Genomic DNA, 144179 nt, shown 5'->3' with positions numbered 1-144179 from the left:
TCATCGTATCTGCATCTGTGGTGCAGCAACCAGAATAGAGCCTCATTGCTGGCTACAGTGAACAGCTTTTTGAGTTTCTGTGCTTAAAATAGCATTGCCATGGTCTGCTCCTTTTCATGCAGCTGACCATAGGTTTATAACATTAAGTGGCAGTCACTAAATCTCACTGCAAAACTGTATTTTATTGTAAATGGTCAAACAGTAGATATCTACTTTGTGTTTCATTCATTCCGTTCATCTTAGATGTCTGCCTTGGGTTAGTACTTGCCTTCTGAAAGTTCCCGTCCCTCTTTCCGTGGGTTAAGGAAGAAGCATGCACTACTAGTTATGATTAAGCGATCAACTTGAGGGATATCACATTGGGTGGTATGAACTGCCTCCTTGGGGTTTCAGTTTCAGCATGCACCACTTACGGTAGCAGTGGTTTGCCAGCTACACAGATCTCTTTAAAAATGGCTTCGAGATAACACTCAAAGTTAGGAAGAAGGGATGCACCCGCCTGAGAAAGAGAGGGAAAAAGAGACACAACAGTACCAGCTTCCCTCTTTGAGGCTGTGCCTGTGCAACAGAAACACGTCAGTAACCAGAATTGCATCCCTTGTGCCAAAGCACACACAGTCCCTAAGTGTGACCACTATTTGAGACTGTGCGTTTCCACCTTTCATATTATTACCATGCACTGACACACCATTTCCACTGTGCTAATGATTTATAGCGATAGTACAGAAATAACTGTGTACCTGCTTCTAGACTGCCACAGTGGAAGGATGAGGCAAACACTCCTTCCCACGAGTCACAGTTACTCGTCAGTAGTGGAAAACTGATACCAAGGAATGCATTTGAGACTTGGATGTCTAAGAGAAAAATAAGGCTGAATTCATGCAGGGTAATTAAAAAATGTCAGCTTCTGGGAGCACCTCCATGCCTCTAAACTTTGTTGTTAAACCCAGTTTCACTTTAACGCATCCCAGGATGGAATCCACGGAAGGCTTTTCTCTACTATAGCTGTGGAAGGAAACTTAGTTGCAGAAGCACTGAGAAAGCCAAAAGTAATCCTCTAGGGAATTCACCACTCTTCCTCCAGCTCAGGCACCGTCTTTAGTGCTGAGGTTTCAAGCTACTATGTGACTGGAAGCAACATCAGGATACAGAACTCCCCATTGCTTCTTCCTTCTACTTTTTCTCTTCTTCTGGCTTCCATCAGCTCAACCATTTTTGCAGTATCCAATATCATTAATACAGGACACAGTAAGGCACTGGTCAGTCCTGAATAAAATCCTGCAAAAACAAATATATCTTAAGCTGGAGCATGTCCAGAGAAGGGCACTAAACTGTGAAGGGTCTGGAGCACAAGTCTTATGAAGAGCAGCTGAGGGAACTGGGATGGTTGAGTCTGGAGAAGAGGATGCTCAGGGGAGACCTGGAATGCTCTTTACAGCTCCCTGAAAGGAGGCTGTGGTGAGGTGGAGGTTGGCCTCTTCTCCCAGGTAATGGTGATAGAATGAGAGGGAATGGCCATGAGTTGCACCAGGGGAGGTTCAGGCTGGATATTAGGAAATGCTTCTTTTACAAAGGAGTCGTCAAGCACTGGCACAGGCTGCCCAGGGATGTGGTGGAGTCTCCATCCCTGGAGATGTTCAAGAAACACATAGTGAGGGACATGGTTAGTGATGAAATGGTGATGGGCTGACAGCTGTACTAGATGATCTTAGAGGTCTTTTCCAACCTTAATGATCCTGTGATACTATGATTCTAAGTCTGTTCTTCATTTTGCATTCAGTAAGATACAGGAAAACAAGGCCAAGGACCCACAAAAGGGTTAGAATTGCCTTCCTAAATCCTGGTGATTAATATACCCACCATTTTCAAAGACTGAAATGATGGGACTTTTCACAGTTCCCATACACCATCTGTTATAATGAAGTCGCATACATTCAAATCACACTTGCTGTTACCCAAAGACACAACATTTCCTTTAGTTACCACAAGCTATAATTCTGTACTAGTTATTTCTCAGGTAATGAGGGCAAAGTCAAAGACACAAACAAAAACAAAGAGATTGTTAGAAAAAAAAGTTTACAATAAAACACCGTGCCAACAAAAAAAGATACTACAATGTTTAATGTTAATTACCTAGGAACTTCTGTTGCTCAGGCTTTCTTGTTTCATCTGCAGGTAAAGCAATGTCAGACAAAATCACTGTGTTAACTTCAGTCTGCAAACTCCTGTGTTCAGTCATTAATCGTTTACTGAGGACTTCACAGTTGTAGTGGGAAACAAACGGCTTTTTGAGTGTTGTCTTCAAAGGCAGATGGTGAGAAGAACCTGCAGCTAAACTTTCCAGTGTAAAGGAGTGGAATGGACAGGGCCAGCGCTCTGTAATTTTTGACGCTTCACATGAGAGCATTTATGATTCTTGCAAAATGAGAAGTAATCAGGCCCACTGGGACTTGTAGTAAGAATAAAATCTCTCCTAGGAATTTGAGCAGAAAACACATTTTTCTCTTTTCTTTGGTTTGGGATTTGGCTGCTTGACCAGATAGGAATAATTTCATGTTGATCAACCGAGCTTGCAGCGTTGCCTCGTAAAGACCAATGTGCAGAGTTATTATTCTTAAAAACTAGATCACCCTTCTGCTTCACGTCTTCTGAGGGGAAACTTGTTTCAGAGGGAGTTAAACGTCTCCTTTGGTCATAAAAACCTGTCTTTTTGGACTGGATCTGTGTTTGTCCATATTTACTATCTTGATTAAACTGACATACACGTCGGTGTTGAAAACGCACTGAACAAGAAGAAATGTGGTCAGACTGGGGTTGGACACTGCCAGACAGGTACTGAGACTGAAGGAGATCTTTGAGTTGGATTTGTGTTTGACCTTGGCAAATCTGATGAACAGACAGGAATGTATCTCTGGGCTGGGTTTTCACCGGATTCTGGGAAACGTGACCATGGCTGAAGGAAACATCTGTCTGCTTGACTTGCCCTTGGGTATTGGCACAACTGTCAGGCACCGCTTTTCCATTTTTATCATTTGTACTCTTCATTGCTCTGGCTCGGTATTGTCCAAAACCCCTGCCTGCTGAAAACAAGAAAGACATTGAGAATGAGGCTTAGAAATTCTACTGAAATTCTTACAAAATTACTCTTCATTCAGCTTGTATAGTTCCACAAGCTTGGTGTTTTGTTCCCTTTGCTAGGGAAACTCATTTTCTGGGACCTGCTGAAAAAGAAGCCACTCTCTCTAGCTCTCTGTTGCAGCTCAGCTCCCCCAAAAAGCTGTGACCATTGGGTTATCTCCCTGGATTTCTTGCCCTCCGGTATTGTGGCTGACAACTTCAAGCTCTCTATCAGGCACAGTCCACCACATCTCCCTGAAATTTCTTCTCCATTTTCAGTGAACTGCTTTATTGTATCACATCCTCTCTTTCTACAGTTCCCTGCAGAAGAAAACACTTATGACGTACCACTAAAAGGCTCATCTTTCTTTCCTAGCTCAGAGCTCCTGGCCCCAGGTCTCAGCCTCACACTTCGTGAAGCACAAAACAATTCTGTCCCCAAAAATGATTGAAACACCATTGCTGAAGAGTTGCTTTTTGATCAATGCTCATGCTGCTGTTTAAGTATCTGTCAGGTGCAACGGTTACATATGGAGAAATGATCCTTGAACAAACTTTATTGCGCGGATCTTGGATTCTTGTCAGGTGTACTTTATAAATACATAATCTATAAATAGCAACCAACACGAATCATATGCTCTACTACAAGAAGAGCCATCACAATAAAACTCCGAGGATAAAAGGCTCATCTATCACTTTTAAAATGTTTTAAATCATTGAAGCATAGCTCTGGTACTGAGCCAGAAATACTTATATCTGTTTCGACAGCACCAGGCTGGAAATGCATCGAATAGATTTTACCAGCCTTTCAAAATAGTCCTCAGAAGGGCCTAGTAATATCAAGGCTTTCTTTTTAACTGAATTCTTATTAACATTTTTAGTACTTTTATAAAGATATTACACAAAATGTCATCATTATTCCTTTACAGTTAGTGTTACCTATTAATAATTACAAATATAGCATGACGGTGTTCTAAAAAAACCACAAAACCAACCAAACAACCCCCCTAAAAAACAAATGTAACAAAGTTGCTTATAATTTATTTCAAGCATAATACAAAATATTTTGTTCCTTCTGGTGGTCTCTCTTCATGATTCCATGAAGACTGAATAGTTTTACCTATTTAGATACTCTTAAAAGAATTACAAAACCCAGAGGAAAACAAACAGCAGTAAATGATCTGTTTTCTTTAGGTCAGTTTGTAGAGACAGCTCTGTTCTTTGATAAGATTTTTATTATTTTATATTACATTAATTTTCATGTGTGAATCAGTGAGAGAAACAAAACGTTGACAAATTCTGGATGCCATCTTTCTACAGTAGATCCTGGGGTCTCACAGTTTTGATTGAAGTCAGTGAATCTGTTCAAACATCAAGAATCTTTTGTATATATCTGTTTTCAGGATCAGTGAATAGTTTTCAGCTTCTTACATCGCTTGCGTTAAAAATATTTTATTATAGATTTTATTGTGCTTTTTTTTTGTTTGTTTTTATTTTTAAAGGTTAGTGCTTAAATATTTAATCAATAGCTACTTTATATAAACAGAAAAGAGCTTTTCATTCATGTATACTGGCACACAAAATGCCTATTTGTTTCTGAACCATACTGCACTGCAAGTTTCTTGTTCTTAATTCCCTGATGCCCTTAGAATAATACAAGCTCATATATGTCTTTTTACATGAATGTACATTTAAAGAACATGACCATCTCCCCAGAACACCTTTTCTTATTTTCTCTGAATCAAAGTTGTATATCACTACCCGCGTGGTTTGACTCTCATCTGTTCCAATACAACTTTTCCCTAATCCACCAGTTTCTCATGTTGTATCTTATTTTCTTGGACAAGCTAGAGGGGTAGCATTCAAGTCAGAAAAGTGGCAGACTCAGGTTCCTACACCTGTCTCAACTACTCTTCCATTATTTTACATAAACTTTCTCCCAAAGAGATACAGTGGTTCAGATAATCATACAGTCCTATTCACACTGCTTTGCCCTAGCAGCTTACAACACTTGCTGGTAAAACCAGGCTGGATGGGGCTTTGGGCAACCTGGTCTAGAGGGAAGTGTCCTTGCCTATAGCAGGGGGTTAGAATTAGATGATCTCAAAGGTCTCTTCCAACCCAAACCATTCTATGATTCTATGATTCTATGATTATGTAGATCACTTGTTGAACAGCCACAGCAATTACAAATAAACCACCTGCAGCACATTTTGCACTTGCTAAGAGACTGGGCTAGCATCAGCATGCATTAGTACGCTTGCACTGAACATTAGCATTGTTCAGGATCTCCCATACTGCACTGCCAAGGAGCTTCAGCATTGGAACTGACTGACTGAAGCCAGCATGGGTAATTCCCTGAGCCCTGTTGTGAATGTACCATTAACCAACAGATTCATCTTCTTCCGTGTTAACTTCAGAGAACATAAGGAAGTTGAAACTATGCACTACAAGAACTGTTTTTATATCATTTACCTTTACCAACCTTCTCCCTTGATGTAGACAGTTTAGATGGCACCTTAGGAGGCAGAGGTCTACGAAGTAGTTTTGGCTGCTCAGTCATTTTCTGCTTTGCTTTTGTTCCTGACAAATGACTGAAGAGGTTTCCAAAGATCAGAAAAATCTGACAAGAAGACAAAACAAAAGAAATAGTCATCTCTAGTTTAACATGCTGAACTATGAATGGTCTGCTCATATAAACTGGGCAATACAAGAATCATTAACACGGCACAAGTGGCCAGAAAGGGAGAGATGTTCTCTTAGTGATCAGTTCAATGGTTTTTCTAATTATCGTTAGTGTTTCAAGAAATAAATCAGTGATGTTATAAAAAGAACCTGAAAGAGCCATTCCATTAACCTTGGAATGCTTCCACTAAAGAATGATTTTCAGCACTTTTTTTTTTTTCACAGAAGGCAAGGCAAAGTTTTTCATGTCTGAGGAAAAGGAGGAGCAGGAAACTAGAGAAGCACCCCACGTTATGCATTCTGAAAGGTGCTGGAAATAGTTTTCTGCTGGATAAACAGATTTAGTATGAGCAACAGTTAACCCAGTTTAGAAAAAAAAAAATAGCTGAGTATGCGAGTTGTGTATTTATGCTTCTTTCCGGCTTCCTTTTAGATTGTGATTGCATACAATGATATTGATTTAAACCATAGAACTCCTGATTTGGTTTCACAAGTCCTCTCATCACCAGCCAAGTTTACCACATTTCTGCTTTGCAGTGATTTTCAAGGTTAGGTACGTTCCAGATTAAAGAGTTTAAGCTTCTATTTTATTTATTTATTTTATGGTATAGAGCTAATATGACATGAGACATGAAATAATATAAAGACACAGCCTTAAAGAACTTGTAATCAGAAGGAAAGCACAGGAGGCAAACCAGAGATGGTGACTTTGAAGAGAAATGAGAAGTGCTGTAATCAGAAAACTACTGGCACACGGGAACATTTACAAAGCTTAAGAAAATACTCACATGAACCTAGGAACAAGGGGATATCTAGGAAACAAAAATACCTCAGTGGTTCATTTTGAAAATAGCTAAGCTTGAGACTTCAAAGTAGATTTCCACGTGGACAAGATTATTCAAATGGAAGTGTAGCACTATAAAAACTGTGATCAACAAAAACCGTGATGGAAAGAATGAACACAGTCCTGAAGCATGTAAGCAGGATCAAGTTCAGATTTGACATTTACCTTACAAACCTGAATGGCAATAGAATCATAGAATCACAAGGTTGGAAAGGACCTATGTGATCATCTAGTCCAACTGTCTTCCCATTACCATTGCTACCACAAGCCACTAAACCAGATCTCATAGCTCCTCATCCAGATGCCTCTTGAACCTGCATCCCCACATAAGGGGATGGAGAATAGAAGAGGCAGAAGCTTAAAAAGGAAGCCTGGAGTTCAATGTTAACCATGGATATTTTGAATGAATAGTCAAACATCACAACAAGCATAATAATAATGATAATAAACCAATAACAACAACAACCTACAATGCAGGCATTCTTACCAAGCCAGTTTCAAGAACAGGAAAATAAAACACTCCATAGTCATGTCTTGACTTCCTGGGTGATTCACTACATCTTACCATCCAAGTCTTAAACTGCCAGGTTCTGCCTGGTACTGGACCAGAGCACAGGGCAATCATCCAGGCTGGAAGGGACAGGAGGGTTGACCATGAACTCCAAGTAGGTAATTAAGAGGTTTAGCAAGTCTGGTCTTAAAAACTACCAAAGATGGAAACATCAAAGCCCTCTGGGCAACCTCTGAGCCTCCTGCAATGCTGATAAAAATCAGGATGTAGAGTTGATAAGCACACACATATAAACATGGGAAAAATGTTCTCGGTTTCTCTCATGTAGGTTGCTTGGGTTCAAACCCTCTGACGGCTGTGCTCTATCCTTACATCCCCCAGCTTGTACTCACAGCGGGGGTTGCCACAACCCAGGTATCAGTGTTGTTCCTCACCCTACATCTGCCTCTCCAGGAGCAGCTCTCCACACCCACTCCCGCCAACCGCCGCCTCAGCGAGCAGAGCCGGGGGGGCGTGGCCATATGATTTTGGAGGCGTGGCCAAGAGCAGGGGGCGGGGCCAGTGATCTGTGTGGGCGTGGTCTCGTGTGATTGGGGGCGTGGCCAAGCGGAGAGGGGCGGGGCGCAGGTGGCGCGGCACCCGGCGCGGAGCGGGTGGCAGCAGGCGGTGGGATTGCGGTATCCCGCCCGCCCCGCGCCGGGTACCGGTACCGCCTGTTGCATCGTGCCTCTTGGCTGGTAATTATCCTCGCGCCGCTGGTTTCTTTTGATTTATTATCATAATTAAAAAGCTATAGCTCTATTTCCCACGGGGGGAGGGGGGGTGGGTACGGGGAGGGGGGGATAAATAAATAAATAAATAAATGAGCGACCCGCGGCCGTTTGCACGAGTAGGAGTCGCTGTCGGATCTCGGTAACCGAGGGAGTGCGGGGACCGGGGTCTGGTGGCTGGGTTAGGGGTTTAACCCCGGAGAGAACGCGGTGTGCGGTGGCGGTGCGCTCCGGGCGTGGTGGAAGAGTCAGCTGTGAGGGATACGGAGGTACGGGCTGAGGGCACACGATGCCGGCAGCTCTGTTGGACGGGAGTGGGTTTGGGGAGTGATGAGTACAGCCTTGAGCCATCGTTCTGTGTTCCCAAACCACCCCAGTGATACTTTGTATATATCTCAGCGTTTGTTCTCTACGTTCCTTTTTTTTATCCACAGAGTCCCCCCCCCCAAAAGACAACTCCTTTATAAGCAGTGCTAGTTTGGAGAATATCTGAAGGTCATTTCTTTGACTTGCTATGGAAGTGGAGAGAAGCTGTTTGCGTGTTGCAGATGACTCTGCTGTTTGTCCCCTGCCTGCAAGGTTATAACGCTTTCTTCCCAGAGTGGCAGCGATCGATGTCCCTCCCTACGCTCCCTCTGCTTCTGCTCCTCCCTTGTGCATGGGTAAAGGTCAGTGAGGGGCATAGGATGAGGGAAAAATCTCCTTCTATAAATGAAACCATGTAAATGAAATGAAAGGTATGGCCGCAACACGCATAGCAGACGCCAGCGGGGAATTATTTGTGTGAGGCACTGAGGCATTTACATTCATCTTATGTAATCATCACTCAGTGATCGATACTGTGCCCGAGTGATTCATTGGATCGTTTGTTCCCGTGCTAAGCATTGCAAGATTAAAAACAGAGCATCACAGTTCAGAGATACCTCTGGCATCTGCACCATCAGCCCTCCCGTGTTGGGCCGTGAGCTGATTGGGGCAGGACCCGCCATGTCACCATCTCTGCATGGCAGTGACATTGATGTCTCCATGGAGGTGTGGCTACCAGGGACTGTGGGTGACTGGTGGGAACCCGTTGCAGCTCGATCCCAGTGCTCTGTGAGAGGTGGGGTGACTCATGGCACCTTTGGGTCAGCTAGGACCAAAGCAGGCACCTGGGACCAGGAATCCGTGAAAGTGATGCCTCTGGGGAGAAGCCTAGAAGCACAAAAGAAGGAGATCGGAGTCCTCCTGCTGTTTGTGTTGGTGCTGTTGACAACATGGCACTGGGCTGTGGTCTTCACTTTGTAGGATTTGGTGAGCAGCAGTAGGTGTGACTAAACAAGCCTGTGCCAAAATGTGTACTTTCTCTTCAGCTGAGTGCTGACTTGAATAGGGTTTGTTGTTGGTTTGAGCCCCACCGCACCAGGTGTTGTGGGGGTGAGCCAGTGGTGAGGGTGATGATGGCAATGTGGCAGTGCGGCCTAGCGAGGCTCTGTCTGGATGCAGCCTTTTGGGTAGATCGCTAATGATCTGCCCCAGGTGGCTGGTTGGTTGGATGGAGTCTATGAGCTGCTTCCACAGTGATAATCACAGATATCCATCAGTTTTTTCTCTTGAACGTACGGTCCTTCATCAGAAATGATGCTATTTTCCTTGTTAGTTCAGAACCCACACTTCAGTTTTGAGGCTGGGTGAGATAAGTACCAATCGTAGCAGCGTGGGTTACTGACACAGAATGATATAATCAGAGAAGATTCTAGACTAGCATGATGGAAGTCTGCCTGCTGACCTTTAGTGCTGGAGCCACAAGGAACACAAGTGGAAATTCACAAATTGGTAATAGCATTACAAGGCCGACACGAGGAATGGTTTTCTAAGTTGTTGGTGTGGCGTGCATAGAAAACATATGCTGCTCTTCTCTTTGTATTTTGCTTTTCAAAAGCTCTCCCTGGGCTACGTGTGAACAGACGCCCATCACAGCCACCTCTGGAGAGCCCTGAATTTTGTCTTGCTTGGGGACCTGAGAGCTAGGCAGTGGAATACTGTCAGTATACATCTGTTATGTGTGGGCTTCCTCGTTTCCTTCCCCCTGTCTGTGGTCTGGTGACCCTTTGTATTTGACATGCTTGACACAAGCCAACACAGTGTATGCTTGTGGCTCAGAAGGTTCGCAGTATCCTAGGCTGCATCAACAGAGGGTTGGCCAGCAGAGAGTGACTGTCCCTCTCTACTCTGCCCTCATGAGGCCTTAGCTGCAGTACTTTGTCCAGGCCTGGTGCCCCCAATACAGGATGGATACAGAGCTGTTGGAACATTAGTAGACTGTTACTAGATTGGGAATGCACACCTTTAACAACTACTGTTTCTGGAAGCCATGGAAGTAGTTTCATAAGGTTTTCTTCTGCAAACAAAACTTCAGAATAAGGTATAATTTTATCTTTACAAGCCATTTTCATGCAGAATGTTGCTCATTTGCCCAGAGAGATTGTGGATGCCCCACTGCTGGATGCAATCAAGAGAGGGCTGGATGTGGCTTTGGCAGCCTGGTCTGTGACCCTGCACATAGCAGGGGGGTTGACACTGGATGATCATTGTGGTCCTTTTCAACCCAGGCCATTCTATGATTCTATGATTTTGGGTGATACTGCATGGAGCTGGGAGTTGCACTTGATTCCTGTGGATCCCTTCCAATTCAGGATGTTCTGTGATTCTGTGATTTTGGCTGGGAACAGTCATACATATGAGCTAAGAAAGCATACGTGCTTTTACATCAGAGAAGCCTCCTTCCTTGTAGCATTTCATTTTCACATCATCCACTGAGCAGGAAATATGGGTAGATGACATCTGAGGTCCCTTTTGACCAACATATCTGCAGTCTTTTCTTATCAGCCTTTTTATACTGGGTACTCTAGGATGGAAAGGCATGGTTAAAACTCATGTCAACATCTTTGGGACAGGAGAATGGCAACACATACTTTCCATATTATACTAATGTCAATGAATCCATAATTTTTTTGGAGAAAAGGTCATTATGATTTCTGGAATCAACTTTCCCAAAGACAAAACACAGTAAAACTGCAGCGAAAAGATAACTGTTTCAAAGACTTCAGTACTTTACAACATAGCTTTGTTCCTGTAAACAGAAATAGCTGTATTTCCTATCAGAGGATTGTCTTCCCTCAGTACAGTTCCTGTCATCTTCCTGTTATGTTGCTTAATCTGGAAATAAAGCAGTCTTCTAAACTTCTCTAAACATACAATTTGTTCTTTTTTTTTTAACAAACATTACCATGTTGGAATGGAATTGCCTATCCTTGTCAATGGCTATATATATATATGTGTGTGTGTGTGTATAGGAGAAAGTTCCATTTATTGCATATGCTGATAAAAGGGAGCCAGTGTGCTGTGTAAGAGTGGAACTGGCTGATGGTTATTTTGTACTGAGGAAAGCATGTAGCTGAAAAAGTGCAAGGGTTGCTGGGTTTTTATTTGTGTTTGCTTTTTCATTGTTTTATATGTAGGTCATGTTAAATAGCAAAGATGCAAAAAGCAGCAAGTATCTTCTGTTACGGAGAAGTTTCAAGTTGAATCATGGAAGACACGTATCTAAGATTAGGAACTTCTTTGTTTCAGGATTATGAAAAGCTACATGAGAGCATTCTCCAATTTTTGTGTAAACAGAAGCTTCTGGATGACTGCAAAGTTGTCAATATAGTTTTTTCTTCTGTTGCTTATCATAGAATTACACAGGTTGGAAAAGACCTCAAAGATCATCAAGTCCAACCACAGCCTAACCATAGTACCCTAACTCTAACAACCCTCTGCTAAATCATATCTCTGAGCACCACATCCAAACGGCTCTTAAACACATCTAGGGATGGTGGCTCAACCACCTCCCTGGGGAGCCTATTGCAGTGTTTAACTACCCTTTCTGTAAAGAAGTGTTTCCTAATGTCCAGCCTAAGCTTGCCCTGGTGCAACTTGAGGCCATTTCTCCTCGTCCTGTCACATGTCACCAGTGAGAAGAGACCTGCCCCACTCTCACTGTAAGTACCTTTCAGATACTGGAAGAGAGCAATAAGTTCTCCCTTCAGCCTCCTTTTCCCCAGACTAAACAGCCCCAGCTCTCTCAGTCTCTCCTCATAGAGTTGATTTTCCAAGCCCTTCATAAGCCTTGTTGCCCTTTTTTGGACCTGCTCCAGTACCTCCATGTCCTTTTTGTACTGAGGTGCCCAAAACTGGACACAGTACTCGAGGTGAGGCCTCACCAATGCTGAGTACAGGGGCAGGATGACTTCCTTAGTCCTGCTCACCACACCATTCCTGATACAAGCCAGGATGCCATTGGCCTTCTTGGCCACCTGGGCACACTGCTGGCTCATATTCAGCCGACTGTCCATCAGCACACCAAGGTCCCTTTCTATCAGGCAGCTTTCCAGCCACTCCTCCCTAAGCCTGTAGTGTTGCCTGGGGTTGTTATGACCAAAATGCAGGACCTGAGACTTGGCCCTATTGAAACTCATGCTGTTAATCTTGGCCCATTGATCCAGTCTATTCCGGTCCCTCTGTAGTGCCCTTCTCCCCTCAGGCAGATCAACACTCCCTCCCAACTTATGGGAAGAAATTGAAAGACGAGGTTTCAGCGGATCTTCTAGGCAAATGCTTCTCATCATTTACAAGAAAATAAGTCATTTAAGCCATATGTTGAAACATCAATTCAAGCTTTATAGCCTTTTTGAAAATTTGAAAGCATCTGTGCTCCTAAGTGTCAATAAAATTTAAAGCATTTATGCCTGGTTGTATACTACGGTGACTTGCTGATGTGCTGTAAGGGTGAAACATTAAGTACAGATTGTGGTATTTTACTCATGCAATACAAATGCTTGAAAATTTAACTGGTGCTTGCTGGTTAAGTTTGGCAAACTGTCGTTGATTCTTCCCTCTTACATACATGTGCTGGTTTTATGGCCTCATCTTTTTTCTCACTTGTGTATCCGGGTCAGAATTTTCAAAACAAATTGTGGCTTTCACAGTGGGTTTAAGACAGGGAAGTAAAAACACAGAAGTCTCTGGAAAACGCTGATCGGTTGCTGTCAGAAAGCTGTACTCTGTAAGGTCCCAGAGAGCAAAATGCATTAGGCTTTCTGAAAGTCTCTTCTTGTAAGTCTTCCACGTCTCAACCTCATCGTTTGTGAGTTTTCACTCAAGAAATGGCAAAGATTACACAAGATGCTTGAATGAAGTTTTGCAGGTACAGAGAGGTCATTTGCATGTTTGTGATTCGATCAGCTTGGCTTTAATGAACAAAGCTAATCAGAGCTGTGATTGAAACAAGCGTGAGCAATAGGTTGCAATCTCAGAACGTATAATTTTACTGATGAATAAAATGAAGTAGTTCAAGTGTTCCTTTAAAAAAACCCTTTGTTTCTCTTAGCAGTTCTGCATTAAGAAAGCACCCAACTTGCCACGTCTGGGTGTGCTCTCCCAGTGGCTTGGGTTCCGTTCATTAGGAGAGATTCATTCTCACCAGATACTTTCTTGTAACACCTATGCAGTTACTCCTAGGAGTAAGACATTGCTGTGTAGATTGTTATCTACCAGTTTGAGTGGATTTGGGCAAAAACACTGATTGCAATTCCCTTGCTAAATGTCTAAAAATCATTGGAAAACATCCTCCTCACCAATAGACCCAAAGCCAAAAGCCTAACAAGTGGGCTGGTGGGGATAGTCTAGCATAAGAGCGTAGTGCTCTTCCTTTTTACCTGATAGGAGACCTTAGGTGCCATCAAGTGATGAGCCTGGGGCATCTTCTGCCTGTAAGCTCATTATGGTAGTTGGACCTCATGGGTGGTGTGAGGCTACATCAGGGCAGAGGAGTTAACACTGTGCTATTCCCTTCCTGATGAAGCGAGGTTGTCATCCTCTGTGGGTCTCCTGTTCTCATCAAATATTGTTCTTCAGAAATAGCATTGACCATAAACTCTTTAAAAAGAAACTGCCTTCAGATATGCATGTCACTGAGATGCCTGATATCTGCAGAAGTTGCTGGCTTTTACATCATACTGAAGGTGTCAATATATGCAGGATGTTTGGGACAAATAGTTAAAAGTCCTGCAAGGGGAGAATAGTGTTCTGCGCATTTTACGATGGTATCCATGTTACAGGATGGGCCAGTAGTCAGTTCTGTGATTTTTATGTTACAAATAAAGTTCTTTTATCTTCTGCTTGCCTCAGACAAATCGCTGTGTCAAGAAGAGGTAGTTGGCAGAAAATGAGAAAGGGTTATAGTCAGAGAAAGAAAATGTTCGTGCTAAAGGTTCTTTAGACTCGTCTTCAATCTCTCCGTATATAAGTGGGTAACTGACAAGTTTTTCATCTGATTTCTGGCACCAGGAGGAATTAAAGTATTTTAAGGGCTGCCATCTCCTGCCTACATTTCCTTTATCACTAGTGATACTACATACATTCATTTTTCAAGCCAGCTTAAAAACACCCCTCCAATGAGGACTATCACTTCGCGCTGATTTTCAGATCACCTTCCTTTCTATCCTTGCTGAACAGCTATGCATTTGCCTTTGTGTGTAGTTCTCATTTGCATCCCAATACCCAAGCTTCATCAAAATCTACTTTCATAATTACAAGTCCCACACAAACAGGTGGAAAGTTTTGGGCAAGCAGAATTATGGGAGAGGATGGAATGGCCAGGGGCTAAACCACTGTTTCAGACCATGAGATATCATTCTTATGGATATGCACATACAGTTATATATATATAATATGTATATTTCTATACACTAGAATTAAAATGCATTAGTCAACTACAGCTAGGTTGCTACCAGCATTTGAACTAGTTTGTGTAAGGTGGGATTTCAAAACTCCCACATTTGCATTTGGTGCACATAACCAATGTAGTGGGGGTATTTCCAAGAAATGATGGGCAGAAGAGTGTAGCCTTTCCTTAAGTGCTCACTAATTTTACAAGTGTTGCTTGAAGACCTGTTGGAAAGATGGCCTTCAGAAAAAGCTGGGGCTTGTGGCTGCAGATACCTGCGTGCTGAAAAGGGAGGCTGCAAAGCTTTGCAGGGAGGCTGAAGAACAGCTGGCATACAGGATCTTAGTACATGTATAGTAATTTACCTCCCTTTCATTTTTGAGTCAGCATCACTGCAGGGACATACCCTTTGGCACAGAGTAGCTGGAGAATTGTGGTTCACATGTCAATTGTCCTCATGGTGCCTCATTTGTGCAGCCACTGCCAGAAATGCACCCACAGAGGTGTGACAGAATCATAGAATGGCCTGGGTTAAAAAGGACCACAATGATCACCCAGTTTCAACCCCCCTGCTATGTGCAGGGTCGCCAACCACCAGACCAGGCTGCCCAAAGCCACATCCAGCCTGGCCTTGAATGCCTCCAGGGATGGGGCATCCACAGCCTCTCTGGACAACCCATTCTAGGAATGAAGCCCAGAGTAATCACATCTTGCTGGTGTGTGGATATGCACTTACTTTTAAAATGAAAGTTAGCATCTCTCCAGAAAATGGAGATTACAATATACAGCTGAAACTACCGAGGAACAGTCTGACAGGCTAAATCTAGCCTTTGCATGGAGGGCAAACCCTCTTGTTCTAACACAATTTGCAAGTCAGAGAGAGCATCCAGCATGTGGCTGAGGATGTTATTACTGTATTGGTGTGCTGAATGGGAGCATAGTGGGCATTATTTCTGTATGAGATTTGTTAAGATCACTTCAAGGGAAATGATTCTCCCACTCCGCTATGCACTGGTGTGGCCTCACCTCAAGCACCGTTTTGGATGTCACAAGACATAAAAGACATAAAGCTACTAGAGAACATCCAAAGGGGAGCTACGAAGATGGTGAAGGGTCTAGAGGGAAAAACATATGAGGAATGGCTGAAGTCCCTTGGTGTGTTCAGCCCAGAGCACAGGAGCTGAGGGGAAGCCTGATGGCAGTTGCAGCTCCTCACAGGGAGCAGAGGGGCAGCGCTGAGCTCTGCTCTGTGGTGACCAGAATAATTCAGTAAGTATTTAGGCTACACTCTCAGAAATATGGTCTGAATTTTGAATGGTGATTCCACCACCTCCCTGAGAGCCTGTTCCAGTGCATCGCCACTCTTTCTGAGAATAAATTTTTCCTGATATCAGATTTACATCTCCCCTGGTGCAACTTAAGGCCATTCCCTCTCATCCAGTCACCATTAGTTGGGAGAAGATGCCAACCCCCACCTTGTCACAATCTCAGGCACTGTAGAGAGCCATAAGATCTCTCCTGAGCCTCTTCTTCTCCAGGCTCAATAATCCCAGTTCCCTCAGCCGCTCCTCATAAGACTTGTGCTCCAGACCTCTCACAGGTTCATTGCCTTTCTGTGAACACACTTCAGAGCCTCAGTGTCTTTCTTGTAGTGAGGGGGTCCAAAACTGAACACAGGTGCAGCCTCACCAGAGCTGAGTACAGAATCATCTTCCTGCTCCTGCTGTCTGCACTGTTTCTGATACAAGCCACAGTGCTGTTGGCCTTCTTGGCCACCTGGGCACACTGCTGGCTCATGTTAAGCCAAGTGTTGACCAGCACCCCCATAGAAGGGAGTGGAAGGGATATATCCCAAATATAAGCTGTAACTCAGATTTCCTTAAACACCATTTAAAAATAAAATAAAATGATAATTAAAAAAAATATTAATTACCGAGACCAGATTTGTCAGGAAAGAGAATAACATTTTTCCAAAAACAGTGATGCAGCAGGTACAAGTTTGTTGGATTCAACACTATTTTTGTCATCCTGCAGCCTCAGCCTAGCAGTGACCTTCACTTTTGCATCTGATGCAGAGCTGGGAGTAGAGCCTGCTCTGAGCACAACTGCAGTGAGACTGGAAATGAAACCCCATGGGTCAGGCATTTGCTATCCAGATTCAGTAGGAGTTGGGTTGGTTTTTTTTTGGTACATGCTGGAGAAACACAGCAAGTTCCTCCTGGGGGAAGCAAACTTCCTCACCAGAGAGGGAACCAGTGACTGCACTGAGGGGTTTCTGAAGAGCAGCTTGTGGCAACTTCAGTGCAGAATTTGGGGCTAGTGACTCCAGGCTTGGAAAATGCATGTGAGAAGTGGGGCTTGTGAACCAAATGCTCAAAGAAATTAGTAAGAAGAATGTTGGTGTGGGAGCAAGTAAATAGGAACTGGTAGGGTAGGAATCAGGAGGAGTGAGGAAATGGCAGAAGGAAGAGAGAGAATGAAATAAAATATACAGAAAATGGGCAAAGGGAAAATGAGAGAATAAAGAGAAATGTGTTAAGCGAAAGAGGAAGAAATACAGCAATTTGATTTTTAAAGAAGCTGAGCAGAAAAAAAATGAAAAACAAGCCAACAGCAAAGCAAATGGTTTGTGAAGTTGAGTTTTCCAACATTTTAAAGCATTTAAAATCAAAGTATAATGACAGAGTATACACAAAGATATGCATGCAAGCATGCCTGCGTGCACAGAACATTTCATTCTGTTGTGTAAGTGTTGGTGTGCAGGTTTCCTTCTGGATCCAAAGCAAACCACATCCCTCTTTTCTAAGACCCTTGGCAAAAAGCTGCTGGTGGAGAACTTGTTCTAGAGAGCAGATTTGTCTGTAATTGTGCTTTTTTTCCCCCCTGCCTTTTCAGCAGAAATTGGGTATTCGAATTCTGATGGTGGAATTTCCTTTGCTCCCAGAGCAGGAAAGGGAGGGAGTGTAGGGAAGCCTATTGTGCTGCAGTGCCAAAGCCACCAGGAGGTGACATTGAGACTAGAAGTCTAGCAAAGAAGGTCGCTTAACTGTGAGACAGCCTTTGTGTGATCCAGATGCTTAAAAATCATGGCTTTATTTCCTCCTAGCTTTGTAAAGCAACTGTCACGATAATTATAATTTAAAATAAAGCATTTGTTTTCTTTCTGTTTCTCCATACTTTTTACTTCTGCAAGCTTCTGAGCTGCTGAAGACCCATATTCACTCATTTCTCCCAATCATGAAGATGAAATATTTCCTGAAAGAGAAACACAGCAGCTTAGAAACCAGGGAAAGTCAGGATTTAGCTGACGCTCTGCTTTTCAGAGTAGTGAAAACAGAATCATGAGAGTCAGTATTGTTGCAATAGTATTTGGGAATGCCACTTGCGAACCGTTATCCTTCTGGAGCTGGGTTTATCAGCTCGTAGAGTCAGTGTCGGTCCCTGTATAAGACACAAGGATCCAGTATTTTTCCATGACAGCCTGAGGAGCATTGGTTCTTTCCTTCCACTTCAAATCCATGATATACCGCTGTCCTTATTGCTCTTTTTTGTGTTAATAATGGCCAGACTTTTCTGACCCGTTCTTTCTCCCACACCAAGTATAAATGCAAGATTAGCCTATACGCTGTTATTAATATTTCACTAGTACTCCCTATTGCAACAAATGGATAGTTCTGCTCAATAATTCATGGCTGGGTGTAGCCTATAAAATTTGTATTGGGGTGTACGCTTTCATGTTACTTATTTATTATTGCTTTCGTTTTACAGGAGTTTTTTTCTTTGCTACTTCATTTTTCACCCGCATAAATGCCTCTCGCTCAAAGTTCAGACTGCCTGCGGGAAATCAATCTTGTTCTTTGTGTCTTGTAAGTAAGACTGGGCTCTTAGCACAAGTGCCTGGGGCTTGGCCGTAAGTAAAACCTTCAGACACAGATCTCCTGCTTCAGTGTAAAAGATCTCTTTGGAGTGTATGATTTTGCACTTTGGTACCAAAACTCGCTGCCCAGATTTCACCCCCAGTCTCAGAGATATCTGCTCTATCATGATAGATAACTGCATGGCCTACTCTGCCAACAGACAGTATTCTCTTCTAGGTCCCCCACATGCATTCAGGAGAGTGCAAATCTTTGTTGGTTGGTTGTACTCCCTCTTTAGGAGTGATCTTTTGCTTTGCTTTGTGGAAACTGTCTACCCATAGCATCCTTGATCTGCATAACTCATTTGGATTACCAAACAGTGCAACTTGTCAATGAAACCAAAGTAAAGATTTCCTTAGAAGACTCAAAGCCAGAGTTAGGAGTTTGGAAACTGGAATCTGCACAAGCATGCAAAATCATCCTGGTTACTCTTGTGTCCAGGTGTAGGGAAAAGAGTAAAATATGGAGAGCTACTCATTTTTGGAATGACCCCAGCAAAAAATGTCCTTCTCCATATGAAATAACTTCTTTTTACATGCCTCCATCTCTCCATCGGCCAGTGTACAAGTCTAGATGTTGCTCCATGCAGCATGTCACTGCTGTTTCTTGGCTGTTACAACAGGGACATGGGTGTAGGTGGGCCCTGACATGGAGTTGCTGGAGATCCCATATATCAGGGAAGGGAGTTGTGGTGGCACATTGTTCTGTCTGGAGGTGAAGTGACTCTGCCCTACTCATTCCTTAAACAAGTTGAGACAGTGAAATGCTGTTATTGCACCAACAGAGATTTTCTGGTATTGTGATATACATCCCCCCCCCAAAAAAAATACTCCCAGGATCCATATTGTGATAAGTTCAATGGATTCACCCATCATTACTTTGCATTCTCAGGACTTTTTTTGGCAGGTGGGATACAGTTCTTAGGGTCTGCTTTCAGTAACAAAGCAGACATGCCAGTGCTGTAATCACTAGTGGCTGCAGGAAGTGACACCAACTTTAGCAGGGCCGAGAACAGGGTCACACTGTACAAAGCTGTGACTCAGATTGCACTGAAATGCAGTGGGAATTGGACTGGGTTCTTCATATTTTTATAATAGTAAGATAATGCGTCTCTAAATGAGATCACATTAAATAATTTCCTTTAATTTTGATTTGCCCTATTTTTTCACAGACAGGCTCTGGGTTCATTTAAAACTATGTCATTCAAACAAAGACATTTTGCAGGTCCATGGGAACCTTCCACTGACATCTGTGAAGATCTGCGTTCCTATCCCCACTCTGCTGCCCACCACACACTTTCCATCCTGTACATTTTATTGCACAGACAGCGTGTTTACAATCCATGACTGCATCAGCAGAGGAGAGGAAGGCATTGCATTATGTGAACATGTGATTTTATAAAGCATGACTTTTGGAGAAACTGATGTAGAAGCAGCCTGGAAAAAGGCAAAGGTCTTGGGTCATGGCAGAAAAGGCTGTTGCAGGAATATCCTTTCTTGATTCCTACCAGGAGACTGTTGCCTGGGGCAGATCCCTGCTCAATCCTCTGTTGGGGATGCTTGTTCCCACAAAGCATGACTGTTGATTAGCCATATTTTGTTTTTGAACATGGGACAGCAATGGACATTTAACTCAGTATTGCAGCACATCCTATTGTGACACCAGCTTGTCTTGCTAACCGTAAGCATGCCTTATTACAAAATACACACCACTTATACTGAACAGTTAGGATTAATAACTCTTCTAAAATTGATACTACAATGATTGCCTGCAGCATTCTGCCCTGTGTAAGAGATTACACCAGAGAGCCTGTTGTTATATCCTGTCCTATAGTCCTACATTGTCCTCAGTGCCACAAATGAACATTACATGGGTATGAATCAACCAGTTGCAGGCTGGAGTTGATTGCTGCATCCTACCAGCTAAATGTAATTCAGTGCTGCCCCCTTGAAACTGTTATTTGTCTGATGGCTCACGGTGCAGAATTTAAATAGGTTATTGTGCCAGGACTTCAGCTGGAGTTGTGTGCAAAGAATACTTAAGTTTAATGCTGCTTGGTGAAACAGCATTATTGGGAGTACACAGAGACACTCCAGAAGGCCTTGAAATAAGGCAGAAAAATGGAAAAGGATTCATGGTCCACATGACAAGTGCCTCAAAATCTTTATTTTGTACTTCCTTTTATATCCTTTTAAGTCCTCTCCCCACTGAACTTGCATCTCTGAGCATTGTTTAGGTGCTGCATATTGGGACACGCTGGTTTTAATCAATGCAGCACACTGAGCACACGGAACTGAGTGCATTAATATTAATTAATAGAAACTTACACACATTTGAGTGGAAAATCTGAGTTTCTCATCTACCTTCTATATAAACTGTAACAACCCAAGAGAGGATGTTGCAAACATCTCTGATAAGGAAACACCTACCTCTGTTTTTCCTGTGCAAGTTAGATGTTACATTTAAAGCATGCAGTATAATACCAAATAATGGCCTGGAATTTGGTGCCCTCTTCCCTGTGTTGCAGCATTCAAGGAAATGCTGTGGAGAGCAGCAGAAATCATTAAGGATTAAAAAGGATAAAAGGATAAAAGCTTATAAGACAAAAGTTGGGACAAACACTTACCAGGCTGATGTTAAACATCCTCAAAAATGAGGAAAGAGGAGCTGTGACACAGTCTGTCACATAATGAAATGCAATAGAGGATGCAGAGTAGGAACACCTTGTCAAATAACAAGAAGCCAAAGAGGTGCTGTATTAAATTGAAAGTCAATTCAAAACACCATCCCCAGTCTTCACATTTACATCATGGAAATCCTTCCCACGCTGAGTATAAGGACTTGCTGCTCAAGTTATAACAGAAGTGTTCAGGGGCAGAAGAAACTGGAAAATATACAAGAGATTTCTGTACAGAAGACTGTGACAATATCAAAGAGATAACTGGGCATTTATTTTTCTAATGGAAAAAAGTTTTCTGCCATCAGAAATACCTTCAATATGTTTCAATACAGTAAATCTATGTGTGCTTCAAGGATGGGATCATAAGTATGGGGATTTTGTTCATGAGAGGGTTTTCCTGAAGTCCCATACATTAGCAGGTAGCTGGTGGTCCAGCTGATCTGCTGAATCCTGACTATATAAATCCACTCAATTTAGTTCTTTTTTCAGCTGTGTATTTGCAAAGGCAAAAGTCAAAACAGAAGTTATATAAAAAAGGTGAAGGATCATTCTTCAACCTGTGGAAAGTGGTGGGAATTTTTCTGTTAGTGTTGAACACTTCTTAAAATCCCCATGGGGTCAATGAATCACTTTTGTCTTTTGATGTTATATTTTCAGTTCTCTTAAGGTTTCTGCTGCGCTTCTTTCATCAGCATTGAAAGACAACTTGTGCTTGCATCCATATCCAGCGCTTTTGTGTTTGACCCTCAGTGTATCTGGGAAATGTGTCCTTGACGTCAGTGCCAGTTGTGAGCTCAGTGAGTGCTGTGTCTTGTGTGATGCCCTCCAGCACAAGATCTTTGGGCACCAGCATAGCTAAGGGCTGCAGCACGTGAAGTATGAGGAGAGATGGAGAAGTCTTGTTCAAGGAGAAAGCTGAGACCTTTTCTTGCACCTCCCTAATTGGAGCTGATAGAGAAGATGGAAACAGACTTTATTTTAGAAGTGTACCATGAGAATAAAAAGCAACAAGTTGCAACAAGGGAAATTCCAGCTTCATGCAAGAAAAAAAGTGTTCACAGAAAGTGCAGTCAAATGTTGGTAGAGGTTGCCCAGAGGTGTTGAGGAGTCTCCATCCTTGGAGACATTGCCATAGAATCAATGAATCACCAAGTCTGGAAAAGACCTTCAAGATCATCCAATCCAACCACCAACCTACTAGTATTTCCCCACTAAACCACTGTCCCTTGGTACAACAGCTAAATGTTTACTGAACACCTCCAGGGACGTTGCCTTACCCACCTCTCTGTGCAGCCCGTTCCAGGACATCACCACTCTTTCAGAGAAGAAATTTTTCCTAACATCCAACATGAATCTCCCCTGGCACTACTTGTAGCCATTCCCTCTCATCCTATTCCTAGTTGCTTCACAGCCAACATTGCTGTGGTTGTAGGGAGTAGGACTGCAGATGCCGAAGCTAAAACGTGTCTGATTTTATTGCAAAGGAGAGAGGGTGTAAAACTGTGTGTGTGCATGCGTGCAGTCAGTGAAAGAGAAAGGAACAGAAGAGAGGTAAAAGAAATTATGAGGAGGTGGTGAGGAAGACCAGAGAATGCTAAATTTCCTTATAAAGACAAAATCATCTATTTCATCTATGACGTTTTGTTACCAGCCACTTCCTCCAAGGGGCTCAGTCTTGGGCTTGCAGTCTTGGGCTCAAGTTGCTCTGCAGATTTTCTTGGTGTGCAGCAACCCGTTTCAACATCCACTTTGCAGCTTACCATCCCACAATAAGTCTTATTTTTTTTTAAGAAGTACTTCCCTTTCTATTGGACTTGCAGCTGACGAGCACTTGCTCTACTAGTTGGAACCCACAGCGTGAGCCTGGGAGGTAAGAGCACAGCACCTGCTGTTTTTCAGCAAGCTGCCCTCACTGAGCGTGCAAGCAGTTGAACTGAACAGGAAACTGTGGTTGCCATGAAGTTTGCTTTGAGTGTGAAGCATTTTGCAGTTGTCTTGTGCAGAGCCTTCATAAGGACCTTCAGGATATTGGGTGAATGTAGTTGAGTAGTGTTTGAGTGGGGTGGTTGTCTTTGAATGATAGGATTAGTTGGCAGGATGGGAAGAAGAAGAAGTAAGCTGTTATTTAGTGCATCCCTGTGAAAGGGTGATTCTAACCCCAGTGATGAAATACACCCACTCGTAAACCTGGTGTATTTCAGCTGGTTTTATTTACATTGTACTCTGCTGCCTGTGAGGACATTCTTTGTAGGCTGTTACAAATGTAATTTTGCTCTCCGGTGAATAAATGAAACTGATGAATTCGGATCCTGATTTCTGCTTTAAAAAGAAAAACAAATACAAAAGCAGTAATATGGATTGATCCTGACATTGTATCTGCCTTTTAATATCTTGGTGGTTGAAGTTGGTCAGACTTATCCTGTGACTTCTTTGGGATTTCAGCTTGGGCTGTAGATGAACTTTGACTTGCAAATGTCTACAGAAATGCTATTGAGAACAGGAATATTTGGGCTTACATTTTTGCTTTGTAAGAGCTGTAGGTATATGTTTTTGTTCCTCAGTATGTAAATCTGGTCTGAACACTGTAAACTGACCCATAAGCCCGTGAGCAACTTGACTTTTCAAACAAACAGGGTATTTTTTTGTTAGTTTAGACAGCTCTATTGCTTGAGTAACCCCTCACTGCTGTGGATCCCAAGTGAAGATTACCTCCAGTAAAAGGCAGTTGAGATAGTGCAGCCAGAGATGTGGAGGGTGCTCAGGAGATGGCTGTTTGATTGCTCTGATAGAAACAGATCACGCCCTGAAATCTCTTGTTTGGAGAAACTCTGATATGAAGCAGTTCACCCTCCCAAGATGGCACCGGAAAGGCTGCAGAGGCCTGGGGATGTGGCTCTCCTGGGCAGAGAGGAAGTGGGGAAATACCCTCCATGGTGAGAAACTCCACCAAAATGTGAATGCTAGAGCCAAGAAGGACTGGGAAGTACCTGCCTGCCTGCTGGTAGCTGCCGTGGGGATTTCTGCTTCAGTCCTGACTGTGGAGTCCAGCTTTGTTTAACTAAGGAAAATGTGCAGAAAGTAAATCAGAAGAAGGAGCAGGGGTTGTATTATGCTGTGGCTTTGAAGTCTGTTTCTTCAGTTGCATCTAGTGTGAGTCTGGACTGAATTCTGTTATAGTTGTAAATGATCATAGAATCACAGAATGGCCTGGGTTGAAAAGGACCACAATGATCATCCAGTTTCAACCCCCTGCAATGTGCAGGGTCGCCAACCACCAGACCAGGCTGCCCAGAGTTGCATCCAGCCTGGCCTTGAATGCCTGCAGGGACGGGCATGATGAGGTCTTCTATACAGCTTGCGATATTTAAACAAGTCCAGTGGTGTTTGTTCTTCCTTCCTACTCACAAAACCTGCTATCCATGCCATCTTATTGTATTATGAACATTGAGTAATATGGAGGAGAAGAGGTCAAGAAAGTACAGCGCATTCAGAAATGTAGCTGATTTTCATACTCTAATCCTTTCATGCAAAGCAGCAGACTTCAGTGAAACACTGATACAAAATGCAAAATACTTATCAAAATGAAAAATATGTACGAAGAAGACTTGAAATGCATCCAGCATCCTGAATCCAGCTGTGTTGTAGGATGCACAGGTTGCTCTGTGCATCTTTTCAATCATCAAAGGGGAAAGCTGCAGAACAGAGAGTAAATCACGTGGGGGATTGCACTGGTTTTGCTCGGCCTGTTTGGAAATTGCTTGCTGTGATAGGTTACTGGGAAGTGTTAATGATTGATAAGTGGGGCTTCTAATGCAGAGGCAGAGCCCAGGGAGAGGAATGCGTGAGACAAGTGGGGGGTGTTTAGGGCTCAAGGAGCACAACGAAAAGTCAAGGGGAGGTTCAGGTTGTATCCAACCCATAGGAAAGTAGGATGGTAGGAAAAATTTCTTTTCCAAAAGAGCGGTGATGCAGTGGCACGGGCTGCCCAGGGAGGTGGTGGAGTCACCATCCCTGGGGGTGTTCAAGAACTGTGAGGATGTGGCACTGAGGGATGTGCTCAGTGGGCAGTATTGGTGGTATGCGGACGGTTGGACTAGATGGTCTTAGAAGTCTTTCCAGCCTTACAGATTCTGTGATTCTGTGATAAGATATTGTTCAGGGGGAATGGACACAAGAGGACTCTGCCTCTACTTGCTCCATTTGTTGATGCAGTTGCCCAGTGCATGCTCAGTGAATCTAGGTGGAACCATCTAAAAATATATATCCATCTACTTTTTATGATGGGAACGTGTTGTTAATATTTTCCTTGCACAGAGGAACTGCTTTCCTGCCAGGGAGCTGGAAATATCAGCTGTGGTCTCCTTGTCTTGTGTCAGACACGTCTCTTGCAGGACATCTGGAACTGAGTCAGGACTTTGTGACCAGACCTTCTGCCATGGGTTTGTGGTATGACTACATCACAGGAACAGGAATTGAGGGTTATAACTGTCTGCTCCAGGGTTTTGTGCCTTGTCTGACACCCTGGTCATGGTGGGGAAGGCATAGAGTAACTCTTTGTACCTGGAGATGCTTCACCATAGTGGGTGAAGTTGAGGCCAGGCAGATAAGGGCTTTCTATTCCAAATAGGAAATCTGCTGAGAGACTGAAGCTGTTTCTCAGCATGGCTTGGGTTAAAAACAGCTGCAGCATAAAAAAAAAAAAAAAAAAAAAAAAAAAAAAAAAAAAGGGGAAGAAAAAATCACACAAAGCTTTCAGGAGCCAAAATGTTCCTATTTTTATAGAACCCTTTTTTTCCCCCCTTATAACATAGACAGGCTGTATTGGTAAAGGGATGGAAAAGACAAGTGACTCAACAAGAAACGTAAAATCTACTAGATCAATATTTTTTCTTAATTAAGAAAAGATTTGCAGGCTCTGATGTAAAAAAACAATATACACATGTATTGCATCTCCCTGGTGGGATGCAAGAGGACAGTATTTATGGATTCACAGCTCAGCGTCCTCAGGCCTTAATTTCCATGAAGGACGAGCGTTCTCTACTGCTGGGTGACATATTGGGAAGAGTTCTCTTTTCCTCTGCAAGCTCTGGGGATTTTTCCTTCCTATGGCCTGTTGATTCATGTTTGATTTAGGATCAGGGCACTTTATAAAACAGAACATTAAGAGAATAACTCATGGAGCATCACCAAGTTGTTTTCTAAACACTGACAAATGTCTTTTCTCTGTGCTTCTTCAAATTCTGCATGAATTAAAATATCTGAAGCTCAACAATCCCAGCAGCTGTATACACGGTGAGGTTTTTCTGCTGCAGGTACTCATATTTCAGAATACCTTTGAGGCAGAGATTGTCATTTAGTATGGGCTGAATTGTGAATTCCGAACACATATCAGAGAGGAAGTATTTGCCACAGCTTCAGAAAGATTCCTGTTTGTATTCCAAAAGTAAGATCCTATCCAGATGGAAACCACTGTGACAATCTGAATAAATCACATGCTGCTAATAGACCCAAGTATGTTTTTACCTTAGGATTTGTAATTTCTTTCAATATTGTTCAGGAAATTGAAAACAAAACTGATTCTGGTTTTTATTGTGCATCTCTAGCAGAGAAAAAACTGTCACAAATAAATATCTAGGCAGTCTGGGTGGAAGCTGTAACACCAGTCTACAGTAGAAGGCACCAATGGGACTGTTTGTTTAAGCTGGAGTTGATCATGGAATGTTGATCATAGAATTACCCAGGTTGGAAGTGACCTTGAAGATTATCAAGTCCAACCGCAGCCTAACCATAGTACCCTAACTCTAAAAACCCTCTGCTAAATCATATCTCTGAGCACCACATCGAAATGGCTCTTAAACACATCCAGGGATGGTGACTCAACCACCTCCCTGGGAAGCCTATTCCAGTATTTAACTACCCTTTCTGTAAAGAAGTATTTCCTAACATCCAACCTGGAGAATTCTGTTAACCTTGCTATGCTTCTTGGCTGTGAATGTATTATGGTTCACCCTGCTGGTACAGGGATACAAGCACTTTGTTTTAATCAGAGCTGGAATAACAATAGGTACTAATCAATACATGAAAAAACGTGCATAATGGGTAACACAGGCAAAGAACATGAAGCTACACTGTGAGATAAACTCTTCTGAATTATGCAAAAGAGTTTGTTGATTGTCAACAAGATGCTTTTCCTTCTGTCATTTAAGTTAAAGTGGTTCATGTTGGCCGATGAGTGCAAGATGAAACTTTAAAACTGAGGAAGTTCTAGGCAGCACTGTTGTGGTTAGAACATTGATTCTTCTTTCAACATGAGATCCACGGAGTAATTTCTCTTTTTCTCACTCACTGATGAGGCCAAGGATGTCAACACTTTTCACCAGAAGGAAAATATTTAAAAGAACCTCACTCACAGATCTCTCTTGTCTCCTCCTTGGTCCTTCCATGCTGTAGAAAACACACTGATTCAGACACGTGATTCAAACAGAAATGCATTGAAAGGGGTGGTAGCAATGTTAGGGGATATGTGGATTTGTGTGCAGAACCTTGTGAGAAAACAATAGAGGGAAATATTTCTGCAAAGTCCTATTAGTGATATTCCCATGAACAAATAGGAATGAGAAGTGTCTCAAGGATGCAAGAATGGGGCAAATAACAGATATGTTCAAGGTAGTCCCTAGTTCCTTAGATCTGATGTTTCGAATCTATATTGAGCTTCCGGGCAGCTCTAGGGGCACATCTTTTATTTCCACCCGCACTTGGCATTGTTCAGGGTGGGTTGTACATGAGAAGGTTACAGGTCATGGCTCTGAAATAAGCTGCAAAAGCAAGAGCTGGGGAAGTGCTCCACAACCTTTATAGAAAGCCAGACATTTGGAAGCTGAATTTGTGGATGGGACAAGAAGAGTAAAGGGCTGGAGCTGGAGCTGTGAACTGTAATAAGGTAGATTACACAATTTTGAGCATGAGAGTTGAAGAGAGCACCATCCTCTGCTTCCCCATGCAATCCTAAAGCTGTATTTTGCAAGAGCCAATTTCTTGATGTTACATCACTGTCAAAAAGTAAGTTTGAAGAGAAGAAGGCAAAACAAAGTAGGGAAATTCTATGACAGGGAAAACATGTAAACCTTTATCTGATTACTCTCCAGCTGTTTAGTGGGGACTGTATTATTTACAAAGTGCTAGTACATTAATGAAATAAGGCCATGATGGTATAAAATGACTGGATATTAGTCATTTATTCAACTTTATTGACACAAACCTCACAGTTACATTGATTCTGAGTACCTACGTATATGTTTGTGAAATGTAATGCTGCAATAGTGGGCTTACACTGTCTGGCAAATAGGAACATCACCCATTTTTCATCAGCCAATATTCCCTTTGCTCCTCACTGCTATCCCCTTGATAGAATATGTTTCAACTTGTTCACATTGCTCCTCATATCCATATGTACTCCTTTGCTTGTATATCATTCTCTGCACGTTTTCTCTTGCACTGATTTGCAAGCAGTTTGGATCAGAGATGTGTACCATCTTCTTGCAGTACCTTGTGCATTATCAGTAACTGGGTTCTTTACCTAGAGATGTTGGATGCCCCCTTGATTGGGTGCCCAAGGGATTTCAGTTTGCACTGTGGACAGCGAGGCTCTGAAAGTATCTTGCAGTACCTTGTGCATTATCAGTAACTGGGTTCTTTACCTAGAGCTGTTGGATGCCCTCTTGATTGGGTGCCCAAGGGATTTCAGTTTGCACTGTGGACAGGGAGGCTTTGAAAGTATTTCACGTCTAGAAGCGAATTGCTCTGCTCTTGGCAGATAAAATCAAAAGAAATACTGCACCTGATCTCCTACACCATTTTCCAAAAGCATTTTTCATTTCTATGTGCCCAAACATGCTTTACTTTTAATGACTTAAGCAAGGTACACAGCTTAATAAGGAAGCTTTTTAAAAATGCATGTGCTCATTTTCTGTCACTGTTTAATGCTTTGGACTTTAATAGTTCCTTTTCTCTCTTGATTTCCATATGCTGTGGTTTACTGCTTGAACAATTTCAGAAATGATGATGACTTTCAATTTTGTATAACGCAATTGTGCTTTGGAACCGACAGTCATGGTTCCTCCATCACCCAAGTGCAACCAGTCTATGGCTGATGTAGGACACATTCTCGACCTGAGCTCAGAGTCCTGCTAAATGTAGCCACATTTGCAAGGGAGAGGGTCATACTGGACTAATATGGATATTAGAAGCGTTCACTGCAGCAAAGCCCCTCATTCTACTGTATATTATTAGTATACACAGGTGTAAAAATGTGTGCTATTAATAGAATTCTCTGTATGTAACAGATCAAATGTGACTGGGAACATTCCGGGTTATTATGTCAGTGTTCATTTTATCTAGAGGTTATAAAACTCTGCAAAAGCACTTGTCATCATCCTGTGGTGCTTCTTACCTATTAAGCTACACAACAGTCTTTCACTCTATTAAATGTTATCTTGCAAGTTGTGTCTGGTCATCTTGCAGTAGGATATGGATTTTCTTGGTGATAGCACTGCAATATTTGCATATATCCAGGTAGTTCTCATCCAGTCCAAATGCAGCAAAAACACATGGATCAAAAACTAGTAGTGAGGAATCGAAGACAGGAAAGAGATCAGCATGAAGGAGGAAGACTATGGATCTCATGGTGATCACATATATATAAACCATATTGCTAGTGAACCACAAGAGTTTTTCATAGAAAAACAGGAGGAAAAAAAAGCCATTTGGCTTGTGTTGGAAGGGACTAACCCATTTTCTACAGGCAGGGCTGCCACCCAGCAGCTCAGGCTGCCTGAGCCCCATCCAGCCTAGCCTTGAAAGCCTTCAGGAATGGGGCATCCACAGCTTCTCTGCGCAGCTGGGCCAGTGCCTCACCACCATCTGAGTAAAGAATTTCTGCCTAACATCCAACCTAAATGTCCCCCCTTTTAGTTTAAAGCCAGTCCCCCTTGTCCTATCAGATTGTGGATAAAATCAGTCCCTCTCCTGCTTGTAAGCTCCCTTCAGGTACTGGAGGGCCACAAAGAGGTCTCACTAGAGCCTTCTCTTTCCCATGCTGAACGAGCCCAATTCCCTCAACCTTTTTTCATAGGAGAGGTGCTCCAACCCTCTGGTCATCTTCATGGCCCTCCTCTGGACCTGCTCCAAGAACTCTTCATCCTTTTTTTGCTGGGGGCTTCAGGCCTGGACACAGTACTCCAGATGGGTTCTCACGAGGGCAGAGCAGAAGGAGGCAATCCCTTCTCTCTCCCTGCTGGCTACCCCTCTTTTGATGCAGCCCAGGATGCAATGGCTCCTTCCAGGCTACAACTGCAAGTACACACTGCTGGCTTGTTTCAAGCTTTTCATCTAACAGAACACCCAAATCCTTTCTTTTAGTAGTGCTCTCAATGTGTTCTTCTCCCAGCCAGTACACGTATCTGAGATTCCTTCAACCCAAGTGTAGCACCTTGCACTTGGCTTTGTTGAGTTTTATGGGTCCACTCAGCTTGATGATAAACTGCAAACTTGCTAAGAGTGCCCTCAATTCCACTGTCTATGTCATTGATAAAGATATTAAAAAGCACCAGCTCAGGATGGACCAATAGTGGTAGGTGACCATCAGTTGCCCTTCCTTCATCCACCGATGCTATCACTCCATTGTAGAAGGCCACCAGATTGGTGAGGCATGATCTGCCCTTATTGAAGCCATGGTGGCTGTCTTTGATCATCTTCTCATCTTGCACCTGATTTAACATCTCTTCCAGGAGGATCTGCTCCATGATCTTACCAGGCCCAGATGTGACTCTTACCAGTCTGTAGTTCCCCAGGTCTTCCTTTCACCTTTCTTACACATCCCTTTTCCAGTCACAAGGGACTTCCCCTGACAGCCGCGACATTTCAGATGTGATGGAGAATGTCCTGGCAATCACATCAGCCAGTTCCTTCAAGACCCTAGGGTACATGTTAATAATAAGTATTAATAAAGTAAGTTAAAGTTAAGTTTGGGGCACCTCAGTACAGAAAGAACATGGAGTTGCTGAAGAAGGTCCAAAGAAGGGCAACAAGGCTGGTGAAAGGCTTGGAGAATATGCCCTATGAGGATTGGCTGAGGGAGCTGGGGCTGTTTAGTCTGGGGAAAAGGAGGCTGAGGGGAGACCTTATTGCTCTCTTCCAGTATCCAAGAGAGCAGGGCTGGTCTCTTCTCACTGGTGACAGGTCTCAAATTGAGCCAGGGTAAGTTTAGGTTGGATACCAGGAAACACTTCTTTACAGAAAGGGTTGTTAAGCACTGGAATAGGCTCCCAGGGAGGTGGTTGAGTCACGGTCCCTGGATGTGTTTAAAAGCTGTTTGGCTCAGGGACATAATTTAGGGGAGGGTTGTTAGTTAGGGTAGTATGGTCAGGTTGTGGTTGGAGTCGATAATCTTGAGGTCTTTTCCTACCTGAGAGATTCTATGATTCTGTGTTTCCCAGCCTCATAGACTTGAACATATTCAGCCTCATTGGGTAGTCTCAAACTTACTCTTGTCTTAGAGTGGGGAGGATTTTGCTCCCCAAACTCCTACATAAAGGTCCAGACACATAAGAGACATGTAGAGCCTGACTTCCACTGAAGGCTGAGGCAAAGAACTTCAAGATAGTCCTCAAATAGAAGGTTTTTTAGAATCACTTCAAATTTTATAGTAGTATTACAATAGCAATTGTTCATTGTGCTGAAAACTTCACACATATCTGTGGGCCTTGAAAGCAATAGCCTTTGATTATGCTGCATTTCTCTGCTTATAGAAGTTGTTGTGAATAAACAGATATTTCTCTGGAAGCTGTATCTAAAATCACAGTGATGAGGCAGCTGAAGCGTGATACTACAGGAAGACAGCAGACAAAAAGCCAACCACACAAAATTGCCTTTGAGCAATCTGAAACTCATTTCCATAGTATTCTTTACTGATAGAAGGAATCAATGCAAGAATTTAGGAGTATTAAATCTGAAGGCCAGATATGCCAGGCACAGTCCTGTGTGTTTGTAGAGGGCTGTAGCAAATCTGTCATTTTTTAACTCTTACATGGAAATCTTTCTATAGAATTTGGAATCCTAGCAGCCAGAATGCATTGCTGTTTTCAGCCTGGCAATGTGGTATTTTTGAATTTCTTTTCTGGTTTCATTTCATTTTATTTGATTTTATTTAAACACTGCAACTACAGCCACTCATTTCCAAGATCAGCTCATGTTTCCATTGTATTCTATTTAAATAGTTGCCTGGGTAATTAATAGTTAAAGAGACATAGGACACTGGAGTCATTCTCACAAACACAGAATAATGGATTGCCTGCCTCATAGAAGGTTTCCTCTGTGAGGGATGGTAGGTGCAGTGAAAAGCAGTGGGGTGGGTATAGCGTGCATCTTCTGGCAGTGTGATGAATATTGTGACAAACAGAAGCAAACTTTGAATTTCCAGGCACCATTTTTAATAACCCAAATAATTGCAGTCTCATCCTTCCTCCTGGCTTTGAGGCAGGGGAAGACATGCTGTTTTCCTCCAGCCATGTGTTCTTAAAGCTTTGCCAGCCTCAGACACCTTCGTGGGCAAGTCCCTAAACACTCCACATGGCCAGAGCGAGGGTCAGCTGCACCCCAGAGCTCAAGGAGTAGGCCAAGGGGGCACACAAGTTATGGCAAATCGTGTTTCCAAAGGGGGAACCACAAGGAACAACGTCACTTTGTTCTCTTCTCTCCATGATGAAGAAAAGTTAGGGGTAGGATTGAATTCCAGTGAAGTGGGTTGGGATTAATGAATAGGAGTTGGCAAAACAACAGCAGTGGCATCTCAGATACTCAAGGCTTTAACCCATTGCTCAGTTTCAGGATGCAGAGAGGAATTGGTTTTCAACTGCTATGAGAATTCCAATCCATGCTGCTTACTCAAAAAAAAATATATATATATATTATTTCCATAATGAAAATCCCTCTTTTTTGTGATGCTCACAAGCCCAAGGAAGCACCCTCTGAACATGTGTGCTTTCCTCTTGCAGACCTGCACCTTGGAGAGGCAAAGCATGGCATCGGCAGCACACTTCTCGGAGGAGGAGATGGCGGAGCTCCGCGAGGCCTTCAGCAAAGTGGGTGAGTGTGAGATGCCGTGGGTGTAAACTCTTTTTGCTGGCTCTTTGCTGGTAAACCAACTGGCTGTGGTGAAATGAGCTTCCAGCAGTGCTGACCACAAACCTCAGAGAGTCCTGCCTGTTCTGCAGAGCTCCCAGCGAACCCACAGCACGCCATGCAGCATCCTGGAGGCAGAGCAGCAGATTTTGGGATACAAATTGTAAACCTGAACAGAAATGCTTTAAGAATGCTGCTTACTCCAGGTGAACCATTGGGAAGGGAATAGATTTTGATTTAAATGCAAATCGAGTACCTCTTCTAGGGAGGAATAGCCTGGAGGGGACAAATGTGCAAATGGCTACAAAATGTGCAGTTCCTTTTAAGCTCTGGTTACTTTTCAAATATGTATTTCCTTTGCAAGGCTCAAAGGTCCCCTCTGCTTTCTTTCCCTTAAAGTGATGCAGATTTGTCACTGCTTATCCAAATGCTAAGAAGATGGCCTCGCGTTTCTCACCACTTCCTTACTTTAACCATCAGATCCATCAGCCTTGCTGGGCTGTGTGTTGACCAGCTGTCCTTCCCGCTTCAGGTAGTGATGCTTTCATTTCTGAGCACAAAGCAGTCCAGGCTGGAAACCTGAAACACCAGGGCATGGGGTGTGTCCAGTGCACCCAAAGCGAAGGCTGGAAGGATGCACTTATTCCTCTTCCATTTGTTACCCACTCCAAATCCAGACCCTTTTCTGGACCAGATTTAGATCAGATGCCTTCTGCAACTTGTATTTATCTGAGCTCAGCTCTTTTTGCAGCACGCAGCAAGTGGTGGCTGGTTGCAGCTCACCACGCAGGAAACTGACACCCGCTTCTTAAATCACCTCAGCCTCTGCTCTGGGGAAGGAGTGCAGATCTATAAAAAGAGAATACAAGAAAAAAAGTAACTATATACATATGTACATATATGGATGTATATATGTAATACTATGGTAATACAATGTATAATTATTGCTTTATAACAAAAGCTCTCTTCTTATTTGTGGAGATTTTCACAAACTGGTAGGGCAGAAAGGGCTATTTAACACATATTACTCCTAATAAGGATAGTCTTTCCATAGATTGCTTCCATGTTTGTCTGTATACCCATTGTATATATCTAATCATAGCATCATTATGATATTATTATGTCTAAAACATGTAAATTCATCACTGTGAATTTTTGTCTGTTAAATGATGATTGTAACCGCTGCAGTGGTTGAAGATAATGGACTTCTGAATAACAGATCCTTATATGTAATGTATACCTCCTCAGGTGAAATAAAAATAGCAGCCTTCCTGTGCAGAAAATTTCATTCAACTGATGGAGAATCTTAAATGTCCATTTTAATCTTTGCAGATGTCAGTGGGAATGGCTTCATCGACGCCAATGAGTTAACAGATGTACTGAAGGCAGCCAACCTCCCTCTCCCAGGGTATAAGGCCAGAGAGCTCGTTCAGAATTTGACAACCTCAGAGAATGGCAGGATCAGCTTTGATGAATTTATTTCAGTAAGTGGGATGTTATTTCAGAGAATAAATACAGAAATAAAAGCACACCAACTTCTGAAAGATAGAATCATAGAATCATAGAATTACCCAGGTTGGAAAAGACCTTGAAGATCATCAAGTCCAACCGCAGCCTTACCATAGTACCCTAACTCTAACAACCCTCTGCTAAATCATAGCCCTGAGCACCACATCCAAACGGCTTTAAGAGGATTCAATCACCTCCCTGGGAAGCCTATTCCAGTAAAGAACTGTTTCCTAATATCCAACCTAAACTTGCCCTGGCGCAACTTGAGGCCATGATAGAACTAGTTGGGGAATTTTTAGTTCACTGCATCAGCAGAGGATATCTTTTCCCCAGAAAGAGCCTTTTCTGCGGCTAAATGTTTGTTTTTCCCCAGAATGTTCTCATTATCCTTGATGCTCAGATCATGGCGGTCCCTGGGGCACAGGAGAGCCATGAGCGCATCGTATCACTGAGGTGTTCCCCAGTGGAAAAGATGAGAGGAAGATGTAACTGAACTAGAAATCCTGCAGTTAACTGGGACAAATTAAATGAGTGCAGCTGCATATTGAACTGTCTTAATATCTTTTGATTTGGTTAACGCAACAGGATGATTTTTTTTTTGGTTTTAAGTTGTGGAAAGGTAATGCTATGGCTGCATGTCTATAAGAAATTTCAATAACTTGTTCTTTCTCTGGTCTAAACTGGGTCAAAAATGCTAAAATAGTGGGATTTCCGTTGGGGTGGAGAAACAGATTTTTGCTTGCCTTTTTCTCAAACTGAAACTTTCAAAGGTGCTCCTCCTGCAGACTTCAGCTCCACAGTTTCATGCCACAGATGTTTCTGCTACTGAGCTGGTCTTTGTTCATGGCTTTGAAAGTATCAGAGAGGATACACAGACTTTCCCCCATACCTGCTAAATAACACACAAGCTGTGCTCTTCCGTGTGTAAAGAAGTGGGGACGTGTCTCATGGACAAAGAGCTCATGGTTTTAACTTGCTTTAATTCTCTGCAAATCTAAAATTGTCTCTTGTGCTTGAAAGATTTTCCAAAACCTGAAGAGCGACGACGTTGCTAAATCATTCCGAAAACAAATCAACAAGAAGGAGGGGATCTGTGCTATCGGTGGGACGTCGGAGCAGTCCAGTGCTGGCACACAGCACTCTTACTCAGGTAAGCGCAGGGGTTCTGCGCTGATAACAACCAGGAGTAAATGTCTCCCTGTGTAAATCTGAAAGCAAATGGTACCTTTCTGCTAATGTGGGCAAGACCCCACCAGGGCCTCTGTTTGTGAAGGAGTATGGGGATTTGAGTGAACTCAAGCCCGTTGCACTTGTCATCTCATTTTGTTCATTTTTCAGCTTTTCTGCTCTATGGTTGGCTGAGCCATTTATACACCCTCGTGCTGGTCTGGCTAACTGAGGAAGACATATATTTGCATTCTCTGATTAAGTTAGGGATGGGCAGTTACACAGCTGTCTGGTTCACTCAGCTGAGTTAGTTATTTGTACAGAATAAATGCTCCCCCCAGTTCCCTTTGTGTCAAGACTAAGTTCTGCTCCCTTACAGTCAGTCACCCCATACATCCTTCCTCATCTTCCCTTCAGCTTCACAAGCTCGTACTTTTGCCTGTCTCCTCAGAGCCCTCTTCCCTTGTTGAAGTTTGTTGTTTGGTCACACCCAGATTTAGTAGGTTCTTTCCCCCCATGAACGTTTGTAAGTAAAATGACGGTAAATTATTGTAACATGGCAAATGGATGGGTTTGATGTTTTGTCTACAGAGGAAGAAAAGTATGCCTTTGTCAACTGGATTAACAAAGCCCTTGAGAAGGACCCTGACTGTAAACACGTGGTCCCAATGAACCCAGAAACAGATGATCTCTTCCAGGCAGTCGGTGATGGCATTGTGCTTTGGTAAATAATATTTCTCTTTAAAAAGATTACACTTCTTTCATGTTCAGCGAGGATTTTTCTTTCCCTCCAGACCTTTCCAATGAGAAGTCAGTGAAATCTGATCCCGGTAGTTACTTTTTCTTACTTTTGTTCAAGGACTTTGGGGTTTCATATGAAGTAACGTAAGATACTGAGTGCTTTTGTGGGAATTTCCACAAAATAAACTTCTACAACTTCACATTATGGTATCCTTGCCCCACGTTTATAGTATGTGACTCAAAATAATTGCTAGAGTATTGTATGAATGAGTGCAAATGTAAAAGGCAGAGGATGACTATGTTTGTGTAGTAACCCTCCAGCTCTTTGACTTCTCCTGTAGTGACAAAATCTCTATCTGCACATGTCACTATTAGTGTCTTTTGTTGTATTTTCTTTTGTTTCCAGTAAGATGATCAACTTTTCAGTCCCCGATACCATTGATGAGAGAACAATCAACAAGAAGAAACTCACACCCTTTACCATACAGGTACAAAAACGTAACAGGATTCCTTGCTTCTCCACATAGGATGCTCCAATGCTTAGAGCAAAGGCTGCACTTCATTCTGCCCAGCACAATCAGCCAAGGTTGTCTGTGGCAAACTGAAATGTTCAGATTCACATGGTCGAGAAGAATTATAGTTCTGTTTCTTTTTAAGCATTTGAGTAATTGGACTGAAGTGTTGTATTTGCACTTAAACCAGTGTATAAATGTTTACCTGGTCAAAGCTCGGGATAACTTTGTGGTAGACACCATATGAAAACAAGAGCAACTGGATAGATAATGTGGTGAAAAATAATAGGTGGAATAACTCTCATAAGGTTGAAAACACCCTCCCTGGTTACCCAAGCACTGGACTTGAATTCACCACTGCTGTGTTGTGGTCTGATGTCCTCACCCAAATATCAGCTATGGTCCAGGAAGTGCTGTGGGGCGCATTGGGCCTGAGGTGGAACAAGAACCTCTGCCTGTTCTTTACAGTCTGTGCTTTTTCACCTTGAGAACTGAATCCTTTCTTTATTTCTATCATCTGCACATAAATACAATTTAAAAACTGGACAAAAAATAAATTTTCACCTGCTTAAACTTTATTACGTTTCTCACACAGCAGTACATAGAGAGAGACTTTTATATGAACGACATCTATATAACAGGGTACAGAATATAAATAGATATATGGAATGGATGTGAACCTAACCCAGTTTAGCCCTCAGCTACCCTGATTAGATGGAACATTAGCCAGGCTCAAGTAAGCTCAGAAGCCATTAAATTGGATTTTTATGCTGTATACCACATTTTTCAGTTATAATCGTTTTGGTCAGCAGCATCGCTTAGTGATGCAGCCCAGATCAATCCCTGTCACATGTAGACATGATTCGATCAATACACCTTCCACTTTAACTTAACCCTTTTACAGCTGTCTGGTGGAGAAAAGATAATTAATTTGAAACGCTCCAATTTTTCCAGCTTATGAAAATTTACACCGTGTCTCTCCCTGTGTTTTATGGCTAATCAAATCTACCTGCCATGCCAGCAGCAGTGAAATTCATTTGAAAGTTGCAAATCTGTGTGAAAAATGGTATTTGCCAGGCTTTTTCATCTGTTTTACTCGCCCTGCTCATCAAGCCTCCTTTTTAGATATTGCAGACTTATGGCTCAGATTTACTTACACCTTTTGTTTTAAATAGGAAGAAAGTGGTGAAGGAACAAACGTTCATGAAATATCACTTTTCTTTCTGCCCCTCACTATGAATTACGTAAACCCTTTGCTTCCCCTGAACGCTCCCAGCTCTGAATTCCACATCCCGATCTTCAAACATAAAATAATGAGTCCTGAACAGTCCACGGTTGAAACGAGGTTAAAAATACAACAGGTTTATTCATACTGATTCCTATGACCGTATGCGTTTTGTATCCTTTGCCAACTAGCAATTTATTTGTATCTTGGGTGTAAGGGCTTTTCCATAAAGTTGCATGCCTGTACCCTCAGCTCTCCATTATTACGTCATTCAGATGTTTTCTTCCCTAGGAAAATCTGAACCTGGCCCTGAACTCTGCCTCAGCCATTGGGTGCCATGTTGTTAACATCGGAGCTGAAGACTTAAAAGAAGGCAAACCTTATCTGGTTTTGGGTCTTTTATGGCAAGTCATCAAAATTGGACTCTTTGCTGACATTGAGATCAGCAGGAATGAAGGTATGTGTGGCTCTTGGTTTCAGCGCTCTGTTGTTATTACTAAACACTCTTCTCAACACAAGTGTTCTAAAAAATATCTTAATTCAATGTTTAATTTAAGTCTTTGTTGCCTGTCTTCTTGACTGCTCTCATTTCTCTTGCTCTCCACAAGTTCTGGCACTCCAGACTCCGAGACTGTGTGTTGGCTTGTTTGTGCCAAGCCAATTTCATGCTCACTGAGTTGGGTATGATGGTCTACATCCAGGTGTATTGGTGTTTTGGCACTTTAGTCAACACAGAATTCATTCTGTCTAAACTTGGGATCAAGGAAATGCTACTTTCTTACATTTCTTTCTTTTAGTGAAACCAGTGCCAAACATCTCCCTTTCTTTGGAAAACTTGATCTACATAATAGTAGAATAATTTTGTCTGGAGGTTCTCTGGTCTGGTCATCCAACCACCAGCTTACAGCAGGACCGGTACCAAAGTTACCCATGAACTTGCTTCAGTGGAAGTCCTTGCATTTGTGCATGCAGTCCATACAGCACCTCTTCCAGATGCTGTGTTTGATAGCTTGCTCAACCTGCAGTGTCGCTACCTTCCTCCTGTTACCATGCAGATTTCACCTTCATTGCTTCACCTCTTGTACCCTTTTAACCCTTTCATAGCCAGAGGGATTAATTCTTAGAATTCCCAGTTCTTATTCCTTGTTGTGAAGCAATAATGGTGAAGCTGGTCACTTTACCAGGCTTAGTGGCTCTCTTCCCATAATGTTTTCCTTTATTTCTCATCTCAGACTTCTGTTTGTCAGGGTAGACAGGCCATTATCATTTTGATTTCTTTTTGGGTTCTCTCTTTCCCTGATAGCTTATTCCTCCACAGCTGTTCCAGGTGAAATTTCTCCTTTTTGAATGTGGACGTTGTATTCACAGTGTTTTCGTGAGCAGATAATATCCCAGCTTCTATGGGAAATACCTGGTATGGGCTAATATCATGATTGTTTTTCCCCCGGTCATGTCACATGGTGACTCAGATTAGTTCAGAAGACATCTAATACACTGAGGTTGTTCTCATCCTCTGTTTGTAATAAGAAGCTTCTAGCTAATAGCAGGTATTCATATTAATTCCCCAGCGAGTGTCTTTCAACATGGAACTATTGAATTTCACTCCATTTTTGTTACTGAGTACCATCTCATTTCTTCCTGTCTGATTTCCTCATGGTGCTCTGTGCTATGCCACCTACTGAATATCATCTTTTTTTCCTTCTTTTTGTGCACATTGCTACTACGTGTGCCAAGAAAAAAATAGAAGACATCATTAATCCAAAAACCAATCCATGATCAACACCACGAGGATCCCTCATCCAGACAACTTCTCTCTCTGATGAGCCTGCCCCAGTGATGGTCTCATTATGTAGCCAATTATTTTTCCTCATATCTAATCAGAATTTTCCTTACAGCCTTTGCCAGCTGCCTATGATCCTGCTGTTGTTTTGTTTTGTTTTAATTATTATTATTTTTTAAGGTATTCTGTGGACAAGTAAATGGTTCAGTATTTGGCATTTACTGTTTGTTTTTGTTTTTCTGTTGTACCTACTTAGCCTTGATTGCTCTTCTGAGAGAAGGAGAGAGCCTGGAAGATCTGATGAGGTTGTCTCCAGAGGAGCTGCTGCTGAGGTGGGCAAACTATCACCTGGAGAATGCGGGGTGCAACAAGGTCAACAACTTCAGCTCAGATATTAAGGTATGAAGAAAACTGACCAACAACAGCACAACAGCCTCTCCATGCCCCAAACCACGTCATCCACAGAAGGATCACATATCACTAAATGTCCCTAAATTCCCCCAGACTTTGATTTGGAAGGCTACCCAAGCTATCCTACCTACTAACTGGGTGTGGGGGAAGAGGATGGTTGTATTCCAGTTCCTCCATCTGGTATTTCCCACAGTACAACATAGGAAGAGTCAATTAGCATGACTGGGGACACACAGAAAAAAGCATCAGGGAAGGCAATAGGAGAGTCTGAGAATGATACAACATTGTAATTTTCTATTGTAATGGTTTTGGTTCACTGGTGTGAAGTTGATTTCAGAATACCTATGGAAAGGGAAGAGCATGTTTCATCTTTTCATCTTTTCATAGGCTGCCTGAGAGGGCAACTAATTAAATCCTAGTGAAAAATAAACTACACTTGCCATGTTTACGGTTGGAAAATAAGGTACACATTTGCCTCTCGGAGGCCAAGAGTTCAGTTTCTACAGGCCTGGAGCCCCCAGTACAGGAGGGACGTGGAGCTCTTGGAGCAGGTTCAGAGGAGGGACACTAAGGTGATCAGAGGGCTGGAGCACCTCTCCTATGAGGACAGGTTGGGGGAACTGGGATTGTTTAGCTTGGAGAAGAGAAGGCTCCAGGGAGACCTCATTGTGGCCTTCCAGTACTTGAAGGGAGCATAGAAACAGGAGGGGGGATGGCTGTTTACATGGGTGGATAGTGATAGGACAAGGGGGAATGGTTTTAAACTGAGACAGGGGAGGTTTAGGTTAGATAATAGGAGGAAGTTTTTCACACAGAGTATGGTGACGCACTGGAACAAGTTGCTCAAGGAGGCTGTGGATGCCCCATCCCTGGAGGCATTCAAGGCCAGGCTGGATGTGGCTCTGGGCAGCCTGGTCTGGTGGTTAGAGACCCTGCACATAGCAGGGGGGTTGAAACTGGATGATCATTGTGATCCTTTTCAACCCAGGCCATTCTGTGATTCTATGATTCTAAAAGTGTCCCTCCACCTCAATTCTGGTATAAATACCCACCTTCCAAATGTAGTGGGTATAAAGAATTTTTGGGGATATAAAAATATTTAATAAATGGGATTTGTCATAAAATAAGCAATAAAAATTAAAAAAAATAATGAGGTCATCTACTTTCCATTTCTAAGGAATATTTCTTTGATTAAGCAGTCAAGTCCTTCTACACTAACACGCAGTTTTGTTTTTCAGTTCTTCTTTGAGTTATTTTTGAGAGTAGCTTAATATTTTCCATACATGGATGCAACATAAGAAATGTGAACTTCTTGTCTTGTCCCTGCCCTTTTGCCTGAAAAAAAATAATGATACTGATGCTGTTGTTTTCAACTTTTGTCCTAGAAAGTTATGCTTTCTCTTCTATAACTGTTCCAGCGTTTCTTTGAAATCTGCTTTAAAACTCTGCTTTCTCCTTCTGCATTTCCCTTTATTAAATGCTCAGCAGCCTGACTTCTACAGCATTATAAAGGTATACATTTTCTTATCTCTAATTTGGTGTTCGTATCAAGTCGATTCTTACATCTCCTTATTGTTGCTGTCCTTTTTATAAGTGCAATGCAGCATTTTGCCTCATGCTTTTAGCTTTCGGTAGTGTATACATATTGGCTTAGGGAAGAAGTGGATCTGGCAAACACAGCATAAAATGGGGATTGTTAAGTGCTTCTAGCTTTAGTAATTTAATTGTGTAGTCCAATGATTGATGTAATAAAAATGAAGCATGTGTGCGCATTGTTCAAGAGAGCGCTGGCATGCAAGATCTGATCTGTGCTTTAGATGTAATTCTTCTCCCTTTAATTTCTCTGTCTGTTACAGGACTCCAGAGCTTATTACCATTTGCTGAACCAAGTTGCCCCCAAGGGAGATGAAGAAGGCATTCCAGCTATTACTATTGACATGTCAGGATTAAGGGTAAGATGAGATGAGTTCAGAGTAGATGCCAATATTTTCGGTCTGTTACTTGCATTGCTAGTCAACACAAAGTTGCACCAAGATAACAAAACAAGAAAACTCAGTGTAGCAGCATGATTGTATGTTTCAGAAGCTGAATAAATAAATGATGTATTTTACTTTTCTCTAAATATTCAGAAAGTCAGGGAGTGGTTTGGGTTGGAAAGGACATTAAAGATCATCTAGTCCAACCCTACTGCCATGGGCAGGGATATCTCCTGCCAGGGCAAGTTGCACAAAACCCCATTCACCAGCCCTTGAATGACACTGATAAATTACTAACATGTAGCAAGTATATTTAAATGTGTTTATTTGGGAATTTATCTAACCCTTCCTTTTTTACGTGTTGTATAACTAAAATAAACATGGCAGGGTAGCTGGATTATAGGTAAAGATCATCTGAAGCTTTGGTGTGCACACAGTGCCAGGCTGTGGGGTAATGTTGATGTGGCTCCATCTCTGTTTTTGGTTGGCACAGGAGAAGGACGATGTGCAGCGTGCAGAGTGCATGCTGCAGCAGGCAGAGAGGCTGGGGTGCCGGCAGTTTGTCACAGCCACTGATGTTGTCCGGGGGAACCCAAAGCTGAACTTGGCATTCATTGCCAACTTGTTCAACAAGTACCCTGCCCTGCATAAGCCAGAGAACCAGGACATCGACTGGAGCTCTATTGAAGGTAAGGAAAGTGCGCATAAAGAATGCTTCTGGACATCTAGCTGCAGAATCTCCAGCTCTGAGTTCATGATATGTTTAAGATGAAAATGTCTGTGGGATGTCTGAACCTCCATGGACTGTAGAGCACGCTTCTTAGCATGAGATAATAGTTGATCTGGCATTCCTTTAATTCACGGCATAATTTAAGAATATGATTTTACATAAACCTAATACCTGCCTGCTCTGGGCTGAGATCAGAACCATCAATGTGTGTATCATTTGTTGAGCTTCACATCCTTCTGTTTGCCCTGTGCTCTGGATCTGGAGTCCCAACAGCCTCCTCCCATGCAGTACTTTGGCTCTGAGGCAGGTGGTGCTTCTTGCAGAATAATCACTTAAAAATGCCTTTCTCAGCTCTCAAGCTCTAAACCCTCTTAAAGACGCCACTCAATGAAAGCTTTCAACTTCTAATACTTATAATTTTCTGAGGCATCATCAGTTAGAGCCATCATTAAACAAGGCAACAGGAATTGTATTTTTTCCCTTTTTGGTAACATTCAAAGATTTTATTGTTTATTTATTCCCCTTTGGTGCACAGAGATAGCTCAGAAAAACCTGAACTGAAAACATCTAAGTTGCTTCTGGATGGGGGGGGGGGGGGGGTCTAATTCTCGCTGCACAGCAGTTATTCAAAGATTTAAGGAGAAGGCAGCCCACTGTTTGTTTTTTGTATGCAATATATGTAGTAAATAGTTATACAGTTGGCTACAGAAAATAAAACAAACTGTAACAGGTCAAGTGGTAGTTAAAACTTAATCTTTTGAGATTCTAAGCTTTGCACTGTGAATCAGCAAAGTACTTAATCATGTGCTTAGAAGTAAGAAAAATATATCGTGTCCATGAAGTCAGTGGGAACAGTGGTTGCAAGTGCTAAGTTTGTTCTAGCATTTATTCAGTCTGTGTTGTGCTTACAAGGAGATCATAGAATCATAGAATCACCAAGGTTGGAAAAGACCTAAAAGATCATCCAGTCCAATTCTGAGATACTCAGAATAAATCTATATTTTCAATTATTTGAAAGTTTCTCAAAAGCCTCATGATGAAATTGTTCATTCTAGGGCATGGGCTCTTGAATTCTTGAAGGCATTTCAAGGCCAATGTAGCTAAATATTATAATATCTAGGGCACAAAGAAATATTACATGCACTGCGCTCTCTCATTTCTCTTGTCAGCCAGTGTCTCATTCTGTTTATTGTTCAGAGCACTGTAAATTCTGAATTATGGTTTCATCACAAGACACTTATTTTACTGGAATGCTGTGGTGTGCAGGCCTGTTGATTGATAGATCTGTTGTTTTAGGTGAGACAAGGGAAGAGAGGACGTTCAGGAACTGGATGAACTCCCTGGGCGTTACTCCACGTGTAAATCACTTATATAGGTAAGGAGAGGCTTTACACTTTCTTCAGACAATACATGCAGCCAGAAAATTGTTTGTAGAAAACATAGAAGAACTTTTAGGCCTTAAAATAATATGCATATAAGGTCCAAAAGTATATATGTACATGTATATACGTATGTATGTGTATATATGTATGCATATATACATTTACCTGTACTAATGGTTCAGCTGAATACCTTTCTTCATTTACTTGGTCATTAATCTATCTTTTTTGTTGTTTTCAGTGATCTGTCAGATGCCTTGGTTATCTTCCAGCTCTACGAGAAGATCAAAGTGCCAGTAGACTGGAACAGAGTGAACAAACCACCATATCCTAAACTAGGTGGCAACATGAAAAAGGTACAGAAAGCTGGGATAGCCCCAATAGCAATGCCTTACCCCCAAGGAATGTCTACAGGATTTCAAGCAACAATACCAGCACTCGTGTTGCTCTCAAGCCTGAAGTACAACACATCACATGGTTTTCTTTTGTCTAGTCAGTGAATAATTTTTCACCCTGAAAAAAGAAACATGTTTGACTCACATTAGCTCCTTTGACAAGTGAATAGGGCTGATAACGTAAAAAAGACTTGACACCTTTTGTATCAATATTTGAAAACTGTATTTGAAGACCACTTTTGCTACTGCTTTAGTCACCAACTATAATGTATTTCCAGCGTGAGTCATATGGCACCAGCTTAATTGCTGCTGTCCGGACCACTGCCCTCTACATCAAATGAAGACAGTGATGATAAGCATTCTTGACCAGGTGCCTCAAGAACTGATCACAAAGCTGCTGCTAAATACACAGCTTTCTCCCAGCTGTCTGGGTGAATACCTCCATCCACTTAAGGCAGGGTGATTAATTGACCTGAAATATTGGCTGAGACATTGATCCTTTGTCTCAGTGCAGTGCCATGTTGCTGGAGGTGCTCACGAGCTGCAGATTCACATTTCCCGGGGTAATGTGTTTTATGAGCTCTGATGATGAAGTATAACATTTTCTTCTAGGCTGACTTGTATCTTAGTATCTTTGGGATGGTGCTGGCTGCTGGTAGTCAAATATTATCTATATTGTCTGTATTATCTGTCAGAAAGGATAGACCAGTTTACCCAGGAGGATATGAGCTAAGTGATACAAAGAATGTACAGTAACAGTGGATGTCTTGTCAGCCACTTCTTTTTTTCCATATTTTTGAACTTTATTAACTGATTCTATCATTAACAGCTTGAAAACTGCAACTATGCAGTGGAACTGGGAAAAAACCAAGCCAAATTCTCCCTTGTTGGCATCGCTGGACAAGATCTGAATGAAGGAAACCGTACACTCACACTGGCCTTAGTCTGGCAGTTGATGAGGAGGTATGGCAGTCAAATACAAGCTTAGGAGTGTAGACACTGCTGGCATAGTAGTAATTTCCAGATGCTATTAACAAAAAGAATTTACAGGCTACAGCTTTTTCTTTCATCTGTTTGCACATAGATGCAGAGGCAGAGTAACCTAGTTAGGGATGTGATCATGAAGCACATTATCTTGAGGCCAGGGCCATTACATTCAAATCATGCAGAAGGTTATTATCGTCACCATCCATATACATAAATGAATGTTCGTTGCGTGGAAGAGAGAAAAACAAGATGAAATGTCTCTGTATTGAGGAGTAGAGAGAAGGTACTGGAAACAAAGAACTAATGCAGAAATTTTGTTATCATCTGCTACCTGGAGCAGATGCAACTTGGTAGCTCTTTCCATTTTAATTTCTGTGTGTCTGTGTTTAAAACTCCATAATAAGTTGCAAAGGGAGCCAATGGCTAGGAACCGAATACAGATCACATCCTGCAACTTGTGAGTTTATCAGGTGATTGATATAAGGAGGTGGTGATGACTTGCCATCAGCTCGTCTTTCCAGGGTGTATGCTGTCACATACGCAAAGTGTTTCAGGTCTGTGTTTCTGCAGGATGTCAGTTTTAGAAGAGAACAAATATCTTCTGCCTATAAAGTCAGTGATTATTTCTTAAAACAATAAGGGAGTGAGTCATTTGCACTGAGATCCTAGGAAAGGGACCTTTTAGGCATGCTGAGAATCGAAATCTTTTGACGTTCCCAAAGCAGTGACTGAGGAACTGGGGGTGAATGAGAACAATTAGATGAATTAGCATTTTATGCTGTAATACATACATTCTCTGAGTGTGTGGGGAATGGGGGATATTGGGTCTAAGAGGTCTATTGGTTTCATTTGATCTATTTGGGTTTGAGGTTATGATAGACTTTGAGTGACTATTCTGGCTTTCCTCTTCAGGTACACCCTGAGTATCCTGGAAGATATCGGTGGTGGAGAGAAGGTGAACGATGAAATCATTGTCAGCTGGGTCAATGAAACACTGACTGCAGCCGGCAAGGATTCAACCATCTCCAGTTTCAAGGTACAGATTTTTGTTAGAAGTTTGTGCTCAGGAATCTGTTCTGCAGTGTGTGTGTGTTATATACATGGTGTGAATGTAGGCATATGTATGCGTATACTCACACACTACATTGCCATATAATCGAGTACAGTGTTTAGTTATTTTTCATTCCCTTTTAAAAGCATTTTCAGACATGTAGATTTTATTCAACGGCCTTTATTATGAAAAGGTAGTAGAAAGATGATATAAACATAACAGAAAGCACTTTGAATGCCATTTTGATGCATGAAATCAAAGTACGGAGCAGGGATGATAGCTGACAAGTACTGTGTTGTTGACTATTAAACAGCAACAGTTAGAAGTGATGGCATTAAAGCCAGCAGTACACTAACAATCTGGTAGTACCATTCAGGGCTGGAGCCCCATTTTACAAGGTACATGGATGCACTCCAATTCCAGACAGCTTCCAATTTCCCTAATATATTACCGCTTCCCAAGCTTGGAAACATGCAATGGATATAAATGATCAGTTTGCACCAGCCGAAGTCCCCTGTCACTCCCCATCAGCAGATTTGCATCACTAAGGTTTCCACCCAGCAAACCCAGAACTCTGTCTTGTGATTTAATACTGTCTCATCCATTCAGAAAAAAACACAAAATCCATGAAAGGTTTCTGAGTCTGCCTTAGTAGCACTTCGTAAAGATCTCAATGGTAAATGAGCTGCTATTGCTCTGGAGCCCAGACTCTGTCTTTGTGAGAGATATATCTTCCTGTTCCTGCATCTAATTGTGTTTTTCATCCATGCAGGATGGAAAAATCAGCACCAGCATGCCAGTCCTTGACCTCATTGATGCCATTCAACCAGGATCAATCAAATATGACCTCCTGAAAACAGAGGATCTTAACGATGAGGAGAAGCTAAATAATGCTAAGTAGGTTCCAAGTGACACAACTACTTTTAACTCCATGCTCAGGCTTGCCTGATTGTCTTCAATACCACTCTGCTATCTCTCTCATTTGGCACATCCTCAGCTGAGAACCTCCAGAGTTAAAAGCGTGAAGGCCAGAAGTTAGGCACTAAAAAGGGCTATATCATTGGAAATGAAGTGTATAATGTCACAGTTCCTGATTTATCATTCACTTCACAAGATCAAAATCACTTGGCTTCCCAAGTTCCTACTTTGGCCTGTTAAACTTAAAACTCTTCTGGAGATGGGGAATAAGGCCAACAATCGTAAGCCAGGAAAACCCGTAATTAGAGGCCATGATACCTCATTAGTCAAATACAGGTGGTACAAGGACATGTTTAAGGCAGAAAGGGGAGACAGGACTCATGCCTGAAAAACTGTCTTTTTGGAGCGCAAATGATTTCCTAGCAGGAAGCCATCCTGAGAACATCATCCCCTGTCCTGTCAGAGTTACATGGATCACCTCCCAGTCTCTAATTAGTTTAGCTTCTCCTTTGCTTTTTGACAGCTACAAAAGAGAAAAGGATGACTGCAAGGCAATCACAGCTGCAAATATTTATTATAAAGACTTTTCCCACTGTTCTTTTACCCTCTTATTTCCTATCATCCATTCCTTTTTTTTCCTTGCTGTCCTCTGTATGACCCTCCCTGTACTCCATTTTTTCCATCCCTCGGCTCATGTCTTCCTCTGACTTTTTCCCTACCTTTCTTTCCCCACATGAGTGTCTCTCTGCATTTGTGAGGGGATTTTGCAGACGAATGTGTTCTGCAGTGGAAAGAACCTGGATTTTTTTCCAGCATTTTTCTTATAAAGATAGAAGATGGATACCCACAGGACAACAGCCGGTAGTCCTGCACAATCTGAACAGGGGATGGAAAGGTCAGATCACAAATTTTGAGCAGAACTCAAGCAGAAGTCCCTGAACACTGATTTCCAACAACACAGATGTCCACCAGCATCAGCTTTGTGCTTTCCCTCCTTGTGAATTTATTTAAGTACAAAGATTGAAAAGCCATGAGAAAAGGAGCAAGACCAGTGTTGTCAGGATAATCTTTCAGGACACGGGAGACTAAATGTGTTTCAGACAAGTGTAACCTTTACTGCAGGTAGTCAGTGCTCTAACCATGAAAGAACATTAGACTCATAGAAATCACAGAATGATTTGAGCTTTAATGGATCATTAAGGACCATCTAGTCCAACTCCCCTGCAATGAACAAGGACACCTACAGTTAGATCAGGTGCCCATATTCTATCTTTTACAAGATATTTAGTGCTTTATGACCATGGCTCTTGTGTTCCTATAGAATAGTTTAATTTTGGTGAAGCCACTAAGAAAGTTCCCAACCCACTTGAGTATTGATCATGAAAAAATTTCTTATCAAAGGGAATATTAATACTTCTGCACTGATTTATTTCTTTGTGGTTTCTTTTTCCCCACTTGCAATGCAGATATGCCATCTCCATGGCAAGAAAAATTGGAGCAAGAGTCTATGCCCTCCCAGAAGACTTGGTTGAAGTAAAGCCCAAAATGGTTATGACGGTGTTTGCTTGCCTTATGGGGAAAGGAATGAAGAAAGTTTAAAGCACAAGAGACTTGCACTGATGCCTGGTATTCACCCTTTTGATTCCCTCAAACTGGATGCTCTTCTCTGTATCAAGGAAACATGCAGGGTGCTCATGCTCATAAGGCATGAATATTATACATGGTGCCAGATCACATGAAAGTTGTGTATCCAGAAAATATTTTATTTCAAACAGAAATATATGCTTGATTTCTTTGCCTTACTTTCCACTTTGCTAGATATAACCATTTCATATTCCTGAATGAGGTTTCCAGGAGGCCTATACATAACCTCCAAGTAATGCATACCAGGATTATGTGGCAGAGGCCACTTGGAGATCTTTGTCTGTGGACGTGCAGATGGCGTTTAGGATTATGAAGTGTTGTATACTGCTTTTGCCTGAAAATGTCTTTGTGCTTCTGGCAGTGCTTCTGCCGTACTGCCTTCAGTTTGCACCAGGGGTTGCAAAACGGGTTTCCTCGACCAGGGCAAGTATTAGTGACTCTATTTTTGGAATGGTGGAAACCCTCTTAAGAAATGCTGATGGAAAGAGGAAAGTGTGTGGGTCTGCTGTTTGCTGCAGGTGTGTGATCTGTGCAGTATCTTTCCCCGCGAGCTCTGCCTCTGCCATCACTGGCATTACTCACAGACTACATTACTGCTCACAGCACCATACTGGAACCTTGTCCTCCAAGAGCAGCTGAGCTCTGGAGTCTCCATGGGGAATGTTCCCCAAAGGATAATTCATTTTAATGCCATAATACACTTAAAACTTAAGCAGATTGCAAAGCATGATAGAGATGACAAGCGTGTTAAGCAAACTAAGGGGGTACACTCAGTTAGTAGCAATAACAAACCAGAGGTAAGAAGTTAACCAAAGGGACACAGAATGATATATTTATGTACTGAATGAAAATTAAACGGTGAACTGTTCAGACTTGCACTCAAAGGGCTGTGGCCCTGATTCAGAAGAGCATTTAAATGTGTGCTTACAAACAGAACACACGTTTCAATGCTTTCCTGAACCCAGGCCAGGATCCTCAGCTGAGCAGCTCCCAGGGCTCTTGCAGATTGCCCCAGCTGAGGACCTCACCCTGCCCATGAATGGCCAGCGGGTGTTTGCACTGAATCTCTTCCTTGGTGTGAGTCATTTTCTGTCTTGGCCTTCACGTGGATTTTGCTGTGGTGAAATGCAGAAGGAGGGAATTTTGCCTTAATGCGATCCTGTTGATACAGTCTCGTTTTCCTCCTTCCCCCATCCCCCAGCCCCTTCAGAATTGCCTTAATAAAGAGCCGATATCCAATGATATTAGAAGTCTCTCCAAATAAAGTGTTCTACAAAGCCAAACGTGCGGTCTTTGCTGTGAGCAGGGCGGGTGCTGATGGGGAACTGTGCATCCCATAGCTGAAAGTGGGACAAATTTAACCAAGCGGTGCTGCGGCTTTGCTGAGCGCGTGTGAGCCCTGGCACCAGTGCAGCAGTGCCAGCTAGCCGCAAGATGGCATCGCTTCTCTGGAGGTTTAGAGTCTGACAGACGGTGAGCTCTGAAAATGCTTTGGGAAATGCTTTTCCTTTGGGAAATGGAGAAAAATTGGGATATTTAACCCTAGGCAAAGTGCCGGCACCCATCAGCACGCAAAAGGGAATAAGATCTGTCGGTAGAGATGCTGCTGTGAGTGCCTTAGCAGTTCTTCATCCCTATCTCTCGTCTCCTGTGAAAAATAAAGCTGTCACAGACCCAGACGTGTGGGAATAACTGTAAGGGCGTATAAATATTTTCACTTATCACCTCAGTTTAACTAATAGACTTGGGTTGGTTTGAAATGGACTTGAGGTTTTGCTTCTGTGGACTGGTAATAGCAGCCTGTAATAAAGCTCCTGCTTGCTCCTGAACGAGCTAATCTCATGACAAGCATCACCAAGAAATGAATGGGAGGGATGAAGGGGGGGAAGGCTTGGAATCTTTGTGCTGTTGCTTTTCTCCAACTTTTTTCCATCACTCTCAGAGAATGCAGCTGTCTGTGGGATCACTCCCAAATCAAGCCAGCTTTGTAAGCGCTTCCATTATTGATTTGCCTTGCGCTATTAATCATCATTTTCCAAGCTTCTAACAGGCTTAGCTATTCATCTGAATAAAAGTAAAGCATCAGCAGTTACCCTAAGTAGAAGAATAAAACCATGAGGGCAATCAATCCACGTGCTTTAGGTTATGGTCTCATCACCAGATGGACTCAGAAAGAAATATCCCCCCATGGTGCAGTAGAGCATAATTAGGTGCATGATGAGGATTTTACACCTTGCTGTAAATCATCTCTCCTGGCTACTTTTAGAAAGGGGATACCAACAGCACGTGTTCTTGTACAGATGAAGTCAGGTTTCTGCTTCTTCCAGAGATGGGAATGAATGGGCATCACTCCTTCCTGCAAGGGCAGAGCACAGTTTCAGGTGCTGGTGTCCACCACTGCCAATCTAAGGTGGTACCAGTGGACTTTATATACCTTAGGGTAAGCAAAGTCTGCCCTTCCCACAGCAAGGGGATCTTTGAGATCCCTTTCAACACGAGCCATTCTGTGATTCTCCGATTCTATTAATTAGGATCAACATCTGATTCAGTTCTTACTTTGTTCATCTTTTTAATGCAGATCATTTCTGCCACCACGAAAATCACATCATTCTCTTGGCTCTTTCCCTCAGAGTTTTCGTTCTCCTCAAGTAAAACCCAATTTCCTCGCAAGGTGCAAGTTATTACTGCTTGGAAAGTACATCACAGATCCTTAATAAATCACCCCAAGCCTAAAAATGCCTGAATTCCCATAGGCCATATGCTCATCAGTAAAGATATGTCTGAAATTTGTGTAAAGGGCAGAAAGCCACAGAACTGATAATGCTTAGAAGCACCGAGATCCCCCAGGGTGGGCACTCATTTAATGCACGTGTCAAGGATCTAAAGGAATGCGGCAAGGAATATCACAAAGCATGGAGGGAAACCCCCCCCCCCCACATCCACTTGGGAAACCTGCCAGCAGGTGAGTGGCACATATGGTGCTGCTTTGTTTCACACAGGCAGAAAAACAACAGCCCGTTGCCAGACACTCCTGTCAGCCTGTTCAGGCTCTTTGCCATGGTTGAGCAAACCAGACCATGTGTTGGTTTGTCACCGAGGAAAGGAGATGTCTCCTGACCAGTCCTGACATATCTTCATCCACAGAAGGATGCCCTCCCTTGCTTTTGCCACCATGGAACAGCACATGTACAAGAGGTGGTGGCTGTGTACCAGATGCCTCAAACCCTCTGGACCTCAAGATTCAGGTTGTGTGCCAGTGAAACACCTCAAGAGAAATGTAAGCCCTCACCACTAGCCTTGCTCCTGCAGCTTGGTGCACACTCAAACCACATTTCATATCAGGGGATGTGGCTGCAGTGCCCCGTAATGCCTCAGTTATGATCCTTCCCAGTCCAACATTGGGCACAGGGTGAACAGAGCTTACAGCAAACATAAATGTCTCTTTGCCAGGATTATAGGTTCTGCTAATGGTAGTGTCCATGAACAGTGCTCATGGGATCTCCCTGTGCTGTCACAAACTTTCTTCTCTTGCTAAGCCTTACTGCCACTCTTCTAACCTCTGCCAGCCACCATGCAGGCAATGTGGGCAGGTTCAAGCAGTCCAGAGAAGAGCAGCAAACACTGCTGACACATTCAGATGTGGGTGTGGTGGGTCACCATCTCCTCTAGTTTTCACAAAAATAAATAGGAGGCATTAATTTAGGAGTGACTTACAGAGGGAAAGAGGTACATACATACATCCTCTTGCACTTCAGCCAAAGCACGCTCGCTGCACACAGTGCATACGGCACCTTCCCCAAGTGTTCCCGTGGCTCCCCTTGATGTCCTCTGTCTAACAATGTCACACTTCAAGTGCCAGCTGTTGAGATACTGGCAAATAAATCAATATCTACTGGCAGCATAAAAACATGAGTCACCTGGGGAACGCACTGTTTGGGTGGAAGCTGATAACAGCCCTTCAGGAAACCGAGCTCATGAGGGAAGCATTCAGCCAGCAATGACAAATCCTCACCTCCTCAACCTGCATACACAATTTGCTGCTGAATTGAACTACAGCATGTTCTTTGCTGACCTGGAAAGCTAAACTGCAACGAAAGGATAAAATTGAATGAAATAGGTGGGGGGCAACTTGTGAGTACTCAAAACCCACAAAGCGAACGTGTATTTTCAGGCTCTGCTCATATCTAGCAGTCACACACCAGCACTCACACAGGGCTGAGAGGTTCATTTTCTGCCAGGTTAACTCATCATTTTCTAACGCAGGTAGAATTCAACCATTATATTTGGGATTGACATGAGGGAGAAATGCCAGAAGCACAGGTAGCTGGAGATAAACCACAGTTTGCCACCCTGGTGGTTTCGTGCTCTGCAAAACTCTTTCCAGACTGAAATGACAGAGGTTGGTGACATTGGCCATGTATGTAAATGATCACAGTGCCCTACGGAGATTAATTGGTTCATGAATAAAGATGAGGAGCTGAGGTGTGCAGGGAGAAATCATTTATCAATTATATGCCTTGGAAAGCTGAAAGATGATGCAGCTTTAACAGCTGAATGGGTTTGAAAGGGAGCCTTGTAAACTGAGTTCTAATTCTGTTCTGCCGCATTCATAATAAAGGGCTGTTAAACTAATTGCATCCTCGTGTGGCTCATGAGCAGCAGCCCTCAGCTGCACCGCACAGCAAGCCACGGGGATCAGAGTTTAGTTAGATTTCAGTCACCCTTTGCCTCATGCAAGGATGCTAGCCGGTTACCTTTGGCCTCTTTGATAGTGATAATGAACCAAAAAAGGGAAAAAGCCTGTAAATATATTAATTTTGCACTTGAAGCTGAATTAAAAGAATCAAGAGGAAGAGCACAGACCCACTTGGCTCGTGTATTTTGCTTAAGTCACATGGACCCATTGGGTGCCTATCCCTGGAGGGACTCGTTATGGATTAATGAAGCAAGAAGAGTCAGGGGGATGACACCAGTGGCAGAAGGCCACTATGAGATTCCCCCAGAGCCTTCTCTTCTGAAGGCTGAAGAGCCCCAGCTCTTTCAGCCTTTCCCCATAAGGGAAGTGCTCCAGCTCTCTGATCAGATTTGTGGCTCTCCTATCTTAAAGCACCACATAATAAAAGATTTGCCAAAGCCTCATCTGTATGAAGTACGACCCCAGCACAACATTCAAAGGATGTTGATATGACTACATGTAGAAAGGGAGGGGAGAAATAGAAGTAGCCGAAGGAGTGAAGATCTCTCTTTGGAACTGCCTTTAAAGTGTGATTATACCTCAAAATGCAATATAACAAAGACATCAGGAGGCTGTGTACACTGCCAGTCCTAATTCCAACAGCAGTAGTGTTGAACAAAGAAACAGAGAGACTTTTGTTTATTATGTGCTATCAAATCTAGGGCCCAATCATCCCTTTTTGAGCAGAAGCCTGTGCATGTCTAGAAGTTAACAGAAATCAGCACAGTACAACTGCAAGGCTTTGGGTTTCATCTGTTGCATGAATACATGCAGGCACCAGTTCAGTATAGCCCACAGTCTGCTCAGTGCAGCAGTAATAATAATGAATCCAGGTGCATCAAAAACTTTGAACTCAGCTGGAATGTTTGACAAAGTAGCTCTTCATTAGGCAGTGCTGACTCATCAGAAGCTGGAAAGGAATGGTTTTGATGGGTTTCCCAACTGGAGAAAAATATATTTCCTCAAGAAAGGAAGCTTCCAAAGTGTTGAAATCCCCCCTTACAACAGTTACTACATCCAATCTTTCTTCTTCTAAGTCTGAAGGTATCCAATCTGATAGAGAGAGATAATCAATGAGATTTGCTGGAAGAAATCCATCCTCCTACCCCCAAGAAAGTCACCCCAGCTTCTCTTGTCATGGATGAACAGAACCAGGCATTTAATTACCCAATAATTAAGATGCCTTCAGCAGGCCAGACAAACTGACAGTTGGGCTAGATGATCTCGTAGGTCCTTTCCAACCTTGTGATTCTATGATTCTATCATTCCTCCCCAAAAGTGCTCATTTCTCTGCAGTGCTTATGGAAGCAGCAAAAGGTGGCTCGCTCAGATGCCACAGTCTGCACTGAATCTCTTCATCTGAGAGGGTGAGATGAGTGGGTGGTGGGAATGTCAATCTACGCCAAAGGACATGATAATCCCTAACAGCTGAGTGAAAGTGAGGAATTCAGTACTTACGTTTGGTATCTAAATACATTCCCATCCCTTATGTCAGATTTTTTACTTAGGAAAATGCTTTGGGAGTAGTCAGTGTATGTAGGTGGTTGCTCATCGGAGCACAAACCTCAGTGACACAGTAAAACTAGATCATATCAGGAGGGGAAATCTGATCCATTTATAGATTGAGCTGTCACAGAAATTGCTTTTGTGTGTGAAATGTGTGTCACGTGGTACAAATATATCTATGAAGATACCTCATGCTTCTGAAAAACAATCTACTTCATGAAGGTGCCTGCTGGCCAGAAACCTCTATATAGGCTTCCAGTTGGGTAGTGCTCTTGAGGTTGTGATGATGGTATGGGTAAGTGTTGTGGTAGGTACAGAGCTGCCATTAAATGACCCCAGCATGGCAACTGGCGATGCTGGCTTTGCAAGCTGTGCACGACCTTGTTACTGAGACTGTGTAAGTGAGGGGTGAGATACTGTTTGTGTAGTTTGAACACTAAAGAAAGGGGAAGAAAAGCAGAAATGATGCAAATAAGCAACATCCAGCACATGTTTGAAAGGCAATGGTTTCACATCTTACCTTGAGCCATGAGCCCTGAGAAGCTTTCAGACAAGTAAGAGTGGGTGGGTACGCTCATGGTCACTCATGTCATCCATCCTACATTTCCTTTCTGTTCACTGCATTTTGGTGTGTGGTGTTTGAACCACAGGACTTGGGTACATCCTTCTCTCAGAATTTCATTGAGTACCTTTGATTTCTTCAAGCATCCACTGTTTCTTTTTTTCGTGTAGGTTTGTGAAATATCTCCATATCGGAAACAATAATAATAAATACTTTGAAAATATTAAGCAAATGGTGACTCTCAAACATGATGTAAACCATCTTTCTGCAGACAAGCTGGAGAACCCATAGGGAAAGCAGTCAACATACAGAAATGTCTGATTTCTACCACTGGTCCAGAATTTCCTTCTCAGGTAGATAGGGTAAAGTAGTCCCTTTTACCACTTAATTATCATGTTAAGATATATATGAAAATGATCCTTTGTTACCTGTAAATCTACTCCACTATTTTTTCAGTTTCTTCTGCTCCATTTTTCTCAGTAGATTTAATTTCTTTATATTTATATTTGTGAATTCCAGAGTTGGGAACAACTCAATGTCCAAGTTTTGTCTCCTGTATTTTCTCATTTACCAGCAGCTTCTTTTTGCCTACGTGAGTGGAGAACCTCTGAACCATCAGTTTAAAAATCAACCACGGCAGCAGAGTGCTGCCCTCTTCCCATGCTGGGAATGGCCTGTGGGACTTAACCAAACTTCATGTCTCTTTGAACAGCATTTAGAAAAGATAAAGAAGGAACTACAAAATCTAGGTGAGGTGTCAGTGGCTTAGCTTTATGTAAGCCTTTTTTGTTTGTTTGCATGTTTGTTTCCATTGGGTGTCCAGTTTGAGCTCAACCTCATGTTTTCAGTTTGGTGATTTTCAGTGTTTGCGTATTATTGCAGAGATATTAACAACAGGTGATTCACTTCCACTGACTTCAGCCACCTAAAACTTTGCAGTCTGGCTTTCTAGGATATATCTGCCCACCTAAATAAAAGAGAGCCAGGACTGCATTTAATCTCTGAAGTCATGGCTGCCTGCTGACCTAAAGCACTCTCTCTTGTCTGGACCATTCCAGAATTGTTTTAGAGGTGGATGGTGGGTGAATCCTAATCCATCCTATCTAACTCAGAGGTTGCTTGAAGGTATTTTTCTCTCAGCTACAAAGCTACAATCTTAAGATACTCCTATAGTGTCAATAATAGAATATCCTCATTCACACCCAGGTGTTGGCTCCCTGGTGTCCTCATGGGGCATATGTGGATTCACTCCTTGGTCCTATTCCATAATGAACATCCTATGGAACAAAACCAGTCACCTGAAGAACCTTCTACATAAGACAGCATGGATGATACTGTGACAGACTTTGTTCCCTTTAACGTGTTAACACCTGTAACATGCTTAGCTAAGGGCTAAGGACCATAGTGCTCGAGACATAAATGAGCATCTCTCTTCTACATAAGGCTGTCGTAGGGGTGTTCTCTAATCACTGCCATGCCTGCAACTGTTGCATTGGTGTGTGGGAGAAGAGGACTTCAACCATGTAACGAGCCTGCCATGTCCCAGTCAAGTTGATTTACCATTTAAGCACAGAATGTATGTGGAGATCATCCATTTTGGACATGTCAACTTCATTCAGCTTTTTTGGCATGTCCTGTCTGGGCAGCCATTTGAGACAAAGATTGGGGCATGCGAAATTGATGAGATTAGGATTTTATCAATTGGACTTTCTAACCTCATTGCCTCTCCTCTCATCAGCTTCATGCTGACCTGTGATATGCTGTAGGAGTACTGAATGCAAAGCATGCTGCTAGATCTTGATAAATATGACAGGAGCACAACAACGTCATGCTTGGTGTTCTTCCTTATGTCTGTGGCTTGTAGCCACAACGAAATAAAACAAAGGCTCAGATGACAAAGTGGCTCATCAGCACGAAAATGCCCCAAATGTACCTTGTCCTTTCTATGCTGTGTGACCTCAATACGAGCAGAGCCTGCCCAGGGAGTTCTGTCATATTGACTTAGCTACCAGGAGGTTGGGGTTGAGTGAGAGGCACCATTAAATTTTAACCACTCTTCAAATAACATTTTTGAAGTCAATAATATGGGTCCCGAACCCTTGGCTTTGCAACAGAATTGGGTTTCACTGTGGATGCTGTGAAGATGATGATGTACTTGCTCTTTTTTACTCTATTTAACTTGATTCAAGAGAAGCATGCCTTCGCACTTCCAAGGTAAATACCTGCTGTGGCTGTTGGGTTCTTAGTGTGTGATGAGTGGGACAGGGAAAATATTGAGGCACGGTAGTACTGAGTTGCAAAAGAAAACATTTGGCAAATGCTGACATTTATTTATTGCTCTTGTAATTGGATCTGTGGTTCAATTTAATATATAGATGGTGGAGGAAATGAAATTATTCCAAGTCTTCTTTGCATCCATAAATCCCATGTTTTTAATCATATTAAAACTATTCTTTCCAGCCTAAGTGCAAATCAATTCAGTTCATTCCGTGCTTTTGAATGCCAATAAAGGGCATTTGAAACTTAATGGGAAAAAATAATTTGTTTTATTTGCCTTAAAACAAGACCTTAAATGAATTACTTCTTGAGGTAGAAAGAGAAACCATTTCAGAAAGTGCTAACAATCTGTTTTCTTTCTAGAGCAGCTTTTATGACTGTTTTTCCAGTTATAAATCATTTTTGAATAACCATTTTGCATTTGTACAGTGTTTCAGAAGCAGCTTACTATTACCTATTGATAAACTTCCAAAATGCCCTGAAACCAAATAGGTTGTTAAAACATGAGAGCATATGTCAGAGATGAAGACTGCCAAAGTGCTTTTATTTTCTGTATGGGCAAGTGGTTTAAAACCTGTGGTGTCTTAATAGGTAGAACCAAAAAGATAAGTGGTGATATTAAACAAGCGGAACAACCTATAGGAGATGTGATTAAATGCATCGTGCTCTCAGAACCCAAATGCCTACACAAATAAGAACTCACAGCCCTTCTGTGACTCTGTATCCCAAATCAGTGTCGCTCTGCCTTGCAAGCAGGGTCATTTATCTCTGTTTTGTGTTACAATTGTATTTTGTTGTGGATTGCTATGGAGTGGAGGGGTTAAGATAAGAGGGGAATTAAATAAACTTATAGGTGAATTCAGTGGAGCAATATTGCTCTGTGGTGCTTGGAGGCTCATTTATCAAACGTGTAAATAAAACACTGAATTCCTGATCCTTACAGAAGAGTTTGGTATTTCCCACTAGAAAGCATGAGGCTAGCCCTCTCAGCTCCAGTTATGAAAATGTCTAAACTAGCAAGATTTTAAAGGTGATATATTTTATCTGACTTTTTACTTTCACTTGACTGCCAGTGCTGGAGGAATTAATGGTCAGGTATTAAAGTTTATGGTGTGATTGTTGCATCTGGACCTCTAAGAAAAGTACAGAGTCACAGAATCACCAAGGTTGGAAACAAAAAAACCAACTCCAAGATCATCCAGTCCAACCATCCACCTACCAGTATTTCCCCATTAAACCATGTCTTCTAGTACAACATCTTGAACACCTTCAGGGATGGTGCCTCAACCACCTCCCTGAGCAGCCCATTCCAGTGCCTGACCACTCTTTCAGAGAAAAAAAAGCTCCTAACATCCCCTGGAGCAACTTGTGGCTATTCCCTCTAGTCCTGTTGATAGTGATACAAGAGAAGAGGCTGACCCCCACCTTGGCACAACTTCCTTTCAGGCAAGTTATAGAAAGCAAGAAGGTCTCCTCTAGGCCTCCTCTTCTCCAGGCTGAACAATCCCAGTTCCCTCAGCTGCTCCCCATAAGACTTGTGCTTCAGACCCCTCTCTGTTTCTTGACCTTCTCTGGACACACTCCAGGGCCTCAATGCCTTTCTTGAACTGAGGGACCCAAAACTGAACACAGTATTAGAGGTGCAGCCTCACCAGTGCTGAGTACAGAGGTACAACAGAGGTGTTTGTTTTGAAAATGCTGGGAGCTGTGAGCAGAGCCTGGCATGGTGGGGTCACTGGTACCAGAGCACATCAGTGAGAGGGCGGACAGGGAGAGTGGGAATTGTAGCACGAAACTACATACAACATCCCTCTCCCTACCCAGAGAAAAGTCTCTCCCAGACAGAAGAAACAAATTCACTTTTAAGATAGCCCTAAACACAAAGTTTGGCGTGCGCTTGTTTAATGAAATAGTTGAAGTGCCACCCCTGCCTACCTCTGATCACCTTTGGATGCTCTGTCAGATGATGGCTGAGGCAGAAAAAAAGGCTGGCATGTTGTTGGTTCTGCATGAGAAGCAGCAGTGATTGTGTGGAGCCCAGCTAAAAGTAGAAAAGATGAATCACCTGGTTGCCAGATGCTGTCGGGTCTTGGCTTGAAATCAGTCACAACAATGAGTTCTGACAGTCGTGCTACGCAGCTTGAAAGTGCTTGTTTTGAGAGCTCTGTCTGCTTTTTTTTTCCAGCCAGGGCTTGTGGGCACATAGGGCTTCCTTTATGCACTGCCACCAGTGCCATAGGACTGAAAGGATGACAGTCATCCAGCCCTCAGAAAAACAAAATAAGGGCCCAGCATTACCCTGAGTCTCTAATTACCCTGCTTACTTTGTGCACCTGAATTATTTTGTTTTATTCCCATCTCAATGTAATTTTGAACTACATGTCCTGCAGAGTGTTGAAGGGCTGGATTTATCATGGAAATGGGCATTAAGGTAGCGTTCAGATGACAGAGATCTCTTTAAAGAGATAAAGTGCTTTCCCCCTTGCACCGGCTACTCAGCTCTTGCATATATACGACTGACTGGCAGAAGTAGAGGCTGGAATGGAGCTCAGCACCTTCACTATGAAGCTTCTTTGAGTTCATGGCAGACAAGTCAGGGAAGATGAGAAAGATCAAGTCTACTTCCCTAGCTTTGCTCTAGTTCCAAGTGCTTGCACTTCACCTAAATACCTTCGTTTTTTTCAGAGATGAAGTTTTGTGGGCTTTTCCAAAAACAGACAAACAGGCTGAAGACCTTCAGAGTTTACTGAACACCACCGAGGTAAATGTTTCCCAGTGTCTGTCTGGTCTCTACCACAAACTCTACTGATTGCTTCATAATGCTATAGCAGTGCATTATATCAGCTCAGACTTCTGCATTTGATTTTGTGTACCAAGACACTGCAAAATTGGTAAAGCAGCAGCATAAAGTAAGTAGAAAACATATTTGCTAGGAGACCTTGGCACATTAGTTCAATCTTGACCAATGTGACTTGCACAGCTTTGAAGACAGGAATTGAATTTACGATATAAATAGATAGTTTTCTTAAAGCAGCATCTTATTCACATTCTAAGTCTGTTAAGCAATACATTTTCATTATTTCAATCTTTCATTCAGTAGGAGTACTCAGTTTAAGTGAGGCATCTCTTCCTTTTCAAAAGCATTTCCCCAATCACATCCTCACAGTTTGAAGCCAACAGCCAACACTTCACAACAAAAGGTGCAATGTTTCCCTTGGCCAACATAATTTTTAGGATGATTGAGGATGTGTCTCAGATGACTGAGAGTTTTTGACACCGCCCAGGTCCCGTCTTTCTCTGTCATCTGCTGTCTTTCCTAGCATCGTACCCTTCAGTTCATACAAACCTTCATATCACTTTGCTCTTTTCCATCTCCACAGGTCAACTCAAATATTCATCTCCTTTCTTGTAACAAAATAGATCTCCCCTCCTCCATCTTTTCATCAGTACTGTCATTCATCACTTTCTTATGTACAAGAGCCTCAACAAGCCAAGAAGAGAGAGGGAAAGGTGAAAGGGAAAGGGAAAGGAAAAGGAAAAGGCAAGGGAAGGGGAAACAGTCACAAAACATAGTCCTCATGGGGGACTTCAGCTATGCTGATATCTTTAGGAGGGTCAACACAGTAGGGCACCAGCAATCAAAGAGGTTCCTGGAATGTGTTGATGATAACTTCCTCTTCCAAGTGGTACAGGAGCCCATGAGATAATGTGCTATGCTGGACCTTGTCCTCAACAATGAGGAGGGGCTGGTGAGTAATGTGAAGCCCAAGGGCAGCCTTGGCTGTAGTGATCACAAATTGATGGAGTTCAAGATTCTTAGGGCATCAAAGAGAGTGTACAGCAAGCTTGCTATTCTGGACTTAAGGAGAGCAGACTTCAAACTCTTCTGAGAATTGCTTGGCAGGGTGACATGGGATAAAGACCTGGAGGGAAGAGGGGCCCAATAAAGCTGGTCAGTATTCAAGGACCATCTCCTCCAAGCCAGAAGCAGTACATCCCAAGAAAGAAGAAGGTGGATAAGAATGCCAGGAGGCCTCTGTGGATCAACAAGGAGTTCCTTGACTTACTTTGTCATAAGAAAAAAAGTCGATAGGAAGTGGAAGCAGGAATGGGTTACTTGGGAGGACTATGAAGAAGCTGTCAGAGCAGTCAGGGATCAGGTTAGGAAAGCTAAAACCCAGGTAGAATTAAATCTTGGTATAGCAATGATAAAAGGAAGGCTGGGGAAGATGTGGGCCCTCTCCATAAGGATACCAGAGACCTGGTCACAAGAGATATGGAGAAAGCTGAGATACTCAGTGACTTCTTTGCCTCAGTCTTCACCAGCAAGGGCTCTAGCTACACCACCCAACTTGCAGAAAGCAAAGGTAGGAAGTGGGAGAGGAAAGATCTGCCCACTGTGAAGATCAAGTTCAAGACCATCTAAAGAAGCTGAAGGTGCAAAAGTCCATGGGACCCAATGAAATTTATCCACAGAGATCTGGCAGATGAAGTTGCCAAGCTGCTATTCATCACATTTGAAAAGCTGTGGCAGTCTGGTAAAGTTCCCACTGACTGGGAAAGGGGAAACATAACCCTCAATTTCAAGAATGGAAAAAAAGAAGATCCGGGGAACTACAGGCCAGTCAGTTTCATCTCTACACCTGGCAAGATCATACAATCACAGAATCATAGAATGGCTTGAGAGTAGCCCTAAAGAGAAGGATTTGGGGGTGTCAGTTGATTAAAAAGCTGGACATGAGCTGGCAATGTGTGCTTGCAGCTCAGAAGGCCAACTGTATTCTAGGCTGCATCAAGAGAAGTGTGACTGATAGGGCACGTGAAGTCTCCCTCTACTTTGCTCTTGTGAGACTCCACCTGTAGTACTGTGTCCAGTTCTGGGGCCCTCAACACAATAAAGACACTGAGCTGTTGGAGTGGGTCCAGAGGAGGGCCACAAAGATGATCAGAGAAAAGGAAATGTAGTGGGGAGATGGAGAGGGAAGATACTAATGGTACCTCCCAACAAATCATCTTGATTACAATATGGCAACAAACAAACAAAACCAAAAAACACCAGGCAACTGAAAATTATCATCTTACACAAAGAATCATATAGCTCACAGGCTGCAGGTAGCTTTCACCAGAAGATCCAGATGCAGGAACGCTTAGACTGAGTCTTTGGTAGCTGCCCTGGGGGAAGTATTGACCATTGCTAATGATGGTTAAAGAAACTAATTATCATATGCATTATGAAAACTTGCCCATAACCCCCATTCATTGCTCCTCTGTTACCTCAGCTATGTCAGAATCAAGTTCCTTACTTTCCTCATTCTCAATTTAAAGAATGCCTACATCAATGAGAAACTAAATCTGAACTGGTATATGTGAACATGAATGTCACGACAGTCCAGGCCATGGGGAAATCGGTGCTGGTGAGCTAAGCATCACTCTTGCTTCTTGGATGCTTTTTCCAAGCAATGTTGAACTATGTGATGCTGCCGCTACCCTGCTGATAATGTCTGAGATGGCTCTGGAGTTGATGACATGCATACGGCACGCAGCAGTCATACACCTGGGGCACAATTGTTGCTCCAAAATCTTGATTGAAAACATGGGAGAGTTCTCTATATGGATTTGCAGATAGATTCTGTCTGAGAAATGAGTGAGGTAAACATTTGACAGCTGACATAGGCCTGGAAACATAGTGCCCTAAGTAGAACATAATATTACTGGTGCAATTGAAAGGAATAAAATAAACACTGCTGTCTAGTGACTCCAGGCTGCATCTCTTTAAAAACACATCCAAGAATGATGGTGACCTTTTTCACATTGTAAATTCACATTGTAAAGTCATGCATAACTTTCTGTTCGCTGTCGCTCCTAGATCTTTCGCTATTACTTCTCCCAAAGTTTCATTCTCTTATTTAATATGTCGGCTTCTGATTTTATTATTGTGTAAGATTTAATTTTGCCAAGAAGAATCTCATTTTCTTATTTTCTTCCAGTTTCTAATCTCTGTATTGCTGCTTCATCTTGACTTATACTCAAACCTCTTCTGGCATTTATTTCCTCCCTGATCAAAGTAATCAGTGAATACAATAAGTACAAAGACTGGTCTGATCTTCATTAATTCTCCAAATACCCTCAGGGAAAATAACTCTCGGCAGACTTGAAAATGTGTAACATCATAATGGGCTAAACATATCTGTTATCCTAGAAATGCTATCTCAGTAAAGGTTATGTTCCTGTCTTTGTTCTTGATTTATGAATTTATGTGCAGAAGTCATTATAAAAAATCCTTAAATACACACATTTCATTTCCAGCAGTAGCAGAATGCTATAACACAACGCACATTAAACCGCTTTTTATAAGCAGTCTCTTAAATTGAAAACATATGCTTCGATTATTTGCAAAATACTTATTAAATGTTAGTATTTTTTTTTCTTTCCTTTGTTAAAAAGAAAGTAAAAATAAAAAGAGATAAAATGTTCCTGGAAACTTTGCAGGTCATTCTCTGGCAACCTGTTGTGGTTGAAAATATCCAGAAGGACCAAGAAGTCCATTTCTATGTCAATGCATCCAGTACAAACAGAATAAAAGCTGGTTTAAGGCAACTGACCATCCTACACAAGTATGTATATTTATTGCTTGTCAGTAATGTTTCAGTGCACTTGTTTGGAAACACTGTTTTTTATCAGGAAGTCGTGCTTTTTCTTTGCTTTTTTTTTTTCTTCATAGAGTTTTGATGGGAGATGTTCAAGGACTTATTGAAAAACAGACACTCAATGACACAGTCAACCCACGCAGTTCTTCATCATATTATGAAAACTACCATTCTATGACAGAAGTAAGATACTGTCGTTGTAATCCTCAGTAGATTCATTTAAGGGGTGAAATCTGTCTCATGGTTAAGACAGAAGACAGGGAAAGGAACCATCAACAGGTAAATAATGATCACTGTATTGCTCAGTCACTGAGAACTGTAATTAGTGTGATGCCTATATAAAGGAGGAACAAAGCACCAGACAAAATCTGTTACACATGCATTACCTCAAACCGCCACTCAAATGCAGCCTACTCAGAAGCAAAATGCAGCAGCAAAGTACCACATACTTAAACATCTGAAGCATGGAGTGAATAATATTTTAACCAAATAAAACTGAAGAGGAATTTTAGGGCTATTCTTAGACTGTGTTGTGACTATATCTCACTGTTTGTTTCAGGAGAAGTCAGTTGGCAAAAGGTCATTGGTCTGAACTGCTAGCTTTTCTTTTCAGTCAGCTAAAGAGGCAGGATTTGGGGAGGAACAATGAATTCAGGTCCAGACCACTTTCAGAAATAAGGGAAAACAACATGGAAAAGATCTATTTACTACTTGTTTCACTTCATCTTTGCAGATCTATCACTGGATGGAAGAAACAGTGAGAGTCCATTCTGACCTACTTGAGAAAATTTATATTGGATCATCATATGAAAAACGACCACTTTATGTCTTGAAGGTACAGTTTTATCTTACTGGTACTAATGTAAGAAAGTGATGGGGTTTGGCCCTAACATTTTCTTAAATCTATATTTAAATGCACATTTCAACAATGTGTAAATGTTTGCCTTAGAAGTCTGCCAGGTTCTTCAGATAAGATGCCATTACGCTAGATAAAGGCATTTGGACATGTTGGATCATAAAGAAGTCACCACATCTAGGCCATCCTGCAAAGGCATGATATATTGGCATGGTAGATAACCTTCCTCCACTGACTAAAACACCAAATGATCTGTTGCCCTGAATAGATGGTGATCTGATCTCTTGGCATGAGGGCCTGGTGCCGTCATTGTGTCTATGTCAGGAGCTTGCTGCAGACAGCCCTAATATGGCCCTCTGCCCATGTGTGAACATACATGAGAGCAGTACCCTGGTCCAGGAACAATTTAAGCACTACCCATGAGACAGAAGCTTCTTTTTCCACCTTGGTTACCCTTTTTGCTTCTACTTCTATGTGCTACATTTTACAGTAGCATCATTTTAATATAATTTCTCTGTTGTCAGCTTTCTAAAAGGCAGGAGAACCCCAAAAGTGCTATATGGATTGACTGTGGTATCCATGCTAGAGAATGGATTTCTCCTGCTTTCTGCCTGTGGTTCATAGGCCATGTGAGTAAACACTATATCTGGTTACCATTTTCAGAGCAAAGAAAAATAATTTAAAGCCAATCACCCTCTCTTTCCGTTTTCACTCTAAGTTCTGTAACATCTTAATCCATTCACTTTCACAGTACCAACATCAGTTTTATGCCTAAGATAAACATGTAGCAGTGAACGTGTTTGTGTATGTAGGTGTATATCAGCAGATGGAGGTATGTAAGGGATAGACAAATGGATCAAGTGCAAAACAGTTCAGAGAGATCCTAAGGTATGTCTGTTGAAGTACATGGACCAACAACCCTTAGCCACCTGCACAGCACCCATTCATGATGGGATGACAATACACTTTGGGCTTAGCAAGAACAGCCCTCACTTGCAGCCCCAGACCAACACTCGTATCTAATCTTTGGTATCTTTAATATCTACACTGCTCAGGGTACAGAACAAATGTATGCCAAAAGACACCAGATCCATGGTTTGCACTCTTAATTTTTGAATTTGAGGCATCTCAACTTGTGATGTTGAATTGATGGCCCATTTCTTTGTACGGTCTAAGGAAAAGTCTTCTAAAGCCCATATGTCTAAGACAAGGTTGCCCAGGTTGCTCATTTAATGTGCTGAAACATTATTTATCGTTATTTTTCATAAAAGCAAAGTTCAAAGTTCACAATCAATATAAATTAAATGAGATTGAGATCTCACCATCACCAGCACTGTAGTCAGAGTAACAGCAAAGATGAGTCCTTAAAATATGAAATATGGTTTGTCCATGATGGAACTAAATGATGATGATAAGAAATGTGCTCATTTTTGCTCTTAGTCACAACAATTAAACCTCAACAACAACAACCTTTTAAAGGAGATTGCAGGAGTTAGGAACAGGCAAAGCTGAATGTACCTTCTGACCCACTCATAATCCCAGCCTGCAAGGTTCCCTTAGAGAGAAATGTATCTGCCCTTTTCACGCTGCTCCAGATAATTACCAGCTATGCTGTCAGTTTGGCAATGACATGTCCCTGCAGCATTTTTCAGAATTAACAAGCTGAGCATTTAGCTTCTCCATCCCCTTGATCTGATCTACACGTTTTAAACTCAAGTTTTATTTCTGTATCACTTCATGAAGTAACGTTTTAAAACTTGACATTAATACCCACCTGCACACACATTAAAATCAGTAGCTCTCTGTGGTGAATAGTAGACATTCTTCATAAGGTTTCCATTCTTTACCATTTAATTTTGTTGTTAGGTTGTAGAAAGATTGACGTTTCTCTTTTGAGTCACAGAAAGTCCATTGCCTGAGGAAAATGGGGAAGGGTTTAAAATGAAAGAACGTGCTTTAAGTAAGGCATAAAGAAATATATAAATATATATATATATCTCCCTCTTTATATGATATAGACTTAATCTATCCCAATAGTTTAAAAACCCTCACTTATCCAAATTAAAATCCATGCCTGGGTAGTGGACAACCAACCAGGTTAGGTATTATCAAAGCAAAGCCTTCAAAATGAGCTGTGAGGAAAAACTAGCAATGTAGCTTGCTCCCTGCATACAAGTGCACTGAACTTATAATGAAGCCAGTGGAAATAATGTTATGTATAGCAGCTACTCGAAAAGTTATTTCCTGTTTTTTCTGCTTGCTTTATTTTTTGCTACCTTTGTGTTATTTTGAGAGGGAGGGTGTGTTCCTACTATTTGTACAAGCAGTGAAAGATCAAACCTTCCTACTAATAGGCTTCAACTCTATCTATCTCATCACCACCTGTAAATAATAAAAGACTACAATGTGAACGACCGATGTGATAATTGCTGTTATTTGCCACAGGCCTCCAGGTGCCTTCCTAGGAAGGTAAGAAAGCCATCATTATGAATGCTTTCAGTAAGATCTTTCTGTGTTTTATAGGCAATCCATTTGCGTGAGAGAGATCGAATCATGACAACACTTCTGGAGCACTTTGATTTCTATGTCATGCCCGTGATGAATGTGGATGGCTATGAGTACACATGGAGCAAACCCTCTGTATGTAGAGATTTTCTGACTGATTGGAACACACTGACACGCTGTTTAGAGGAACTATCACTGTGTGTGTCTAGGGCACAATTTCCATCCTAGAATTACATGCCCCAGATTCTTCATCTGTGCTTGGAATTTCTGCATCTCTGCCCTATTTAAACCACAACAAATCCTGAAACTAAGTGATGTGTGAATCATAGTACTTTTGCATCTTCCAAGATGCTGGAAATGCAACTGAAACAACTGAAGCTGGGATTTTTAAGCTTCCAGATGTCAGGCAATGCCTTTGCAAAGCTGCAAATCCAGCACAAACTGAATAACACGATGCATCAGAGACTACAGTCAGTAATTCACTTCTTTCTCCTGTGCAACAGTTCAGTTCTCGGAGTGCTTTCATTTCACTCTTTTGATCTTCAACCCAGTTTGGCTTCTATTTTCCATCTTTACGCATGCTGCTAGCACTGTACAGAAAGATAGGACTTGGGCTTGTAAACTCACACCTGGCTAAACAGTGTGGCTTCTCCCCTTCGCCTACCGTCTCAACCCATTGAAATCAGAGCAGATGTGACTAATTCTCACCTTACACGACACCTCTTTTCATTGTAAAGTCTCACTGGCAACGATATTGTGGTTTTATAATCTTCCTTGGCCTCCCATCCCTTCACTGGCATGTGGCCTCTGTAGAGATACAAGTGGGAAGTCATCACTCTCAGCTAAGTGAGATGCTGCCCTCATTTTTCACAGCTGGATGTGATTTATTTGTCTCTCTTCACAGAATCGGCTGTGGAGAAAGAGCCGCTCATCGCACAGTAACAGTGGCTGCATTGGTACTGACATGAACAGGAACTTCGATGCACGGTGGTGTGGTATGACCTCATTTCCTTTCTGTTGTACCCCTACTGCACAAGCAGTGCAGGCTATGGTGGGAAAGGAGGACAGAGGGAAGAAGTGGTTCTTATGATGTCACTCAAAGCTTACTTACTGTACCACCTGCACTATATAAACAGGGCCACCTTAGTCCTTCAGTGATTCTTAACTAACCAAGATTTCTTGGCTCTCAGCATAGACCCATAGAATTGCTCAGGTTGGAAAAGATCTTAAAGATCATCAAGTCCAACCATGACCTGACCATACTACCCTGACTCTAACAACACTCTGCTAAATCACATCCCTGAGTACCACATCCAAACGGTTTTTAAACACATCCAGGGATGGTGACTCAACCACCTCCCTGGGCAGCCTATTTCAGTGCTTAACAACCCATTCTGTAAAGAAACATTTCCTGATATCCAACCTAAACTTACCCTGATGCAACTTGAGGACATTTCCCCTTGTCCTGTCACCTGTCACCAGTGAGAAGAGACCAACCCCACTCCCACTGTAAGCACTTTACAGTTAGTGGAAGAGAGTAATAAAGTCTCCCCTTAACCTCCTTTTCCCCAGACTAAACAGCCCCAGCTCCCTCAGTGTCTCCTCATAGGGCATATTCTCCAAGCCCTTCACAAGCCTCACTGCCCTTCTCTGGACCTGCTCCAGCACCTCCATGTCCTTTCTGTACTGAGGTGCTCAAAACTGAACACAGTACTTGAGGTGAGGCCTTGACAACACCAAATACAGGGGCAGGACGACTTCCCTAGTTCTGCTCACCACATCATTCCTGATACAAGCCAGGATGCCATTGGCCTTCTTGGCCACCTGGGCACACTGCTGGCTCTTATTCAGGTGACTGTCCATCAGTACACCAAGGTCCCTTTCCATCAGGCAGTTTTCCAGCCACACCTCCCCAAGCCTGTAGGGTTGCCTGGGGTTGTTGTGACCAAAAAGCAAGAGCCAACACTTGGCCCTATTGAAGCTCATACAGTTTACCTTGGCCCATCCATCCAGTCTATCCAGGTCCCTCTGTAGTGCCTTTCTCCCTTCTGGGAGAACAACATTCCCTCCCAACTTGGTGTCATAAAGGCTTTGTTGTCAAGGCTATCTCATTTTACTTACCCACTTAGTGCTTGATAGATTTTTAATATTCTGCAGAACAGCTATCTTAAAACATTATAGATCAGGTCTGGATTCACTTAATATTGTCACTAATGCTCTGCATGACTTTTAGCAAGGTAACTAGAGACTTGTATGTGGAGACCTGCTGAATTTGCTCTGATCTTTAAACTCAAGAGAGGAACAACGTTCAAATTGTTTCTATCCACAATCCTATTTTATCAGAATAAATTACGTTTTTAACAGTGAAGTCTGATATCTCAAACTAACAGGTTTGTCCGTCCATTGCTAAACTGGGAATAAAGATGCTTCCTTATCTGTGGCAAACATTTCTTTTTTTCAGACACAAAGGTTGACATTTAACAATAAATATCCTGGCTGCTTCCAGAAACCAATTCAGTCTTATCGTGAAGATATCAAAAGTGGTAGAATCTAGTTGACATCTTACTAACTCGTTCCAGTGCATAGTTTTATTTGTTCTCCAACATTTGTCTCATTACTTTTCATTTGATTTGTGTTTCTTCAACTTTCAATCAGCAGCTGGCTTTCCTCCTTGAGATTAACTAAACCCTTAGAATTAGGGATCTTGTTCCTATAGTACTGTTAGATTTCAAGAAGGCATCTCACAACCTTGTTCCTGACAAATTTAAAGAGATGGGATTGCTTTCATCTTCTTCTTTAGGACTTTTTATTTAGCCTGTATTCTCTTTTCTTACAGGTAGAGGAGCATCTCCCAATGAGTGCTACGAGACATACTGTGGACCATATCCAGAGTCTGAACCCGAAGTGAAAGCCGTGGCTCGCTTTATCAGAGATCATAAAGATATCATTAAAGCATATATAACAATGCACTCTTACTCCCAGATGGTATTGTTTCCATATTCTTACACAATGGACAAAAGCAAAGACCACGATGAGCTGGTAAATCCCTCTTCCTTAAGTTTCACATTTCAGAACTTCTTATCCTGTTCGGTTAGGACCGTAATGAGGGAATCACAACGTTATGAAGATTGAGAAATAGGAAATGAGCCTTTTCCTTCCATTCTTAAGAACTTACAGGGTTTCTGGGCTAGTCTATCAGTGTGCAAGCCAGACAGCTACTTTTGAAGACTGTGGGAAAACTGAAATGCTTATTCCACATTGTTAGCATATCATCAGTCAATGGTACTTTGAAGCTGATGGGGAAAAAAAGAGCAGAGTCACAGTTTTAGAAGACCTTGAAAGGACATCTTTGTAAATCTGTGCTTAAATTGCATGGTTTGCATGCATATAATCACAGGTGGCTATGCTGTATGGAAGCACTTGGGCATGCCATTCTTAAAAATACACCCCACACTCGTATGCAATGAGGTGATCTGGCGAATACTCACTATTTTTATTAAAGGCTGTTTGCTAGAGTTACTTATTTAAAATGATAGATAGCTTAGAAATATTCTTTTATATATCTCTACAGTGAGAGTGGGGCAGGTCTCTTCTCACTAGTGACAAGTGACAGGACGAGGGGAAATGGCCTCAAGTTGCGCCAGGGCAAGTTCAGGTTGGATATTAGGAAGAACTTCTTTACAGAAAGGGTGGTTAGGTACTGGAATAGGCTCCCTAGGGAGGTGGTTGAATCGCCATCCCTGGATGTGTTTAAGAGCCGTTTGGATGTGGTACTCAGGGATATGATTTAGCAGAGGTTGTTGTTTTTTTTTTTAGAGATGGGGTACTGGTTAGGCTGCGGTTGGACTTGATCTTCAAGGTCTTTTCCAACCTGGATAATTCTATGATTCTATGATTCTATGATTCTATGATTTAAAGACATTGAGTCCCCTAGAGCAAAGAATTCCACCTCTCACACTTCCTAGGTTTCTTGCAGTGGTCCTAGGCTCCAAGTGCTGAGGCAACAAGCTCTTTTATTTGAAACAAGGGCTCTTGTGTAGCACTAAAAATGGACCAGAAATGGGGTAAAATCTGATTCTTTGGGATTCGTTATATGGCAAGAAAGCACATGCCTAAGGTACACGTGATATCTTCTACAAGGGACAGAGAGTAGAAGGCTATAAAGATACAGGGTTGACATTTGCACACGCTGGTGGTGATCCAATTACTGTTGTCATTTTTAACCCTATGCACCACCTATGATACTTAAGATATATATATATTTAAACTTCATGTTCCATGGATAAGAGGACTGTAAAAAGCACACAATATATGCAATGGAAGCATCCCATTTTGACAAAGCTCCAGACAGTCCAATGTTGTGTTTCCATTGCTGACCACTGGCAGTGCATTCAGGAGGAAGGAAAAAAATCCAGCGATGTAAATACAGACTAAGAACAAACTATTCCCAAACAACACATACTCCTATGCTGTCTTGGTAACTTGGTACTTAAACAAACTGTTTCATACGCCTACATTAAAGAAATGCATTGTGACTGGAAAGCAGAAAGAGATGCACTAATTCTGGGCATTTAGTCCTCTACGTGGCTTACGTGCAGAACTTTGTCAATGCAAACATTTGCTGCTGTTCTTGTCAATACGAAATGAATCATCAGTGACTTAAATACCATGGTGGAGAAGCAAAAATATGAGACAAGTGGGAATAAATACCCTGGCAATTATTTGCTGCCTGAAGTGGGTGGCAAGATCCAAGGTATAGTTTTATCTACAGTAGGAAAGTAATTTCAGCACAGGCTTACGCTGAAAATTTTAATGACATTTTGCGGGTTCTCTGGAGACTTTTATACACATGTTTAAGTAAGATGAGATCCTTAGCGTGGTGTAAATAAATCCTAACTGAACATATATAATAACAAGGCTATAAAGCTAATAATGCTTTATTAATTTCAGGAAAGTCTGGCAAAGAAAGCAGCTAATGCTATAAGGAGAGCAACAAAGAAGATTTATAAACCTGGTCCTGGTGCACAAACAATCTGTAAGTACTATTTTTTATTATGACAATAAGCACGACACCATATGCTCGTTAGCAACAGGAAATAGCTTCTGAACTGAAAATATAAGCTCTGTTTTCAGGTAACTTATCTTTTTCTCCTTTCATTATACAGATTTAGCTCCTGGAGGTTCAGATGACTGGGCTTATGATCTTGGCATTAAATATTCTTTTACCATTGAGCTTCGGGACACAGGAACTTATGGATTTTTGCTCCCTTCTGCACAGATCAGGCCAACCTGCATAGAAGCACTTTCTGCTGTCAAAGAGATCGCTCAACATGTTCTTCAAAACTTGTAACACTGAGAATCATCTATTCCAGCATGACTATATTTAGGTAGCTCAAATAACAATTACAAAGGTTGCTGCTTTACTACATTTATTTTATACATGTAAAAACCCCAATAACAACTACACCCCTTACACTTCATTCTAGAATATCTCAAACTTTTCCAGCCATACTTAAGTACTTGTGTTTACAGCAGTAGGTCAGTGCAACTCCTATAAGGACAGCAAAACAGATAGCAACAGTGCTGTAAATAAAACATCTGTATCAATCAAGTATGTTACAATCCCAATAAGAAAGGCACGCAGAGTTTTTAAGGTATCAATGAAAATGTTATTTATTGGATCTAACACTGTAAGGGGAAAATGGTATGGACAGTCTTACATCCTTTTAGATTGTGGGAACCCCAGGTGTAGCAGGGATCTGCAAAGAATGCAGGGCAGACCACAGCTATAGAAGACGAGGGGATTGAGTAGGAACAATGGGAACCCACAGTGGGATCAACTGCACACTCAGCAAGCCTGCTGATGGCACCGAGCTGAGCACTGTGGTTGATACACCCAAGGGATGGGTTACCATCCAGATAGACCTAGACAGGCTTTAGCAGTGGGCCCAGGTGAACCTCATGAGGTTCAACAAAGCCAAGTGCAAGAGCTTGCAACTGGGTCATGGAAACCTTCACTGTGAGTGCAAGCTGGGGTCTTTACAGTCAGGGTGATGAGGCAGTGGGTCAGGTTGCTCAGCAAGGTGGTGGATATCCTCCTCTCATGCCCTACAGGCATCTAGGCCCACCCCTCGCCATCATGGCGACGCCTCCACTTCCGCTCTCGCTCCCGCCCCCTCCGACGCCACCACCGCCGGGCGGCGCAGGGGCCGCCGGGAGGGCAGCGCAGCCGGGCGCAGCGCGGCCCCGTGGCGCGGGGCAGGGCGGGAGCGGTAGCGGCGGCGCCGTGGGGCTGGGGGAGCGGCGGCGCTCCCTGCCTTCCTCTCCGCGTCGCTCCGCGCTCAGGCCCGGGAGGACGGACTCCCCCCTCACCCCCTCCCACCCTCTCCGCCCCGGGCGGCGGCGGAGGAGGCGGCGGGGAGCGGCGCGGCAGCGGAAGGAGCAGGTGAGTGCGGCGGAGCGGCCGGGGTGCGGGAGGGCCGTGAGGGAGCGGTGGGGGGGGGGGGGTAAGGAGGCGCGGGGCCCGCTCGGGATGCTGACTCTGCAGGCGGCTCGTCGAGGCCTCCCACGTTCTCGGCTCTGGGCTGTTTGTGTGGCTCCTTTTGTCTTTGCCGTCAATCGGCCCCTTCTCCCGCTCTCTAACCGTGAGGGAGTTTTTGCTTTGTCAGATTGCCAACTGCCTGGAGTGTACACAATAACCGTCCCCCTCCCCTCCCAACCTCCACCCCCAGATCCCCCTCACAGCGTAGGGCTTCCCTGTGGGGCGGTCTGCCCCGCCCTCGCTTCGCCTCTGTGTTGGATCCCCGCCCCAGAACCCCCGTTTCCTTTCTCCTCTCCGCCAGGTATGCGAGCAGCAGGTCGGCAGGGAGGCACGGCCTTGCTGTGGGGGTTCACCCTGCTGCCTGTCCGCAGGACGGAGCGGGCAGAGCGATCCTGCTGACCCCTCTGCTCAGCTCGTTAGCTGGGGTGAGGCAGTGTGCCACTTGTTAACGTGGCCATCAGAATACAGCTTGGAGGTAATGGGTGACCAGCATGCTTAGTATCATACCATAGAGTTATAGAATGGCTTAGTTTGGAAGGAATCTCAAAGGTCACCTGGTTTTAGTCTCCGAAGAAGGCTGAGACATCTTCTGGTAGGAAGGGACTTAGGTGAGGTATGGAGTACTGCATACCTACTGTTGTCATCCTCAGGCCTTGTTCGTTTATGTATTAAAACAAAGAAAGCTAATCAAGATTTTATATTGGTGAGAATGTAGTTGGCAGGTTTGTATCATCCCTATTGGAAACATCATACATTAAATTAGTGATAGCTTCAGGTTGAAATGCTGATGGGTTAACATCTTGTGGCGGTAGAATAAGAATAATTTCTATCAGACAGGCTTCTTAGTTGAAATTGAAAGCTGCTAGGCTGACATCCCATAGAGATAAAAACAAGCTTTGGAATCTTGAAAATTATTTAGCTACCCATTTTACTGCTTCTAGCACTATTTTTAGGTAGTGAAACTATGGGACTTCTTCAGGTATCGCTGTTTGATTAGCGTTGTGATGTGGAAATGTGAACATTGTGATTAGAGGCAAAAGCCTTTCAGCTCCAACCTCTTCACTGGGTAAAATGGAGGGCAGCTCTGGCACCTTCCTCTTGTCAAGCTTTTATTAAGTCATTAGTGGTTGTCAACTATTTAATTAATCCCGGAGTGTTGCAATCAGTTTGTGTCCTAAGTTCTATCAGAGTTTCATTTCCAAGATTGGATTGCTGCTTTGAATGTATATTATTTACTGCTTCACGGGTAGGGTGTTGATAATGTATAGGCTGTGTGTGCTGTGCACTTGTGCATGCATGGATGTTGCCATACTTGATACCAATGTTTCGGACTTTAAAGGAGACTTCATCTCCTTACAGTCTTTGCTTCAGTTGTGTTACATCTCAGTTACTGGTTTACTTGTAGAAGCAGGATTGATGCTTGCAGAGGATTAGGGTTTTCTAACAGAAGAAAAGCACCTTTCAGATGTTTTTCACTTGTTTGTGGCTTGTGTAAGGTCATACTTCTATCGAACAAAAGTATTAAGCAAAAGTATGAAGACTTCCAAACGTAGGAGCACTGATAGTAAGAACAGAACCTAGCTGGATATTGTGTCAATCGCATCATGCTTCAGTGATTCGGTTACTTACATATTGCCCCATAGATAGATTTGAGTATATCTACATCTAGGTGTCTTAGGATGTTACTTTATAAACATGTATTTCACTCCAAGTTAAGTTACAGATAGTGAGAAACAGTCTGTTACTGATGTTCTGACAGAGTTACTCTCGTGAAGAATAACATTGGTGTATATACAAGAAGCTGTTATAGTGGTGAAACGTTTCTCATGTACAATGAGACAGTCCAGCAGATACTATTCCTGTATGGAACAGGTAGTGCTTTATGGTTGTTACAGTCAAAACCTTAGGTATAGAACTTAGGGAGATCAACTTTATATCCTAAATTAGTGCCTTAGTGTTTTTCTTATGGAAGTTAATCTATTTGTTAATAGTAAGAAACTGTTACAGGGTTTGCAGACGCTTCACAGACCCTTAGAAGGTTTGATACGCAATGTCATGTAGATGAGTTAGAGAATTAGATATATTCCTGTTTAGAAGCTTAAATCGTCGTCATAACTATTTGAAATGTTATGCAGGAAATGTGGATGCTTAAGGCCTGGCCCACACTGATCCTCAGCGTTGTGTGATGATCCCCATGGGCAGCTCAGCGTTGTGTGATGAGCCCCATGGGCAGCTCAGCTGCAGAGTTGGATGGAAAGGGAAGCAATGGGTCAGCACTGGTCATCAATGCAGGGTGGGCAGCAGGGCTGTGACGGTAAAGCGGCGTGAAGATGCGTGCGAAGGAGTGAGCAAGTTGTGGGAATTCTTATAGGCTGTTTAATCTCAGTTACCCATTAATTTGCCATTGGAAGAATCTGGCAACATTTTACTTAAGCTTTCTGTTCCTTTCCCCTCAAAATACTTGTCCGTGAGCAAAGGGAACACTTCTGTACTTGTCAGTAATATAAAGCTGCCATTTTGCATCTAGAGCGTCAAATACAGCGTTGTTTTCACAATCTTTGTTTATCTGACTTGTTTGGTCTCAGGGGGAATGAGAACAGGAGTGACTTCATACTCAGATACATCCCCTCACATGCGATGTGCATCTTTCAATGTGTGGATTATTGCTCAGTGTGTCTCTGAATTACATGCCCTGGCTCTAACCCTGCCTCCTGTGTGTGTCACAGCTCTGTTCCCTGACAAGGGAATTCTCACTTCTCACCGTATGCGGTTCTGGCCGCAGGAGTGAAACCCTCATGTAATAGATAATGTGTGCTAGGTAATGTGTGTGTGCAGAAAGCAATGTGCTGTGCAGGTCCCAGCATGCTGTTTTCATTTGCTTAAAGTTATTTCTCACGAAGTAACTCTTCCGTTTAGAAATCATATAGTCCTAATAGGAAACCAGTGGGTGCGGGGCAGAGCGTAAGGATAGAATTGACAGGATGTTACCTGTGTTTTATTTTCACGTTCCAAGTGTTTGTTTGATTGAAACAGCAGCTGGTTGTTGTATTTTTCTTCTCCCAAAGCCTAGAAGATGCAGGGTTGGATGCTGTTTTTCTTAATTCCCTTATAGGTATCAGACAAAGCTTGGTGAAGTGTGTAGCTGGAATGAAAGTATACAGTTACAGCGATACTCTCCCCTCCTCCCTTTCCTCATTTAGAACTATTCTTTTAGACCTAGACCTCATCATTTCCTATAGAGATGAAATCTAAGAAGGTATTAATTGCTGGGTAGAGGGTAACGTGGTGGTCATTTGTTGGTTTTTGGTTGTTTTCTTTTTGGTGTTTTTTTTTTTTTTAATGTATTTTGCCTCTGGTTTATGTGTGAATAAAAGGATATTCCAATTAGGAGGCAAAATGGTTGCAAATCTGTCGTATTTGTATACTGCTATCGTGTTGCTGTGCTGTACTTATGTAGTAGGTGCACTCATTTTATCTGTCCTTCATGTGTTGAACCCTCCTCCCCCCCCCCATGCCATTGCCGGTGCCGTTCTTCTAACCCTTTATGTTTCAGATATGGTTCTTTTTACTGTAACCATTTAAAGCGAGTTCAATATTTGGAATGCGATTGTCTTAATAAAAATGCTTTTGCATACGTCAGTATATTTGGGTATCCTATATTCAAGAGTAGCTGCATGGGACTTTACCAATTCAGTGGGGTGTTTTTTTTGTTGTTGTTCAAATACAGAGTGGAACAATCCTGAAACAGGATGGTGCTCAGCTAGCCTAGGGGTGATGTTTGCTTTCTAACTTCAGTGATTTATCCTGTCAGACTTCGTAACTACTGCTGCACATTGAGCTGTCCACAATGACTCCTAATTATTTTTTCTCAGAAGACTGGACTAATTTGAACTCATCCAAGTATTTAGACAAAATCATTTCTTCTTGTGTGCATTACATTGTATTTATTTGCATTTCATCTGCTGTTGTATTACTCGATTTTCTAACTCTTAATAGATCTTTCTGGAAATCTCTCCACAGTTTTTACTAACCCAAATAGTTTCCTACTACTGGCAAATTCTATAGTTTCACTGTCTGCTTCCATCCTCTAGAGCACTATTTAATGTTAGCCATTGTTTTTAATGTCTGGTATACACCACGTGGTTATCTTTCGCTCTCTGAGTGCTGGGTGATCTGAACCTCGCTTGGGAGATGGCGTTCTTCAGATCACCGATGGCTTGGAGGAGAGTCATGAGAGCTGAGCTGGGGAATGGCTCAAGTGCAAGTACACGGCATTAGCTTCCTTCTGTTGTGTATAAAGGAGCTGAAGCATTCAGTAAGAGCTTATTTCCTTGCCAGAAAGTTCACCGATGTCAGACCGATAAGTGAGGTCTCATCACTGAATTCACACTGGGATTCAGATAATGAATTTCCACCGGGGTACAAGGAAAATAAGAATAGGTATTATCAAAGTGCCAGTTGTGAAATCTAGGCTGCAGTGGTGTTATATTTTGTATACCTATGCATGTAACATTGATTCCTTTTGCTGTAGAATGGAAGCTTACAGTCTGAATGCTATGGGAGCATATGCTGATCGGACTAGTGATCTTTTGTACTAATCCAGGCTGCTGGGGGCTAGATTATTAAATATCTATTCTGGTTGTGTGAATGAGCTTCTTGTCATTTGTGGCTCGTGTTTGGGTGTAAGAAGTTAGCTACTGTGTGTGTTGAACAGAATAACACAAGGATAAGAGCAGAAAGGTAGGAGATTAGTGCTTGGCTGATCATTCTATACTGACTACTGAGCTCCAGAATGGAAGTTGCTGTATAATAGGTGCGTTTTTGGGTGGTATTTAAATTGTTCTGCAGCTGTCAGGCTTTCCCAGATTGGTCGGTTGTTGGGTTTGGGTTTTTTTTGGTAGCACTTAAAGAATGGACAATAGCTGTTAGGGCCTGTTTTGCCCTTTTTGCACAGTCCATCTCAAGTGCCCAATATCCTGCTTTATTTTTGTTTTATTTCTATATTCATTATTAACTCCTTTCTTTATCAGGTAAGATAAGTTGTGAGTTATTGTTTGTCAAACCTGCACTGTATTTACTTCGAAATCTGTTCTTAATGAAAATTAGTTACTACTTTATAAGCTTAAGAATTGTGTTGCAGCATGGTTGTTTGTTTGTTTTCCAATACTCAGCCAGTCCCAAATAGTTGTTGGCTACAAACTAGTAATAAATACAGAGTGTGGATACTCTCAGGATGCTTTTCAATAGGTTCTCACATGTAACAATGAAAAAACAAGAGGAAAAAGAAGAAATGGAACTTACATTTTTAGATGCAGTTCTGAAAATGGGAGTTTTTAGTGGGCAGAATCTGCTTCTGAGAGACTGGTGAAGCAACATCAAAAGATTTTGTCCCTTGAAGTCACTTGAGCTGTTACACAAAGGTACATGACCAAGAATCTGTACAGTGTATTGTTTGCTACTGAAATGAATAACGCTGTGTGATCTTTCCTGGAGGGAAGCTGAAGAATCCAAAGCAGTTCATAAAATCAAAGTGAAAATTGATCATTACTGCTGTTCTATTGCCTAGTTTGAAACAAGAATTCCTTGTAATTAAAGACATTTCACTCATTTATGACCTTTTTTATTTCTTCATCACCTCTGCAGCAACTCTTGCAACGTGTATCATACTATTTTGTTGATGTGAGTTCGGTGTCAGTAGCCCCAAACTGAAGGATTTTACAGTTTTGCTTTCTTTTTTGGTTGAAGTAGTACAAAATGTCAAAAATTAGAAGGAAGGTCACAGTGGAAAATACCAAGACCATATCCGATAGCACATCCAGAAGACCCAGTGTGTTTGAAAGGCTTGGACCCAGCACTGGAAGTACTGCAGAGGTGAGTTGTAATAACATTCTTCTTTTTCCTCCCCACCCCGGCATCTTCTTTTCCAGGATTTTTAGATGGTGGGATAGAGTAGCTTACAAGTGCCAAATACTCAGCTGTCACAGATGTTAGTGAAGGTGAAAAGAGCTCCTTAACGCATGGGTGTACAAACTACTAATACTAGAATTTCACATTACGTGTGTCGTTCCATCTTCAGGAGAAGAGCAATAGTACTGTACTTTTTAATACTATTTCCACCAACTTACATTTTTCACTGCCAAACCTGATGCTCATTGTTGATTATTATTATTATTATTATTTTTTTAGAGCTATATTACTGATAGACAGAAATTACAGATAAATGGGAGTTAATGTGGAGTCATTTGTTTGTTCTGCCACACTCACACCAATGGTATTTCCAGAAATGAGTGTGAAATTCACCCAGTGATGTCTGTCTCTTAGACACAGTGCCGTAACTGGCTGAAGACTGGCAACTGCCTCTATGGGAACACATGTAGATTCGTACATGGCCCTTCACCACGAGGTAAAGGCTATAGCAGCAGTTATAGAAGGTAAATCAAGAACTCACTTTGAATTCTTCACATGCTGTAGGAAAATAGCTTTTACGACTATGTCTTTTGTTTTTTGTCTTTAAATAATGAAATACTGTGGTGTGCCTAATGGTATGTTTTATCAGTAACCAGTTGTATCGTGAAGCTGCTCAAAGCAACTGATTTGGCAATATGCAATGGGTTTTCCCAAGATTTTTGTGTGCATGCAGCTTTACAAAATGGAGTCCACTGAATACAGATTAATTTCTTGGATTACTTGAAGCAGGAAAATCAAGTATCTTAATGCATTATTATTTTTTTGTCTGTAGCATCACTGCAGCTTCTGATATGCCTTTCTGTCCTTTACTAACACGTCATGTTGTAACTACTTACAGCAGTAATCCCATACGTGTAACCCTTCTGCCTTCATACTCACACGAGTAAGGTATCTCTGTCCTTTCTCTCCAGCGTTGACTCTTCAAACAGAATGTTGTGACTTTATCAGATATTGGACAAATAGATCGAGAGAGGAAATGAAAAAAATTACCACCTACATATATATACATATATATATATATATATGTAAATAATAAGTCTCTTCATATGTTGTTATCCTTTTAAAGTGCTTTTTCCCCACTGTCCTTTGGTGTGGTGCAACACTGTATGCTTCTTAAACAAATTGAATGTTAGTAATACATTTTACTGTTGTAATTACCAAAAAGATAGCGTAGTTTTCTCCTAGTACCCCTTTGTATGAAAGCTTCACATTTTACAAGTGACTGTTTCCTGATGCTGCAGTAATGTCAGTGTCACCTGTAGATTATGGATAGGCTCACTGAAGCACTGAAGTGTAATACAACACAATGAAGGTCAAACAGGAGGCTTGGCGAGAGGTTCTGTTTCCTCTTCCCGTGCCACAGTCTCATCATGGCCTTGACTTTGCTTGTTTGATCTCCTTTTGCTTCTAAGGTGGTAGCAGCTGGGATACAAAGTATGTCAGTAAGCTTAATATTTCTCTCAGTGTATTAAAGGTCTTATTTGGAACATTCTGTGCAGAACAGAATGTGGGGAAAAATGTGTGACTTACTGGTAGAGAGAAGTTTAAAAACTTGAATGTAGCACGTCACTTTCTCCTTGCTTTCAAGTATTTGGAACACACAGTGTGTGGTTTGAAGAGCAGTCGTGTTTCTGTTAATGACTAAAAGCTTTGTTCCTGCTTCCCTGTCACCACTAATGCTTAAGAATAATGCTGATTTATTACTAAATTTTTCTTCCTGTTAGAATATTAAAAAGGTGAAAGGGCAGATCTCACTTCTCATTTGCCTGGTATGTTCAACATTTAATAGATATGGTCTTTAAATACCCTACAGCAACAAAAAGATGGAGGCAAACCTGCTACCCTCCCACCAAAACAAATGAGAAAAGCACTCTTGCCTTCAGAAGTTTCTCTTGATAGCTCTTGTCCAGGCACAGAAAAAGCTGTTTCACTTGCATAACACAAATGTTGTTATTCTTATGCTGTTTAACATTACAGAAATTTTTACTGTTACCCGAGCAGCAGGTATTTTAAATGCAGTCTATTTGCTTTGTGCGAGTCATGCTAATTCTGATTCCACGTCAGTTCAGTTTAAGCAGTTATCTGTGTTCAGGTACCTGGGGCATACTGGTGGTGTGACTGCAAGCATTCAGCCTTCCCTGCTGGTGAAGTCTTTTGTCTGGTTTGCAGACAGTTTGGCTGGACGCAGCACACTGTACTGCCTTTGTCTTGCTCCTCCTATTTCATACCTGCCTGAAGTAAGTCTCATTGTTAATGGTTTTATCTGACCGTAATGCCTCCTGTAGTTCAGAGCATTACCAGACAGTAGGAAAGCTTGTTTCAGAAGTGCAAAAAAACCTCTTAAAGGTAGCATGCATAAGCTTTCAGAATGAATGCTGCTGCTTGCAGCATGAATTTTCATCTTTCTGTTAAAAACAGCCAGTATATTTTTGTATATAAAGCTTTCCTGATAAGCTTAAGTATGTAGTAATAGCCGTGCCTGTCTTCCAGACATCTAAAGTAAGGAGAAGCCGACAAGGAAAGCCCTGTGTGTAAATAAGCTGTCCCATGAGGAATTTTGCCCTCTTTTCTCTTCTCACTGGCTTTTTGTTAGTTGCTTGGCAGCTTTCCTGTTTGTCTTATACCATTGTCGGGATCAGTGGCTTTATAGTGTTTTTCTCTTGCCTTCCTGAACTTCTGCAGTCTGAATCTTTACTCTAGATTTAAAAAACAAACTGAAACTTCAGCAGTAATAGATCTAAAGAAAAAAAAAAAGCATGGCTTTTGAAAAGTACAAATGTTGTTGTACAGAAAACTGAAAGCAGGATGTCCAATGGGCATTCATTTCTGTACATGCCTATACACACCCATGTACACACATACACCAACTGTTTTCTCTTCTAGTTGTACTGTAGTGTGTGCCTGTTCCAGAGGACTGTTTCTGGCACTGGAAGATAGTGCAGAAGCAAACATGAATATGCAAAACTTAGAATCATAGAATTACCCAGGTTGGAAAAGACCTTGAAGATCATCAAGTCCAACCACAGCCTAACCATAGTAGCCTAACTCTAACAACCCTCTGCTAAATCATATCTCTGAGTACCACATCCAAAGGGCTCTTAAACACATCCAGGGATGGCGACTCAACCACCTGGGGAGCCTAATGATGACATTCGATATTTAAAATTTGGGCCCCACATAAAGTGTTATTTCATCAGAGATCTTTTTTTCCCCCCCCATAATAGTTTTCATTCAGTGTACAGTGGTAATACTGTGGAGCCTTTTATGTGAAGGGCTCTACCAGTTGCGCTGTAGACTTGTGTTAAACTGTAGAATGAAATGTTGTTTTCCTGTTGGAACTCAGCTGTGTGTTTTACTTGGAATGACAGAAAGCCCCTTTTTGGAAGGGAGAAAAACTGTGTGCTGGAAGGAGCCCATTTCTGCAAACGAAACTTGTGGTGCACCTGAAGGCGCCAGTTGTCCAACTTGTTTTTCTGTGCATTAAACCAGAATATCTGAAAACAGTCACAGCTTCCCAAGTAACTACTTGTTTAGTAAAATGAGACTGAAAATGTCTTAAGTGTTTGGCTCTCTTGTCTTTTATGTTATGGTGTTTGGTGGAGGAAAGTGCAGAGCAACTGGTTCATTACCTTCATTCCCAAAGCTGAAAAAGTGAAATATAATAATAAAAAGAAAGAAACCAACCAACCAGACAAAAACAAACAAAAGAGCACAACAACAGAAGAACCCTGAGGCTGTAGCATTTTTCTTTCCTGTATTTTCTTGATGACTTTTGTAATCTTAAAGCAAATCTGAATACTCTTAATAAACAAAGTTCTTTCTTCTCCCCCCCTTCCATGTGGGAAAAGGTATTCAGGGTGAAATAACTTGATTATTTTTCCACTCCAAATAAAAAAAGTAAAAACAAACCAGTATTTTATATACATAAAAAAGTGTTATATATCTCTAGATAGTATGTGAGCTACATTCAATCCAAGTTCTACTTCCTCAGCCAGGGTTTTCCTGAGAATTACGCTTCTTGAGAAGCAATATTGCTAGTACATGATCTATAATCTCTTTTGCTTTTTAAATTGATGTTCAGTTTTGTAAATCTGGATCCTTGTTCCATACCTGAAATGCCATTACAAATTTCACCTTTTGAATTGCTACTTTAATGTTGGAAGATAGTTTGGAGTGCTTCAGAGAATTTTGGTCATACAAAGGAATTCTTTTCCTAAAGGAGGGGAAAGTACCTTGAATTCTAACTTTCATGGAATTCAGATACTATAGAGATGATATAGTTTTGCACGCTGGAAAACTAATCTGTTTGTATTTGTGTGCTGGGTGTTTTTTTCAGTCCTTGTTAGTGCTGAAATAAGCAGCACGCTCCAGTTTTGTGTCTTTCCTCTGATCTTGAGTGATTTTATTTACAACTGCATGATGAATTAAATGCATTTAACAAGGAGAGCAGTCACTGGTCTTTTTCTTCTTAGATCTTAAGACGCTTAACCTTGTGATGCTGTTTAAAGAATTAAATACAGATAACCCTGCAAAGGAGGAGGTGGAGACAAATTACTGTGTTACAAATGAGCACAGGTTGAAAAAGAAATCTTACTAATTTAAATATTTTTATATGCATTAGCTGAGAGAGAATCTTTAACAATATATATATGCTATATATATATATTGCATGATCGAGATGTGGGAGAAACAACTATTTTTAAAGGGAGACTAATTCAGACTGGGAAAAATAGCAAATACCATTTTTTTTTAAATCCAGGTATTAGATGGCATTCATAGGTCTTTATACTTTAATGTAAATGGTTAATTACGCATCCAGTGCTTTCATGCAACCATTTCACAGAAGTATATGTGACTAAAGCTAGTGGCCATCACAGAAGCGCCAAACTCACTATCAAGCTAGATTTATATGAAGAGGTAATTTTCTTCAACTGAAAGATCATTTGAGGGAGCTGCTATGTTCTCTTTGCCTTAGAACTTGTTAAACACAAGAATTGTTCTCTTTTATGGTTAAAAGGGCATAAATCAACTTTTAAATCTATAGTAGGAAGTGATAAAATAGTAAAGATAGTTTTAGAAGTACAGAATATCCACTCTCCCCTCATCGCAGTAATGCCTTTAACAGAAAATGCACAGTTGTATAACTGGAAGAGTTCATCCGGTATTTTAAAACTAAATAATAAAAGAATTATCTTATTGCAAGATGGGAAACAGCGGAGGCCTCCAAGAATATTCCTCTGCTTCGTGGCCTTGTGATAGCCATTCTTTGGTGGCACTCTGACCAAGGTAGCAGGTCAGAGATCTGCAAGTAGGACAGATGATCTGCACTTACGGACTTCCATCTGTGTTTGGACTTGTGCTTCAGTGTGACTACCGACTATATAGATCAACATAGATTAGAACATGGAGGAGGCTAAAGATATTTGGAAAGACACAGTCTGAATTATTGTGAAATACATGTGCATGATGATCAGAAAAAATCGATTCGTTGGGGCTAGGATCACCTGTAGCTGATGTAGGGTGGTCAGTGAGCCATGACATAGTGCCATATGTACATACAATTAATCTGTCTTAGTAATGTGAAAGAGGGTGTTGTTATTTTTTAACGTGCTTAAGCCCAGTAGAGCTGAATACTTTGTTTTCATCCTTATCACTTCTATCGGGAGGTTTAGATCTTTCTCTATACTAATAACAAAAATAGTTAAGATTGTATTTCTTTTTAAAATAATCCCACAGAACTGGTTATATTAAGTTTCTGTATTATACAGGTCACCAGAAAGGCCTACTGGAGATCTCCGGGAAAGAATGAAGAACAAACGTCAAGATGTTGAGGCTGAGCCACAGAAACGAAGTACAGAGGAATCATCCTCTCCTGTTAGGGTAAGAATGGAGTTTGCAGAGCTCCAGAATCCCTCAGTAGCAATTGGGCAGTGCGTCCTAGAAACCTGTTTGTGGTGATTTGTAATATTTGAAATGTTTAACAAATAGCTCATTTTGTACAATAGCATGCGGCATGTTTCAATGTGAAGTGTCTTAACAGTTGTATTGCTTTGCAGTTTTTTTTTAGCTTTTTTTTTTTTTGATCTTTTGGTTCCCAACGATTTTATAAATCCCACAGACTAAATTATGTTATAAATACTGATAAACCGGTATTTAATAACAGTGCAGATTCTTTAATATTTCCAAAAAAACATATTAACTGTTGTTTGAATCATCCATTGTTTTCCCCCCTGCCATTTATTGATATCCATTGTTTACATGCATCCCTACTCCAGCTGTTGATCTCAAATTTGCTTTTGATGAGACAGTGCAGTTACTGTTGTGCTGGTTCATTTCATCTTCTTCCTCACATATTCATCAGCCATCCCAACTGCTCACTTTTGGGTTTTGTAACAAGTTAATTCATCATCACTCTCATTTTCTGTGCATCTTTCTGCAAACAACCCCCTACAATATCAGAATTTACTTCAGAATTGTGTTACCTATTTCTGCACTGATGTTACAAATAGGGGCAGAACTGGTGGCATTATTCTGCAGCCTCTGTAACGATAGCATCAGTGTATTCTTGCATTATGTTTTTTAAGACTGATTTCATATAGACAATGGTTAAAAAAAATTTCTTTATGAAAAATCAGTTTTGCTTCTGCAGGTATTAACACCATTTTTTTTTTTTCTCTGGGTCTGTTCCTACTTGCTGTGTAAAATGAATTTTTCTGCGAGGTGTAAATAAATCAACAGCAGCTGCTATAATTAAATTAACAGAACGGCTTATCTTCCAATCATGTTTTCAGTTGCTGTTAATTTGTGTAAACTTTCAGTCTTTTGATTCTTCTACTTAAATGTGTTTCTTTTATTTTCTGATAGTTTGAATAAACTGTTTAGTTATTAAGCACATGGTTGGTGGGGAAAGTGGTTGTTTTTTTTTCCAACCATTATTAAAAATTTACTGTAACTTCTCTCTTGGTACAACTCTTAATTTTGATGTAATTCTTTTGATTAGTTCACTGTTTTTTTTTATAGTATTCTATTCATGCAATAATAAAATACTCTTAATGAACTAAACCCCAAATAAAGATGAACTGGAATCAAAAGGAGTTTGAGAATTAGTGGATCTGTTAAATACCGAGGAGTTGTTAAACACACTGCAGAGAAATATGCTTCAATCTTATAAAACACAAGGCTGAGGAAACCACTGAATTTTTGTATTAATGGCACAGAGGCAACGGTGGAAAATAAGAGATATCCAAAGAAAATATTCGGGAGAAAATAGATGCAGAGAGATAGTCATCAAGAATTGCATTGCAGAGAACCAGGATGTCTAAAAGAACAGAAGACTGAAGTGACTGAACTACAAAATTCTTTCTCCATCATTAGAACCATTGTCATGGTGGAGATGTAGTGATTGACGTTTTCATTTCTTACTAAAGCTTCTTAATTTTACTTGGAAGTAATGGAAGGTAGCTTGCTCCATAAAAAAAGTTTCATAATTATTTGGTTTATTTTTCTTTTTAAGTAAAGAAGAAAGAGCGTTGTTCCTGCAGTCAAAATTTGTGTTTCACTGATCTACTAGCACTGCAACTTGAACAGAGTAGTGGCTAAAAGAGAACCGGTATAAGTGAAATCTTAAATAGCTTCTTTTGAAACAAAGCTTTTGAAGATTAGATTGAAGAATAAAAAATACAGTCTTGCCAAATATAAAAACCAGCTAAGGGGAACAATTAAGATCGATTTCAAATGGTGAAGTTACAGAGGGTGCTGTGGCGCTTCACCTAAAGAGCGATTACTTTAAGAATGTGGTAAACAATGTTGGGCATCCCAAATGTCAAACTTTGCAGAAGATATGGAGACTCTAACTGAAATCAATAAAGTCTGAGGAACACCGTAGGGACTGGGGAAAAGATTTGTGGCAGTACAATGGTGGATGAAACGTGGTATCGATGTGTGCCATGCAGTGCACGGCGAAGGAAGTATTTAATGTAAAGAAGTCATGAATAAATACTTAAAAGATCACTGAAATCATCCAGTAGGAAAAGAAGTTATTGTGGACAGCTCAATGAAACCATCTATTCAAAGTGCAGTCACAGTTGCAGAACCCAGGTATATAAAAATGGAATAGAAAATGATTAATATTGTGCTGTAGGAATTAATGGTCCAGTTCTATTTGAAATACCGTTTCGTTATGATCACCTGTATGCAAGGCAATACAGCCAAAGGTCTTTTGGGAGTAAGCAAGGAGTGAGAAGGAGACGGGAGAATAGAAGAAAGGAGATGTTGCGAATGCATATAATGTATGATTGAGAGAATGTAAACTAGGTGCGTCTTACTCATACTTTACCTACTAGAAACAATGGAAAATGTGAGGGGGAGATGCTACTTACATTATATGTAATAGTTCTACCTGATTGCTAGAAGATACGGTAAAGAAAAAAACTTGAATAGGTTCCATAGAAAGTTGAGACAGTGTAATTAGTATAAAATCTTCCCCAAGAAAAGAGATTTCAAGTTGTTTGGAGACATAAAATGACATAAAGTCTGTATGCATTTAGAAAGAAAATTCCTATACGGGCAGCTTATAAAACATCCTTTATTATTTTATGTCTTGTACTCTTATTTTCGGGGACAATATACCGTGGATAACTACAGTGAGCTAAGGGCTTTTTGTGGTTCTTAGGGTTGTGTTCAGAATTATTTCTGTTCTGTGTGTTAGCGTGTCAATTATGGTACGAAGAATTAGGAAAGGTTCTTGCTAATACCGTATTCAGTTGAAAATTTTCCTGTTGAGTTTTTTCTGTGAATTATGAGAAGGTAGTTTGACTAGAGTATTCGAAGTATTACGTAAAGCAACTGCTGGGAGATTTGTGTGATCTGGGAAACAGTGGGAAGAACTTAATTTTCATTTAGGAAAGGTTTTCATGAGGAATGTGTATCATTTGTTTCGTATCTGTGCTTCTTTGTCACTGGCTTTTGAATACTTACACTGGAAATGGAGGTCAGGATTGTCTTCCATCTCTGAAATGGAATCAGAGTCTGTTCATTTTGAGGAAACTTCATTTTCTTATATGTTTATAGTAGTTGTTTTCAATATGAAGGTATGATGTGTAGAGTAAAACAGTATTGTATTTAACCAAAAGACCATATAGATCTATACATGATAGCTTATTCTAGAATTAAAGCAATAGGCACTTCTGAACTAGTTTATATTGCTGCTGTACGTACGTGTAGTGACAAGGCTGAAACAAAGCTTCTGCCTTGTAAGAGCTGTAGATGGTATGAGCCTTTTAAATGTTCTCTCTGTCAGCACTGGCGAAGTACCACTTAATGACAAGAAGTGTGTTTTGCAGACTCAATGGGTCCTTGAGTGCTTGGCCATAGCCCTCTGGCTGTAGTAGGAACTTCAAGTAGACCTCAAGTCTTGTGCTCTGGAGTTCCAGTTATGTCTTAGGAAGTGTGGAACTTCAACTTCAGTAGTATTAAATGTAATGAAATCTCATAGCATTCAGTTGCAGTGTATTTTTCTTTTTTTCTTAAGTAGCATTTTTCCTGAAGTTCAACATTAAATTGTAATCCTCTGTTTAACACATGTAAATAGTTTATACCTGAAAACAGCATAGGCAAGGTCTTCTAAACTATTGTCTAAACTTAGAGAATCATAGAATCATCAAGGTTGGAAAAGAACTCCCAGATCATCCAGTCCAATAATCCACCTACCACCACCATTTCCCTCTAAACCATGTCCCTTAGTACAGCATCTAAATGTTTCTTCAACACCTCCAAGGATGGTGACTCCAGCACCTCCCTGGGCAGCCTGTGCTACTGCCTCACAATTCTTTTGGAAAAGGAATTTTTCCTCATATCCAACCTGAACCTCCCCTGACGCAACTTGAGGCCTTTTATTTTTTTATTGTTATTATCATTTACATTAAATAATTATATTACTCTAAAGGTTTAATGCTTCTCTTCCAGTAAATGGAGTTTTTTTTTTCAGAGTCTGCAGAGAAGTAGTTTGCACATATGTCAGAAGTGGATACATTATCTTCAACTTCATATGAAAGGCATGCTTTTGTCCTTTAGGAGATTGATTTGCTTTATTCTTACTTTGTAAGGGAAAGACAGGAAGAAATGATGTAAGGTGTAAGAATGCCTATAAGGATATGAATGAATTATTTACTTATTAACTGATATCACCCATAGTATGAGGGAATGAAATTCATTGTAAGTAAAACAGGTACCATAAAACGAATATGTTGAAGACTTTTGCAGGAGAAAATGTGAATGTGTTCTAAACCGTCATCACTTAAATGTTTGAACTTTGTGCCCTGGGAAAATACACTCAGTTTTTAAGCTCAGATTTATCTTTTCAAGATGCCGTGCTACCAGAATATTTCCTCCTGACAATCTGATCTCACGTTGTTTAGCATATGGACGGGCTCAGATACAGTTGTGCTGACTTGTGAACTAGCATGCTTACATAACAATTGTCTGTTCCCTTCCCCTCTATTCAAGAATCCAATAAAATTCCTCATGTAGATGATTTTGTTCTCGGTTCTTTTTTAGAAGTGTGGTTGCCCCATTGTTGCCACTACTGAATCTCTTCTCCGAAAGGAGAAAATAAAGGCTGTTTCAGTATGTTGGGTTGGGTTTTAAGTTTGGAGATGTAGGTGAGATACGTACCGGTTCTGTATGGTTTCTAACTTGGACTGTTAAGTTGTTCCAATTAAACTGCAGGTTCTTTGTTGGCGAGTTGCTTTGTGAATTGGCCTTGAGGTGTTTAAGGTTAGTATCTATGAGGGATATCCTAACGTGCGTGCTGTAGTTCGCTACTACCGAATAGTGTTGAATTAATAGAATCCGGTGTTTTTAAGAACTAATATTTATTATTTGATTATAGTTGTAGGGATTAGTTGTCTTATATAGCAAAAATAAGCATTTTTGTAGAACAGATTCAGCCTTCCAGGAGAGCAGTCTAGAAAAACAAAGGTATTCAAAGCAAAACAAAAGAATAGCTGCAGGGGAGACTTGATAAAGCTGCAAACTTTGAATCTCGTGAGTCATTTTTTGGTTGTTTTTTCAAGTAAGTTGCTTTGGAGTTTAGTACAGTTTTTTGCACTTAGACTGGAATGCTTTTGGTACGTGTTGCTGTTGCTGATGTTGGAAATCAGTGTGACCTGGTAGGCTAGGACCGTGTGCATCCTTTTAGAGAACCTGTCGTAAAATCTCTTCCTCACTGTAGAAGCTGCTTTACATTACACTTGACACAAAATTGTTCTTTAATGAGAAATCCCTCTGTATCATTTAGTAAATGAATTTAGCATTTAGTAAATGCTCAGTTTTTCAAAACCTTTAAGGCTTTGAATATGACGTACTTAATGCATCAAGATGAAGGGTTTGAAGATAACTGTGCATTGAAGTGTTGTTCAGTTTACTAGGGAAAATAAATACAGTAGTTATTCTGTCATTGTTTATGTGTAATTAAGCTAGAGTCTGACATTGTTAAAGAAATAAAGGAATAGTTTAATTGTACTGACTTAGGAGTGACTCTCCGTGATACTGTATTATTTCCTTGCTGTGTCTCTAAGGTGGTGTTAAGGGTTTAAATGAAGTAATGGCTTAAGTCCCAATAGGGAATAGCTAGTGAAATTCTCAGGCATCTCCTTTTCCTTCACATAAGGGGTCCAACGTACCAGCGCTGAAGAATCCCCAAAAGACAAAAGAAAGAACTATGGGAGGTGAGAAGAAAAGGGGAGTGGGGCAGGCTTTCATTAATTGCTCTTTCTGGTATCCTATGTAATAAGTTAGTCTTCTATGCTTGGATATTCTTTTATTATTATTATTATTTTGATTGCATACAGTTAAAAGAATTTGTCTTGTACTTGGCTTGAGTCCAGACAGATTATTTAGAGAGTATGGATACAACAGAGGCAATGTTGCTTTACTACTGTAAGGCAGGGTGGGGGGGTGAGGAAAGTAGCACAGACCCAGTTGTCTTTTGAAACTGTTTCCTCCAAGAATAATCTTCGACATCCTTACGTATCCATAGGACCATCATGGTCCTATATACCACATGCTGTTTTGCCAAATGTGAAGTGAGTGCTACTGTGGTAGATAGGCTTGATCTTTAATACTGGGCCAATGAGCAAAGATAAAGCTTTCAAGAAAACCTGATTCCAGTGTGTTCCTTTTGGGCTTATTTCCCCCCTTCCTTCTGCTAGCCTCTCTCTTTTCCCTCCCCACATTGTTTATCCTCCCAAGATAAGTGGTTCAGCTTCTCCAAGGGTCATCTTCCTTTCATATGACATTCTTATTTACAGCTGAGAACTCTTAATGCTGTTAAAGTTATGGTTTTAAGAACCTGATCTGTTCTTTTGATTCCCATTTTGAACTTGATTCTCTGGCACATGCTTGATTCTTGCCCTGCCTGTAAACCTTCTTATTTGACAAATCCCTTTTTCTCTCTTTTCCCAATCTGCTGTTTGCATACTGATTATATGAAATTGCGTTAGAATTTTCTGCCTTTGGATTCTCTGCTTATTTGAGAAGGTATATGGTCAACAGGCTAAAGGGGAAAATGCTTTTTGTGCTATAGAAAAGGAACAGCCTAAATACCATGTAAAATGTACCTGCTTCTTCAGGCTTCTTTTAAAAAATAAAGTTGTTTACTCTAATGCAGTGTTTTTCCCTTATAGAAAGAGTCTTCACGAGGAAGGCATAGAGAAAAGGAAGATATCAAAATTACAAAGGAGAGAACACCAGAAAGTGAAGAGGAAAATGGAGACTGGGAAACAAATAGAGAAGGTAAGGAAGATTAAACTAATCGTCTCACTACCATTCAAAGAATTGCAAGGTCTGCAGGGCTGTGTGTAAGGCAAAAGTGGTTATAAAGAGTCAGTCTTTAAGCAGAGTACTTCTATGCAGTAGCCACTAGGGTTCATTATTGGAAGAGAGCAAAGGAGCAATCAGAGTTGGAGTGCTGTATCAGTAAAACCAACTTGTTTTTTTGACTCCTCAGACAACAAGGAGCTTTGCTGTTGTCTGTGGTGTGGCTGAACCTTTTGTTTTCAGATTAATAGCAGAGCCAAGATGATCTTGAAACTTGGTCAGTGATAAGAAAGGAGGGCTCCTTTGAAGTCAGCAGGGATCTTTTGTTTTTGCATTATTTTTGTCAAATATCTCATTAAAGAGGGCTCAATTGGAATAACAACGGCTAAAGGTAGTGTTTTATCACTAGTCATCTTTTGAAATACTAGGAGAGTGAGAAAGCAATACAGATTTTCCCTTGACTGGTTGCATAGTAAATGGATGAATATTATCAATACCAAATACAAGAAAATCACCCTCAACCCCAGCCACTATCCTGACACTCTCCTAGTATTGCAAGACAATGGAGAGGGGCTGGAAGGATTCTGGTTCACCTTTGAGGATTCTTTCTACCAAAAGGTTGTGATGTCAGACAAAGAAACACTTCTTTCTCCGAAGAATTTGCAGCTCTTCTATAGAGAAGGATAGTAGATATCAGTAATAGTTGTATTAGATACATACCTACACTGTGTCAGCCCCAAACTATCCAAAATATGTGGATGAATGCTTAGCTCTTTTGCTTAATGCTTATGTTTAGCTGGAAGTTCCATATCTTAGAAACAAAATGCAGACAGTCACAGCATCTTCCTAAACAAAATAAATTGAATTAAGCATTTGGAATGGAGGAAGAATATGTTATCCAACAGGAGAGAGGACGCATTATTTTCATTTAAATTAAGATGCCTATAAATTTACACAGAACCACGGTAAACAGTCTCTCTCAAATTAGAAATCTTCAGATGCTGGGGTATACCTCTTCTGATACCTTGAAAATTATTTTAGCTAAACATACAAGTATAATTATTAGTTGATTAATGATCGATTGTCTAGTATTATATTGTAATGCAGAAAATTGAGGTTTAGTTACTGTAGAAAATAAACGTTTAATAGTCAGAGAGGTCATTTGTGTCTCTGGAAAAGTAAATTACCCTGGAAATTACTCAAATGAATTCAGATATAATGAATCTATTAACAGTGAAGTACACTGTAAGTTATTTTTGGGATGGCTCGTCTGCGTAAGTTTTATTAATTAGTGGCTTTTCTATTGTTTGGGCTCTACGTGTTGCAGTGTTTTCAAGACACTGTTGGAGTAAGATTTGTGAAGATGTGTATTGACAGAAGCTGTCAGGTGATTAAAAGAATAAGATGGTAGCAGCTCTCCTTAAATGTAGTTCTGAGAAGTCTTAGTGTGTTGTTACCTTTATAACTCTTAAGGAGTGCAAAGGAAATGTTGTTCTCAGTGAAGTCTTCCTAACAAAACTAACCCATAATATATTTTCACTCCTTTCTAAACCTGAATTTTTACAGCAGTTTAAGAAGCATTGTTGTGTGACATGTATGCATGGAAACAGAATCTAAGTAAAAAGAAAAAAAGTGCAACATAAAAAAGTCTATTTCTATATAAATATGTGATATTCATATCTTAATTCATACAACTTGGGGTTTACAGCTTGAGAACTTTGAGTTTTTAAATCATGGATGTAGTGTCTGGTGGATAAAGTAGAATTACTGTCTTTTAAAGCTGAGTGTTATATAAATGAATTGATGGACTGGGAAGGGAGGATGTGTGCTATTAAGAATTGCAGCTTTCTGTAGTCACTTCCCATGCATTCAAGACACGCAAAGGAAATTAGCAGGCTGAAAATAATTATTGCAAAAACTTCGACGTAGTTCCTGTCTGTCAGAAGGGGAGCGAAAGCTAATGGATGTTTGATGGGATATCTTCTTCTCTGAAGGTTATTTTATCAAAGTGCTTTTTGAACATCAGGCTTAAGTAACCATAAACAAAATGAGGAAAGTAATCTGAGTGAATAAAACTGCTTACTTTTTCAACAAGAGATCGGTTGTGTGTCATGAAGGGGGTGATATTAACTGCTAAGAAATTAATGAGAATTGAGAGAATCTTTTTTTTAATGTGAAAGCCAAGCAGTAATGATGTGAAAGAGGTCCTACAGACCATCCTTGTATTTTAAAGTGACTTTGTAGATGTAATCTACAGATGTAGAGATGTCCATAGATGTAAGTGTATCAGTTGTTTTGTGAGATACCTTATTAAGCAGAAAGCTCTAGTATAGAACGATACTATTTAAAACCACTTTGTGTAAGATTTCCCAATTAAATAGGGCTCCACATATTTTTGATCTTTGTGAATACACTCATTTTAGATATTTTTGTTACCTAAATAGAAATGAGTGGTTTTCTGGGTTTCCATTGTTACTTCAGACTAGTAGTTTACAAGTTTCTAAAATAAGTGAAATCTTACTAAAGATGTTAAGTATTTTAATTTTAGGGTGTATGGTAATAATTGGGTTTGTTTCACATTCCTACAGATCATTTGAGGAGAGATTTGGTTTTGCTTTGATGATGCATTTAGGTAATGTTTGAAAGACACTGACATTAATGTTCGGCATCTGGTATGCTAAGTAATATTATTTATTTCATATATAATCAGTTTGTTAATCTATTTGCCTTTTTATTTTAAATAAAGACTCTGATAATGGAGATGTTAACTATGATTATGATCATGAGCTGTCTTTGGAAATGAAGCGCCAGAAGATTCAGAGAGAACTCATGAAGTTGGAACAGGAAAACATGGAGAAACGAGAGGAGATTGTCATTAAAAAGGAGGTTTGTATTCTGTAAATGCAAAATTAAAGAAAGTTTTTTTAAAAGCAGCAACCACTTCAGTCCTCTTGTTTTCTGGAAGACCTGAACTTCCTGGACGAACACTCTGCTGTGTTACACAATAGTATATGAGTGGCATGTGTATGACTTGACATGTTAATTGGATGTCACTTGCAGGTATCTGCTCAATTGTCATAGAATCATAGAATCACAAGGTTGGAAAGGACCTATAAGATCATCTCATCCAACTGTTGTCCCATTACCATAGCTACAACAAACCATTAAACCATATCTTGTAGCTTCTCATCCAGACACTTCTTGAACACCGCCAGGGATGGCGACTCCACCACCTCGCTGGGCAGGCCATTCCAGTGCCTGACCACACATCATATAGCATCATAGCCGAGTTTTCTCCTCTGTCAGTGAGAAACTTTGCAGTTGAATGACTTGAAACCTTTAACAGAGGTAATATGTAGAAGAAAACACAAGGCACAACTTAGACAAAATTCCTTTTCATGTAAGAGGAAAGTAGAGTGACAGATGCAAAGCTTTTAATAGGGTGCTGAAAACCCTAATTTTGGGGAAGTTTTTGTTTGTTTGTTTGTTTGTTTGTTTAATCTGATAATGTACTGGAAAAACTTGGCTGCAAACTGGGATTGTACTGATTTTAATCTAGTAATACATTTTTCTAATGTATTACAGGGCATCATCTTCTCTTCCCTCATATTTTACGTCACCTTTTTTCAAATCTCTGGTTAGTTTATATGAAGTAGGTGTGTAAATGTTTAAGGTCTCACATCTAGACTGTTATATAAATATGTGATCTATATCAGCATATAGCAAAGCTTTTGAGCATCAACATTTTATTGTTTAATGTACTCTTTTCCTCAAGATTTCTCCAGAGGTGGTTAGGTCTAAATTATCACCATCACCAAGGAAGTCTAGCAAGTCTCCAAAACGAAGGTCTAGTCCGAAGTCTTCCTCTTCAGCTAGTAAGAAGGAGAAGAAAGCGTCTACTGTATCTTCCCCACTGTTGGATCAGCAGAGGTCAGTAGATGCATCTTGGGAGAATGTGGAAGCAGAGAACTGTATTAATTTTTGTTACTGAGGTTTTCATAATCAGTACAGTTTTTAATTTTCTTTCTTTTCTAAACTTCTCAAAATGATGCTTTCCGTTAGAGGGTAGAACAGAGATAGTGTTATTGACTTGTAGTATGTGGCAGCAGCTGCTTTTTGCAGTTATGTTAGTGATCATTTATATGAAAAAATGATGTGGATGTTTTTGAACCGAGATACGTATTCCAGAACACGTGGATGCTTTGTGCTGAGTCAGGTAGCTAACTTTAAATCTAAAAGATGAGTTCTTTAAGATATTTTCTGTATTGTGTGTGAGGTATTGCATTGAAGAATGGGGAGTCTAAGCAGACCAGTTACTGCAGAGTTCTGCTCTTGTTATGCATGAAGTTCATATGAGGACATTGTAACTTTAGAAAACAATTCTGTCTGAATGGGAGCAGTTTCTATTTTTGCTTCCTTGCTTCAGAAATAAAGGATGTAAATTGAAGAGCTCAGTGTGATTTTGTAGCCTTCAATCAAGTTATTGAGCACTGCTTGCTAATGGAGTGGTGAATCTGATCCTAAAAGCTGCAAAGCTTTTTCCATTTCATCTTTTCCTGACAACATCTGAGAAGTCACTGTTTGAAGTAGTTGGCACTCTTTTTCTTTTTGATTTATCTCTAGGAGTTCTAAAAGTAACCAGAGTAAAAAGAAAGGTCCTCGTACCCCAAGTCCTCCTCCTCCAGTACAAGAGGAAACTCCCTTAGGAAAAAAACACAAAGAAAAACATAAAGGCAAAGAGCGTTTAGATGAAAAGACAAGGGAGGTGAAAGAGAGAGGGCGTGACTTTGAAAGACACAAAGAGAAAAAAGAGAAGCAGAGGTAAGTTATGTTACGTTATTGGCTTTCAACATTAATGTAACCTTGCTTTTAAAGTTATCTTTTATAAAACATCAAATTGTCAAGAATTTATACCTGCTTTACCAACAACCATTTTGGTACTGGTTAAGTATTTTAAGTGTGTTACCTGGATTGATAGATAATCTGTAATGTAACAGCAGATTTAAGTTGCATAACAATGAGTTTTTCAGATGCTCTTTGGAAAGGTTTATTATTATTCAGGAAGCTGGACATTCACGAATGAAATAATTCATTTGCCAAAATCATAGAATCATAGAATTACTCAGGTTAAAAAAGACCCCAAAGATCATCAAGTCCAACCGCAGCCTAACCATAGTACCCTAACTCTTAACAACCCTCTGCTAAATCATATCTCTGAGCACCACATCCAAAAGGCTCTTAAACACATCCAGGGATGGTGACTCAACCACCTCCCTGGGGAGCCTATTCCAGTGTTTAACTACCCTTTCTGTAAAGAAGTGTTTCCTAATGTCCAACCTAAACTTTCCTTAGTGCATCTTGAGGCCATTTCCCCTCATCACCTGTCACCAGTGAGAAGAGACCTGTCACCAGTGAGAAGTCATTTGCTTGTCCGCTTGCCTGCTTTTCTGAAATCTTAGAGAACTAATATCTTTCTAAATTGCTGGAGGAACACTTAGACTTGGGTTGTGAACAGTGAAGCAGGAAACAGATGCTCTGCTGGAATTCGGAATAAAGGGGGACTAAAGTGGGGATAGTTAAAGGTAGTTTATAGAAAAATGATTTAGTTAGAATAACAAGTAAAGGAAACAAGGGGCCTGGGAGAGCAGGAAGGATGTAGATAAGGAGTGAGACCTCACGGAAGACATCAGGTGGAGAATAGATGTTGTAAATAACAGAAGAGGAGTTGCATCTCCCTGATAAGATGGGCAATAACAAGAGGAGGTCTGCATGCTAAAGAACTATTGAATATGTATCAGAATTCTGAGAAATCATTGACTATGTATGAGGTGTACCTATATCTGTGTCACGATTTTACAAGTCGTTGTGCAAGTTTGGAGGAGCTATCCCCCTTGCACCCGGCGCTGCGCTACACTGGAATAAACATACCTGCTTTATAACCAGTCTCTGGATTATAGAGTTTGATTCCGCAAGTCAGTTGGTTAAAAAACATTTCTGAAAATGTCCATTGGAATTCTGCGATTTCTTCACTTATGCATATATATATATATATGTACACATATATACATACATAAATATATGAATGTGTATGTCTCAAATGGTGGACTGATAGAACTCTTTCTTTAGTCTTTCGAAGCACGGCTGTCACATCACTCTAACTTTATTAGTTGATAAATATAACATTTGCACTTTTAAGCTTTATGTTGCCCTGATAAAAATAGAGTATGTATTTGTATGTGCTTGCTTTGGTAACCAGCACAGCAAAGACATAGGAGTGGAAGACCACTAAATTGTGTGTTTTTAATTGATAAAGTAAAAACTAACTTATTTTGAAATCTGTTATTTCACTTGAGTTTGCCAACTTCATTACTGGAAGGTTGTAAACCATAGAAAACTAAGGTAGTACTGAAGAGGCCACAAGGCTCATGGATTTACTATAATCAGGTATTGCTGTGGTAACTGCAGCCTTTGATTTACATATTGGATTTTCATTGACCTTTCTTATTATAGAAGATAATCTTCATGACATACAGTAAGTGGAATCGCTGAACATTCAGACAGATTAATGTTTCAAAGTATCTTTTGAACTTGAGTGCTCTTAAATAAAATACTGACATTAACAGAATTTTTTAAATCACACAATAAATCAGGTCTGCACTGATAGAAGTTTCACTGCTGATTGAAATGTTATGTAAAATTATAAGTTTGTTTTCATTTTACTGTCTTATAGTTCTGAGTATTACAATTCATTGGTTAGTGAATGTCTTGCACTATGTAATTCTGCTAACTTTAAGGTAAGTTCATATATGGAATTACAGATGGAACTAACCCTTCTTTAAGGGTAATTTTTGATCCTGTGAGTAGAATTTCTCTCATAGAAATGCGCTGATGCCTTGTTACGCCTGTTGAAGAAGCTGCTCTTTATGTTTCCCAGAGATCCTTCTGAAGGTTCCCATAGACAGAAGCGTTCTCCCAGTCCTGCAGATCATTCTGGCAGTAATTCTTCCCCTTCTAGGGAGTATTCGCCACCTGCTGCAAGGCGACGACAAGTCTCACGAGCCCCAGTGAAATCGACTACTCACAAGCATAACTTCTCACCCTCTCGCAGGTGGGTGTTGTGTTCAGCTGCATAGATTTTACTTTCATATTAGTTCTAGTTGAGAAACTTCCTCCATTGCTTTGACTGCTTGTTTATGTGTGTCTGTTTGTGGTTATATGGTTGCCTCAAAAAATGGAGTTCAGAGGCTTTTTTTTGGTGGTTGTTTTTTTCTTTATTTGTGCAAGTACTACATGGAGAGTACTTGTCAGAAGCACAGGTCATTGTGCAAGCTTCCATTCATCAGTTCTTCTTGGATGTTTGGCTTTACATGGAACAAGTCTGATATGAGGCTTGCTCAGTCTGTGATCATTTATGACCTTTTTTTCCTCTTCTCCTCCCTCATTGGAAAGCAAAAGATATGAGAAATCAATCTTGGAGCTGGAGAAGGAGAAGAATTTCAGCATTCTGAAATGGACACTATCATGCACTTAATAGTCTGGGCTCTACCTTTCCTGAAATGCAAGAGCAGCTAACTAAATAGTACAGTTTGAGGACCATTTCAGAGATTCTTCAGAGAAGACATAATTCCTGCTGATTCTAGGCACCTTAGGATAAAACCTTTTGCCACCCTGGGAAAAGTTACTACTTCTTCGAAAATGAAAGGGAGAAAGCTTCTTATTTGAGGCTTAAGGAATTGCTAAGCTATAGTTCAGAATGGTTGTACTAAATACTGTATCCCTAACCTTTGAAATGGAATAGAAGGTTTCTTTCTGAGCTCTTTGGGAGCTTTACTACCAGTTTCAGGCCATCTATTTCGACTGTATGTGACCATGTGAACAAATTACCGTCTTAGCAGCATACAGAGCTACAAGTTCCCTCAGGAATCAGTCCTATGCCCTGAGTAGTCAGGCCTTCCCTCTTGTGATAGCAAGCTGCAGCCTGTGTAAATATACACTTATGGAGACAGAGAAATTTGAGTTTACTCTTTCCTGCCACCCATGAAGACTATTTACCTGTAGCATGCACAGGAGACCTTGAGGATTTTTATTTTTCAGACAAAAGAGGCTACATTTAAACATCCTGGAGGTTAGACAGTCTGTAGATGTTCCAGGCATCCCTAATCTACAAAAATGCATCAGCTGGATCCCATACTATTTTATATATTCAGATAAAGGGATGCAAATTCTTAGTCTGCTCTTGAGTACTACAAATAGTCTCTGGCATTGACCATTGTAGATGCATCTTAGTGGGATGATTTCCAGGCCTAGAAGTATTTTTCTGCAAGCATATAGACTTGGAGACACAGTACACATTAAATCAAAAAACAGATGCAACCTGTTCTTCAGCCTTTTTCAGTTAAATATGTTCAAAGGCTGAATTTATTTTTCTATCTCATTACTTCCATTCTGTCAGCTTCTTGAGTGTTTTTCTAGTAGAGATGAGTGACTCGGTTCAAGTTTTGTTTCAGCCTGTTCTGTAAAGTATTTTCTTTGATTTCAAGTCATGGAGCATCCTTTAGCGAGTATATCTGGTTCTGTAGTTGATAATCTAGAGCTGGAATCACCATCTTTGCAACCCTTTGATGATGAAAGGCTCTGAAGGCAGTTTTCTTGAGTCATTGACATTAATTAGGAGCATAAAATGCTGATATTAAGAGCAGATTCCCACCATGTTGTCTTTTACCCAAATAGGACTTCCATACAGACTTGGGTTCCTGTTTCAGATCACCATTGATTACACTTAGCGTTCTGTTCCCAGAGCTTTGCTCTTTGGAAGCTGAATTGTTCCTCTATTCTTGACATGAGGAGAATCTTTTTACCTACTCAGTCTTGGTCTATTAGAAAATGGCTTTAGCCGTGAGATCTGTTGCTGAGCAGTATTGATGGCTGTTAATTTAGCTTCTCGATAGCAACTTGTACATTCTGAAAGCCTGCTGACCCGATGAACTCTGGAACTTATTCTATTCAGAGTCCAACTGACATTAGCTATCCCACTGAGAATAATTTCCTGTGGCATTTTCAAGATACTCAGCAAAAGTTGTATTACATATGTATCTGTACCAACTACAACTTGCTGGGCTATTGTGGCATATTGTAGGGAAGATCTTGCCTTTGGTGAAGTAGTCCTCCCTTTGTGAGTCACCTGAAACTTCCCCTGTAAGATCTGGAGATTTGTTTAAAGTTACTGACCTTTGAAAGCAAAAAGTAAATTACTTAAGTGAATTGTTTGAAAATGAATTGTTATTCTGACTCCTCTTTTGTTTGGAGTCTCTTAAATCTTTTGAAGTGGAAGGGAGCTGGGAATTAAGAGCAATGCATATTTCATGTGAAAAGGCACTTGCAAGTTGCTTAGATGCTGATAAGGTAAAAAAAAAAACTACTGCTGAGCTCAAAGGCTTCATGTGCCTATGTTGGATTTGCAAGTGGTAACATATTTTGAGGAAATCTGATTACTGTTGTGTAAATGATACTTAGGATTATCCTGTATTAGGTTACAGGATTTCCAAGATGAGAGAAACTTTCTGTATATTTTTTCTTACTTTATAAAGTAAAAGATTTCCCTGATTGTAACGTCCATGTTTGTTCAGCCTTTAAGTAAATACATACAAGTTTCCAGGATACAAGTCTAAACTGTATGAAGATCAGTGCTTTGTAATAAGAAATAGGACTTGTTTCTAGCATAGGATAGAGAATGCAGTTTATTTTAATCCCTCAATTTCATGTAGGGTCTAGTAATTTAACTTTTGTAACCCTTTCTTGCAGGTCTGCTTCTCCATCTGGCCAGCGTCATTCTCCCATATCCTCTAGACATCACTCTTCTTCATCACAGTCTGGTTCCTCTGTTCAAAGACATTCTCCTTCCCCACACCGCAAAAGAACTCCTTCTCCCTCCTATCAAAGGACAGCTTCTCCGCCTGCAAGGCGATCATCTTCCCCCTACCCCCCACGTTCTTCCTCTTCTCCTCAGAGGAAGCGAAGCCCTTCAAGACACCGATCTCCTGGAAGAGAAAAGGAAAGGCACAATCGAGACCGAACTTCACAGTCTCATGACAGGCGCCATGAAAGGCGGGATGGTATGAATAAAAATAGCACTTTAGGACAGTTTTTTATTTGTTTGCAGGTTGCATTTTGTACCTTGGTTTTCAGTTCGTGGCATTTTCTCAGTGGCCAAGGTGGTGAAGAAAATAATCAGAAATCTGTAATATTCTTCCTCTGCTGATAGTGCTTGTTCTGGGAGCTGTGTAATGGCTTTGCTCTGTTGGCACTGCTTAGGTAGGTTCAGCTGATTCAGGAGATCCTGTAGGCATATGCTTAGAAGTTTCTTGTGTGAAGCAGTAATGGTAAGAATAGGTAAGTGATCTTATCTTCTTAAGAAGCACTAGCTGGAGGACCTGTCCTATGATGAGAGGTTGAGGGAGTTAGGATTGCTTATTTTGAGGAAGAGAAGGTTCCAGGAAGACCTCACTGTTACCTGCCAGTATTTGAAAGGAGCTTATAAGCAGGAGGGGTTTTGACTTTTATGCAGGTAGATAGTGACAGGACAAGGGGGAATGAATTTAAACCAAAAATGGGGAGGTTTAGGTTACAAGTTAGGCAGAAATTCTTCACTTGGGGTGCTGGAGCAGGCTGCCCATAGAAGCTGTGAATGCCCCATCTGTCATGGGGTTATCTCTAGATCTGTCTGTGCCCCATCCCTGAAGGCATTCAAGACCTGGCTTGATGGGTTCCTGGGCAATCTGATCTAGTGGTTGGCAACCCTGTATACATCACAGGGGGGTTGGAACTAGGTGATCTTTGAGGTCCCTTCCAACCCAAGCCATTCTGTGATTCTGTGCTACTGGATCAGCTGGGTGGCAGGAGGACATTTGTACCTATTATTGCTCACTTCTTTGAGGTACCTAAATGCTAGTCCAGTCATCACTGATAGCTTTATCTGAAGTCATTAAGTGAGGTGCATGCAAAGAAAGAATCGTTTCTTCTGGAAGTCTGTGAAGTTGTAGTGGATAAACATGCCATTTCTCTCAAGAGACAAATTACAAAGATTGCATTTGCCAGTGTTTTTAGACCTACTGTGAATTCACTTTCCTGGAGTGATAAGGTTGTAAACAATTAAAAAAAAAGATTTTAGCAGAGCATTGAGGTCTTAAAAGCAGGTGGTCTAGTTATAGTAGAGAAAGCGCATGTGTGGAGAAGAGAACCTATGACCAGAAGAAAAGTGGTAACTGTCTTTAAATTGTCGAAGTGTGTTTTCTTTCTAAAGTCTTAGAAATTTATTTGTACTATACTCTCTCTCTTCTGAATTGCTAAATATTTGTAAGTTACAAATTCAAATTCACAAAGAGATTTTAAAGCTTATGGAGTATTTAGATGGATACACAGCATCACATCTTCCTTCTCCCATATTAATTCTAATTTACAGTGTGTATGTCAAAGTATATTTTTATGATATTGATTTAATGTTGTCTTCTAAATTTTTGCTTGCTTTGATTAAGAAGGGTATATAACACTTTTTGAAATATTTTACAGAAACTAGAGGGAAAAGAGAAAAAGAAAGAGAAACAAGAGATGATCGTGATTATGACCAGGAGCAGAGTACCTCCAGGGATCATAGAGACGATAGAGAATCTCGTGATGGAAGAGATCGGAGGGACACAAGGGATAACAGAGATCGGAGGGAGACGAGGGAATCCAGAGACACTCGAGACTCCAGAGATACAAGGGATTATAGCAGAGATAACAAAGATAGTCGTGATCAAAGAGACTCACGTTCTACGCGAGATTCTCATGACTATAGAGACAGAGAAAGTCGGGATGCCCATAAAAAGGATGACCAGTATCAGGAGGACTCACGCAGCTATGGGAGATCCCATGGGAGAGAGGAGAGCTCTCGTGCTGAAACAAGGAATGATTCCAGAAGTGATTCCAGAAATGAGAGCAGAAGCGATCGAACTGGCAGAAGTCGAGGCAGAGGGCCGGAATTATCTGACAAAGGTATGATGTAATTTAAGACACTAATAAACATCTTTATCATTGGAGATTGAATCTTGACATCTGTATTACCTTGTTTGATAAGACATATGGAAACTGCCAAATAGTTCATCCTATTAAGTTATGTTCAATTTTATTGTTATTAAATTAAAATGGTTGATTAAAATTATCGCCCTGCTGCTATAAAAAGAGACGTGACACCAGTATCCCACCATACGGGTTTAAAACAAACTCAAGTCCATGCAACAATCTTAGTGATTCTTTCCCCCAGCCCTGGGTTTTCCCATGGGCCACAAGCAGCAAGAGGCTGATGTGTAGTAGATTAGTAGGGTACAGCACGTCTCCAAGTTCTGGACACCAATTTTGTTTTCTCCTAAGCAACTGTGTAGGCATTTAAAAGCCGTATTTCTTCCTCATCCCCATTTCTTCTTTGATGGAGAAAAAAAAAAGGGGGGGGGAAATTTCTAAACTTGGACAGTATTTTTGAAAGTTTGATGCACTTCACTGAACAGTTTGATAAATACTATAGTTAGTTTAAAGCATGAATGGATTTCCATATGTGTGAGAGCTCATCTTTTATATTGTTACATCACTATTAGGAAGTCGGACTAGAGGATCCCAGGTTGATGGCCACAGCAGTAGTGGAAACTACCATGACAGTTGGGAATCAAGGAGTAGCTACCCTGATCGGGATCGCTACGATAGTCGAGACCAAGCAAGGGATTCCTCCTTTGAAAGAAGACATAGTGAACGGGACAGGCGGGACAACAGAGAAAGAGGTATTTTGATGTTTATATTACACACACATAGATATGTATTACACACACACAGTGTATGTGTGAAGGTAAATATCCTTTATTTCCACCTCCTCCCACTACTTATTCATAAATAACTACATGCTAATATTAATCCTATATTTCAAGTTAAATTCTTCAGTAGAGGTAACATGTATGGATGGTACAGATACCAGTTATCATGGAAAGAATAGGCAGGATTGTTCTTTTAGACAGAGCATGCAAGATGTCACACTTTCACCTGGAAGCATACTCTGTTGTCTCTGAGTAACTCAGTAACAAGTTCCACTCTGGAGAATATTTGTATTGCTTTCCAATTAAGGGAAGAGGAGTCAAGCAAATTAAAATTATATGGAAATGAAAGGAGAAGCTGTGAAGAACAAATATAAAACTGCAGTGATTTTTTTCTTCTCTCAATAAGAGTGTTTTGGAAAGGACAAGTGTGTTCTAGGTGTTCACCTTCAGTTTTTCAAAGGGATGTTTTGTATGCTACATCGTGGAATGTTTTTTGACCCTCTGAGTTACGACTCTTATTGCTTGTTCTTGTGAAAATTACTCCTTTAGATTCTCTTGTGTCTTCAAGGCAGAATTTCAGCAAACCTGTTCTCTAGGTTTCTTTTCTCGTGTTAGCTGAAAAACGATGCAGTCTGAATGTGTCCTGGGAGGTTGGCTCTTGCAGACTAGCTTTCATGTAATTTGTTTCCGAACACCCAGTAAATAACTTATAGTGTAGTTTGTACTTTCCATATCATACTGAATTTTTCATTAAAAACAAACTAAAAGAAACAGCAACTTAGAAGCAGAAACACATTATTACAACATTTTCTTGAAGAGAAGATGCTTTGAATGTGCTGTTTTTTTCCTTTTTGGGTAAGAGCTTAAATGGAGATAAGATTTGTTATTTTCTTCCTTAAAAATTGTGATCATTTTTTGTAATTTTGAATCCTCTTCAGAGATACAGTATGTAGTTTCCATGATTAGATGACTGTCTTAAAATTTGTCATTTGGAGGACTATCAGGATAGATTCTTGTTGGTACTTAATTCTGTGACATACGAAGAAACATTTCAGTGTGATTTTAAAATGCAGGCTTGTATATTTGATCTCACTTTATTCAACTAAAGTACCCAGGTAGGCATACCCAACCATTGGAGCATTGCTTCAAATAATAAGATTACTTAAGAAGTGCTGACACTCCATGTTCAGATGTCTAATACACTTGCAGGTGTCATGAGTAATGTAAATGCTTTGTGTAGATGTTTTGTCACAAAGCCTGACATTATAAATATTACTGAATAGACTCTTGTCTAAAACCTAGTACTAGGTATGCCCAGTAAATCATATTATATAGTTACAGACACAATTTGGAGAATGTGAAACCTATTCATGGAACCAATTGCATGAACTAATGATATAAGATCTGTAAAAACAAGTATTAACATCTATGGCAGAAATGTCATTCAAGTTGACTTTTAATTTTGCCTGGTAATGGGGGAGCATTAAATCATTATTAATTCACTCTGAGATTAAAATTGATTAAACCAGTGGAAATGCATGTTTTATTGACTTAGTCCTGTTCAAACTCTGCCTTCTTGTCCCTGGTGGACATTGTCTCAGTGTACAGGGAAGTATACTCAAAGTGATGGACCTCTCCCTATTTCCACAGTCCATGTTTATTGATTGTATAAGGCTTAGGGTATGTATAGTGGAATGAGTTTTGTTGGTCTTTCAATGCTGAAATACTTCTAACATCAGCACAAAAACTGTTAGAAAGTCATCAAAATTTACAGAAATACTCAAATAAAATATATTAAAAAGTAATAAAGTGCAGCTAAACTTCAGCTGTAGATCTCCAGTTAGCAAATACCTCTAGATAATAAGCTTCACTGGATTTCTGGATCAGTTATTTTAGACGTGAGAGTAGTTTTCTTGATAACTGTGATCCACTGTCTGATCATTGAAAAACAGCTGCTATGAAGACATATGAAAACATAGAGCAGGTATGAGTTTTGTATTTCAAAATCATCTCTCCTTTTCAGTTGGATTTGGTTTTGTATTTCTGTTCAGGGATCTCCTCTGGGATGAGATAGGCGGTATACAGGAGATATATAGGAGATATATAGTAAAAATTGAAGCAAAATAAATGTAGTGAGTTCTTGTAAACCTGTGACACTTTGTTTTTGGAGCTAACATTTTCTTAAAGAAGTTACAGTACTTCATTTTCATGCATATATCATTCAGAGCTTTCCAGGATCTTATATAAGATTTTGAATGATACAGTTATGCGTTAATAGTGTCTAGACTGATTAATTACCTACTGAACCCTTTCAGAAACATCTAGTAGAAGGTAAAATTATCCGAGTGACTTTTTTCTAAAGTAAGGAAATCTTCCTCCTGAAATACTGATTAAAAAAAAAATGAAATCCAAATTTGTACTGCCTTTTGTGTCCCTCTCATCCCCATGAGAATACCCAGGTTTCTACAGGGAGTCATTTCTCTTTTAATGCAAACCAATATCTACATAGTCAAAACTAAAACTCTCAGTATTTTATTAGGGTAGTGGAAGTGATGTATACGTCATCCCTATAACGCTTGGTATCCAAACCTTTCCTCTTTTCACAGATCAGAGAGCAAGCTCACCAGTACGACATCAAGGACGAAGTGATGACCTTGAGCGGGATGAAAGACGAGATGAACGAAGAGTAGATCGGAGTGATGATAGGAGAGATGAAAGGGCCCGGGAGAGAGAGCGGGAAAGAGAGAGGGAGCGAGAGAGGGAGCGAGAAAGAGACCGGGAACGAGAGAGGGAGAAGGAAAGGGAGTTGGAACGAGATCGTGCTCGGGAACGAGAGAGAGAGCGAGAGCGAGACAAAGATAGGGATCGTGAGCGTGATCGAGACCGGGACCATGACAGAGAAAGGGAACGAGAAAGAGAAAGAGAGAAGGAGCGAGAGCGAGAGAGGGAGGAACGAGAGAGGGAGCGAGAGCGTGAAAGAGATCGTGAGCGGGAACGAGAAAGGGAGCGAGGTCGAGACAGAGATAAAGAAAGAGAGCGACAGAGAGACTGGGATGACAAAGACAAAGGAAGGGAAGACCGCAGGGACAAGAGAGAAGATATTCGAGAAGAAAGAAGCTCAAGAGATGTCCATGAAGAAAGGAAGTCCAAGTAAGTAGATCTGAATGTTTCTTCAGTCAAAAGGAAAATCTCTTTTAGTATTGATGTCAGTTAGTAAGCAGGACGGTATCATAAGGAAGGAGAGGATACTCTGCTTATGCAGAGGTACAGTCTAGAGCCATGTCTTCCCTGCATCTATGTGTCATGTGCCAGTGGCTACAAAATCAGCATGTATGCTGTGTTGGTGAAGTTAGTATGATGCTTTCCTAGGGCAGAATCATGGAACAACTCGGGATTTAACAACTGAATCAGAATATATCATTTCCTCTTCTAAGTATGTCTGTGTGGCCTTGGTTTCATAGTGCAGGCATTGCACTGTTGGTGCAGACTGTGGTACCTTTTGAAGTTTCATGAGTTAGATAGCTGCGGTGTGGGTCCAGAGATCATGACTTTATTCATCAGGTTTCTGGTGAACATACATTACCCTTTGCACTGTGGACTTTTCAATACCAGAAGGCTACACAGTGAAGACATGAACAGTACCCAAGTAAATGTGTGATGTTTCTGTTTTTTAAGTAAATGCCACTGATCTCTTTTTTTCTTTTTTCAGTTAGTACAATAAAATTCTCATTGTGACAGCAATAATGAGCAAAGCCGTGTTGTCCTGAGTTGCAGCTTTGCTTGGAAATAATAGTAGTTTTTGTGTGAGAGAGTTGTGGAGCTCTGTAAATAATGTAGCTCTCCTCCATCCCTTTGGGGGGAAAAGCAAATATTTACATTAGAAGCTGCCAGCTGAGGTCAGCCCATTTCAAGGATCATTGCCACGGGAAAAAAAAAGTTATTTTAATATTTGTTCATACCTTCTTGTAAAAAAACAAACAGTTGTTTGAAGTATTGGAGTTGTTGTTTAAGATAATTTACATATTTATGACAGGAAAGAATACTTCAAGTTTTAAAGTAACTTAGAAAGCTACAAAACTTTCTGGCATTCTTGCTCGTGTATATCTTGTGTGAGATGTATTATGTTTGTGGTGCTTATGCTTTAGAGATCAGATCAATCATAAACTCAATTATTGAATGTTTTCTTGAAAGAATCCTCAAGAAATTTGACTACAAATATTTGCTCGGCAGGAAGCGTCACCGAAATGAAAGCAGTCCAAGCCCTCGTCAGTCACCCAAACGTCGCCGTGAGCACTCTCCTGACAGTGATGCTTATAACAGTGGAGATGATAAAAGTAAGTAGGAGTAGGCTGTCTGCTGCAGCACCAGGATTAGCCTTTGCTTAAGGAAAATAACTTGCAATCTTAAACAGAAAAAAAAAAACCACATGAAGAAAGCTTTTGTAAGTCTCCTTTTCCCCTTCCATGTCTGTTAAGATGCATGCTTACCAAAACAAAAGTAGTCTGTTGCTGCTGCAGCAGATTAAAACAAAAAAAACAGCGGGAAAACAGAACACGTAACTGAAATGATGGATTATTTGTAGTGATTGAAACCTTTCAGCGTGCAGAAGATACCACATATTCACCTGTTGTCCTTTCTAGATTGTACAAGTACTTTCTTTTTTTACCGTTTTGTAGATGAAAAGCACAGACTTCTTAGCCAGGTTGTGCGACCACAGGAATCCCGATCACTGAGTCCCTCTCACATTACAGAAGAAAGACAGAGCCGCTGGAAAGAAGAAGAACGAAAGTCAGACAGAAAGGAAAGCTCCCGGCGTTATGAAGAACCAGAGTTTAAAGAGAGAGAGAGAATTTCTTCATCAGATAAGCAGAGAGAGCAACCAGATGCTTCAGAAAGCTCCCGGTCCAGAGTTCAGGAAAGTCTTGGACGCCGTCCCTCTGAAGAAAGAGATGCTTCTGATAGATTGCATGATGACAGCAAGAAGAAGTCTAAAATACAGAAAAAGGCCACAAAGAAAAAGAAAGATGATGACAGTGGGGTGGAAAGGTACACTAATGAATCAACGACGGAGGAAAGCCAGGTCTTTTCTCCCAAGAAAGGTCAAAAAAAGAAAAACGTAGAGAAAAAGCGGAAGAGGTCCAAGGGTGATTCTGAGGTTTCCGATGAAGAAATTGTTCCACATCATAAAAAGAAGAAAGGTCCGAGAACCCCTCCTGTGACAAAAGAGGAACTGGTTGAAGCACCACCTGAGAAAGCTGTGGCAGAAGTCCCCCAGAAAAGAGAAGAGACTACATTTAGTGACTGGTCCGATGAAGATGTTCCAGAACGTGGTGACATTGTCGTTCCAGAAAGAAGCACTGAGGAATCCCATAGAAAGAGTCACAGAATGAGAGTAGAAAAGGTGGAAGCCCCACATGTTACAATAGATGATGGACCACATCGTAAACCTGTGGATCAGAAACGCAGCAGCAGTCTTGGTAGTAATCGGAGCCATGCCTCAAGCAGACTTCGATCCCCTTCCAATGAGTCAGCTCATCGCAGTGGCGATGACCAGACCGGACGGAAGAGGATCCTGCACAGTACCTCTAGGGACAGGGACAGAGAGAAGAAAAGCTTAGAAATCACTGGGGAACGAAAGTCCAGAATTGATCAGTTGAAAAGAGGGGAGCCCAGTCGCAGCACATCTTCAGGTAAGAATATATTTTTAGTGAGTCTGGACTGCTGTTCTCTGTGGAGATGCAAAGGTACAAATCCCAATTAATCTTAATTTGTAAGCAGAATGAAGGGAGAGGGAAGTTGTCTGCCATTCATAGTAAAACTGGAGTGAATCAAGATTGCTGGAAGTGTTGCCGTGTTTGAAAAGTTGATCCTCAGTGGGCATTATTACCACTTCGTTCATATCAAAACATTCAGTCAGATTTGGCAGCTTGCACTGTCTGGAGGATAAAGTAATTTCTAGGACAAATGAAACTGAAAGAGAAAATCCTTCTGCTAACAGAACACTGAACTAGTTTTATTGAAATAATGTTTTTAAATGAATTATCAACATTAATTTTCATGTGGAAATTCTGAGATCTATGCAAAATGTCCCTTCGTTCTGGGAGAGGGATTCATTTTGATCAGAGGAGCTGCTTTTGCTGAGGTAAATCTGTTGTGGTTCTTCATAGGGATACTTTTAGTGCATATGAATATCATCTTTATTGCAAATCCAAGGAATCGCGATTGATTTATTTTATTTCTGTAATTCCTATAAAGAGATGATGGAAAATTTTCTGTAAAATATAGACAGCATCAATAGAAAAAATATCTTCTTCCTAAATCAGCTTTGACTCTTATAATGGCTTTTGCCAAAACTTACCTCTAAATTTATCATTTGCTAACCAAGACATCCCTAGCTTAAAAAAAAAAACAACAAAAACATGATTTGAAAATAACTTTAAGAGATGATTCCTATTTATTTTTTTCCTATTCTTGTTCGGATTTCTGAGTAAATTACGTACTTCAGTTTTGCTTCTGTAAACTGGAAGGTAGCCACCAAAAATCTTTTTTTTGGGGACTTGGAGAAATATCATTTTTAATTTCCAGATGATACTTTTCAAAAGTCTAGTTTTCATACCAGGCTCCTTAAAATAGTTTGGTGTATTAAAATGGTTTTGTGAGCTGCTGTCATGCCTGTATTTAAAATATTTTATTCAGATCGTCAAGATTCAAGAAGCCACAGTTCAAGAAGAAGTTCTCCTGAATCAGATCGTCAGGTCCACTCCAGATCTGGGTCCTTTGACAGCAGGGAAAGACTTCAGGAGCGAGATCGGCATGACCATGATCGAGAGCGAGACAGAGACAGGAGAGAGGGAAGACAGAGAGACTGGGATCGAGACCGAGACATTGACAAAGACTGGCCAAGGAGCAGGGAGCGAGAGAGACTCCGAGAACGCGAGAGAGAGAGGGAAAAGAGAAGGGAGCTGGACAGAGAGAGAGACAGACAGCTGCCTGATACTGCTGAAAGAGAGAGGGACAGAACTCTTGATATTTCCTCTCAAAAAGAATCAACAAAACACAGCGAAACAAAACTGGACAGAGATCATGAAAAAGAATTTGATGGTGTTTGTCGAGATTCTGCAGCTTCGGAGAAGGAAAGACCTGACAAAGATTCAGGATCGTTACAGGGTTTTGAAGATGGCAATGAGGCTGAAAAGGTAGAGAGTCTAGAAGGTGAGATATGCTGGGAAACCACCTTGACTGTCAGATACTTTATTCTTTCCCTTTTAGTGCAGTGCTGAACAGAGCTATATTAGAAAGCTTTGTTAATGAAAGGGATATTGGCTCCAGCCTCTCTATCTGTAGGCATAATAGGATGAGGGAGAATTATAATGAGCATTTCCTTAGTGTTAATTATGTGAATATTAGTGTTGTTATTTTCTAAAGAAATTTTGAGTCAAAGAAGCATAAATGATATGAGATGTAATTTTGCCAAGGTGTAACATTTCTGCATAGCCACTTTGCTGAAGAATAATGCCAAAAATTTAATTGCTTCAGTACACTATTCTAAGATCTATTTGTTAGTTTGGAATTGACAGGTAATGAGTGAAAAAAATGAGTGTTGACTTGCAACTGTTATTTGGGATTTTTTTTCTGCATAGTCCAATTATCATAGAAATGGTTGTCTAATTAGTAGGTTAAATGTATTTGTGGCTTGGCGGAACGGTCCAAAAATGACTTTGCTGAATTAGTCTCACTAAATGCAGCTTCAGTTTGTTATCCCAAATGGTACCAGGGAAAGCATCAGTAAAGTAAAGGGCAAACAGTTTCTTGACCAGAAGAAGGGAGTTTATGAAATAGAACTAACATATATATAGATATAAAAGAAGCAAGAATCTAAATGCAGAGAACGGGGTTTAAATCATCGTAGAATTACTTAGGTTGGAAGGAGCTTTAAAGATCATCTGTTTCCAGCCCCCCTGCTGCAGGCAGGGCTGCCAGCCACTAAATCAGGCACTAGATCAGATTGCCAAGAGTCACATCCAACCCCTTGAATACATCCAGGGATGGGACATCTACAACTTATCTGGGAAGCCTTCCTTAGGACCTTTTTTCGAGGTAGATCCATTTGGATGGCGTCCTTTCCTTGTATTAACTGCATCACTCATCTTGGTATCATCAGCAAATTTGGTACACTCAGTCTCACTGTCTGTGTCATTAATAAAGATGTTGAAAGGGCACCAGTTCCAAGACATACCCCAAGGAAACACCGCTCGTGACCACCATCTGTCTGGACATAGAGCCATTGACAGCAGCCTTCTGGCTGCGACCATCCAACCAATTCTTTATCCATGCCTAGTCCAGCCTTCAAATCCATCCGTCTCCAAATTAGAGATAAGAATGTAGTGCCGAACCATGTTAAAGACCCTGCACAATTCCAGGTAGACGGTTGCCTCTCTTTTATCTATTGATGCTGTCAGTCCATTGTAAAATGGCATCAGATTGATCATGCACAGTTTGCTCTTCATGAAGCCCAGTTATAAGAAATGAAATCTTTCAGAGATTGCCATATTTTCATTCTAAAGATGATAGAAAGCTAACAATGCAATTTCCGGTTCTGATGATATGTATGGAATTTATTTGAATGAATTTACTGTAATATATTTTCTAGCAAAATATTTGAGGATATAGTTAATTATGATGATGTGTTGAACCTTAATGTGTTTGCTGCAAGAGCAGGTTTCAGTGATGTGCTGGGCAGCCTGGTCTAATGGTTGGCGACCCTGCACCCCTGCAGTGGGGTTGAAACTGGATGATCATTGTGGTCCTTTTCAACCCAGGCCATTCTATGAGTCTATGGTATATATTTCCTCCAAAGCAGTACCAGGTGATCTGAATAGTTAATTTACACTCTTTTAGCATGTATTTTACTTGCTTTGCCCATGCTGATATTTAGGCTAGCTAAGGTGGCATTTCTTTGAGCTCTTACAAATGCAGAAAAAAGCCCAGAACAAAATGAAAAGAGAAACTGCATCTTAACACAGAAGGAAAATAGAAGATAGTAGAACAGTCATCCACAGGAAAGGACCCTTATAAATTCTGTTTGCTTTACACTGCACGACTGGCAAGTACCTTTAAGCCTGAATTTTGAACAGTTGGGTTTTTGAATGCTTTGGTCAGGTCCCTCAGGCTTGGAGATGAGGGAGTACCTTCTGATGTACCTTTCACGACTGCAGCATTTGAGTGTCTTATGTTTCCTGGCTTTAAGGAATATTTGAGTTAGCATTCATGTAGGAAATAATGGGATTCATGGGAAGAATTTGTGTTGGTGCTAACATAGATTTATGTTAGTAACTGCATACCAGATCATCAACATATATTTCTTCTGAGTATGGCCTTCGGTATGTAGTTTGACTAATATTGCACAAAACAAATTGACCAAGATATGCGTCAAATTCAAACTGCCATATTGTACGTGGGAGAAACAAGTTTTTCTGCCTCTGTGAGTGAATACCTATATTCATTTTGAATATATTCATCCCAAAGAACTCAAAAGGTAGTTTAGCAAACTTCTTTTTCTTCAACCTGCTTAAAGCATGTTTAGGAAACAAGAATGACTCCTTTAAAGCTACAGTATGTATCTGCCTCTGTAGGAGGAGAAGACGAAGCAAAGATTGATGATGTGCAGTCACTGGCATCTGGTGCTGGAGAATACGAGCCAATCAGCGATGATGAACTGGATGAAATCTTGGCAGGTGATGCAGAAAAGAGGGAGGATCAACAGGAAGATGAGAAGATGCCTGGTAAAAGTATAGCAAAACCCCTTTGTGATTATTTGAATATAAAGTTTAGATCAGTTTGCTTGTGGTGCTGTTTTGTCCTTTCCAGATAGTATTACAGTGTACAGTAGTTCTGAATTCAGAATGCTGTTTGTGTGCTTCTCAGTATTCCTCATTTGTGCTGTAGCTGTCAGATAAGTCTGTGAAGCATAGAGTACGAAGAGCTATGATTTTAAGTAATATTTGTTATGTTCTACAAAGCTAGGAGGATAGGGTTTAGTTTTATAAATGTGTTTTTATTTGTCTTATTTGGTATTGATTGTTACTTGGAACTGATACTTTTAGGAACAGATTTTATCATTGCTAGAATGCTTCTCAGATGTGCTGGGAAACACAGAGTCTTCTACTTGTTATAATTTCAGTTAGGTTATCTGGGTTATATGATCAGCATTCATATGTTCTGTAATAAATTTATACCCATAGTTGTATGGTTATTTGATAACTAGTACATCTCTCTTTTCAGAAGAACAGCATCCAGGGTTGAGTTACTAGATTTTTAAGCATGAAATTTGGATCTATCGTAGCACGTTAGTGGTGCTATCATGGCTATGAATGCCTGAGTGATGCATCCGTATCTTCTGGCTAAGCAGAGTCCAAGCAGCCTTTCACAAAGTTGTTAGGATCAAAATGAAGCAGAATTTTAGGAGTATTTATTTTAAACCAATAAGCTTTATGTTCTTTAAGGAGTTGTATACACCTTATTCTCACCAATCTAAGTGAGTTTGAGTGCTCTTATTTGAAGTGCATATCTCTCTTTAGTGAGAACTCAAGAACAATGTTCGTCTGATAGATATTGCTCTTAGGAGATGGATGTATGCAGCCTGTGAAATTAATCAGCTGTGGTAGGAGACGATGGTGTGATAACTCATTCTCTGTCAATGTTTTTGCAGATCCTGTGGATGTTATAGATGTTGATTGGTCCAGTCTCATGCCAAAGCAGCCAAAAGAACCACGAGAGGCTGGGGCTGCGCTCTTAAAGTTCACGCCAGGTGCTGTTATGTTGAGAGTTGGCATTTCCAAGCGATTGGCTGGACCAGAACTCTTCACCAAAATTAAAGAGACGTGCCAGAAAGCATTAGAAAAACCTAAAGGTAATTGTTTCTTCAGGGATTAAACTGTCCTTTTGTTCTTAGTAACAGTGTTTAATGAAATGGTTGCTAGTGTATCCTCAGCACTGCATAAGTATTTCAGGAATCTAATACAGCTGCATATCAATCAGATTAGTGTCTTAATTCCAGCAGTTGTGTAAGAATTCTGTGATGCTTACAGTTCTTTTTTTGCAGTATTTGCTGACGGAGCACTGGAACGGCTGCCCAGGGAGGTGGTGGAGTCTCCTTCTCTGGAGATATTCAAGACCCGCCTGCATGCCTACCTGTGCGATGTGGTGTAGGGAGCCTGCTTTGGCAGGGGGGTTGGACTCGATGATCTCTAGAGGTCCCTTCCAACCCCTACAATTCTGTGATTCTGTGAAAAAGCAATCCTAGCTCTTATGCCTAGGAATTTCCGTAACTGATACAACACACTGTTGTATCTTCTTGAGCTTGCAAACTGTCTGATACAATAAAAGTAGAGACAATGCCATTTTCTCTGTAAGCTTTAGTTTTGCTTTGTCCTTCAACAGCTCTTATCAGGCATTTCTTGCAACAGGGACCGCAGAGCAGAATTCACTTGGTTGTTTACAATATTACCTGAAACCACCTCAGCAGTCCTTGCATGCATCTCTAGAAATAAAGTTCAGCAGAGCAGTGATAGTAGATGTCTCTCAATCAGTTCTTCTGTGTCGTTTTGAGGGTACCCAGATGCAGGAGACTTTAGTCTAGAGAGAAAGAGAGGTTGAAGTGTCTCCATTACTTTCCCTTTGATGTGTGCAACATCCTGATCATCAAAGTTACCACAAGTGAAACTGCCGCTGTGCTTTCGAGCATATGCATTTTCTCCTGCTAGGATTCTCAGCTAAACACCACATGTTTTGCTATATAACGAAGATTGCATGAGACTATTAAAAGGTAGAACACAGAATATTTAATTATGTAACATCTTCAGTATCTTCCTATTTATTGTGAAAGGTTTATAAATAAATATACTACAGTCCAAGCATTTGTATTCTTTTTGTCTTTGCCAACATTTCACAGAGAAGATATTACAGAGGTATGCCTTAGGAGCCTTCTGGAAAAGCATCTTTGGTTGATAGGTTCTAGCTTCACTTCTCTTTTTTCTGTAGTAAAGAACTATGTTGGCCCTTTGAGTACTATTAGCCTACTTTAGGTAGGCCTGAAGAAGGGTGCAGTTCACTACTATCTGTTGACTTGCTTTCCAAATTCAACTGCCATGGATAAATGAAGTACTCTTCATAGCCTTATTTCACTTATACTCAGCCATTGAAACCCGGAGTTGACAGTGGTACAATTATCCTATGTTTTGCTGGGAAGTGAAACTTTACCCACTGTCTGATAAATACTAGCAGGAAACACCTTTCATCACACATTTCTGACCATGAATGTTCACGGTCTGAATGTTCTATCCCAGAGCTGTCACTTAATTTTTAGGCTTCTCTATGATTGCTGTACCAGTCCTGCTTTGCAGTGCTGAAGCTACATAAGAAGTACACCTACATTTAACCTATAACTGGTTGGTGAAAGATTTCTACAAATCTTTTTCTACAAATTGCAGTACTAGCTCGGTATTTTTTAGAAGGCAGAAATACCAACAGAATACCTTCAAAGTAGTCGTTAAATCTCCTTCAAGATTGTTTTTTAACTCCAGTCAATTTATATTATTGTATGTTACCATTTAAAAATACCGCGTGTTTGTTCATCTTTGCAAATGCCAATTCTTTGTAGATGCAGAAAATCTCTTTGAACATGAGCTGGGAGCCTTGAACATGGCTGCGCTTCTACGAAAAGAGGAGAGAGCGGGTCTTCTCAGCAATCTGGGTCCTTGCTGTAAAGCTCTGTGCTTTAGAAGGGATTCTGCGATTCGTAAGCAGCTCATGAAGAATGAAAAGGCAAGTGGCTTGTTTATAGAGAGTGGTTAAAATGCGGAAGTAGGTAGTACTATTTCTCTAGGGAGGGGGTTTTGCTAGTTGCTGTTGGTTGTTCTGGAGCAGACTTAGTCCATTAAATAACAGACTTTTATTGAGAAGTCATAGGATGTCTATGTTTTAATAATGCTGCCAGATTACTTTAGGTTGGGGACTTAAATTGTTTCTTATATTGGCATTTAACTTCTGAGGAGGCACTTTTTGCATTTAGAGAGTGAGTATTGAAAGTAATGGGTTAAAATACAATTTCAAAGACAGTGGTTGAATTATTTTCCAGCTTGACAGTCCATGCTCTTTTAAATGAATTATTCGATTCTGTTCTTCCAAATGAAAAAGAACCTGGATAATTTTAAAAGGAAATACTCGTCCATTTCCAACCCCATGGTATGTTTTGTGATCTTGTGTGCTAATAGAAAAATATGTAGTTCTCCAGGTATTTCTTATGAATATGTATGTGATTAAACTTGTAGGCACCAAGAGCGCTTCAGGTCAGTTTCTCAGCGTGCATGTTAAAAGCAACTATTTTCTATTTTTATTTCTTTCTCAATTTCAACAGGGAGCAACAAAACAAACTTACACAAATCCTGCAGCGATGGACAGCGACTTGTTACGTTTGAGTCTACGGTTATTCAAACGCAAGACTGTGTGCCAAGTTCCTGGGCAGGAAAAGACAGAGGATAGTAAAATTCCACAACCAGCTATCCAGCAGGAATTGTGTGTGTCTTAAGCAGATGGCAACAGTGGCTCTTTCTAGTTGATATCCCACTACCAGAGTTGGTATTGATGTTTTAGAACTGTTGGGTTGGAAAGCAGCTGTAGAAGACAGAAGAAAAGACTCCATTTGTATGCAGAATTCGTAATTTTGGATGTGAATAAACGTGGTAAAAAAGAAAGACTTCTGTGTGAAGTTCTCTGCAAGTTTTATAGGATGCATCTCACGCTAACAGAAACCTGTTCTATGGAGCATCAGGTGTAATAATGTGAAGATGTCTGGTTTTAGCAGTTTATAACACTCCGTGATAATAAACTGAAGAAAACTGTGCATGAATCTTTTCCTTACTGTGAATGGGTTTCTCCACCACCACCCCATACTCTTCATACATGTATGGGATTTCTGAAGTGCCTGTCTACTTCTGCTTTCCAAATCCCTATCCTTATTCCAGTAGTCTGGTGTGGATCTGGATTTGGACAAAGCTAGTCAAGTTACTTAAGAAGAAATACCTTCCAGAGAGAGATTTCACAGGTGGTTAAAAAGGAGTTACGAGCCACTGGTCTTTTTGGTGGTTGGTTAGTATTGGTTTGTTATCCTTTTTTTTCGGCTTAGAACCATGCTAATATGAGATGTTGACTGCACAGTTCAGTGTGGTGAGCTTATCTTGCATCTGTCTTGTGCTTAATGACAGTTGTGCTGGCTTCAAGCAAAGGCCTGAATATGAATTCCAGCTCAAACTTACTTTTCAGAACGGTAATGCAAAGTCCTCATACCTGCAGTGCTTTCCTATAATTCCCTGTACATAAGCCTTCAGTGAAACATTACAGTTCCACATTCCTCAGCACAAGAAGGACATGGAGGTACTGGAGCAGGTCCAGAGAAGGGCAACGAGGTTCGTTAAGGGCTTGGAGAATCAGCCCTATGATGAGAGGCTAAGGAAGCTGGGGCTGTTTAGTCTGAGGAAAAGGAGGCTGAGGGGAGACCTTATTGCCGTCTTCCAGTACCTGAAAGGTTCTTACAGTGAGAGTGGGGCAGGTCTCTTCTCACTAGTGACGTGACAGGACGAGGGGAAATGGCCTCAAGTTGCGCCAGGGCAAGTTTAGGTTGGATATTAGAAAGAAGTTCTTTACAGAAAGGGTGGTTAGGTACTGGAATGGGCTCCCCAAGGAGGTGGTTGAATCGCCATCCCTGGATGTGTTTAAGATCCGTTTGGATGTGGTGCTCAGGGATATGATTTAGCAGAGGTTTGTTGTTGTGGTGTTGTTTCGTGGTTGTTTTTTAAGAGATAGGCTACTGGTTAGGCTGCGGTTGGACTTGATCTTTCAAGGTCTTTTCCAACCTGAGTAATTCTATGATTCTATGATTCAAATAATTATTAAAGAAAATATGAGGATTTACTTATTGACTTAAGTGATCTAGGCAAAAGTTAATCTTCCTAAGCTTGTCACTTGCTGTAAGCCTTTTGAGGACTTGGCTATTATTGTTTAATACCACAGATGATATTAAATATTCTTAAAAATATATGTGTTCTTAAACATATAGTAGCTTAAACCGAGCAAGAGTTAACAAAGCTATTCAGTGCTTAAATTCATTCTCACCTATTTTATAGCTGCATTAAGGCTGCCTTTAAGCTGGAAGTATTAGATCATTGCTTCCAATTACGTTAAGGCCTGTTTTAATCTCCTTCTCTAAAAGACATAAAAATGTTTGATAGCAAGAAACGGCCTTGTCTAAGACTGCAGTACACAAACTAGATTCACTGTTCGGTATTTAATTACGCCGTGCTTGCTTTAAACACTTTTCCTGTAAAACTGCCAAGGTGGATGTATGCACCCAGTTCTCTCTTGGCTTGATTTTACGTGGAAGGAGAGCAGATGAAAGGCTTGTTGTTCAGATTTCCTTTTGCAGGGCTCCAGCAGTGGCAGAGCCTGTAACCTGGAGCAACGTGAGGAGAGGGATGCACTTGTGTCTACGGGTGCTCCAGCTCTAGGTCCAAAACATTTGTTATCTCAGTTTGTACTTTTAGGCTGTTTCCAGGTGATGGAGTGAGATGCAGAAGACCAGCTGTGTTTTGGGCTGCATTAAAGAAGCGGTGGCCAGCAGGGAGAGGGAGGTGATTGTCCCTTTCTGCTCAGCTCTTGTGAGGCCCCATCTGCAGTACTGGGGCTCCCAGTACGGGAAGGACATGGAGCTCCAGTTGTGGGTCCAGAGGAGGCCACTAAGATGATCAGAGGGCTGGAGCACCTCTGCTATGAGGAAAGGATGAAGGAACTGGGCTTGTTTAGCTTGGAGAAGAGAAGGCTCCAGTGAGGCCTCATTGTGGCCTTCCGGTACTTGAAGGGAGCGTATAAACAGGAGGGGAAATGACTGTTTGTGAAGGTGGATAGTGACAGGACAAGGGGAATGGTTTTGAACTGAGACAGGGGAGGTTTAGGTTAGATATTAGGAGGAAGTTTTTCATACAGAGGGTAGAGATGCACTGGAACAGGTTGCCCAAGGAGGCTGTGGATGCCCCATCCCTGGAGGGCCATGTACCTTAATGGGGCCATGTACCTTAAAGGTGGGTGCTAGAAACACTCAAAGAACCTGCATAGAATCATTAAGGTTGGAAAAGACCGCTAGGGTCATCTAATCTGACTGTCATTGATGCAGCCAAAATATACCTTCTACTTGAGCTGCAAAGACCCTTCAAATCAGCACGAAGCTGCTCTTAAACAAGTTTGCTTCCTGCATGCTCACGAGAGCTTGGGGAATGTCTTGCATAAAGTTACTTGAAAAACTTCAGCTGCAGTGAGTGAAGGATAAAGGAATAGTATGGGTTTAAAAACAAACAAACAGATAAGTGGGAAACAGAAGGTAAAGAGGAGTAAACAATCAAGTCTCAGTACAACCAGCTCCCAGTGGGGGGCCTCCCAGTACATCTGCAGTTTTGGGAAGGAGCTTGAGTGAGAGACAGGAAGAGAATGTTAGCAAAACAACGTTAAGACCAGAAAATGACACAAATTGCTCCATGCTGTGCATTGATTGGCCTCTTCTCGAGTCCCCCTGCTGGTCAACGTCAAGTTGTGCAAACTGATGCTGCAGAAGGGGGAGATGTTTTACCCACCTTCCAGGCCTTAACGCTGCCCTGATGGATTGGAGGACATGGACATGGAGGTGCTGGAGCAGGTCCAGAGAAGGGCAACAAGGCTTGTGAAGGGCTTGGAGAATCAGCCCTATGAGGAGAGGCTGAGGAAGCTGGGGCTGTTTAGTCTGGGGAAGAGGAGGCTGAGGGGAGACCTTATTGCTCTCTTCTAGTACCTGAAAGGTTCTTACAGTGAGAGTGGGGCAGGTCTCTTCTCACTGGTGACAGGTGACGGGATGAAGGGAAATGGCCTCAAGTTGCACCAGGGTAAGTTTAGGCTGGATATCAGGAAACACTTCATTACAGAGTGGGTTGTTAAGCACTGGAATAGGCTCCCAGGGAGGTGGTTGAGTCACCGTCCCTGGATGTGTTTAAAAACCATTTGGATGTGGTGCTCAGAGCTATTATTTAGCAGAGGGTTGTTAGAGTTGGGGTACTGTGGTTAGGTCGTTGTTGGACTCGCTCTTTAAGATCTTTTCCAACCTGAGCAATTCTGTAGTTCTATGGTTCTATGAATGCAGAGGACAAAGTGTTGTATACTAAGGTAGAATGGGCTGTATGGGTAAGTTCAAGAAATCTTAGTGCAAAACAGGTGACAAACTGGAAGATTTCATTCCAAGGTAATTGAAATTCTTGGGACTTGAGAAGGGAGAGGAGTAATAGCAGATAATGATTAAAATGTATGAAACAGTGGTCCAGAATGGAAGAGACTTTTTCCCTGCTCTGCATGGCAGTGGTATGCAGTCAATGGAATTAAAGGCTGGAAGACGAGCATTGAAACAGAAATCCCTTTCCTTGCAGTACCTCATCAGGCTTCAAGCTCCGGGCTGCAGGATGCTGCAGAAACTTTGCAAGGTTTCAGAAGGCCTGAGCATGCTGTGTTCACAGCGGGCTGTTCCTGGAGTAAACTGAAAACTGTGTGCACCAGCTTTTGGGGTGGCCATGTGTGCGTATCTGATGGCTTCTGATTGTCCTTTTCAACTGTCTGGTGAGGACCGCTATTAGAGGCACATAAATCGACAGCCAACATGCCTGGCTGCAGCATATCTCCTGCTTAATCGGAACGTGTTGGTTTTCAGAGGTGTTAATTGCTCCATTCAAAGGGCCTTCTCGCCAGCTCACCAAAACCACTCTGCCCATGTAACAGCTGCACTGTTAAATTCACGCTTAGCAGTGCCTGTTCTGCCCTCTGCTTCCCCCAGAGCGTAATGCCCCTCATTGCATGTCTCATCTGATGCATGAACTGTCAAGACATAAATGGGCAGCGGTGGCTTCTCCGCTGTCTGCTCTGGAATGATAGCATAATCTGTTAGCTCTGCTCGTTTCTTTAATTTACATTTTTATTGCTACAATCTAACCCTCTTTTTCTTTCTTCTTTGGCTCACAAAGACAGCCTCATCCATTTATCAGTGGCCTCAAAGTGTGTGCGGTGTGTGACGCGTGCTTCGATCCCGTTGTTTGATCTTGTTCATACCACATTCACAACCACACATAAAAGGTGGGGAGCGACTCCTGATGATATCTTAACATAAATCATGGCTTCCTCTGACCCAGGTAAGAGCATAGTATCCTGTGTGTTTCACGTGAGAGCTTTCCTGGAGCTCAGCCCCAATGGAAACATCACAGCAGCGTTGCACGGCCTCAAGGTCCGCTCACAGGGAACACTGGCGCTGGGTCCTACTTCAGCACCTTCACAGCACAGTTTAATACTATTCATAGAATCATAGAATCACAAGGTTGGAAAGGACCAACAAGATCATCTCATCCAACCATCCTCCCATTACAATAGCTACAACAAGCCACTAAACCATATCTCATAGCTCCTCATCCAGATGCCTCTTGAACACTGCCAGGGATGGCGACTCCACCACCTCCCTGGGCAGCCATTCCAGTGCCTGACCACTCTCTGAGAGAAAAAGTTCCTTCTTATGTCCAATCTAAACCTCTTCTGGTACAACTTGCGGCCATTTCCTCAGGAAGAAGAGACCAAGCCCCTCCTCATCGCAACCTCCCTTCAGGAAGTTGTAGAGCGCAATCCAGCATAGTAGAATAAAAAGGTCTGATTTTACATCAAATCGGTGGAGCCTGTAGTAAAATCTGCTGCATAGATAATAAATAAGGTGAGAGGATGGAGAAATTTGGAACTGGAGGATTTTTTTCTTCCATCTGGCAACATGCATATATCAGTTCCAGTCTCAGCTCTGCTGTGCACTTCTGGATAGAAAAGAAAAAACTGCAGCTATGGATGGGAGATTCAACTCCAATTTTCAACCATCTAAACCAATGTGAAGTGTGAAGAGAATGACATGATTAAATTGATATACTCCCAAAGTGATAAATTCAGTATCTGGAAAGATGTTTCCCTTCCCCGCTTGCTTCTGAACCGTAGAAATTGGTTTTCAGCTTTTCAGCAGAGAATAGCAGAGGAGGATTTGCCAGGTGTTGTTTTTGGGGGTCTGAATATTTTGTGTTTCTCTAAAAGCACTTAATCGCTGTCATGCTTATTTGTGTATTAAACAAGGAACAGCCGGAGCTCTCTTAGCTTCTGCCCCTGATGGCTACTGACTCACCTTCCTGTGCTTTTGCCACAGTTTGCAGTGGGTGATTGATCTGTATGGCTGCAGAACAGAGCCTTAAGTGGGCAGACACCTACCCGGAGTTCTCCTGATGGATGTGGCTCTGGGCAGCCTGGTCTGGTGGTTGGTGACCCTGCACATGCAGGGGGGTTGAAACTGGATGATCATTGTGGTCCTTTTCAACCCAGGCCATTCTATGATCCTGTGATTCTGAGCACACAGTGGAAGTGTGCCCAGAGCTGGGTACCTCCATGAAGCCGGTGGGCTTGATGTGAACTCATGAGGTGTTCAGCACTGAATGAGATATTTGACCTCAAGACATTGCAGTGTACTTTAACATGATACGTTCTGGCATTGTGTCCCATAAAGGGATGGAGGAGAAATCGATGTAAACCTGAACTGAATCAAATTGCTGGGTAATTTTCCCCTCTCCTTTCTGCAAGCCTCAAGTAGCTCTGTGATTCATCACGCACTACTGATCAAGAGCTGGGGAAAATTTTCCAGGTGTAGAAAAGTTAAATTGTATGTAGGTTTTGACCTGGTCAACTGGTGGGCAGAGCAGTGTGTGACCAGCTCATGAGCTGTCCCCCAGCCCACCCTGCCCCTTGGAGAAAGGACTCATGGAAGCATCAGCCCTGCCCATGATGGGAGGTTGGGACAGGATGGGACTTCAAGTCCCTTCCAACACAAGCCATTCTATGTTTCTATGTCAGTGGGGAGCTGCTTCAAGTAAACACATTAGGAAAAGCCAATAGAAGTCTTAGATACAATTATAAATACTTCTTGAAGAATATTTTAAAGGCCATTGTAGAGATACACTTACCTTAAACGTGGATGTCTTTCTGTTGTCCGAGAGCCCTGCTGGTTAAATGGCTGCCTTCTGCGGGTGGCTTTTTATGAACAGTGCTCCTGCTACAAATCCTGAAGTACAATTTGCATCAGCAATAAAGCCTTTAACAGTTGCTGAAGGGATAAACCGGCTCACTCGAACATACCCCATCTCAGGCTTAGCCTTAGGAAGCTAACTAGCAAACATGTTATTAACCACTGATGAGGAGCTGCTCAGAAGAGATTATTGCTTAATTAATCTCTGTACTGAGCTAATAGGAGTGTTAAATGGGCTTCTCTGTTGCACTGGGTTGTTAATACAGATTGCGAGTTCCCTCAGGGGGAAATCTGGGACCCGTATGACATTAAACTTAGTCAATCCAACAAAGAAGATATTTTTGGCATTAAAAATAACAAAGCCAAGCATCTTCATTTATAACGTCACAAGATTCAGTGGCTGTGAGTCTGTGAGAGAACATAACGTGTGTTTATGAATTACCGTGCTCCTTCCCCTCCTGGTAAGGAAGCTCCATCAAAAGTCTGATTTAGATTCAGCGCTTTTCATCACTGTTCTGTTGTGGCATAAATTAAAGCTGTCACACATCTGCAGTAAGCAGGCATCAGGAAGGCAGGAGCTGAGGCAAATGAGTGCCGTCTGCTTATCCGAAAGAGACAGACAAGATCAAAAGTCTCTTCATACTAATGAGTCAAATAAACCTTTTACTCAGTACAACCTGAAGCAATGGTAAAAGGCAGTGAACAGATTGCCTCAGTGTGACGTGGCGTTCTTAGTAGGGAGAGGTCAGGATTTAGCCATAAGATAGGGTGTCCATAGCTAATACAAAGCCTTTGTTTTGAAAGGCATTATAATCCCACCGTGAGGGATATGAGAAGTTATCTGTTCTCTTCAACTGCCTTTTAACTCATGCATTACATCTTTCAGGAAAAGAGAAAGATTCCATAAAAAGAAAGGTTAGATGGGGATAATTCACCCTTGATTGTCTGGTGTTAGTAATTCAGGAGGGATATTGGTCCGTGGCTCTCTTTGTTCCCCATGACACCAGCTTCCTTCCTCACACCTGACACAGAGGTTTCTACTCTGTATATCCCATGATCTGATCATACTCAAATTGCGATGGTATTATTTCATGTTAAATAATCTCAGAAAGCCCAAACACACAGTACACATGAGATGAAATATGACAAAGGTGCGATCACTCATAGCCACACTTTTGGTGTTAGGGTTTTATCTTGCCTGAATCCTTGCTGGCTTCATGTTTAATATACTGCAGTCCCCTCCTCTCACCAAAAGCTTGGGGCTGTCTCAATGAAGTTAAATCCTTGTGTGCCCGGCTTCCTTGTCACTCACCTTTGATATCTTACAGGTTTGCTTTTTAGCCTTTTGCCTTGCACGCTTGAATACTGATGGAAGTCTTGCGCTTAGAGGATGTGGTCATGGTACAGATCACCACCGCTTGACTGTTGACTGTTTTCTCTGTGTTGTCCACATTGTCTCTAACGCATCACATCAAAGCACCAGGGCAAAATCTTCATGTTTAGCATACCCTTGGAGACCTCTAAATATAACCTCACTTCATTACTACTGCAAAATGATCAATATGCTTCACCAAAATTAACAGTACTTTGGACGTCTCCCTTGCTTGATTACTGTGCATTTTTTTATTCCTCAAGGATAATGAAGGCTTGTTCCCAGCCATGATTTTGATCACCCTTATAGGCACAGCTGTGGAGTCTCTCTGTGCCTGTGGCTTTTTTCAGGATGAGGTCTTAGCTGCTAATCAAAAAAGTCTTTGTACAAGCGCAGGTGATTTGTGTTTGGCGAGTATGAGTTGGAATTTGTGGATGGGGCGTGATTGATTAGAATAACATTCTCCTGTGCTTTTACAAACATCAGGATGAGGGCTGGAATACCTCACTCGTGACTGTCTACAGCACACATCCACAAATCAGACGTGTTGTTCTCCCATCCCTCATTTCCTGCTGACCTTTTAATGTACTAGCTGAAGCTAATATTATGGGTACAACAACATACCGACTTGATGTATTTGTTACAGATAATTAATATTGCACTAGTTGGCCATGTTCTCAATTATTATTTCCAGTTGCTTCATAGTTATTAAACTGTCACATTTCGTGTGCAGACAAGTGTCCATGGTGATAAATGGAGGCATTTTAAGTGGAAAACTTTCAGGTGTCTTTTTATTGCTCAGATATCCAAGAGATGCCACTGTGGTCATGCTGTCTTCAAACATGCATTTGACCTATACCTCATACACACAGCTAAAGGTTAGAATAAATATGCATGTTTTCTCTGCTTATTAAAGGAAACTTAAGACATTCTGCTTATTAAAGGAAACTTAAGACATTAAGAGAACACGAGAGGAGGTTCTGCTGGTCTCAAAAATAACACAATAAATTGCTTGCACTGCACACATCTCCCTGTCCTAGCTCTGCTCTGCTCTTCCATGCCTCTGTTTCGCCATACATGCCTGCACTGACATCTGTTTGCATGGATATAGGACACAGTTGTTAAACCTGGGCACTATAAATCCAGTGTTGAAAGTGCTCCCTGCTGTGCACCAAGATTCCGTAGACCACATTGCCATGCTCCATGTGGACTGGAGGATTCCTGGCACATCCTGCATCTTCTGGGATCTGACTTTCCACTTCACCTCCTTTCCTGAGCAATACCAAGTCCTTCTTGCTGCTGCAGTGGCCAGCTGAACTGCTAAAAGCTGGTAGTAAAAATCTCCCCTCCACACATGGAAGAAATCTTTTGGTCTCCAAGACAGACCCAGATCCTGTCAGTCATTTTGAACTCATGGAGTTGTCTTTTGCAAGCACCATTCCAAGGAAAGGTATATCTTGGCATTTTATTTTATATTTTATTTTATTTTATTTTATTTTATTTTAATTTATTTTAATTTATTTTAATTTCACCAAGAGACTCTGCCTACTGCAGAGAGTTGGAACTAGATGATCTTTGAGGTCCTTTCCAACCCAGGCAATTCTACAGTTCTATGATTCTAAGAAATGGTCACCCAAAGAAGTTGGGAACCCAGCTGAAGATGATCATCATTAATGCAGTTTGGCTGGCACGGGGCACCCCCTTCCCCTCCCTGCTGTAACACCCTGTGTGTCATTTTCTCATGTAGTCCCTCAGAAGACCCTTTTGTTCCCAGCCACCTTCCCCCATCCCCTTCCCTCTTTCCTGTTTAGGTACATTGCCGCGACCTTCAGAGCTGATATATGGAGCATCCCTGCAGGATTGTTCTCTCTGACATTGAGCATGAGGCTGTGCAATAAAACAAGGAATTAGCAGACATTTACATTCTGAAGTTAATGATGAGGAGTGTGAGCCTTATGAACATCTGTTTCCCCTGTTTTCAAGGGGGCCTTCAATTTACTCCTTGTTCTCATCCATGCAGCTATCACCATTAACCGTCAGCTAGTGCTGTCCTGGGTCTGGGGAACAGAGTCATGGCTGTGGAATAAAAGCCTCTCAATCATGTTAGGATTCAATTTTGGGGAGTGGGGGGACAATTGTAACAGCCACAGTGTTAGGAAATGTTGGAGAGCTTCTTACAGGCAATGGGACAACCTTGGAGAAAGCTGTGCTGTCCTCAGGCCTGGAGCTGGAGGGACACATGAAAGGAAACTGATGACAACATATTTGAGATAGACTCAGTAGACAAAGAAGTTCTATCAGGAACCCAAGGGTATGCAGTGCAGATCTGCTTTCTAGCTGGTAAGAGATATCAGCACGTCCTGGTGCCTGGATTGTTCCTCCCTCGGGTACAGGACTTTGCATTTCCCTTGAAACTCATGGCATTTATTTTGTCCCATTTCTCTACCCTCTTTGAGTCCCTCAGTATGGAAGCACAGCCATTTGGGCTACTCACTGCTCCTGCCAGTTTTATCTGCAGACTTGATCAGGATGCACTCATCCCATCATTCTGGCCATTAATCATGATATTAAGCAATATTGGTCCCAGGACTGACCTATGGAGCATCAGTCGGTTCTCCTAGATGTATACCTATTACAAAAGTGCTGAGGGTATGGTCCATCCCATCATTTAGCTAATTGATAAAGATTTTATCCAGTGATATAACCTGCCACCAACTGGACTTCATGCCACCAACCACAGCCCTCTAGGCCCATCTGTTTATCCAGTTTTCAGTCCACCCTACTACCCCACTTATACAGCCCATACTTCATCAGTTAGTCTATGGGGATATTATGGGCGACAATGTCTATGACCTTAATGATATTGAGATAAACAACATCTGCTGCTCTGGATTGTGTCAATCAGTCATGATTTCACCTCTCTAATTATATCCATGCTAACTACTTCCAATTACCTTTGTTTCCAGGACCAGTTGCTCCATCACCCTCCCAGGGATCAAGGTGGATGACTGGGTTGTAGGTACCCAGAACTTCCTTAATGCACTTCCTGAAGATAGGAGTGACATTTACTTCCTTTTAGCCCTTGGGTACCATTTGCTGTGACCTTTCAAAGATCATTGAGAGTGGCCTTAGGAGAAGGCATAGACTTCAACCTTTTCCATGTTCTTTGTCATTGAGGACTCTGTCCCAGTCACCAACAGACCTACATCTGCCCTAGTCTTCCTTCTGCTGCTCATGTGTCTGGAGAAGCCGTTCTTATTGCCCTTCACTGTTCCTTGCCAGGCTGATATTCAGGTGAGTTTTGGCTTTTCCTAACCTGCACATTTGGGCATTGTGCTCACATATATATAATATAATCCTGCACCCACCTCTTGCCCCCCTCCTTGTATGGATAAAATATTGACCCCTCTATTTCTGTCTCATAAAACCCAGAAGTCTCTACTACAGAGCAACAGACCCAGTGTTCCATGCTGTGGTCAGATGGCAGAAAAAGGGCTTTTTGTTGAGCAAAATGTCTATAAAAAGGGATAGAGATGGAATAAAATGCCTGAGTGACTCACAAAAGACAGCGTAAGGATAAATTTTCCTGCTACCTCTGTCTTTATCTGTCAAAGGCTTTTAAGAGAGCACCTCATGCAGGTGTTACACCCCTCCCTGATTTAGTGGTGTTGGAAATAGCCCACCTCTAACACTTCCCCCTTCATTGCCTTCAGTAACATCATGAAGAGTAACGAAGCATTTCAGGTTTCATGTTGATCTGGCCAGTGGGATAGGCCTGAGGCATTAGGGCTTTGGGAGACACCAAGTTCTCATTTTGTCACCACCACTGAGACCATCTCTACTGTGAAGGAATAGTTGTGGCATGGACTATTTCCTCACTGGGAAAATGCTGTCCCTGAGATTCTCTCACCCTTTGCTATATTGGCCACCAAGAACACGGTCAAGGTTTCAAGGTACCTTTGAATAGGAGCCTTGTGGAGGGTAAGGGCTCCCACATCTTAAGCTAGGGGTCAGGGTCCTGCTGCTGCAAGACTTGACTTGGAGCCTGGGAGCTGCCCTCATAATCACTGCCAGTTCCATGACCTTTCCTAAATTCTCCTTCCTAGACTCATTTATGACTTTTCAGCAATCAATAGCAAGCCTGTGGAAATTTGGAGCTGAAGCAGTGAGAGGCAGAAGTGGAGGGGGTCATCTGAGAGTCGCATTTTAGCTTTCCCCCTCGTCAAAGTCTCAGCATAATAATAGCCTTGGGGGTCTTTAAATGCCAGACACCAAAAGCAGCTTTCATTATGTATCACCCCGCTCACATTCATCAAAAAGGAGCAGTGCCAGTGCATACTTCAAATTACACATCTGTGACGGCCGGATTCAGCACATAGATGTAGGAAGCTTCCTCTTTATCCCAAACAACAGGGAGAGACAGGAAAATCAACATGTCACACGAGTGTCTATTGGTAGTCAGACTGATTTAACAGGCTCTACACTTTTTAGTGCATGTGTTGGAATAGTTTTGCTTTTAAAAGTAAATGGGCTCTCCGGCTGCAACCACTTTCAAATCAAGCACCATACGCCACTTCTGTCCCCTTGCTCTTCCAAAATGCTTTTTGGCTGGCATGAGTTGTTTGAAGAAGATTCAGTTCTAAACTGATTTACCCAGTGTTGCAATAGAGGGTGTTTTTTTTTTTCTCCCATTTCCTTTTTAAAAAATATAACCACGAAAGTACAGCTTGCACCCAGGAAGGCTGATTGCACTAAATAGTTTAAGTCCATCAAGTTTCCAGTGACACTTTCTGTCTGTGAGTTTCAGATAAAGACGGGGAGCTAAAGTAGCTTAATGGATTAAAGCAATTGGTTTTGCCATCAAGACACCTCGGTGGGAATCCGATTTCGGTGCACAAGTGAAATTTCTCATTTGCTTCAGAGGACAGATTGCCTCAGTGGCTCTGAGCCCCTGCCCAACAGCCAAGGGATGGCCATGACCTGGGCAATGGGAAGATGCCCTCAGTCCTGTAGTGTCAAAGCCTGTCACATCTCGCGTCTCGCGGTGTTGGCACCGATGGATGGGCTGACTACTGATGGGTCAGTCTACTACAGAACAATCACCTGCCAGATGTTCTTCTTATACGGGATTTCCCCACTCCTAAAAATGCATCCATCAATGGCATGGAATAACCGTCCCTTGCAGCAGATGCTCTCCTATTGCCCCGCTGTGGGAGTAATGCCGATGTCCGTAGAAATGTCCTACTGTAAGGACACAAGTACAGGTATACACAGCAACCATCAAACGTGTGAAAGAGGAGCAAGTGATGGTGTCCATCCAGGCTCTGTCTGAAAATCTGCCATATAGCTCCAAAGATGAGAGCATACAGGTAAGCAGGAAACCTGCTCTATCTTCCCACCCTGCCAGAGGATCATTTCAGCTGGAACAGAACAGAGCTGCCATAGCAATGTGGAGAAGCCTGTCCTGCTGTTTAATATACCATGACAAGTCCTGTCAGATTTTCATTCACTTGGAAAACAGCATTCAGAATTCTCAGTTTAGACTGAGAAGGTGCTAAATGGTTAACCTTTCTGTCAGGCCACAGAGAGGCACTGGTTGTGAAAACCCCAGTAATTTACCTTCCATTAGGACTTTGCAGCCTCTCATCTATTCCAAGGTTGATGGAAACTGTTTTCGAAATCATAAGGCTTTCCCTGTTAAAAAAAAAAAACCACCACCAACAAAAGAACATAGGTTATGGAAAGATTAAAACAAAAGTCGACACGTGACCAATCCATATATTCAATCAAGGCTAAATCACTGAACGCAGTCATTCTCCACTTTCGGATTCATACTACTGGGACCACATCAGAAAGCTCAGGAGGATTTCCAGGAATTGCTGCTATTTTAGTTCAGCTTCGAGGTCAAGATGAAAATAATTGAAAGCTGTCCAAATGACAGGAGAGCTGGGTGGAAAATCTTGCGGAGCACACACAGCTTTTCATTTGCAATCTTTGGGACTGTTCCTTCCAATACCTAGGGTGGCTGCAGAGAAAAGTGGGCATTTTTAAGGGATTATCTTGTTTCTGCATGTATCTGAGGCCCGTCACTCCTCATTTCTCAAGACAAAACACTACAAGGCATTTAAGAAAGTACGTTCTGATAGATCCCTCTTCATTACTGCCTTCTCCAAAATGGGATATTGCAGTTTTGTCTGGGTCAGGGATGGCACAGTGCAATTTTCACAAGGAGAAAGTTCCTTCAAGATAGATATCTTTTGATTAGGGAGAAGAAGCCAAGGTGAATCTAGCCAGGATATGTTCCAGTCTTGAAAACATCTTTTCTCTAGACACACGGTGTCTAGAAAGAAAGGTGTGGAGACTGGAAGGGAAGAGGAATGTTTCTGACCTCTGCAGATGCTGGCCCCAAAACTCCCATGAAACCTATCAAGGCCAGTGCTTCCCAGGAATGATGCATCTGTGTGACAGAGAAAAGAGACAGAAATACCACTTAGTGCCAGATTAACTCGACACGATTTAATAATAAAGAGCAAAGGAACATAGCTGTCATTTGCCATTGGTTTAAAATGCTTTGTGTTAACCGTATTTATTCTTCCATCCGATGTAAGCTCTCCATTTAAGCTCTCTTGACACATTCACTCTCTTGGTGTTTCCTGCAGATCCGCGTTTTACTGCCCTCTCTTTAGGACTTAACTTGACCCAACTTTGACCTAAATGTGTTGGGAGCAGAAAAAAATGGTCCAAAAGCTGCTAACCTATCTATCTCCTTTATTTTCTACAAAGAGACCAGAAGACTGACTTTAATGTAGAGCATCAAGTCATCTTCTGTGCCCAGTGCCATGCAATGTCACCGTTGCTTTTTCTCTCATGACAAAGCAGGAAGGAAACTGCTCTGCAGACTTCAGCAAAAGGAAAGCCTTCCCTGCCAATAAAGTTAAAGGACAGGGTGGGAACGTGTTCCTGGGTTCTGTCTGCAGACCTGTTTCTAGATTCCAACCAGAGTTGATGGCAAAACCCTTTTCTCCACAGAATTAGGAACTATCACTGTCTGTGCTGATGTTGTTAAAGTTTCTCCCTGAGAAATGAAAGCATTTTGGAACTTGTTGGCAATGAAAGCTTTTCAGATCTTGAAAAATCGTTGAGAAGAGCATGTTCTTCAAAATTTTTATTGAGTGGAAATGCTGTTCTTCATTGGAAAACATCAGGATCAATTTTCTTCTCTACTCTAGCGAGTCAAGCCACACCTGAGCCTGAGCTCCCTTTTTGCAGCTTTGTTTCTGTTGGTTTTGTCTGCTTTCCCCTCAGAGGTCCCACTCCCAGTATGGGTGACAATGCCGCAGTGGAACTGGCTGCATACTTGGAGGAACTCAAGGTTGGGTTGGATGAGGGGTGGCCTGAGCTGGTGGGTGACACTGCCCATGGTAGGAAGATGGAACCAGGTGGGCTTTAAGATCCCTTCCAACCCAAACCATCCTATGGTTCTATGATTCAGTGATTCCATATGAGGGCTCATAGCACTTCCAGGGCAGAGGGGTGCTCAGATAGCTTGTGTGCTTACCACTAGGCCATCCCCACTGCCCTTTTCCCCCCTGCATCATCACACAAAGAGCTCTGGGATGCTCAGCTGAAATGCCACGGTGCCATGACAGAATGACGAGGATACAGGTGGCTTCCTTGCTTGTGTCTCATTAATTAGGATCCACTAGCAGAAGAAATTGCTATTTAATGCAGTCAGCAATGGACTACTGCCTATCAAATATACAAAATGCAAATACACCAGCCGGCAGAGGGTTAAGAGAACTAAGTACTTGTAAATTAATGTAGTGGCCTGAGGGTATCTCTGCTGGTAATAAAGTGCATCTCATAAGCACATCTGACTTGGTACTACAGTCCAGCAAAGCAAAGTGGAGTGGATCCATCCCAAATTAACTGTAAATGAGACTGACACTCTAACACAAATCAAACACCCTCAGGGCTCTGCTTACATTAATTACAAAGCCTTGGAAAACCATCTAGAAGGGCTCCCTCTCTTCCAGGAGAAGTTAATCGGAGGGGTCTGCAAACAGTGGAAAAGACAGTGACATAAGAAGCAAACAACACTGAAGTCCTCTTTGTTCATGCCTTCTCATGAGGTAAATCAGTAATATTAACAATAACTGCTAAGTGTGAATTCATCTGGGTGCTGCTTCTCTCCTCTGCTGCTCTCTTCACTATTACCTTTATCCTTTGGGATGGCTCTGACACACGAATCCCAGCAGTGAAAAGGAACTGTCTTCTACCCTTATATCTCATACAGAACCTTACTGAGCACCAGAAATCAGCAGAGAAATAACAGCTTGATGCTTCCATTTATACATAGCTGTGCCTACTAACCAGATTTCTCCAGTTTGGTTTGACAGCAGCATTTCAGAGAGGCACAGCATCATGGAATATCCCAGGTTGGATGGGACTCATAAGGATCTTCTAGTCCAACCCCTGGCTCCAAATGGCACCACACAAAAGTCAGACCATATGTCCAAGAACTGCCCTTGGAGCATCTCCTCCTCAGCACACATCTGGAAGGAGCACAAATTAGGTGGTAACCTATGAACTGCACACCAGGGAACGAATGAGATTTGGAGCCAGAAACTTCAATTCCAACACCAAATCTGCACCTCAGGAAGGCAAGCTGTCACCGTTTATAGAGTTGTAGAGTTGTTTGAGTTGGAAGGGACCCTTAAAAGTCCTTTAATGTGATGGACTCCAGAGGAGACAGCTCTTTGCATACTTGGCACCAAGGCACCATTACTACTGCAGCAGGGCTAAAGCACTGCTCAGTGCCTTTTCCTCTAGCTCTTGCATTTCTAATTCAACTCCAAAACAAAGCATCTATTCTTTATGCTTTGTTAAGTAGCCTGTTAGGATTTTTATGATTCAACTAATATTTGTGCAGGTTTTTTTTCATTGTGAGCATCAATCCAACAGCGACATTAAATAAAAAGAGGAGTCTCTTTATTGATTTTCCTTTAGTTAAAAACAAACATGTTGTATATAATCAAGACGTACGCTGCTTGCAGATCGTAGAGAGCACATTTATAAAACTATTGAAAGAAATAATTAAATGGAATATATCACAACCACCTTTCCAAATCATTCGAACAGGGATGTTACACACATAAAATGTCAATAGTCCTTCTGGTAAACTTTTAATACAATCATTTGGTTTGCACTTTAAATGCCTGGCATATTTTAACCCTGGAGATAAATTAATCTCAGTGGGATTGCTGAGTAATTAAGAAAAGTATCTCTGATGGGCTTGCTTCATACAGAGAGGTGAAATAACATGGGGTTATTCGTTTGATGATTTGCTATCTTTACATTAAAAGGAAAAAAAAGGCAAACCCTGAGGCGTGCCATTGTCACACAGAAATTACTTTCAAACAAGTCAGGTTTCCAATGTTGAGTGTATCGTGGTTTTATAAACTGCCATTTAAAATGTAAAATACCCCAGAATGAAGTCTTTGCAGACCCCTCAGATAACCAGCTTTGATGCTTTGTGCTGAGCTAACGGTGTGTGCTCAGTTTTACCAGACAACAAAGGCTCAGAATATTTTTGTAAAACTGAAATACTGAGTGCCACCCCCACACTCCAATCTTCCCATCCCTGCCCCCATCCCCTCATTAAAAACAAAAAAGAGAAGGGAAAAAAAAAAAGAGAGAGAGAGAGAAATCAAACATTGAATTACTGCCTGACCCTGTGATGGACCATGATTAATAGCACACACATTTTCAGTCCCAGTGCTATTATGTGCACACACCACTCTGGGAACTCTTCCTGAGCTGTTACTGCTGGCAGGGGGATGTTTTCATTGCAAGGCATTTAACTCATTTAAGACATCTACAGAGGTCTTTGTCGAGACCTCCTCTCCTCTCCTCTCCTTTCCTCTCCTCTCCTCTCCTCTCCTCTCCTCTCCTCTCCTCTCCTCTCCTCTCCTCTCCTCTCCTCTCCTCTCCTCTCCTCTCCTCTCCTCTCCTCTCCTCTCCTCTCCTCTCCTCTCCTCTCCTCTCCTCTCCTCTCCTCTCCTCTCCTCTCCTCTCCTCTCCTCTCCTCTCCTCTCCTCTCCTCTCCTCTCCTCTCCTCTCCTCTCCTCTCCTCTCCTCTCCTCTCCTCACCTTGTTTCCAGATGACAGTATCAGAGAGCAGAGGAAAGAAACTCCTGTTTATTGCCTATACAGATCAAATGAATTTGATTAAATTTCTGAAGGGAAGAAAAAGCGACAATGCCTATTTCCGTGGCTTGCCCCAAAACAGAGTCAACACTGTTGGCTAAGAGTGAAATGTCATCTACACTTGCCATTTCAGCTGTCTACACATGCAGTTGGTGTGATTGGAGTATCATGTGCAAGCATGAGAAGAAGATTTGGTGCTTCAGGTGAAATCTTCCTTATTTAACATCCTTCTTGTTCATGCTTGTGGGCAGACAAGATTTTTTGCACCACCGCTGCCCTACGTGGGCTCAACCTTAACTACCTAAGGTTTGAGAAAACACTGCTCGCTTTTGGAATGCCACATGCAGAGGTGAAGGCACATGATCCAGGCAAGCTGGTAGCTGGTGCACACCATAAGGGATGGCTGCTTCTGGAGGTACACTGAAATGTGGTAATCACTGTAATGGAACTTGGCACTGTTCACTGCCTCCCGTCCACATCTCTCTCTGTGCCTCCGTGCCATTAGCTAATTGAGTTGCACAGCAGTGCCTCGGCAGCACTGGCATTGTCAGACATGTTTTTCAAATGAGTAAGTATAGATTCAGGAAAGCTATGTGTCTTGCCTGGATGGTGGTTGTCAGTGGAACCCACAAGCCCTGGGATCACAGGAGCTGGTAAGATTTTCAGGTCGTGGCAGGGGCTGCTGAGCACACCACAAACTTGTCCTGGAGATTCTTATCTGGAGTGAGCATAAAGGTACTTGCAATGGGATGCACACTGTGCCCAGAGTGATTTGGGGTCACCAAGGCTATGGAGCCTTCTCTAGGGGAATGCAAGGGGGAAGCTCTATTCAGTGGTGCCCAGTGCCAGGACAAGAGGCGATAGGAACAGTCTGAAACATAGGTGGGCTTCATCTCATCTGGTTACACAAGACTGTGGCCTGTGAAGGCTGCAAATGTGCAGTGAGCAGAGGTGATTTGGTAGAGAATCATCCAACCCATTTTAGGTATCTGCTTTAACCTGCAATGACCTGATCAGCTTCTTCCTGGTATTTAATGGAAACACAGCCAGATAACTCAGACCTTGGCATGTGCCAGAGGAAGCTGCACGTCACCTCAGTGAACTTCTCCTCAGTTTGCCTGGACTAGATTGTGAGGACAGGAAATCCAAGGCGAGGAAAACATGAACATAGGACCCGAAGCTCTGAAGCAAGCCTGAATTATTCATTATTCTCATGACCTGGAAAATGAGAAACACTCCATCTCTCAAAACCTACTCAGACAGGATGCATCTGAACAAGCTGCTGCTTATGCAGTCAGCAGGAGAAGGAGCCTCCTCCATCCCTCACGGCTGCCTGCTGGTGCTTTGTCTCTCCAGTACCAAGCAATGGAGGTGGCTATGGCTCAGCCCTCCTCTGTTCTGCCATGGCTGGGGGCACTGGGATCCTCCACTGGGCTCCTAGTGGAAAGCAATACATCCTTATGGTAATGCGGGCACTAGGCAGCCACTCCGAATGGGAAGTGATGGCAGTTACTTTATCTAATAACAGCATGAAAGTGTAATGTGTCTTTCTTGAGCCACTGGCTTGCTGGTGGGAGCTGAAGGAGATGCAGCCTCGAGTATAACATTTGCAGAGAGAAGCAGCATGAGATATTGCCACAAGCTCCCCAGTTAATAAGCAAGCAAAGGAAGGGAGAGCATACCAACTGCAGCAGGGTGAAGGAAAAGAATAAGAAAATGGAGGCAGCAGCCTCCTTCCTTAGGCAGCAGATGTGCCCCAGGGGGAAATAAAGAACTCCCCTCATGACCCAGGGACTAGGAAACTCATGTATGTCTAATAGTAAGGACATATTTGAAAGGAATAATAATAATAATAATGAAGACTCTTGTCCTAATAGTGTCCTCAGTGCCAGAGGAAAATGTCCATCTCTGCAGGAGGAAGGTTAATGTGGAAGGTTCAGCTGTGTGGTGACCACACTCTGTGGGCAGCCATGAGGTGCAGGAAGGACTTCTATCCTATGATGGACACGTTGCCAAGCTTGCGGGCATCCCCTGCTATTGTATCCAGCTCTGAGGGTGATGACTACATGTGGCTGAGGAGAAAGAAATGTGAAGAGCCACGTCTTAGTGAAATTGGTTCCAGTTCACCAACTTCAGCTTCCTCCTTAGTCCAGTAGAATTACCGGTGGCATTTATCATGGGTATTTTAATTGACATGTTATTTAATTGCATTAAAGGCTGCTTCTGATACTTCTTGCCTGACAAAACGTGGCCTTTTGAGAAAATGAAAATTGCTGAGATGTTTAAGATCACATCCTGACTAAATCTTGTCAACCTGGGTGTCCCTGCTTGAGCACAGGGGTTGAACAGATGACCTCCAGAGGTATCTTCCAATCTCAACCACGCTGTGATTCCATGAAGAGATCCATGCAGTTGCAGTCTGGTTACTGTTTATATCTTTGCTTGGCATCGAAATGGGCTGCTGAAAATTTATTGGGTAAAATAACAAAGATTTTGGTAGAGACAACAACTTTTGATATTAATTCACTTTGGAAAAGGCACCACCACCATCAAAACAAATCATTTTATAAAAAGGAAATAGTCTGATTGATGTTCTCTTCCACTTCACTGAGTAGATACTGGGGAAGGTGACAGGAGGGTGCTCTACTGTGCTGCCCCATTCTGGCATTCTGCAGGGAGGTTTGCAGCTCACTCCCAGCCAGCATCTCTGTCTCCCATGTAGCTGTGTTGAAGGTGTGAAAACAAGGGGAGGTGTGGGAATGGGGCAGGAAGGATGGCAGTGGATATTTTGTGCCTATCACTAACACACCATGAGGCTGTGAGCTGGATGGGCCATTTTACTTCTGCACACATCAGCTAGGAGGAGTGGATCAGGCCCAGGAAGAGGTGATAAGGCTGCAGAGAAAATGCATAGAGAAGCTGCAAGAGTGATCTGATCTCAGGTTAAAAGTACTTTGCAAGGGAAACACTATCGGTCTGCTTGTTTCGCTGGAGGACAGTTCAGGCAAAGCTTAACTGCACATGGAGAAGGTCTGCAACACCAGGAACCAGCCCAGCAAGAGAAAACACTTTATAGAATGACTTTCTATACACAGAAGCCTATGCAGCAAGAATAATTCAAAGTGGAAGTGTGTTGCAAATTGTTAGTGGCAAAGATGAACAACCTTAGCATATCCTTCATGGGGAATCTCGAACCCAGGCTGTTCAGAAAGGATGGGCATGCAGCAGTTAGCATGGAGGGACAAATGCTTTACTGAGGACAGACTGGAGGCCTATAACACTCCATCCAGCTTCAAAAATTATTGACTTTTCTCTGATGATTTTATCCAGTGACCCACCTGGACAGCAGTGAATACTAGGGGAATACCAGGAGAGTGGATGGCAGGTGCTGACCCTGGCTTATGTGCCATCCCAAAATGCTGCTGTCTCCTGTATTCACTGCTGGGGACAAAGTGCTGAGCTGGAGGGGACACTGCCCTGAGCCAGCAGGACACCTCCTGTGTTCTTACTTAAAATTTCAGGTGAACATCAGAGGAAAATGTGAATTGGCAGTGCAAATACCTTTCCTCGAACCTGCTGTGAGACCCAAGAGAGCAGACAGAGCTTCATACAGCAATCTTAAATCCAAAGGATGATATCCAAAGCTTCTGCCTGATGCTCCAGCTGGCTCAGGGTTTCGAAATACATCCTCAAATGCCCCATTCATCCAAACCTGTAAAGGGATCTGGACTGACACACTCAGGTGTAGACACTCACAGGAGAGGTGCCAAGGTGGCTTGAATCCTTTTCCTGCAGCCTCTTACCAGGCAGAAAATAGACTTGGCTAAAAGAGGGGACGGATTTGTTGAGTGGCCAAATAGCATCCCTCAAAGGTAGGCCTGAGGGTGTAACTGGGGTCTTTCCATACTCAGGGCACCATGTGGGCTGTCCCTGGTGCAATCTCATCTCATCATAGTCATCTCATGGATGCTGGTGGTGTGAACAGATGTAAGGATGGGAAGGTGCTTGGCTTTACTGTGTGAATGGAGCAAGAGTTGTTTTTAGGAACATCATTCTCCAAAAGTGCCCAGCCAGAAAGACATTAGATTGAAGCCCAGCCCATCCAATTTGTTGTTCAGTTTTGAATGAATACAGAAGCTGGGCACCTTTTGCTTATTTAAGGCTTTGATGGAAGAGTCTTCAAATCATAGAATCATGAAGACTGGAAATGACCACTAAGATCATCCAGTCCAATCGTCAACCCTATCCCAACCTTGCCCACTAACCGCATCCCTCAGTGCCACATCCACATGGTTCTTGAGCACCTCCAGGGATGGTGACTCCACCACCTCCCCATGCAGCCCATTCCACTGCCCAACCACTCTTTCAAATAAGTTTTTCTTAACATTAAACCCGAGAGTCCTTGCACCAATGTCCTGTAGTATGAGATTTGCTGGTTTGAAGGGTTGGTGCAGCTACCAACTGCAAACTGGCAGTAAATAAATAATGAATAGTTGGATGCCTGCCGTTACTTTGGGAACAGAGAAAAGGAGGCATTTAAGCAAATCAATTCACTCACTTGTCCTTAAGCTTGTCTGAAAATACTCTCCAAATTTCTTTCCATGCTGCAAAAATTATCTCCTCATCTGCAAGTGAATACAAAGAGATACATATTCCTCCCATCTTTGATGTTTTCTGGGTGGGTTGTGTCATCAGCTGTTCCAGTGTTTGCAAAATTCCACTTATTTATCTATTTTTATGCACAGCTCTCTGCAGCCTGGCAGAGCCGGTATTGCAATATTGATTCAGGAGCTCACAGCAGTGACCACCCGGTCCCAGGTTGATGCAGATGCTGTACATGGACTGCTCCATCCCTCACCCCCAGAGCTGAATGGCTTTTAAAATGAGGCAAAAGAAGAAAGAAAAGCTACTTTCATCTGTTTTGAAGGGGGGAAGGATTATGAAGGCTAAACGAGCCATCTGAGTACTTAGCGAGCAATCCTAAAGAGCACCCTGATAGGAAGTTCTGGCAGAGAGCTAATTAAATTAGCCCTCTTTGATTTATTAACAAGCAGAGCAGCACAACACACAGGATCGTCCTGCAGAATGAACGTGCTTTCCTATTCCCTTGGCTGCTTCAGTGCATTTGCCTCTCAGATAACCCGGTGGTGGGAACTCTGCTTTGACGAGCCCCAGTGGCTCAGCAGATCTCCCTGCCCACCAGTACAGATACATGCCAGTAATGATAAACAACAACATCTTATTTATTTATTTATTTATTTTATGCCTCCCTAATTCCTTCTTTTTAATGCCTAAGACAACCTAATGGCTAATTAGTA

General features: G+C 41.5%; 3 protein-coding genes across 14 annotated transcripts; all 3 read left to right on the top strand.

The window, feature by feature from the left end:
* Window positions 1-7788: 7788 nt before the first annotated feature.
* LCP1 (lymphocyte cytosolic protein 1) lies at window positions 7789-51703 on the top strand. 8 transcript variants are annotated; one of them, XM_072332012.1, is made up of 17 exons: window positions 7789-7894; window positions 33326-33416; window positions 34785-34936; window positions 35982-36111; window positions 36720-36852; window positions 37276-37357; window positions 38898-39063; window positions 40643-40785; window positions 42283-42309; window positions 42654-42749; window positions 43267-43462; window positions 44800-44878; window positions 45124-45238; window positions 46107-46240; window positions 47177-47300; window positions 48088-48212; window positions 49700-51703. In XM_072332012.1, the coding sequence occupies exons 2-17, from the start codon at window positions 33350-33352 to the stop codon at window positions 49830-49832; spliced, it is 1902 nt and encodes a 633-aa protein (XP_072188113.1). In that variant the 5' UTR covers window positions 7789-7894; window positions 33326-33349; the 3' UTR covers window positions 49833-51703. The 8 variants fall into 8 exon arrangements, with proteins under 8 accessions (XP_072188113.1, XP_072188142.1, XP_072188133.1 ...); XM_072332032.1 differs by having other exon boundaries at window positions 7801-7894; window positions 42286-42309; window positions 49700-51157; XM_072332003.1 differs by lacking the exon at window positions 7789-7894 and adding an exon at window positions 8362-8595 and having other exon boundaries at window positions 49700-51157.
* A 7120-nt stretch (window positions 51704-58823) lies between these two features.
* On the top strand, window positions 58824-74315 carry CPB2 (carboxypeptidase B2). Its single transcript, XM_072352080.1, has 11 exons — window positions 58824-58894; window positions 61643-61718; window positions 65447-65571; window positions 65679-65787; window positions 66338-66439; window positions 66985-67089; window positions 68984-69100; window positions 69870-69960; window positions 71802-72004; window positions 73916-74000; window positions 74131-74315. The coding sequence occupies exons 1-11, from the start codon at window positions 58824-58826 to the stop codon at window positions 74313-74315; spliced, it is 1269 nt and encodes a 422-aa protein (XP_072208181.1).
* An 848-nt stretch (window positions 74316-75163) lies between these two features.
* On the top strand, window positions 75164-121029 carry ZC3H13 (zinc finger CCCH-type containing 13). Of its 5 annotated transcripts, none has more exons than XM_072359155.1 (20): window positions 75164-75410; window positions 81255-81377; window positions 81828-81937; window positions 87242-87353; window positions 94157-94265; window positions 97036-97175; window positions 98065-98219; window positions 98913-99110; window positions 101224-101397; window positions 104091-104401; window positions 105855-106319; window positions 106916-107095; window positions 109732-110275; window positions 111356-111459; window positions 111802-112815; window positions 113822-114337; window positions 116758-116913; window positions 117834-118034; window positions 119784-119947; window positions 120540-121029. In XM_072359155.1, exons 2-20 carry the CDS (start codon window positions 81261-81263, stop codon window positions 120708-120710), a joined length of 4941 nt encoding a protein of 1646 aa, XP_072215256.1. In that variant the 5' UTR covers window positions 75164-75410; window positions 81255-81260; the 3' UTR covers window positions 120711-121029. The 5 variants fall into 5 exon arrangements, with proteins under 5 accessions (XP_072215256.1, XP_072215292.1, XP_072215285.1 ...); XM_072359184.1 differs by having other exon boundaries at window positions 75277-75410; window positions 81252-81377; window positions 101305-101397; XM_072359175.1 differs by having other exon boundaries at window positions 75277-75410; window positions 81252-81377; window positions 116758-116907.
* The last annotated feature ends 23150 nt before the right edge of the window (window positions 121030-144179 follow it).

This window comes from Excalfactoria chinensis, chromosome 1 (assembly GCF_039878825.1).
Source record: "Excalfactoria chinensis isolate bCotChi1 chromosome 1, bCotChi1.hap2, whole genome shotgun sequence".
Taxonomy (NCBI): Eukaryota; Metazoa; Chordata; class Aves; order Galliformes; family Phasianidae; genus Excalfactoria; species Excalfactoria chinensis.
This window is presented reverse-complemented; position numbering and strand designations above follow the sequence as displayed.

Bases quoted from the DNA above. Each gene is read 5' to 3' on its own strand.
- CPB2 (XM_072352080.1), top strand. From the start codon at position 58,824: ATGATGATGTACTTGCTCTTTTTTACTCTATTTAACTTGATTCAAGAG. The intron at 72,005-73,915 runs GTAAATCCCTCT...TATTAATTTCAG, and splicing joins GCAAAGACCACGATGAGCTG to GAAAGTCTGGCAAAGAAAGC. The intron at 74,001-74,130 runs GTAAGTACTATT...TTCATTATACAG, and splicing joins TCCTGGTGCACAAACAATCT to ATTTAGCTCCTGGAGGTTCA.
- ZC3H13 (XM_072359155.1), top strand. From the start codon at position 81,261: ATGTCAAAAATTAGAAGGAAGGTCACAGTGGAAAATACCAAGACCATA. The intron at 81,378-81,827 runs GTGAGTTGTAAT...TCTGTCTCTTAG, and splicing joins GCACTGGAAGTACTGCAGAG to ACACAGTGCCGTAACTGGCT. The intron at 114,338-116,757 runs GTGAGATATGCT...CTGCCTCTGTAG, and splicing joins AAAGGTAGAGAGTCTAGAAG to GAGGAGAAGACGAAGCAAAG.
- LCP1 (XM_072332003.1), top strand. From the start codon at position 8,476: ATGACTCTGCTGTTTGTCCCCTGCCTGCAAGGTTATAACGCTTTCTTC. The intron at 36,112-36,719 runs GTAAGCGCAGGG...TTTTGTCTACAG, and splicing joins CACACAGCACTCTTACTCAG to AGGAAGAAAAGTATGCCTTT. The intron at 39,064-40,642 runs GTATGTGTGGCT...GTACCTACTTAG, and splicing joins TGAGATCAGCAGGAATGAAG to CCTTGATTGCTCTTCTGAGA.